The 144,179-nt window shown below is 34.3% G+C and overlaps 5 protein-coding genes and 2 non-coding genes across 12 annotated transcripts in view; 4 read left to right on the forward strand and 3 right to left on the reverse strand.

Annotated features, from left to right (window-relative positions):
• Positions 1 to 7,333: 7,333 nt before the first annotated feature.
• Positions 7,334 to 29,650, reverse strand: LOC133205505 (uncharacterized). Its single transcript, XM_061341333.1, has 13 exons — positions 29,607 to 29,650; positions 22,588 to 22,677; positions 19,908 to 20,041; positions 19,194 to 19,284; positions 18,614 to 18,754; positions 17,941 to 18,096; positions 16,915 to 17,025; positions 16,575 to 16,752; positions 16,221 to 16,321; positions 15,891 to 15,972; positions 13,502 to 13,701; positions 12,173 to 12,316; positions 7,334 to 10,685 (listed from the first exon to the last, which is right to left on the reverse strand). Exons 3-13 carry the CDS (start codon positions 19,956 to 19,958, stop codon positions 10,504 to 10,506), a joined length of 1,437 nt encoding a protein of 478 aa, XP_061197317.1. The 5' UTR covers positions 19,959 to 20,041; positions 22,588 to 22,677; positions 29,607 to 29,650; the 3' UTR covers positions 7,334 to 10,503.
• Positions 29,651 to 35,794: 6,144 nt separating this feature from the next.
• On the forward strand, positions 35,795 to 35,867 carry Trnay-gua (transfer RNA tyrosine (anticodon GUA)). Its single transcript has one exon. It is a non-coding gene; the product is annotated as a tRNA-Tyr (tRNA).
• A 10,744-nt stretch (positions 35,868 to 46,611) lies between these two features.
• On the forward strand, positions 46,612 to 79,004 carry LOC133171825 (unconventional myosin-Ic-like). The gene is made up of 29 exons (XM_061306622.1): positions 46,612 to 46,709; positions 48,156 to 48,347; positions 49,489 to 49,604; positions 51,025 to 51,223; positions 51,598 to 51,678; positions 51,785 to 51,964; positions 52,201 to 52,299; positions 53,991 to 54,104; positions 54,363 to 54,434; positions 54,787 to 54,906; positions 55,165 to 55,338; positions 55,630 to 55,710; positions 56,196 to 56,336; positions 56,490 to 56,585; positions 56,690 to 56,770; positions 56,890 to 56,995; positions 57,511 to 57,628; positions 58,269 to 58,382; positions 58,478 to 58,554; positions 58,970 to 59,123; positions 59,996 to 60,155; positions 61,479 to 61,562; positions 68,751 to 68,844; positions 69,343 to 69,413; positions 69,536 to 69,677; positions 70,440 to 70,510; positions 72,347 to 72,447; positions 74,408 to 74,507; positions 78,064 to 79,004. Exons 2-29 carry the CDS (start codon positions 48,222 to 48,224, stop codon positions 78,076 to 78,078), a joined length of 3,087 nt encoding a protein of 1,028 aa, XP_061162606.1. The 5' UTR covers positions 46,612 to 46,709; positions 48,156 to 48,221; the 3' UTR covers positions 78,079 to 79,004.
• A 23,743-nt stretch (positions 79,005 to 102,747) lies between these two features.
• Positions 102,748 to 119,512, forward strand: LOC133206396 (E3 ubiquitin-protein ligase MIB2-like). Its single transcript, XM_061342358.1, has 22 exons — positions 102,748 to 102,826; positions 104,599 to 104,832; positions 105,010 to 105,184; positions 105,590 to 105,696; positions 109,277 to 109,471; positions 109,760 to 109,941; positions 110,076 to 110,177; positions 110,266 to 110,370; positions 110,485 to 110,845; positions 111,155 to 111,246; positions 111,351 to 111,496; positions 111,756 to 111,909; positions 112,190 to 112,344; positions 112,490 to 112,616; positions 112,786 to 112,888; positions 113,052 to 113,143; positions 113,327 to 113,511; positions 113,984 to 114,134; positions 117,690 to 117,776; positions 118,066 to 118,161; positions 118,509 to 118,594; positions 118,843 to 119,512. The coding sequence occupies exons 2-22, from the start codon at positions 104,601 to 104,603 to the stop codon at positions 119,441 to 119,443; spliced, it is 3,534 nt and encodes a 1,177-aa protein (XP_061198342.1). The 5' UTR covers positions 102,748 to 102,826; positions 104,599 to 104,600; the 3' UTR covers positions 119,444 to 119,512.
• Positions 119,513 to 124,438: 4,926 nt separating this feature from the next.
• LOC133206169 (golgin subfamily A member 6-like protein 4) lies at positions 124,439 to 128,366 on the forward strand. Of its 6 annotated transcripts, none has more exons than XM_061342098.1 (6): positions 124,439 to 124,531; positions 125,573 to 126,197; positions 126,510 to 126,710; positions 127,194 to 127,250; positions 127,531 to 127,547; positions 127,590 to 128,366. In XM_061342098.1, exons 2-6 carry the CDS (start codon positions 125,573 to 125,575, stop codon positions 128,172 to 128,174), a joined length of 1,485 nt encoding a protein of 494 aa, XP_061198082.1. In that variant the 5' UTR covers positions 124,439 to 124,531; the 3' UTR covers positions 128,175 to 128,366. The 6 variants fall into 6 exon arrangements, with proteins under 6 accessions (XP_061198082.1, XP_061198084.1, XP_061198083.1 ...); XM_061342100.1 differs by having other exon boundaries at positions 127,611 to 128,366; XM_061342099.1 differs by having other exon boundaries at positions 127,194 to 127,244.
• A 5,108-nt stretch (positions 128,367 to 133,474) lies between these two features.
• Positions 133,475 to 144,179, reverse strand: part of LOC133206394 (complement C3-like) — a 27,310-nt gene continuing 16,605 nt past the window's right edge. The window contains exons 28-39 of the mRNA XM_061342356.1: positions 137,801 to 138,009; positions 137,426 to 137,587; positions 137,064 to 137,242; positions 136,669 to 136,851; positions 135,664 to 135,751; positions 135,465 to 135,533; positions 135,119 to 135,224; positions 134,902 to 134,991; positions 134,685 to 134,777; positions 134,497 to 134,580; positions 134,218 to 134,356; positions 133,475 to 133,727 (exon numbers count right to left, since the gene is read on the reverse strand). Coding sequence (XP_061198340.1) covers positions 133,589 to 133,727; positions 134,218 to 134,356; positions 134,497 to 134,580; positions 134,685 to 134,777; positions 134,902 to 134,991; positions 135,119 to 135,224; positions 135,465 to 135,533; positions 135,664 to 135,751; positions 136,669 to 136,851; positions 137,064 to 137,242; positions 137,426 to 137,587; positions 137,801 to 138,009 — 1,541 coding nt within the window. The 3' untranslated portion in view covers positions 133,475 to 133,588. The remainder of the gene's footprint in view (positions 133,728 to 134,217; positions 134,357 to 134,496; positions 134,581 to 134,684; positions 134,778 to 134,901; positions 134,992 to 135,118; positions 135,225 to 135,464; positions 135,534 to 135,663; positions 135,752 to 136,668; positions 136,852 to 137,063; positions 137,243 to 137,425; positions 137,588 to 137,800; positions 138,010 to 144,179) is intronic.
• Trnah-gug (transfer RNA histidin (anticodon GUG)) lies at positions 140,011 to 140,082 on the reverse strand. Its single transcript has one exon. It is a non-coding gene; the product is annotated as a tRNA-His (tRNA).

The raw sequence follows: 144,179 nt of genomic DNA on the forward strand, positions 1-144,179 counted from the left end.
ATTATTTATTTGTGGGGGGGGGGGGGTGTCAGTATTATTTTGATAATTTTAGGTAACATTGTGAAATAGTAAATTTGCAATATTTTTGTCTTAACTTGAAAACCCAAAAGGGGCTTGGAATACAGTGATAAGAGTACGTAATGGCAAGGTGTGAGCTTTGTGTACCAGAGGAAATGACATTTCATTGTGTAAAGAAATATCATCACAGGTTTTATGAAAGATCTCTTTAGTTTCTCTTAAGGAAAATTATTTACATGCCATTTTTTGTGTTTGAATTGAAGATTTTTTTTTTAGAAATATGTACATTCTAATCTAATGACTTTTAAATATAATTCCAAAGAGCATGCCTTTTTAAAGGGGAGGGGGTGGTATAGTATAAAAAAAGAGAACTCCAAGATATTAGTGTGAAAAGATTCATTTTTATAACTTTACACAAGATTGGATGATAATCCCAGATGTTTCTGTTTTGTGTAATCATCCTGGTATAGGTATATAAATTCCTGTGCGGAGGTCATTCTGCAGTATTTGATTATTTTTCTTTTCAAAAGGGGACGAGGAACAGATATTATATTCAGTAATCATTAAAGCTGCCAATGAGTTTGTCGAGGTTCATTTTAAAATGAAAATATAACATTGTTTTACTTCTCTAGATTATATGGGGGGGGGATTTAAGAGCTTATCATATCGATGTGTACAGAGGTACATGTAATAAGTTTGATAAGGATGTCTGAGTACATTTTCTCTTTTACTGTGTAAAGTAGCACATCCACTAAGTGCAGTGCCAGATATCTTCTAGGACAAAGAATAATAGTTTTGGTTAAATTTAATCAATAGAGGAAAGTTGCAACAATTTTTCTTGGGGTTTGAACCTGAAATGTTAAGAGTTTTTTACGAATTGCACCACAGGGCCCATCTTGTAACAATTTTGATGTCATCTGTGAATTATGTGTACATTAAGTGCTGCAGTAAATATGATGTAGTCATATTGAAAATCTTGTTTAAGAAGGCCTTAGAAAACTCATGCCACAGGTGTAAATGTAAGAAAAAAAATAGTCTTATACGAAGTGTAACTTTTCAATAAGGCTTTAGTTCTTTCTCTCTCTCTTTTTTATTATTAAAAAGATTTTATAAAATTTTAAGAATTCTGATCCCAATTTTTAAATGTAGCAACATGTAGATACTGGTTCCTACATAATTGTACAAGAATTTTTAATCTTCATTTTTAGTAACTGTACAGTTACTTGAATGTGTGTGATTTTATATTGATAGATTTAATAATTTAAATCATGAATTTGAAATGATCTAATGAATGGATCTAGGAATTGTACAGTGGTTTATTGTTAAATTTGATTATTTATTGCTGTAGATGTAGTTCCCGTGCATTTGCTCTTCAGTTAAGTGTGGTGTTAGTACTTAAATGTCCATCAATATATATATAAATTCTGAATTCAGTGGCACAGAACATTTTATCCCACAACTGAACACAATAATATTTTTGGGTCTTCCTAAAAATGGGTACAGATTAATGGATTTGGATTTTTTTTTTTTGAAAGGGGGGTAAGGGAGGTATGTTATTTTTAAAAAATGGATATTTATTAAATTGTGACACTAATAATTATGATAATGAATACATGTACAAATGTACATGTTGTAATTTAAAAACTGCAGTCTAAATGTTGTGGCTGTAATGTAACCTTTTCTTTTTAAATAAATTATTTTGTTTTAAAGCCATTTAATCTGTTGCTGTTTGAAATTCTTTTAAGTTTGAAATTCCTTGAGATTTTTGACTGATGGTTTCTCCAGACTCTCCACAAGTATACAAATATGTAGCAGTCTTAGTCTGTAATTTTATTTCTAATTAACTTAGATTTTTAATGAGCAATGACTTTGTAAAGCATGGGTTATGATATTGTTGATTGTGCCTAAATGCATTTTTTAACATTTACATTTCTCTAGGATACAACTTTTCAGATATATGAACGTTTGTTAAGCATTATATTTATTTGCACAGAACAGATGTGCAGGCCATATTGCATGTGTTTGTTTCATTTCATATGTTTGTTTTTCCTTGTAAAAGCAATGGTTGTAAGACAATTCTAGCCAAATCTTAACTGACATAATAAATATGATGTAAAACTTGAATAGTTGATCTTTGTTGAAGGTATGGAAGAATATGACAGTGTAAATTTACAGTAAAAATTGTCTTATCCAGACATCACTGGTCCCTTAGAAATGGGCCCGATTAGACAACATTTTAAACAATTAAATTAATTGTAAGGGGCTTGATGTTTACATTGTATTGGAATACACAACCTCCATAATAGACAAGTTTCACTGTATTACACTCTCTCAGTAGGGGAGGAGAGGGCTGTACCCTGTAATTATATTTGATACATCTAAGTTCACACGTCTGTGGTTTAAATCCTATAGATTCATGGTATCAGGGGGTACAGTAACATGGTCTCTATGGAAGTCCCTAACAATGTCCATATACGGGAGTCCCTAACAATGTTTACATATGAGAGTCCCTAACAATGTCCGCATATGGGAGTTCAAAACAATGTCCATATATGGTAGTCCAACACAATGTTTACATATGGTAGTCCCTAACAATGTCCACAGATGGGAGTTCCAAACAATGTCTGCATATGGGAGTCCCTAATAATGTCCAAATATGGGAGTCCCAAACTAAGTCCACATATGGGAGTCCCTAACATGTTCACATAGGGGAGTCCCTAACAATGTCCACTTACGGGAGTCCATTACAATGTATATAATGGGAGTCCCTAACAATGTCCATTAACAATGTCCACTCATGGAAGTCCCCAACAATATCCACAACAGTGTCCCTAACAAACTCTGCATACAGGAGTCCCAAACAATGTCTATAATGGAAGTCCCAAACAATGGCCACATACGAGAGTCCCTAACAATATCTATAATGAAAGTCCCAAACAATGTCCACTTATGGGAGTCCCTAACAATGTCCACACATAGGAGTCCCAAACAATGTCCACATATGGGAGTTTCTAACAATGTCTATAATGGGAGTTCCTTACAATGTCCACTCATGGGAGTCCTTAACAATGTACACATATGGGAGTCCCTAACAATGTACACATATGGGAGTCCCTAACAATGTCAACATTCTCTTTATTGGAGTCCCTAACAGTGTCCACATATGGGAGTTCCTAACAATGTCCACATATGTGAGTCCCCAACAATGTCCACATATGGAAGTCCAAAACATTGTCCACTTAAAGGAGTCCCTAACAATGTCCACATATGGGAGTCCCTAACAGTGTCCACATATGGGAGTCCCTAACAATGTCCACTTATGGGAGTCCCTAACAATGTCCACATATGGGAGTCCCTAACAATGCACACATATGGGAGTCCTTAACAATATCTGTAATGGGAGTCCTTAACAATATCTGTAATGGGAGTCCTTAACAATGTCCACATATGGGAGTCCCTAACAATGTCTATAATGGGAGTCCCTAACAATGTCCACTTACGGGAGTCCATAGCAGAGTGTACATGTGGAGGTCCCCAACAATGTCCACATATGGAAGTCCCTAACAATGTCTGCATATGGTAGTCCCTCACAATGTTCACATATGGGAGTCCCTAACAATGTTCATATATGGGAGTCCAAAACAATGTCCACATACGGGAGTCTCTAACAATGTATAAAACGGGAGTCCCTTACAATGTCCACATATAGGACTCCCAAACAATGACTATATATGCAAGTCCATAACAATGTATGCATATGGGAGACCCTTTCAATGTCCACATAGAGTTCCTAACAATGTACACATATGGGGGTCCATAACAATATCAACATCCACTGTATTGGAGTCCCTAACAATGTCCACATATGGGAATCCCATACAATGTCCACATATGGAGTCCCTAATAATGTCCACATATGGAAGTCCCTTTCAATGTCTATAAAGGGGGTTCCTAACAATGTTCACATATGAGAGTTCCTAACAATGTTCAAAAATGGAAGTCCCAAACAAGTCCCCTTATGGGAGTCCTTAACAATGTCTGCACATGGGAGTCCCTTCACTTATGGAAGTTCCTAACAATGTTCATATATGGGAGTCCCTAACAATGTTGGCATATGGGAGTCCCAAACAATGTCCACATATGGGAGTCCCTAACAATGTCCACATATGGGAGTCCCTAACAATATCCACATATGGAAGTCCCAAGCAATGTCCACATACAGGAGTCCCAAACAATGTCCACATACAGGAGTCCCTAACAATGTCCACTCATGGAAGTCCCTAACAATTTTTACATGTGGGAGTCCCTAACAATGTCCACTCATGGAAGTCTCTAACAATGTCTATAAAGGGGGTCCCTAACAATGTTCACATATGAGAGTCCCTAATGATGTTCAAAAATGGAAGTCCCAAACAAGTCCCTTTATGGGAGTCCTTAACAATGTCCACATATGGGAGTTCTGAACAATGTCCACATATTGGAGTCCCTAACAAAGCACACCTATGGAAGTCCTTAACAATATCTTTAACAGGAGTCCTTAACAATGTACACATATGGGAGTCCCTAACAATGTCTATAATGGAAGTCCCAAAGAATGTCCACTTACGGGAGTACCTAACAATGTCCACATATGGGAATCTCTAACAATGTCCACATATGGGAGTGCACAACAATGTCCACATCAGGGAGTCACTAACAATGTCTATAATAGGAGTCCCTTACAATGTCCACTCATGGAAGTCTGGATTAATGTACACATATGGGAGTCCCTATTAATGTACACATATGGGAGTCCCCAACAATGTCCACATATGGGAGTCCCAAACAATGTCAAATATGAGAGCTCTTAACAAAGTTCAAAAATGGAAGTCCCAAACAAGTCCCCTTTTGGGAGTCCTTAACAATGTCCGCATATGGGAGTCCCTAACAATGTCCACTTGTGGGAGTTCCAAACAATGTCCACATCAGGGAGTCACTAACAATGTCTTTAATGGGAGTCCCTATTAATGTCCACATCAGGGAGTTCCCAACAAAGTCCATTTATGGGAGTCCCTAACAATGTCTATAATGGGTTAGTTTTTTATAAAAATATTTTGCATAATTCTCTAGATCTTATTAGTCCCCTACTGGTGAAACCGGAGTGGACTATAGGTTTCCTCCGAGTCTGTCCGTCCGTCTGTCCATCTGTCTGTCAGTCTGTCCCACTTGGTTTTTTTCCGCACTTTTCTTCTAAATGCTTGCAGATATTGAGCTGATTTTTGGTATGTGACTTAACCTTGATGAGTTATAGATCAAGTTCGCATTTCTTTCCACTTCATTGATTTTTGATGGAATTATGGTATTTTCAATTTTTAGCAGGAACCAGATTACACTTGCAGGTAGGGGACTAGTATTGCTAATGCAATACTCTCAGAATGCTTGTTCTATTAACTTTTCAAATACATTATTTTCAATGATTAATTATCAAAAGTTAATTGCAAAGGGGAATAACTTCTCTCAGTAGAATACAAATTAATAGAGCCCTGGCGAGGACCAGAACACTTGACCAAATGGTCCAGATGTTTAAAAACTGGTAAAAATAATCTTTCTTATTAAAACTTTTACTTTGTTTGCCTTTGATATGCCATGGAACAGAGAAGATTTTCAAAGAAATAATGCATTTTCACTACATGTACCATGACTACAGATTCAACACAGCCCTACCCTAACACCAAAACCCATGACCCAGGATCATGAATTTCACAAATTTGGAAGAGGTATCCTCATCACAAATTTGAAAGAGGTACCCTCATCATCATAACTCTCCACTTGGCTGAATATTTTCAAAAAATTAACACATTTTCACTTATGTTATCAATAGCCCCCCCCCCCCCATGAGAAAGACAAAAACTCCTCACCCTGGGACCACAAAATTTTTAACATTTTGTAAGAAGCACCCTTATTCATTATAACTATGCACTTTGTTTATATGCTCAACACTAAGGATTATTTAACAGAATAAATGCATTTTCACTACATAAATAAAACAGCCCTGCCCTAACACCAGAACCCCTGACCCAGGGGCCATGAAATTCAAGCTTTTGGAAGAGGCACTCTTGCTCATCATAACTTAGTCTATATACTTAGTTAGTTTATTTAATACCCAGGTGCAGAGGAGAAGATTTTCAAAGAATTAATGCATTTTCACTATATAATCATAAGAGCCCCACCCTAACATCAGAACCTCTGACCCAGGGGCCATGAAATTCATAATTTTGGAAGAGGTACTCTTCCTCATCATAACTATGTACCTAGTTCATCGGCTTAATACCCAGGAGCAGAGGAGAAGATTTTCAAAGAATTAATGCATTTTCATACATTATCATAAGAACCTCGCCCTAACACCAGAACCCCTGACCCAGGGGCCATGAAATTCATAATTTTGGAAGAGGTACTCTTCCTCATCATAACTATGTACTTAGTTCATCGGCTTAATACCCAGGAGCAGAGGAAAAGATTTTCAAAGAATTAATGCATTTTCACAAAATAATCAATAGGCCCCACCCTAATACCAGAACCCCTGACCCAGGGGTCATGAATTTCACAATTTTGGAAGAGGCACTCTTGCTCATCATAACTATGTAATTACTTTAATACCCAGGAGCAGAGGAAAAGATTTTCAAAGAAATAGTGCACTTTCACTATATGATCTATATAGCCCCGCCCTAACACCAGAACCCCTGACCCTGGGGCCATGAATTTCACAATTTTGGTAGAAGGCTCACTGCTTATTACAATCATGCCAACAGTTTGACTGCTTGATGTCCAGGAGTAAAGAAGAAGATTTTTAAAGATTGCATTAATTTTGGTGGTTTTAGCCCCACCCCTTAGGCCCCAGTGGGGCAGGGACCCTGAAATTCAAAATTTTTGTTCCCCTTTACCCATAGATGCTATATGCCAAAATTGGTTGAAATTGGTTATGTGGTTTAAGTGAAGAAGCTGAGTGACTCAGGTGACCTAAAAACTTCAAACCTAACTGCCATGTTGTTTCTTATCCAAATAATACTTTAGAAGGCTGTAACTGGTTTATACATAAATGCCTAGTGACCTTGATTTCTGAGATGTACCCTTGAGTAAAGATCAGAACACACTTTTACATCATCAGCAACATGATTAACTTTGAATTCAGTAACAGGTTCCAAATTTATGGTTTGGAGACAATTTTATTGCAAGGTGACTATGACCTTATTATCCAAGATCATGACACCTTTTGGTCAAAGGCAACAGCATGAACTTTTTCAGTTATTGCACTGACATAATTTAAAACAAAAAAAAATCTCTTTCTGTCATTTTAATTATGTCACATGGTATAATATCTACTGAAGCAAATGAAAAATACAAGATTGCAGTGGTTTGCAGACATTACTTTCAAATGAAATGAATTAACTCAAGTTATTTTTCTATTCAAATGAATGACACCGGTATTTTTTCCTAGAGTTTCTTAATCCAAAATGACATCAAGCCTTTTCATGAAAACAAAAATATATTTTTTACTTAAAAATCTTTTCAAATTAATTTTGTATACAAATGAATTAATTGCAATACTTTATCAAGTGAACATAGATAATATACTCATGATAAATTCTGAAGATAAGCACGATTGCATATTATATAATATACTGCAACCTATAATATATATATATATATATATCTGTTTAAAGCACATAACAACTACTTAACTTCAATGTTAAAAACACATTCACTCTTTTCCTATATCATTTGTTAAAACTAAACAAATGTCATGGTTATATATCAACAAACATAAAAAAAAAAGAAATTCATCACCTACAAAGCATGGAGAATCACACTCAACTGATACATGTAGAATTATAAAGAACTGTTCACAATACAAACTACATCCCACAAGTATTCAGTGTAACAAGAATCGATTCCCATTCACTTCTCCCTCTTAGAGATTATAGTACAAAAAAGTCATTATAAAAATTATGCTTTTAAAATTTTAAAACATACAAGCTAAAAACTTAATGTTTTCAATTCATCGCAATATAATTTCAATTTTCAATATTAATGCCATTTTAGATATGTTATTGCCATCTGAAGAATTTTCTTAATATAAACATGATTTTAAACACAACTACAGTTGAGCCTTGCTTGTGTTCCCAAACAAATTGTTGGATTAATGAAGTGTCTTATATGTATCTATATCTGACCTTTAAAATGACGCTGTTCCAACAAATTTCGTCTGGAAGATGCAGTATCTGGATTACTAAGGCTCAACTTTATATAATTATTTAATTAATGTCCTTTGCATTTTTTGAAAATGCCTCTTGAATTGTTTCAAAGAAAAATTAGTAAAAAATACAAGTACATGGAAAGTAGTTCAAACATATTTTTCATACCTTATACACTTGTTTTCAACAACAACATTATTAAGACACTGACCATAACATTGCTATAAAAATATCTCTATTGCTTCATATTTTAAAGTTCCCTATACACATACAACTCATTGCTGCCAAAACTATACATGTGAAAAAAAAGTTTGGTGCAAACATAGAGTGCCTATTATCTATGGCAACTTTGTGTTTTGACAATTACAGCAATCCCCAGGCATATTTCAGTTCTCATTTTCCTCATAGGTACTCCTTAGCTTAATTGAGAAGTAAAAATAAATCTTCTATACTATAAATGTTATATTTATTATATAGTATAGTTAATATATTTTTATATACCAATTACCCTGGGGAATGCCTACGATTTTCCTAATACAGTTATACCAAAGTATTTTACAGTTAAAACATCTTAGATTAAAGATACAAACATTGCTGAAAGTTGGACAGGTGTTACAATAAATCATTATGCTAGACAAGGGATTTTTCGTTTTAAAAACTTGTGCTGATAGCACTGAACAATACACCTCTCCACAATCAAGCAAAACAGACTACCTGGTGTTGTAAATTTCGCACATGTTACTTTTGAAAAAATATAGAATGTTCTTTTGGACAGAAATTTGTCAGTGCAGTAACAAATGTAGAAACCTCTTTCAAATTTCTGTTTCACATTCAACTTGTACACACAATCTGGACAGAGTGACCTATATTAACATTTACAATTTTTAGAACTTACAAGAAATGCTAAACTCTGGTTTTTTTCCAAAGAGACAAGTCTTAAAGTCTTAACTCTTACGTGAAATTGTATGACAACATCAAACCACTCTGTAAATTTCAAGGAAATAAAATCTCATAGAATTTTATGAATACATGTACATATGGCACGTTTTTCTTGCAGGTTTCAGAAAAATGGATATATTAGAGTACTTCTACATAAAAAATGAGCAACTTTCTTTATTAAATGATACACAAATGAATGTGATGCTGTAATGAATGATTTGTCTTCCTAAATATGATGAAAAGGGACTTAAGTTGATTGTAGGGAGAGATTCTATATCAGACACTGATAGGTTTCACAATTATACATGCTCACCACTGGTAAGTCATACACGCTCACCACTGGTAAGTCCTTTCACCTCACGCAGAACATCGTACTACTAACATACTTACTTACGTACATGTATATTGTTGTATATTAATCCAAAAAATTCTACCATCTCAATATCTACAAAGTTTATTACAACCTTTGAAATATTGGCTTGAGCATTTTCAGTAAGGGAATAAATAAAATTCCATTAGCAGTGAAACAGATGTACAAGCACCTGTTGTTAACTTTGTATTTAAGATTCTTACTCTTTATTTCTAAGTTAGTAGATAAAATGGAAAGCTTCACTATGTAGTTGTTCAAAACAAAAACAAAACAAACATACACAACTTCACTAAATTCAGCAATTGCAATATAAGAAAAATAAAACTTCAAAGAAATGCCTTGGAAAAATAAATCTATTCTGGTGTGCAAAAAGATTATAAAAAAATCTTTGAAGTGAGATAGCAGTAGTTTTCAAAGATAATGCCAACATATTAAGCTCTGTTTCCATACACGTAACATCATACAACCATAGGAACAGCTTCTGTTACCTGTCTGTGACGTAATCACTTCATTTCCATAGTAACGAAGCTATAAATTATAATGTGTTAAGTACAAATCACTAGGCACAATTTCTGTTCAAGTCTATTAGATTAAATTTCCTTCAAATCTCTTTGAATTAGATATGAAACTTGTACATCTTCATATCACAGCATCAGTAATCTTCTGGAATTCCTCCTACAATAAATCTTTATAAGAATGACTGGAGGAATTGTGACAGTGTTGAACTGTAGTACTGGTACACAGAGGACAGGAAACTTAACACAATGAGATGCACAGGAGAATAAAGATGATCATACAGGAGAGAATTGGGTAGATAACTCTAACAGTCCTTAGCACTATCTGATTTGTTGTTTTTTTATCTGGAGACTGTCCAGATGTGAAGAGTGAGAATAAAGATGATAATTCAGGAGAGAATTGGGTAGATAACTCTAACGCTCCGTAGCACTATCTGATCTGTTGTTTTTGTATCTGTAGACTGTCCAGATGTGAAGAGTCTTTACTCTTTTCTTGTGTATCCTCTTCGTTTTCCACAGCAGTACATCCGAGTCTTACATCATTATCCTCGTGGCCGCTGGGAATCTCCTCCGTAACACATGGATCATTGGTCGGAATAGTTCCCTTCACATCTGGAATTCAAGTCAAAAGTTAAGTTCATTCAATAACATAAGATAATAAACAGGTAAATGTCATTTATTCAGAAATTCTAAGACTGCATTTATACATATTCTGTTGTAAACATATCAATTTACTATACTGGTAATTGTTAGCATTCTGTTTACATGGTCTCCTCCTGAGATTTAAAAGCATAAATACAAGGCATCATATGCAAATAAAGGGTGAACAAGGCGGGCGAAGTACCTATAGTGCGAGCAAACATGAAGTGAAAAATAAAATCTCAATTATATCAAAATTTTCTTTGATATTTACTTCTAACATTAAAGTATTCTTTATGTAAAATCTCTACAATTTACAAAAATCTCACAAAGACTGAAAATATTTGCCTATGAAATAGCATACACACACTAAAGAGGACAAAAAGGATCATTTTCTCATACTTAAACAAAATTTTTCTATATGAGTGGGTCTTTGCTCCATTTTTTTGAAAGTTAATCCTAAAAATTTGCATAAAAATATATATTTTTTGGGTTTACAAGAACATGGAGCAAAGACCTTAAAAGTACTTTTTTATGACAAAACATTCGCATCTTTCTGAGAGAAATACTTGAAGTCCATTAAGTCAAGGGTCATATCACAAACATGATTTAAATGCCACTACTTTTCAGGTGCTGTGTAACATAGTGGTTAGCATGTTATTCTCAAAATAATACGATACTCTGGATTTTTATTGTTAGGGGTTTGAATCCCACGAATACCAATTTATTTTTTTAATAAAAGATAATTTTTCTGAGATCTTTTTTCTCAGAAAAGTTTTGTTGATCATAATTTCATAAATTTCAATGAGAACTTTGTTTAAATACTTAATTCACGAATTGAATATGATTTTTTTAATATTTGAAGCTATAGGCATTCTGTACGCCTTGTTCACCCATCTTCTTTAAAACCAAACAATGGAACTTAAATCTCAAGAATTAAAGTCTTCCTTTTCTTTGCATTCCTCAATAGCATTAAAGAGTTTCATTCATGAATATACAATATATGATATACATGTATTTCATTTAAACTTATAAATCGGTGAATAAAATGTTACCACTTCTTGTGCCTGAAACATGAAAAGTTATATTAACTGGTGTAGACATTTTTTTAAAAAATCATTTCTATTTGTAGTTTGTAGTCAATTTTGACTACTGTGAACATACATTTTTCCACATAGTCATAATTCTGCGGATTCGCAATATCTGTCAATCTGCGGGTAGAAAATTTTGTGTATTTCTTGGATTGACATCACACGTCCTTAATGCATTTTAAGCATGCAGTCACAAATTTCCACAGACAAATTGTGACTGTGTACATAGTGTTGTGTTAATAAACGTGGAAAAAATAGAAGTACAGTATCTCTAAACCTCATCTCCAAAAATACCTACAACATGAATCTTGTTTAAAACAAAAATTTTATTTAATTCAACTTATTATTGGTATACATATTAAACAGTACCTAGATTGATTTCCTCCCTAATGGGTTCAGACACTGCCATGGATCCTACAGTGCTGGGTGCGTCTAGTGTGCTGGTCCCCAGGGACGGGGGGTCAAGTGATCCCGAAACAGGTGAACTATTTGTCCCGATATAATTTGAGGCATCTATAATGTATACAAATTAACAAGACATTATGAAGGCAGATATATGAACATAAAGTACAGTATACAGTGTAGTTCCAAATTGAACAAAATAAACGTCAAGCTTTTCACAAAAAGGCAATTTTTAAGAAGTCAAAAAAATTTATAGTTATTAGATGGCTGTAAACTGTGTAAAAATCTTCACATTAGAAAAAAAAAAATTCTACCCCTCAAAGATTCACATAACTAACAACATTTTACCCCTCAAAGATTCACATAACTAACAACACATTCTACTCCTCAAAGATTCACATAACTAACAACACATTCTACTCCTCAAAGATTCACATAACTAACAACACATTCTGCCCCTCAAAGATTCACATAACTAACAACACATTCACCCCTCAAAGATTCACATAACTAATAACACATTCTACCCCTCAAAGATTCACATAACTAACAACACATTCTACTCCTCAAAGATTCACATAACTAATAACACATTCTGCCCCTCAAAGATTCACAGAACTACAGGGCTCGACATTAACGCTTGTCCGCTTGTCCGGTACCAGTGAAAAAAAATTACGGACAAGTGAATATTGCCGGGCACTTGTCCGATTGGACAAGTGCATTTTAATGTAAAAGAGTGTCTAAATAATAAAAATAACGACTGTTGAAAGTTATTCGGTAGTTTCAAGACGGAAGCTGTACATAAAAACCGGACTTCGATCCCGATAGAGATCGTTAATTGAGTTCACATTCGATCGGGATCGAAGTTCACTAATTGCATACTACTGAAAAGGCATGGAACTTACGAACTTAACGAATGTGGACATTTATGTTGTTGTCAGGACAGAAAGCCTAGATAAAATTTTATTTTATGTGTTTTTTGTATTTATCAATAACATCACGAATCAATCAAGCACATGCCATGTGTAATGGACTTTATTTTAGTTTTCAAGTTGACAGTATTAGATCTCTATTGAAAAATTTTCGGACAAGTGAAGTTGAAGTTCGGACAAGTAAATGTCTTGGTCACTTGTCCGAATGGACAAGTAGGAAAAAAAGTTAATGTCGAGCCCTGAACTAACAACACTTTTAAACTTCGGATATCTTGAAGTTTTTTCTCGGTGCAATTGAGTTCGAGACAACGAGGTTTGACTGTAACTAACAACACACTTCAACTTCTGTTTTGAGCACACCTACCAGGATCATGGCTGACTGTCCTCAAAAGTGGATGGAGGTCCTCTCCTCCATCTGTAACCTGGACTGGGGTAGAAACAGAAATGTGGGAATTGTGGGAAATCTGTGACTCCAAACTAGGGTGATGTTCGTAGCCACTGTCACTACGATCCGATGACACTAATCGCATTAGTTCTGGACGAAGGGTTCCAGACAGATCAGTCCTGAAAAAGTCAATAATTCATTGTACAGAAAATAGTAAAACAAAAGAACAATGTACAGTTTCAATACAAATCTAGCCCTGTATTTTTCTAAAATATGAAAGTGATGAAAGAAATTAAAATTCATGCTTTCTGAAATGTTGAAACTCCATGCACTATGATCAAACAAATCGTTTTTCTCATTTGACTTCCTAGTGCTAATTGTGACGTCATAAACTTGTGCATTTTCCCGTATTTTCTTAAAAAGTTGCAGAAGACATCAATTTTCAGTGAAATTTTCTTTCAGATAATATAGACCACATGCATCGCCCGCAAAGATTTTGAGAAATATGATTTGTCAAAGAATTTTACTCAACATATCAGAATATTAAAGTGGGCGACGGCTGTGGACACTATTTTCTCAAGGAAAATACCCACTGAAATGAGTCATTTTGAGCCCTTTTCTGCTTAAAACCTAGAAAAATACGAAATTAATGACACCATCTTTGCAGAATGGTCCTCCTTCATGCCATATTCCTTCATGAATTATAACGCTCATATACTCAACTCATACTTATGTCAATTTCAAAACTTTTTGAAAACATTAAATTTTTAGGGCACAATAAAGCCAAAACCGTACCCTCTTCTTTGTACCTAGAAAAGTTTGAATGCTTACACTGCTAAATATTTAGGTTTAGCAAATTTTAAAATTCTATTACTCCTTGACAGTTTTAAAAGGGTACATGTAAATAAGGTTGAGAAAAAAAAATGTTTGATTCCACTTTCAGGCTGAAAAAATTTGGGTAGGTAAATAGGAATTTTTTCATAAAAAGTTTTCAATTTTTCCCTGGACTTCCATAAACAAAACATCTAGGTCACACTGATTATAAAAGAAAGCATTTCTGTGACTTAAATTTATAGCTAAAAATTTTATACATCAGACAAAAACTAAAAACTTAGATCTTCACTAAGAAAGCATTGAAAAGGTTAGGGTTGGCACTATATATTAGGGTTGGTCTGGAAAGCGGAGACATACAGTGGAGCCTCATTTATCCGGACGCTTTGGTTCCCAGTTAATTCGTCCGGATATGTGAAGCGTCCGGATACCTGAATTGCGCTGATTTTAGTTATATGGCCTTTCGTACCATTGACAATAGTGAAGAATGCTGCTTTATATCAATATGTTTTATTGTTTAAATACTTTAGTATAAGTTTAGTACTACTCAATACTTGTTTAAATAAATAAAAAAGTACATGTGTCATTGGGAAAAAAACGTGTTTATATGGTCACATTAATTATTTTTATTTCCCAGTGTGTAATGAATCGACTTCTCCTAGTAGCCATGTCGGTACTGTCGGTAGAGTCTTATTTAATATGAATGCCCATCGATGCTAAATATAACATAATCTGCACATGTATACGAACGCTAATCGTAATCATCCAAAGCGAGATCGTATTTAACGATTGTGTAATTTTGAAAGTTATTTTATAAATGTCATCAAATCATAGAATGCGTTTTGCGCGCACAATACTGTGCATAAAAAACTCCGATGTCATGTCTATAAAGACATAAAACATTGTTACGACTGTCTTCTAACAGTAAAAGAAATATATTTGCCGACTACGAAAAAATTATCCTAGACTTATAAAATTATTTCCCTTAATTAATACGTATCAAAACCATGTTAGAGAAGCGAGTCTCGTGCGTACCTCTCGACCTACAATTAACCTTGCCGCAAGCCATTGATAACAGGTCGCAGGTGATCATCTTTTAAAACAAACAACCAGACCAGTGTTTTTACAATTAACACCCAGATCAAGAAATTTGAGCAGACTTGACAGACAAGCTAAAAAATTATCGTCCGGATAAATGAACTAAAATATAACGTAAAAATTCATTCTGTGGTGAAAAAAGACCGTCCGGATACGGAACGCGGAATTCTGGTTAAACGAGACAAAATAATGTTAAAAAATTTCGTTCCCATGAAAAATCGTCCGGAAACTGAAGCGTCCGGATATCTGGCGTCCGGATATCTGAAGGTCCACTGTATTTTCTTTGGGTTCAACTTTTTCCAGAAAACTCTATGACAGATCTTAAAGAGCCAGATCTTGGTGGCTAATTCTAACTATCAATTTGTATGTACATCTCCTGTAAATTATAACCAATTAAAAGCAAATTTGAAAAGTTTCTCAGCAAAAATAAGGCACTTACTCAACAGGGACTGTAACATGTTCTAATTCACGGCCGACATCACCGTTTGCGTGGTTCCCTCTTTGATCAGGTGCTTCTCTCTCTGTCAAATAAAGAAGAAATTAAAAATTGTGAACAAAACACCAACACAACTGTGTTTAAGTCCCTTTAAACAATCTGTAATGTTGTGAATTTCTTCAAATTTTTTTAAAAACAAAAAACAAAAATGAGAGAGAGAGCTTTTCGAAAAGACTTCAGGGAGGTATACAAATCTTAAGCACAAAAATTACATCACTGGAAACTTTCACAGACTTAATTCAAAAATGCTTACAAAGTTTCTGTATCACATACCTCTGCAGATCTTAGCTATAAAGGGACGTCTTCCATATTTACGCATTAATAACAGAACTACAATCAAGGCAACCAGGATTAATCCAATCACAACAAAAACTCTGAAATAGATAACATTAAATGAATAGGAAAAGTAAACATAAGCAGGCAATACAGTTAAATATCAATGTGAAAGATTTCAATAACCATTAAAACACAATAATGCAATGTGCCCAAAAATATATTTCTCTCTGATGAAAAGACTACTTTTGACCTATTATCTCTAGTTTGGATATGTCAAACATGAGGATGATACTATTATCTCCCCCCCCCCCCCACTTCTGGGGATTTATGTAATCATTGGCTATAACCTACACAATGAGAATGGTGCCATTATCATCTCTGCCCTCCTCTGTGTGGCGTCCCTGTGGTGAACTTCCTGGTGGTGGTGACACCGTTACATATGGTTTCTGTGAGGTCCGTGTTGTATATTTTATGTTAACCCTAGTGCTCTGGGCAGTTGATTCTGTTTTGACTGTGTCAGGTTTTGAAGCTAATAACAAACAAAGGAAGTATATAATACACATATTAAATTTTAACACTGCAGATAATGATATTTGTAAAAAAAAAAAAAGGCATCTTTTTTTTCAATTTGGTCATCAATTTTCTGATACTTAAGAAGTTAAGATGCCGATACTGAGCTGTATCCCTCTACCTGTTGTGGTATTAGTCTGAGGCGGTGGTGAGGGTAGCTCGGGGACGATTCTCTCACACTGATCACAACCTTTATAGAGTTTCTGATACCCTTCCCTGCACTTCACACAATCTGTAAACACATAACATACAATTAACCTTCAAACAAAAATCCATTATCTCATCTTTTTTAAAAAGCGTTACATTTCATCTGATTTGCCTCTACTTAAGAAATACTACATCTGACCTATTATCTCTAGTTTGGATATGTCACACATGACTGATTTACCTCTAGTTAAGACATATTACATCTGACCTATTATCTCTAGTTTAGATATGTCACACATGACTGATTTACGTCTAGTTAAGAAATATTACATCTGACCTATTAACTCTAGTTTAGATATGTCACACATGACTGATTTACCTCTAGTTAAGACATATTACATCTGACCTATTATCCCTAGTTTGGATATGTCACACATGACTGATTAACCCTTAGTTAAGAAGTATTACATCTGACCTATTATCTCTAGTTTAGATATGTCACACATTACTGATTCACCTCTAGTTAAGAAATATTACATCTGACCTATTAACTCTAGTTTAGATATGTCACACATGACTGATTTACCTCTAATTAAGAAATATTACATCTGACCTATTAACTCTAGTTTAGATATGTCACACATGACTGATTCACCTCTAGTTAAGAAATATTACATCTGACCTATTAACTCTAGTTTAGATATGTCACACATGACTGATTCACCTCTACTTAAGAAATATTACATCTGACCTATTATCTCTAGTTTAGATATGTCACACATGACTGGTTTACCTCTAGTTAAGAAATATTACATCTGACCTATTATCTCTAGTTTAGATATGTCACACATGACTGATTTACCTCTAGTTAAGAAATATTACATCTGACCTATTATCTCTAGTTTAGATATGTCACACATGACTGATTTACCTCTAATTAAGAAATATTACATCTGACCTATTTACTCTAGTTTAGATATGTCACACATGACTGATTTACCTCCATTTGCATTCATTTCTTCATTTATGCCACATGGTGAGAAATTTCTTTCACATATACATGGACTGCCATAAAAACATTTACTGATATTACAAGCACAGTTTTTCTGCATTGCACAGCTTGGGGAAAATGTCCCATTTTGTATTGGAATTGTATCTGAAATAGAGTTTTTTTTTAAATATGTAAAAAAAAAATTTGAAAAATATATTTGCTGTAAAAAACAAAATGATTCTAAATACATGTACAGAATGAATTGCCAGGGAAGAACAATTTTGATTCACTATAAAAGCAACTTGTTAAATTCTTTATGTTAAAGAAATTTAAAAACTACATGGTATGAAAATCTCTTCGAAAAAAACATGAATTTGTTAAATATGTGTCTGCGGTAACCATGTTTAACTGTGTACCTGTGATTTTCATGTGTATCAATGAATTGTTTCATGTTTACAAGGATTGTATAAGGATAAAAAAAAAATAATCTATAGTTTCTCAGGCACCACCACATAAGTCAAACTCTGCCACTATGATCAAGTTTATTGACACTGAAAAGGATAATAACTCATTTTTTTTTCCAAGTTGAAAAAGAAACTGAGTTATGCCCCTTTTTGCATCAAAATAGAAAAACGTTTTCATCAGATACACAATTTGTGAAATTTTTTTTCAAATAAATCACCTCTGGGATTACACTGGGTTTCTGGTATGAAGCAGACCCTACGCTGGTCCGAGTGACTTAGGAATGGCTGAGCTTTCCCCTTCGCACATGGAACACATCTCTCTTCTGCACAGGTTTTATTACACGGAATAATCTCATGCCCTAGAATGTAAGACAAAAAAAAAACATATCAATGTCTACTTGAATAGGAAGGTGGTAAATATTGAACAACAAAATTAGAAATTGTTACCATGACTATTGGGATCAGTGGTTAATTTCCTGCACTCAAAAAATAGAATTTCCCATACTTCCTAAGTTACATTTGTGAATTCACTCATAGAAAACACCTCCCAACCTACCTAACAATAAGTTGAAACTTCTCAACCTACTTAACAAGAAGTTGAAACTTCTCAACCTACCTAACATTAAGTTGAAACTTCTCAACCTACTTAACAAAAAGTTGAAACTTCTCAACCTACTTAACAATAAGTTGAAACTTCTCAACCTACCTCATAATAAGTTGAAACTTCTCAACCTATTTAACAGTAATTCAACAGGTAAAAACTAGAAAATAGTAAAAACAATTAACTGAAGGTCTTACCTGGAGGACAGTTGTAAATTTTCTTGCAGTAGATGTTGGCATTTCTGTGAATATAAAAATCTCCTGGTCCAGGACAAGACTGGGCAAAAGTCTGATAATAAAAACAAATTACTACAGACATCATATATTTACATGGTACCTGCTTACTGAATTTATATTTTTTTTTTTTTTAATTTACTGATCAAAGGCAGAATACAGTGAGGTTTTTTGAAAATAGAGCATCCTGATTCAATCTAAAAATGGCTGTTTAAAAATTAAAGATATACATGTATAAATCAGGGTCAAGGTCAACACTAATGATGGTAATGTTGAAAGATGAAAATTAGAATAGGAAATCCACAAGAGATAAACATGTTTTTATTTACCAATAACAAGGTCAAAGTTCAACTAATGAACTTGGATGGAACATCATGATTTATATATATGTATTGTACATGTGAAATTTGAAAGTTCTACTATGATGGAGCTGAACAAAATTACTGACACCCACTGATATTCAGGGACATCTTATCCATTCTCACCATATTGCTTCCCAACTCTTAGAAAATTTACAGTACAACAATTCACACAGTGGTGAAATATGTAAAGAATCTATTACATTGTATAATGAGCGACATAGTCTTTCAAAACTTTGACTTCTGCACAAAATGAATATTCATAAGAGTAGTTTTTTTCCTCATATTTCAAATTGTGAGAAAATAAGAAATAAGTTACCTGAATTCCAAGGACCAATAATGCACCAATACAAAACTGTGTAATCACCATGGTGACTAATGAGTTGCCGAGGTTTCACATGGCTTTGGAATTGTATACATATAGTGCCTTGTCTGTGTCTACTTCTAGATCATCTGAAGAAAAATGAGAGGTGATTTTTTTAACAGAATATTAAAAGTACTTCAAAAACAAATAAAAAGAAGACTTAATGAACAAAAATCAGCAACAAAGAGGAAAAAGGAAAAGGAAGAAGGTCTAGGAAAATGAAGCTGTGCTGGTTGGAACTTGCAATAGTCCAGGAGAAATACTGCTGTTGACCTTTAACTTTTCTTTTTTTTAGTTCTTTTTTCTATAAAAGTGACACCACTTCCTCCTATAACTCAGACAGAAAGGAGGAACAAACTAGAGCAAAGCTTGTTGCAAAGCAACAAGTAGGTCTTCTGCCAAGTTTTCAGTATCACTACTTGTAAGATAGGTTTATGATGGAAAGCAATTCATTCTGAAGAAGGCCTTTTGAAGAAAAATGATGTCTGTCTAGTAAAAATTAATAATGAAATCCAAGTTGAAATACATGAAAAAAGAAATTCATATCTACATCCGGTTTGACTGGAATTGATGCAAATCGACGAAAAAAAATCAGGTCTGAAGTCTTCCATGATGGTAATTATTTAACTTTATGTCAATATCTGCAGGAATTGGTCATTTATGCCTACTTCCGGTTCGATTTGTAGTCTACAGCGACTATACTTGATTAAAAAATAAGGCCGGACCTCCCTTGTGACATTTCATATTTAATTCCATGCCAATATCTATGAAAATAAGCTATTTTTGTCTACTTCCTGTTTGGCCTGAAGTGACGTCATTTGACGACTTTTGGTAATCTCACTAGCTGGTACTTGTCATTTTGAACAACTTTGCTTCATTAATGTATCACAAATTCTTAATAGTTTTTGAGATATTGCGAAAACACTTTCAGCCCCTCTATATCCCAAATTTTAGAGGCCAACCTCACTAAAATCACCCCTCCTCAAAAAATTTTATTGACCAAAAATAAGAAGATGTTTTTTTTTATTTAATCCGTTATCAATTCTTGGCCTATTATCACATGCACCACCAAATCACTTATTGTATTGTCAGATCTATGCAAAATCATGGTTCTTGGTTGATGGGAGATACTTTTTTTCAAAAGGTCAGAAAATAATGTGCTCACTGTTTATTGAGAAATTTGTCAAAAATTTTAAATATAACTTCAATTTTGAAAAAAAATAATTCCTCCCTCCTTCCTGGGTCTAAAACCTTCTAGGCAGCAATTCCAAACAATTAAATCTTTAAGGTTGGCCTTGTCTTGTTCATGTCTACACTTGTATCAGGTTCTACATAAATCAGCTAAAATCTATAGAGGAGTGGTATTTCGTAGGAGGAGCAGTATTTTGTAGGAGTAGTACATGTATTTGGTAGGGGGATTGGTATTTTTTGTGACATTTTTAAATGAAATTATGCCAGAATTACATACATGTGATATGTACCGGCTGTACGCAAAATGTACAGTTTTTCGAGCCCATTCATCGTGTACCGGCAGGACACCAAAATTCACGGAATATGAAAATTTGTACAGTATTTTGAATTTCTCGCTAAATGCCGCCATTTTCCTCTCATTCTCGCTCGCGACACACTGGAAAACGTCACCTGTGTTGACACTTGACCTTCTGATAATTGTGTAGTGTACACAAACCATTGCGTGCGAAGGTGTGAACTGCCAATTGGGATAATTATCTTGCTATAAATTCGTATCAAATACCCCTTTAGGTAGCTTTATTTTTTAAGGGGTACTTAATTACTGTTAATGTTTCGTATACGTAACTTGATTGAAAAAAATTAAGCCAACTTCTAAAGTTGATATACATGACTTAATATACGTGAATCTGACCCGGATCTTCGTAGGTATAAAATATACGATGTTTATTACAATGATTACGATGGAATTTCATCAGAATTTAAGCGATATTTTATACCATTTTTTGTACCGTTTTTTGACCCAAATTCCAGTTTTTTTTATGGCTCCTGTACAGTTTTGTGGTCTTTGACTTATCACATGTATGGAATTACAGGACAAAAAGCCATCTAAAAGAATTTGATATATCACAACATGTTAGTAATCATGGCACCACTGTTCTGAAAAATAAAAACTGATGTAAAGAATCACATTTCTTGATGTAGTTTACTTGGGGGCCCACTCTAGAATGAGACGAAAACTATACAAGAAGCACCTAGTGTTTTCAAAAATAAATAAATAAATAAATAAATAAATAAATAAATAAATAACAAACAAACAAAATAAAACAAAAAACATTATTCTGTTTTCAGTAACATGTATATGTAACATGAACATGTATATCACTGTTCATAAAAATTAAAATTCAAGTAGAAAAAGTATCTTTCTTAAGTTTTACACATAACCAAAGGAGGGATTACATTACAGACACACACAGATAATAACCATCTTACAAATGCATAGTCTCTTCTGTTTCCTAGTCAGTAAAGAAATAACCTCCCCCCCCCCCCCCCAAAAAACCCCCCAAAAACAAAACACAACAATATCCCTAAAGAATAAGGGATTGAAATTCGGTAAGAATGAAAACAGAGGTTGTTAAAGTAAATTGAGGACTTTCTTAATACTTACAATGGTGGTTTTAAGTTAACACACAGATCAAATAACCATGTGATCTTCTCCCTGTCTTAGTTGTGGAACTCAGGAAATCTCAATTCTCTTCTGTAAGAAATATTCAACACATAGATAATACTTCTTCCAATAGTAATTGGTTTATAAAAATACATGTAAAATTACACACAAACACACATGTAAGTATTCCTATAACTGTACTTTTTGTACACTTTATATTTCTTTATACAAATCCATAACAGTGCAATATTTTCTATTTTCAAAGAAATAAAGCATAACAGTGATGTTACAACAGATTCATTGTTTGTACAATCTTCCTCTTTATCAACCCTTAATCACTGATCAATCATTGATTCATTGTTTGTACAATCTTCCTCTTTATCAACCCTTAATCACTGATCAATCATTGATTAAATAATCATTGGAAAAATTAACACAAGAGATAAACTTTTATCCAAATGAATTATTTACAAATATCCTTTATTTTGACCTTTTGATTTATTATACTTTAACTCTTATATGATCCTGTTATATAGAAATCAATATTTTTTTTTTTACTGCAAAGATGCTGAACAGTGCATTCATGATGTTCCCGAGGCTCCAGACAATCTACTAACTACCATTAAATCTATGCTACTCTAGTCCAACAAGAGGACCTTGAAGGTCATCTGAGTTTCAAGAATGGACCTCTTTAATCCCACCTAAAACTGAATAAATTCCCCCATTTTGTTAGGACTCTAAAATCATTATCATATTCATGTATATAAATTCTCCCGTTTGTTAGGACTCTAATATCATTATCATATCCATGTATATAAATTCCCCCGTTTTGTTAGGGCTCTAATATCATTATCATATTCATGTATATAAATTCTCCAGTTTTGTTAGGGCTCTAATATCATTATCATATTCATGCACTTGTCTCCAAGAAGTTAGGAGTAAAGAAAATGAGGAATAATGAACACTTTTTTGTTCCCTTTTACCCATAGATGCTACATACAACAGATCACGAAAAACACATGTGGCACAAAGAAACCAAAAAACAGATAGCAATAGGTCAACAGAGTTACTTGTGAGACCTTAAAATATTGGGAGAATTGTTTACCCACCCAAACCCATGTTCTTTTTTCAAGAAATATGTTTCCTCCAGAATTGTTGACTTATTTTGTAAAACACACAACTCCATTTCAAGCATTCATTCCATAATTGCAACCACATACATGTACACAGTGATTCAACTAAATCAAAAATGCCAACCTAAATTAAGAGAGAGCATGCAGAGGAACCCAGTTTTCAGAGTTATCCCTCTTTGTTAACATATAATCACAGATCTGCTCAGATTTTAGAAAATATTTAAAAAACAAATCTTCACCAAAAACAACATTCAACATTATTGTTTGTTGTATTTAATTTGCATAATCTCTTTGAATGATTATCCCTATTTCTTGCTCCCGCAGGAATATTATTTCTCTCCCAAATAGAAATGGGAATAAAATATTCTCAAATGGGATAATTAAGTTTTAGGGAATTATAAATAAATTTACAAAAAGTATAAAAGTATTTCCCAAAATACTGGGAGTCCCTTCACAATACAATAGATAGTTATGGGAGAGTTATTTCACCTCCCACTAATTTTCTCCCACGCTAATTACCAACATCGTCCCAATGATGAACTTGGTAAATATACAATTAATAATGAAATAAAACATACAATTAATAAAACATATTTTCTGCCATTTTATAGTCCAATATGTTACAGGGAGTATTGCTAACTTGTACTGTGTATTTCCACAGAAAGTGTTTCCCAATAAGTGGGAATAAATAGGGAACCATAAAACGGCCCCCTCCCATGTGAAGAACATTCGTCCTCGAATGGTTTTATACTTCAGGGAATTCAAAGGTGGGTACAAGTTTCCATGTTTCCCTTAGTTGTTGGCACGAAAACGACTTACATTAAAAGTGCATACTATAATTGACAGTTAATAAGTATATGTACATCCTTCATAACAATCACAACAATTGACAAGATATTTGATCAAACAAAGTAAGTTATCAATATACAAAATCATTAACAACATTCACGATAATTATATCCACAGATTAAAACAAGTATGTACATTGTACATAAGTATAATACAGAAATAATGTCCTCATTATATGTTTGTGGTTTAATTGGGACTGTTGGTTTCACTTGACTGGGAGAATGTAGGCTATTGTCATTTCTGTTCACCCTTGAATTTGGGGACATTGGGTTTCTGAAAGATTCAAATCTCTCCCCAGCCCCTAGAAATGGTGATTGACTGGGATTTTCAGAACAGTTCCCATATTTATGTAGACCAATAGCTTTCCAATGATTCTCAAGTGATGATAACCTCCCATGTAATTGATGGGACTCTTGTCTCATTTGTGATAATTGTTCTTCAAAATTTTGCTTCATGCATAGAACTTCCCTATTCATATTTTCAACTGCTTTAAACAATAATTCATTTATATTTTCAAAACCCTTGGGAGCTGATGTTTGTTTTGGTGAAGATTCATTTTGAAAGAGCTCTTCATGGAATAAATTTTCTACTTCTGTTTGGGATCTTGGATCAAAAATAATCTCTCCAGATCTTCTAAATGACTATTCTCCCTTGACATTTTTCAGAATTTCTTTTGGGAGTATTATTTTACTTTATGATATAAAGAATTTATTTGTATAATTATTAACTTTTGTCCAATCAGATAAATGGGAATAAAAATTGAAAAATCCCACTTCTGACACCAATGTTGCCGTTCAGGGGTTTTCTCCCATATGCAACTTGTGGGTCTCCCAAGTCTGTATATTGGACAAAAGAACTCTAAGTCAGGATTAAAATGTATAAAAATTTATTATTGCTTGTTGTATTTAATTTGCATAATCTCTTTGAATGATTATCCCTATTTCTTGCTCCCGTAGGAATATTATTTCTCTCCCAAATAGAAATGGGAATAAAATATTCTCAAATGGGAGAATTAAGTTTTAGGGAATTATAAATAAATTTACAAAAAGTATAAAAGTATTTCCCGAAATACTGGGAGTCCCTTCACAATACAATAGATAGTTATGGGAGAGTTATTTCACCTCCCACTAATTTTCTCCCACAGAACAATTCAATATAATTATTAGAAGTAAAAATAAAATATTATCCCAAAATTCATCAGCTCCCACTAATTAATTAATGTTCAATAGTAATTACCTAGCGGCTCTCGCTCCCAGACATGCTGGCGAAATGAGTTGTAAAGCCGAAGTGACAAATTTACAAAACTGACTAGTCGATTGATCTGCGCTGGCTTATATAGGCATCAGGCTCGATTGTTGTGACGTCACGACAAAGTGAAAATACCCGCCATCTTTGTTATTGCAAAGAAGCTTTGATATGCTGCCATGCCGATCGGATCGACGAAAGGAATCACGCACCCTAGGGCACAGATAATTACTGTTTGGTACTTTTGGGACTTGTGCTGATGAACTTCGTAAACATAAACAAAAGCAATCATAAACAGTTAAAGCGTAATTTGGGAATGTAAGATGTCGAGGAATTTCGGGGTAAGGCTAAATTACCGACATCGTCCCAATGATGAACTTGGTAAATATACAATTAATAATGAAATAAAACATACAATTAATAAAACATTTTTTCTGCCGTTTTATAGTCCAATATGTTACAGGGAGTATTGCTAACTTGTACTGTATATTTCCACAGAAAGTGTTTCCCATAGTAGTGGGAATAAATAGGGAACCGTAACATATATAAGCACAGTACCCGCCAATTCTTGACCCCCTCGCTTTTTGCCTTTACGATAGAAGACTGTACATGTATTTGAAACATATTAGAAGTATTGTGTAAAGTATTACTTGGAGTTAATTTAACTGGATTCCTGGTAAGCTTTCTGTTTACATTTATTATAATTATTATATAAATGTATTTCATAATTTACTTTTATTAATTAATCCCGACAGCAAACAATCATGTAATTTATGTGTTGTTAATGTCTGATGTTAAATGTAAAGTATTTGTCTTGTGTGTGTATTGTGTTGTGAGAGTGTGTTTAACTTATACTTTGTAGGTTTTTTGTTCTAAGCACAGTAAATAAATATATAGTTTGTGCCGAATCCAGTGTTGGATTTTTATTCTACAAAAGACCCGGTGACATACATGATACATGGTGTCATTATGTAACTGTTTAGAGTAGATGCTTTATGCAGAGGAAAGAAGTCCATGGACTATAAAGAATCATGTAAAATTGTCTTGCATGCTGTAGCCATTATGTTATAATATTTTTCTCTTTTCTTTTTTCTGTTGTCTGTCATGTGATTTGTTAATTTGACAGTATACCAACATGGTGATGTCAATAAATTGAATTGAATTAAGTATAACAGGTAATTTTAATTTTGCTGGAAATAAGAATTGAATACATTGGGGTATTTGTTGGTTTATTTCTATCTTCACTTTACTTTGAAATAATTCCTGCAATTCATAATGATCACAACTTTGACTTAATGACGTGTACACCATATTTTACTAATAACTATGGAGATATCCAAGTGAGACACCCTACTTAACAAAAGCAAAAAAAAAAGATGAAAACTTGTTTCAAGCCAGAAGTATTTAAAATTTTGAATAATGGTAAATATTTAATTTTGGTGATATTTTCAAGTATTTGATGAACACTTGGTTATGACGTTGACCACTTTTTAGTTTTGGTGATATTTTCAAGTACTTGATCAACAGTTGGTTATGATATTGAGTACTTGCATGTAGAATTTAGATGCTGTCAAAAATTTTATTACTGAAACTTAATCCCCCCCCCCCCCCCCAAATTCATCCAGAAATGCATCATTAAAAAAGATATATTATCCAATTTCATATAATTAACATTAATATTAAGAAAATGGTTTATTCAAATGATTATTTCTCTCTAAATAATATCCCACAAAACAACAAATTCTTAAAGTAAATATCTCTACTTTTACAAAAAATCTACAACATGTACAAAGTAACAACTTTTCCAAAGAATCTACAAAGTAACCAAAAAATTTCTTTTGAAAATCTATTACAAGCCTTTCCTAGTCCAAATATCTTAATTCCACAAATTCCAGATTTTGGAGTCTGATAAAACTGAATACACATCATTAAACCAATATAATTTAATTTTATTTGTAACAAGTCATTTGATTGGATAAAAGATTTTGTTTATATCGTATAACATAAGTTGCCTATGTCACAATGAGTTATGTCAAAAACGTATTACTCCGCTTGACATTACTTTTAAAATATGCTCAATTTGAGGCCATTTTTGGAGGAAAAATTGTCTTATTGTCTACACTGAAATTAAATTATAAGGAATGAAGCTAATTTTAACCTATGTTATATGATATAACATAACTTTGGGCAGTTTACGCTTTTTTATAAACCGCTTCGTGGTTTATAAAGCATTAACTGCCCCAAGTTATTTTATATTGTATAACATAGGTTAAAATTAGCTTCATTCCTTAAATAACATTTTATCTACTAGTTGCCACTCCAGTCAATACTCAGAATAGCAGTTTACATATAGAGATATATGGGAAGTTTGTTTTGCAAGGAATTATTTCCTATTAGGCTAAGCACAATATGTACCCCACACACCTATTAAAAACTCAGGGCTAGAAAAAGGCAGTACTTTTATTATGATGGGGGGTACTTTGAGGAAGCAATTTTAAGGAATTGCAGATAAGAGATGGGTATCCCCAAGTGCAACAGACAGATGGGAGGACAAAGGGATGTACAGATGAACACCCCACATTATATACATGTACAAACTATTGGAACTCTTCATTATGTCATGGACATGGTGGAAGCCATCATTTGAATGGAAAACAAGTGTTTGTTGGATTTACATTAGGGCTGAAACAATTCACCGAAATATCCATATTGTTCAAAATTACTGCTCGGTTCAATGTTCAATTCACTACCTTGATTTTCGGTTCAGTACCTTTTTTATATCCGGTTTGGTTACACTTTGAAATATATCGGGTTCGACCTCATTTTAATAGTTTGACACACACGAGGGAGAAAATTGCGATGGAGAAAGTTTCAGAGCAGGCTGCCACTGCTAGTATTGACAAGAACAAAGTGCTCTAAGACTATTAATCTACAGAAGCACAAGTAGTGCTCTTTATTGTATCACCACCTTTTACTTGCCTTTTGAAATCTGAATACATGTTTTCTTTAACCTTATGATTTGTTTCTTTTTTAAAATGTATCGTATTGAAAAAATTGAACTGTGACACAAGTATCGCGATACGTACCGTATTGTGGAGGGGGTGTATCATTTCAGCCCTAATTTACATACTAACATAAGAAGCAAATGCATTTGAATAGTAATAGTTAGTAACTTAAAAACATTAAAATAACATAATTGAAGCGATCGGCTATATTTTTTAGGTGAATATCAATATCTCAATCTGGATATCCGATGAGGCGTGAATTTCCAGACATGAATTATAAAGTACTGTCTCGAGACTCAATGAAAGCGTCAGTCCAAATATCCAGCTAAGCCGAATCTCAGTCGAGATTAGGAAGTTTCCTACACCTGGCAAGTGTAATTGAACAGTTGAAAGAATTAAGGAGTGTGGGGGCGAAATTGTACTTGAACAAAAATACACAAATTTAAAGTCTAACAATAAACAAAACATAGACATTAGCCTGTAGTCTATACAAACAAATCTATCTTTGTGGTTACCACTGATGTTTTATGTCTTTGCATTGGATTTCTCAGCGAGATTTGTAAAGACTAAAAATTTTGTACCGACGTCTCCTAGACCTCAGTAAAAAATTTTTAGTCTCGACGAATCTCGCCGAGATTAGATTTGTTTGTCACACGAAAAACAAACTATGTGATTTTTTTTCTTTTTCATTCCTATTAGTTGCCATTCATTAATTATCAATTAATGCATTAAGTTAAATAAAACAATGATAAAAAGCAAATGCGTGAGAACACTTCAAAAAACTTACGATTTTACTATGTTTTATGAGAGTACTGACACCATTTTCAGATATGCACCATTTTTTTTAAACCGGAAGTGGAATACTAAAATTCAGAATCCAAGTAGATCTGATGAAAATTCGTCCATGTATGATATTGACAAATTTCCTAGTAGTAACTTTTAAAGAATTTTCGATTTAAATTTTGAATCAATTATTTATAATGCATTCCTTAATACTTAATAATTTATATTAATCCATTTAAAATAAATATTAGCTAAAGCTTATGTCGGTACGAAATAGAGGTATAACAAATTGTATAGCTACCTAGCATTTCCAACCAAAACTAAGTTTACGTCTACCAGGAAAACTTGAAAAGATAAAAGAGGTCATTAAGGACAATTCTCTTACTCAGTTTACACCACGAAAATGAAAAAGACGTATCACCGAAGCTCTAGATGTAGGACAATATTCCATCTAAAGTACAATTATAGTATCCCCCCCCCTTTCGTCATGTTGCGTTGTAGGGGTTATGAGTATGATTTTGAAAAAAAAAAACATGACCAAAAATTAGTCTTGAGTTTGGATATATCAAATGTTAACTTATGAGAGAAGCGTTTTCCCAGGACCATTTGCTTCAATTAAGTTAAATGTTCTATAATTATAGTGATGCACACCATCAGCTATACATGCTACATGCATCGATCTGACTTGAATGTTCTGGTGTGCATGATCCTATTGGAGTGGGTGGGGGCTCCCATCTCTTCAACATGAAAATTGTTAACATACTTAAACCATGCATCCATGCTAACAAAACATGAATGGATTGAAACAGAAGGGAATTAAGTGCAAGACCAGACTTGCTTCGGATGCTGGATCTGATCTACATTTTCCCAATGGATGATCAGCAGGTCCATTCCAAAGTAGCTTGATGAGCTGGCCCTTATACACCTGAACCAAATTACATGGATGATGCATTTAGGGATCGATGTACACAGCTACCAGACTTGTTTTGGATACTCAGTGTATTCATCTGACTTGCTTTTTCTATACAAGTTAGCAGGCAGGTCCATATTCTGAAGCAGTATAAACCTACCCGGTGGACCAAAACTTGGATGGATAATGCATCTTAGGATTTACACTACCAGCCATGCTTTAGATACTGATCTGGCTTTAATATGTCATTATTAGATGATATTGACCAAATCAAGTTTATGGTTTATTAGGTCCAATCCCTAAGTTACTATAAGCCCTCCTTAGACAAAATTGCATGGCTTTTACATCTAGGAATGCACACTACCAGAATTTTTTGGATGCTGGATCCGACCTGCAGTTCCCAGGTGAGTGACCAGGTAGAAGTTTTTGGAACAGGTCCATTCCCAAGTAACTATAATTAAGTCCTACCTGGACAAACTTGCATCATTAGCCTGGAATGTACACCACCAGAACATTAATTTTGTGTAAGATTTGTGCCCTCATAGCTATGACATAGGTAAGCTTCACTAAGGTGAGATTCATACTGTGAAATCACTAATTTATTTGGGAGTTTAAATTTTGTTGTTTTTGTGGTATGAAGAAACCCACAAATTTGAGTCCACCATGAAATTAAAAATAGCAAAGTGCAGTTTCAATACATTTCTATAACCCTGAAATCAAATTCCTATAATTCTATTTAAAACTATTATATATCTATTAGTGAATAATTAAGTTACATGTTTAACGAGGTTCGCTCCTGAGCTTTTGAGCAGATTTATATCTTACCCTATATTTCAAAAATTCTGCATAAAGTTTTAATTCTTACAATAATTTTGGATTCTACAATGCCAATTAAACTATATTCAGTTAAAATTCCATGATTTAATTCCATACCAAAAGCATTAAGTGAGGAACTATATTTTGTGGCGGATGGGTTTTTAGAAGAAAATGATCATTTTTTCTCTTTCGAAGTATTTAAAGTATGTTAAGTTTGAATTCCTATTTCTCCATGCAGTCTGCACACAGACTTATTTTGTGAAGTGAACTGTTTTATACTGGTCCTAAATTATATATTAAATAAACTTTCATGAATTTTATCATCATATTTAATAAATATAGCAAATATATTGTGAAAGTCAAGAAAAAAATATCCCTATTTTAAGCTTAAAATTAGCACTATTTTAGTAGTATCTAAAAATTAACATCACAGACCCCCACTTTTTATTTTCTTTTCTGAATATATAAGATACTTTTAACCATTCTTCTTAAATTCAGTCAAATGTCATTACTTTCAAATGATTTTTTTGCTTGTTAAATTTTTAATGCCAGAAAGATGAAATTTTTTGAGTGCAAAAAGGTCAAATAATTGAACATTCGGAGTAATTTGAAAATTTTTTCGTTGTCACAAATTTTTAGGTGTCTATTCAAGATGACATAAGACTGTGTTTGTTCCCATAATTTACTTGAATAAAAAATATTGGAGGAAAAACTTCAAAAATTGATTTATATGTAAGACGTATTTACAGTGCAAAAAGGTCAATCTATATGCTCTGTAGCCCCAAAAGAAGCGCATTGACCCCCATTTTTGTTTTGATTTTTAATTAAGCTATGTGTATAAATTCAAAAAATATACTTGATAAAAAATCTCATTACTTTTGATGGCAGGACCCAACCTCCTTAAATCATATCTTTGAGAAATTGAGATGAGCTTAGGGTAAACCCTAAGTACTGTCTTTGATACTTGCATTCCAGGTTAAAATTTCTGGAGCAAGCCCATTCCCAAATATTTATTGGCATTACCTGGACCAAACTTGCAAGGATGATGTATCTAATGATCGTTTCTAGCAATCATGCATGGGATACTGATTCTGACTTATATTTTCTGTATGGACTCTGTGTATAGGGTCTACTGACGCTGACCTATATTTTCTGTATGAACTCTGTGTAATGGGTCTACTGACTCTGACCTATATTTTCTGTATGAACTCTGTGTATCAGGTCTACTGATTCTGACCTATATTTTCTTATGAACTCTGTATACCAGGTCTACTTTTAAGTATCTGTGATGTAAAAGGTGAAGATAACAAAACAGTGATCATTCTCATAATTCCAGTTAACAAAACGAACCGTGAACAGGGCAAACACGAGTGATGGGATCAGGTGCCTAGGAGGAGTAAGCATCCTTTGTTGATCGGTCACACCCACCGTGAGCCCTATGTATTGATCAGGTAGACAGAGTACTCTGTATTCAAAAGTATAAAAGTAATGAACTTAACAAATGGTAGGAAACATGTCGGACAAAATACGACCCAACGATAAATTGCATTTACAAACAAGGTCTTCATAATGACCATAGAATTTGCAGATAGCTGACTTTAAATAAGGTTGTTGAAATCCTTGTGACATCAATTTTCTTGTCAGTATAGCTTGCCCCGGTTTGAAAATTGATCATACTCAGAGCATGCTCTTGCATATCAAATCTAGTTAGGAGACATAAATGCCATATGCAGGTGATAGTGGAATATTGCTACATAAAGAGGGAAAGGTGACGAGGAAAAGCTGAATGCATCACATTTGCCAAAACAGTTTAGTTATTAGTCAGCTAGCCCTTAAAACATCCAAATATGAAACAGATGTAGCAGACTCTATAATGTCCTTTATTTCGAGTTCACTGGGATATATCAAGTCCACATACAAATGAAAGTAAGCCCTATATGTGGATCAAACTGGAATCTAATGCTTACAGCCAATTACGCTTACAATGCAGTGGCTCTTTTCTATATTTTCTGATGAACAAGTGACCAGATTAATGTTTTAATTAGTGAATCTATTCCCTTTTGTTTAATCTCTACTGATAACTAATTTATAGGTGATATATCTAGGGATACATACTATTGTAGACTTCCTTTTGTTTAATCTCTACTGATACCTAACTTATAGGTGATATATTAAGGGATACATACTATAGTAGAATTCCTTTTGTTAAATCTCTACTGGTAACTAACTTATAGGTGATATATCTATAGGAATGCACACTATTGCAGACTTCCTTTTGTTTAATCTCTACTGATAACTAATTTATAGGTGATATATCTAGGGATACATACTATTGCAGACTTCCTTTTGTTTAATTTCTACTGATAACTAACTTATAGGTGATATATCTATAGAGATACATACTATTGCAGACTTCCTTTTGTTTAATCTCTACTGATAACTTATAGGTGATATATCTAGGGATACATACTATTGCAGACTTCCTTTTGTTTAATGTCTAGTGATAACTAATTTATAGGTGATATATCTAGGGATACATACTATTGCAGACTTCCTTTTGTTTAATCTCTACTGATAACTAACTTATAGGTGATATATCTATAGAGATACATACTATTGCAGACTTCCTTTTGTTTAATCTCTACTGATAACTTATAGATGATATATCTAGGGATACATACTATTGCAGACTTCCTTTTGTTTAATCTCTACTGATAACTAATTTATAGGTGATATATCTAGGGATACATACTATTGTAGACTTCCTTTTGTTTAATCCCTAGTTGTAACTAACTTTTATGTGATATATCTAGAGATACATACTATTGCAGACTTCCTTTTATTTAGTCTCTACTGATAACTAACTTACAGGTGATATATCTAGGGATACATACTATTGCAGACTTCCTTCAGATGCTCTATTTCTTGGGTGTTTCTATAAAATAGTAAAAACACTGAACTTATGTAAACAATTCTTTCATCTTACTGAACTAAAACTTGGCCTACATTTATGTTGCATTCATTTAAGAAGGCTGGGGGTTTTTGGCCATTTTCAGACTATATTGATCTCCTTTAGAAGAAGAGCTCCATATAAAGATATACAAATATGATCAAATTTTAAAACTAAAATTTATGAAATTTTTCTTTGCCAAATGAAAGTTGACAGCATAAGATATCATACCTAAAAAAATAAGTTATATCTGATGGTTAATTTGTTGACCCCCCAGCCTCCTTAAGTGATCCTTGAAATCTTTGATTACCTCTTGTTTTTTTTTATTCCAGTGGCTTGGATTTTCCAAGCTTGTCATTTTCCCCCGTGGATGTTGTTGTATAGAAACACACAGATGCAAATCATTGAAAAAATATTGAGAGTAACCATGGCAACTATAGCTGTACCAGGTAAGCTTTAACATTGTGCTATTGGTAAACAGGATAAATGAAAATTGACAAACAACTATAACACTGATTTATTGATTCTTGATGAAGCGAGTGATAGGTAGATTCATTTTGTTTCACAAAGCATCATATAATACACATACGGATTATTATGTATCTGATAGACTGACAATTTCTAATTACGGATGGGTGTGGCCAAAAATAAATGTGTACTGCGATATACGAGGACCGTCCCAAAAATATCACAACAATATCATGATATTTTTACATGCAATTTTTACATTGATTTCAAATGAATTTCCACAATATTTCTAATAAATATATATATTGTAAAACCATAACTTCACTTTTTTTCATTTTTATCCAGGATATATTAATAAAGCAAGTTTGGATGCTAGGATGCCGTTGCTTTACTGTTTTACAATAGTTTTGTTACATTATTCTGGTACAATTGTAATTCAAAAGTTTCAACAAAATAATTATTTCTGGCATTTATAATTGCATATTAATTAAACACCGGTATTTAAGTCTCCATATCACGATACATATCTCACAATAAAAACAATCAAGAAATACCAGTAAACAGTACCAATAAAATCAGGAAATACCAGTAAACAGTACCAATAAAATCAGGAAATACCAGTAAACAGTACCAATAAGATCAGGAAATACCAGTAAACAGTACCAATAAAATCAGGAAATACCAGTAAACAGTACCAATAAAATCAGGAAATACCAGTAAACAGTACCAATAAGATCAGGAAATACCAGTAAACAGTACCAATAAAATCAGGAAATACCAGTAAACAGTACCAATAAAATCAGGAAATACCAGTAAACAGTACCAATAAAATCAGGAAATACCAGTAAACAGTACCAATAAAATCAGGAAATACCAGTAAACAGTACCAATAAGATCAGGAAATACCAGTAAACAGTACCAATAAAATCAGGAAATACCAGTAAACAGTACCAATAAAATCAGGAAATACCAGTAAACAGTACCAATAAAAGTTTGCATCCCTAGTTCTAATTGATTATGTGGTGGTCAGACAGATTCGATCACTGGTGGCCAGATAGCTCAGTTGGTAGAGCACCTGACTGTAGATTCAGGGGGCCTGGGTTCAAATTCCAGTCTGGTCCGTGGCATTTTCTACTCTCCTGTTACAATTAAATATGTATTTTATAGGAAATTAATATAAATTAAAACATAGGTAATCAGAGATTACAGAGCTCACCTCAACGAATGTTGTGTTTAAGTAAGGCAAAGTCTTAAACTAAACTAATAATCTATTAGTGTGTACCCCTAGATTTAACATTTATGCAATTTGGTCTGATAGGGCTTGTAGTTACTTGGGAATAGACTTATCTAAAAACTTTCAACTAGTAACTCATCAAGAAAATGTAGGTCGAATCCAACATCCGAAGCAAGTTTGAAAGTGTTCATCCCTTGATGCATCATCCATGCACATTTGGTTCAGATAGGCCTTATAGTTTCTTGGCAATGGACCTGCTCCAAAAACTTTAACCTGGTCACTCTTCCAAAAAATATAGGTCAGATCCAGCATCCGAAGCAAGTCCAGTAGTGTGCATTCTTAGATGTATCATCCATGCAAGTTTAGTCAACATAGGGCTTATAATATTTACTCGGAAATGAGATCTGCTCCAAAAACTTTAACCTGGTCACTCATCCGGAAAATGTAGGTCAGATCCAGCATCCGAAGCAAGGGTGGTAGTGTGCATCCTTAGATGTATCATCCATGCAAATAGGGCTTATAGTTACTCGGAAATGAGATCTGCTCCAAAAACTTTAACCTGGTTACTTATCTGGAAAATGTAGGTCAGATCCAGCATCCAAAGCAAGTCCAGTAGTGTGCATCCTTAGATGTATCATAAATGCAAGTTTGGTCAACATAGGACTTATAATTACTTGGAAATGAGATCTGCTCCAAAAACTTTAACCTAGTCACTCATCCAGAAAATGTAGGTCAGATCCAGCATCCAATGCAAGTCCAGTAGTGTGCATCCTTAGATGTATCATCCGTGCAAATTTGGTCAATATAGGACTATAAGAAATCTGCTCCAAAAACTTTAACCTGGGACACCGACGCTGACGCCAAGGGTATTACATAAGCTCCCCCAACTTCGTTGAGGTGAGCTAAAAATTGAGACAATGGAGAAAGTCTTTTACTTAAATCATAAAAAGTTATCCATATCTGAGTAGAGTTACTAAATAGGATCCACACCTGAGTTGAGTAAATTAGATCTATATATTGCCAGAGGTGAATTTCACTGATATCTGCTCACTGTCAAATGATACTAATTTAGAAAGCTTGAACTTGGTTGCCAAGCTTAAAACAAAATTTCCTCTCAGATATTGCTTCCAGGTAAACAATGTTTAAAATTGCTATGTTAGTTAGCTTAGAGAGGAAATCTGTAGTGTCTTAGACAATGAAGGTTGTGTGGTTGAAAAACAGGTATGAGTGATTTATTCTGATTTTTCATATACAGACATGGAAGTATTTTAATTTCTTTTCATTTTTGATGTCTACTGACATTAGATGGGTGGGGTTAACTGATATAATTAAACCATTCGTAAAGAAAATGTTTAAAACCTGCAGATTCAGAAAGCTCTGAATAATATTTGTAGCTGTATATCCATATGTCTGTCTGTCTGTCAGAAACATGAATGAATAATAACCTCAATCTTTATTCACAATATATAAATTATACACATTGTACACACATTGAAAATGTGACAAATTAATTTGAGAAGTGCTAAAGGATCTTTTCTTTCCAGATTTTACATGTACTTCGGAACGTAAACCATATATTTGTCTTTGCAATAATCTTTTTTTTTAATTTCTAACTCTTTTGGAGGCCAATTTCGGATATTTTTCCAAAGGAGTAATTCCATAAGAAACTTTGTTTGATAGAAAATAATTTTTGCTAGAATGGGCACCTGAACAAGAACTTTGGCAATCAATGCAAACTGGAAATATTCTCCTGTTGGTGTTTCTGGTTAGGGTGTTTGTGATTTTACTGAATTTGGAGAGGGATGAGGGACACATTAATAAATGTTGATTATCAATCAAAATCAGTCATTATAAAGTGACTTAAAAAATTCCTTATCCGTGCTCCCCCCCCCCCCCAAAAAAAAAGAAAGAAAGAAAACAAACAATTTAAACAGATTAAACCAAAAAACAATCCACTAATTAATTTTCTGAAGAAATCAGCAAAGTCAAGTTTTTTGTATAATTGAAAGTGTTTTTGATAAGAGTCATAATTCAAAGTTTTTATCAGAAAATCAAGTAAATAATTACATAATGAACAGGGAAAATATACGAGAAATGTTAAGACATATGTATGGAGCATTTAAAACAGCATGGTTTTCTATAGTGATGTCAACAAAATTTAGCCAATCCCTGTGGTAGTATCATAGGTATGGTGAGAGTTTATTGGAAAATAAAATTTACAATCATAATGTCAATAGTTTTAAGGTGGGGCACTTTTAACAACATAATTTTAACATCCAAAATTTGTGATATTTTAATCAAGTCACATAGAAGTTCACAAGTTTTTCACTGGAATATTTTTAAAGCAATATAGTAAGTACCCGCTAATTAGGTAATGATGCAATGTTTCATTTTAGTTAAATTGCCAAAGGGTGATAACTCATGCAGATATTTATGTGCATGCATTTAAATTCCTGCTTTGAATCGCTGATTTTGAATAATTTTTTTTTTATCCTTGAGTTAAAGTAAATATCTTTGGTAATTTGTCTACGAGAGCCAACTTCCTGGTTGTGATAATACTGGTGCAGTTTAATTTACTGCAATGTAATGTTTCCCTCCATGTTTTAACAGAAAAGTCAATTCTTTTGAGTGGATTTTTCTGGCTGATGGCTGATCAGTGTTATGATATGGTAATGTGTGGACTGGTTTTGTTTTAAACATGAGGAAATCTTATATATGTCATTTACAATATACTCTCAGATTTTATCTTTAGAAATGAAATTCACACTTACCTGAGACAGGTAATAAAAAATATTCATTTGTCACAAGGTCTTATAATTACATGCTGTATGGACTTTGAATGTCAAAGTTTAATATTTTGTGTAACATGCTTGTTTACATATAAAAGACGCAGTATTTTTATGTAAAATAGATATAAAGAAGATTGATAAGGAAATCAAATCGAGGTCATTTTCTCACAGCTACTGGAATTCTGTTGAACAATTTTTGGTGCATGTTCTTATTTTAAAAGATTTGTTTGCTGTGTCATTATGGGGATGCATGTTATAAAATAGAAATAATGAGATTAATGTTGACAGACACTGTGGTGATCATTTTGATAGCTATTGTTTTAGGTACATGAAGTCGTGAGAATTGCCACTTTAAAGCCAGACTTGTTTGAGAGAACAATCTTAGACAATTCCTCAGACTGTTAATAAATTCTTGAGATATTTGATTGCACTGAATCTTTAAATCTTCAACATTTTATAAGCTCTTGGTATATTCTTTACAGAAACAGCTAGATGATCTATCTCACAAACATTTATATAGAACATATATTTATCTATCCATCTCTAATAAAAAAGAATAAAATATCAACTGAACTTTTAGGTCTTCATCATTAACTCTGTCTTACTTGAATGCTATTGTGAAAAATCCTAATGGGTTATTGGCTTCCATCAAGTTCATTTGCATTTATTAAGATAAATAAAAAACACAAAAATGACCCATCACACTGAGATGGACTAGATATACAAAAAATAATTTAAAAAAAAGTCGTTGAGAATCATTATTAGAGGCTGTTACTTCTGTGTCCTAGACTTTTGTCTTGAAAAAATTTTTCTGGGATCAGGAGGGTTTTGACTCTGGTACAGCCAGGTGTATACATGTTTACCTGGGATTAGGGGGGTTTTGACTGGTACAGCCTGATGTATGCATAGTTACCTGGGATCTAAGGGGGGGGGGAGGGGCTGACTTTGGTACAGACAGGTATATGCATGTTTACCTGGGATCAGGAGGGTTTTGACTCTGGTACAGCCAGGTGTATGCATGGTAATACCTGGGATCAGGAGGATCTTGACTCTGGTACAGCCAGGTGTCTGGTTATAAATGATATGATGTAGACTTGAAATCCCATCAGTACCTCTATATCTCATGTCAATTTTCTATTTTTACTGGTAGATGTGTGTGAGGTTACTGTTAATATTGCTTTACCAGAAGGTAAAGGAAACTGTTCTCAACCTGCGTTATACTTAATTTACTCATTTCAAGAAATTGGTACCTTAATACATAACATTACCCCTATTTATGTTAACATATTGCCCAGCATTACAAAGAGAAGGTCACTCTTGACATTATTTTTGCCAAAAAGTGAAAATCATTAAACATGTTAAAAATCCTTTCTTGAAAGTTGAAGAGGTAATATGTAATTGATATAAATTAGCAAAAATGACTGAGTTGTTTTTATATTGAATCTCCCTATCAATTTCCTAGGTAACTGAGTGGTCCTTTATACATTTTTCAAGAACTTAAGAATAAAGATAGAAGATCTAAGCTAGAAGTAATTATTTTCTTCCACAGAAATTTTTGTATGTTACGTTTAAGATGAGTTTGAACGTCATATTATTCTTAAATAAATATGTGAAGGTTTGATGTTTGAAGCATGCTGCATGGATGAGTGTCTCTATATAAAGACACATAAAATTTATTTTACATGGTGTATCTGAATGTCAATTTGTTTATTTATATCCACAACACACCTTAAGTGTCTGTTTGATGCTCCTGTGTGAAAAGAGTATGTCATAGTTTGTGGCAAAGAAATGTCCTAGGTATTTGATTAAGTGAACTAGGAATTTTAGTAATTTATGGGGAATAAAGTGTGAGCTAAATGAACTTAATACTGGTGAAAATTCTTCATTATAGCTCTGTATGTAAAGATTGAGTTTTCAGTATTCTATTTGGATATTATTCAAACTTGGCAGGGTGCTTTGATAATTCACAGTTATGGATTATTCCATGCATCGGGTGAACTCGGTGTATTTTCCTTGCTGCACTTGCTAGTTGCATCATTTTGCAGAAATACCTGGAGAAGGAACAAGGTAATTTACCTGTACACTTCTTAATCAAAGGACTTTGTGATGCAGGATTAGTTGTAGACTGTCAGGAACCGGCCCCAGGAAGTGAGGATGTTGTTTGTGACATGCTGAGGCATCTTATCTGTGGAGTTGATATCTGGACACAACCTTCTAATGGACAGGAACATTCCTAACATCTCATCCACATAGATACAGTGGAATTCTTATCTTACCAGCTAACCTAACCCTGATCCACTTTATTACTGTTTTATTATTCTAGGTGTAAGACTTGATTTTTTTCTGCTTCCATTCATTCTCTGGGATCAATAGCTGTTGGCTTTCTCTGGCCTGTGACTCACTGCATTCAAAGTTGACTGCATTCTGTATAATGAAAACTCACATTCATTCATGAAATAGGAACATTTGGTTTCTTTCATTGACAGCTGGTCCAGGTATGTACAGTGTATCTAATGTTTTGTGGGTAAACTGAGGTGATAAACACTGGACCTGAAGGTTCAGACAGATAGCTTACTATTGTACGCCTTGTAAATCTTTAAATCTTTGACACTGAATCGACACAGCGGAAGATTTGATAAAATGTAAATATTTATACATTCTAAATAAGATTCTGCTTAATAAAATACAGGCGAGATTTTTGATAAATCATGTTTTTCTTCCATGCAGTTAATTTGTGAGAAAAACGAACATTTATATCTTGTTCTAGTTCAGAACTTATATTTATCAGGTCCAGCACAATCTGTTGATTTAGCTATATAGCTTGAAAAAGCTATGTAGCTTTATTAAGCTATTCAAAATAGCTTGATAAAGCTATTTATGTGCAGTTTTTCCTAAAAATGTTTTTTGTAAGAAAAAGACAAAAAGTCGCAAGTATTAGACTATTCATAATGTACTATGGGCTATCAAAACAACAACCAAAATCAAAGATAATTCTAACATTGCAGCATTTGAATACTTTTAAGCAAAAGATGAATTTCCATTGTTTGAGTAACTGTACACAACCTTGTGTGCACTGAGGCGTGGATAAGTATGATTGCTTCTCATTGTACTGAATTATACCAATCAATTATCTTGTTGACCATAATTGGCCTCTTTTATAATTTCAATGAAGTAACTGTATCAATTGCTTTATATAGCCCCAAAACATTTAGAACTTTGAGTACAAAGTCTTTTAAGGAGACCCAACTTGATGATTGATTTTTACATGCATTATTTCCAGAAGAGTTCAAGGTTGAATATTATCACTGCACCAAGGTGCGACTTTTTGTGCATGCTGAGAAAATAACACATTTAAGAAAAAAGTGTGATAAAATAGCTAAATTAAGCTATTCTGAACAGCTTAATAAAGCTATATAGCTAAATCAAGCTATATAGCTAAATCAAGAGATTGTGCCGGACCTGTTTATTTCCTGTGAACAGTTTATATATTTAGTCCTACTTTCATTTCCAGCTTCATTCTCAAGTTTTTATACAGCAGTTTAAACTCTTTGAAAAGAAAAAAATTAAGAAAAGATTTTTTTTACCACCTTGTTGAAATTGAATTTAATTCCTGTGTTATATGTTCTGTCTCAGTAACATTGTTTGAGTTTTAAATTTCGAGTTCTATATATCCATTTCCTGGTATCAGGTCTGCAGATAAGAATGCAAATCAAAATTCTTCTTGGGATAATAAGTAAATAAGAATGATGTGTGTAAAAAGTTAACATCAGCATTAAATTTGACTTTAACATAAGTAAAAAAGTGATCCTGAGACATTTATTTCTTATTTCTGTTAAGGATAGTCTAACCCTTCTTCTGGTATTTCACATCTAAGAGAAATTTACTTGATGATTGTTACTGCAGAGTTGTCTGCCTTTTCTGACATAAATTCAATGTTGATGAATATCAGTATAAAGTTGTCCCCTCTTACAACAGTTACTCTTCACCATCTTTACAGAGTTGTCTCCCTCTTATAACAGTTACTCTTCACCATCTTTACAGAGTTGTCTCCCTCTTATAACAGTTACTCTTTAATATCAATATAGAGTTGTCTCCCTCTTATAACAGTTACTCTTTAATATCAGTATAAAGTTGTCTCCCTCTTATAATAGTTACTCTTCACCATCTTTACAGAGTTGTCTCCCTCTTATAACAATTACTCTTCAATATCGGTATAGAGTTGTCTCCCTCTTATAACAGTTACTCTTTAATATCAGTATAAAGTTGTCTCCCTCTTATAACAGTTACTCTTTAATATCAGTATAAAGTTGTCTCCCTCTTATAACAGTTACTCTTCAATATCAGTATAGAGTTGTCTCCCTCTTATAACAGTTACTCTTCAATATCAGTATAGAGTTGTCTCCCTCTTATAACAGTTACTCTTTAATATCAGTATAGAGTTGTCTCCCTCTTATAACAGTTACTCTTCAATATCAGTATAGAGTTGTCTCCCTCTTATAACAGTTACCCTTTAATATTAGTACAGAGTTGTCTCCCTCTTATAACAGTTACTCTTCAATATCAGTATAGAGTTGTCTCCCTCTTATAACAGTTACTCTTTAATATCAGTATAGAGTTGTCTCCCTCTTATAACAGTTACTCTTCAATATCAGTATAGAGTTGTCTCCCTCTTATAACAGTTACCCTTTAATATTAGTACAGAGTTGTCTCCCTCTTATAACAGTTACTTTTCAATATCAGTATAGAGTTGTCTCCCTCTTATAACAGTTACTCTTCACCATCTTTACAGAGTTGTCTCCCTCTTATAACAGTTACTCTTCACCATCTTTACAGAGTTGTCTCCCTCTTACAACAATTACTCTCTAATGTTTGTGTAGAGTTGTCTCCCTTATAACAGTCAGTCTTCACCATCTTTACAGAGTTGTCTCCCTCTTACAACAATTACTCTCTAATGTTTGTGTAGAGTTGTCTCCCTTATAACAGTTACCCTTCACCATCTTTACAGAGTTGTCTCCCTCTTATAACAGTTACTCTTCACCATCTTTACAGAGTTGTCTCCCTCTTACAACAATTACTCTCTAATGTTTGTGTAGAGTTGTCTCCCTTATAACAGTCAGTCTTCACCATCTTTACAGAGTTGTCTCCCTCTTACAACAGTTACTCTTTAATGTTTGTGTAGAGTTGTCTCCCTTATAACAGTTACTCTTCACCATCTTTACAGAGTTGTCTCCCTCTTATAACAGTTACTCTTCACCATCTTTACAGAGTTGTCTCCCTCTTATAACAGTTACTCTTTGATATGAGTGTAGAGTTGTCTCCCTTTTATAACAGTTACTCTTCACCATCTTTACAGAGTTGTCTCCCTCTTATAACAGTTACTCTTTGATATGAGTGTAGAGTTGTCTCCCTCTTATAACAGTTACTCTTCACCATCTTTACAGAGTTGTCTCCCTCTTATAACAGTTACTCTTTGATATGAGTATAGAGTTGTCTCCCTTTTATAACAGTTACTGATCACCATCTTTACAGAGTTGTCTCCCTCTTATAACAGTTACTCTTCACCATCTTTACAGAGTTGTCTCCCTCTTATAACAGTTACTCTTCACCATCTTTACAGAGTTGTCTCCCTCTTATAACAGTTACTCTTTGATATGAGTATAGAGTTGTCTCCCTTTTATAACAGTTACTCTTCAATATCGGTATAGAGTTGTCTCCCTTTTATATCAAGTATAGAGTTGTCTCCCTCTTATAACAGTTACTCTTCAATATCAGTATAGAGTTGTCTCCCTCTTATAACAGTTACTCTTTAATATCAGTATAGAGTTGTCTCCCTCTTATAACAGTTACTCTTTAATATCAGTATAGAGTTGTCTCCCTCTTATAACAGTTACTCTACAACATCAGTATAGAGTTGTCTCCCTCTTATTACAGTTACTCTTTAATATAGAGTTGTCTCCCTCTTATAAATGTTACTCTTTAATATCAATATAGAGTTATCTCCCTCTTATAACAGTTACTCTTTAATATCAGTATAGAGTTGTCTCCCTCTTATAATAGTTACTCTTCAATATCAGTATAGAGTTGTATCCCTTTTATATCAGTTACTCTTTAATATCAATACAGAGTTGTCTCCCTCTTATAACAGTTACTCTTTAATATCAGTATAGGGTTGTCTCCCTTTTATAACAGTTACTCTTTAATATCAGTATAGAGTTGTCTCCCTCTTATAACAGTTACTCTTCAATATCAGTACAGAGTTGTCTCCCGCTTATATATTAATTCTTGTGTTAAAATTATGAATGATTTCTTATTTTTACCTAATAAATTACAGCATTAAAGATCCCATACAATTTACCATAACTCTTATTTTATTGGATGACATATCAAGTTGTTCTTTGTTTTGTACAGCTGCATGAGTACTGTTTTTTGTATGCAGACATTGCTATATGCATTTATCAGGCTATTTCCAGTGTCTGTTGATATATAAGCTGTATAAGAATGGAGCTGATAGGAAGAGATTTTACATCCTTGTTTCCTTTATGGTATTTACCCACTTAAGATTTATCATTGTCAACATTTTTCTCTGTTCAGTCACCTCGGAGGGGGATGAAAGACATAAGACATTTGGGTGGTAAGTTTAAAGTAATATGTACTCTATGATTCGTGGACATTATATATCATTGATGATTGGATGTAAAGTTTACAATATGGGACAACTACATGTTTATATACTTTAATTTTTAATCTACTTACAATTCGTTTACTATCTTGTATGATAAAAACCCTCAACTGAAGTGACTCACCGACTTAAAGACTGGAATCACGTTATAATTAGCAGATGTAGTTAATTTCATTAAGATTTTTTTGATGATTCACGTAGAGAACGTAGAATATTTTATACAAAGAGGCTGTTATAAGTTAAGATGCATTTAAAATTTTTATTTTTGCTGAAAACCTGTTCATGAGATTCTTATGTTGTGCATTTAATGGTACAATGGTCTGATATTTAGTCATATTAGCAATGCATGTGATATATACAATGTATATTAAATGTTCTTCTATATCATTTATGAGAAGGTCAATATTTTTAATATATGGAAGTAACAATATCATAAGAGACCTATCAGCACTTTTGTGTAGCACCACTACATCATTGTATTATCTGATCAATAGCCCAAATGAGATAGATAGTTTGTAATTACAGACAGAAGTCTTAAGTACAGTCAAACCTTGTTATCTCAAACTCAATGGGACCAAGAAAAAACTGAGAGGTATCCATGGATTCGAGATATCAGGGGTAAAATGTTTAAAGAATAAGTAGCTGGGACTTTCAAATCACTTTGACATATACAACATGGTATTCAGATATCAGTGTTCTAGATACTGAAGTTCAACTGTATTTTTTTAGGTGTAGATAACATTTGATACATGTATCAATACTGTGGATGCAGTATTTCAGTAGAAAGTTTCAGCAAAAGAAGATTACATGATAAATGCTCCATCACATTTCATTTACAATTTATATGGCATCACCATCATTTAACATGTTCCAACATTTATAGCAAACTGGGAGATTTTCACCCACCCATGTATCAGAGTGTTAGAAATTAAATGATAGAGATACACTTGTCTAAAACATCAGGTATTATATTTATTTGTTGATTTTATTATGCTGCACTGTATTGAACATTAAGATATGTATAGATGCCCACCTCTCTCTATATAGACTAGGTTCCGTGATTTGGTAAGGGCTGTTGCACTCTAAGTGCCACTTCTGTAGATGGGAGTTTACGTTATTTTGTATTTCTAGGAGGCAGAAATGTGATTCATTTCCGACTTGTAAGCTATTTCATGGTTGTCAAGGAATGTTGTGGTTTTAAAGTTAACAAGAAATTTGACCAGGTGTAATGTTAAGGGATTTATCTTAGACTGACTGTCAGGTAATTTATATATTAATTTTTTACTTGAATACATTTCATTATGAAAAGATTATATACTGTATTCAGTGTTTTCTGTAATATTTGTGTTTTTGTATTAATATTTCAAACTAAATTTTAATAAGGAAAAAAAGAAGATGTATATGTCAAATTGATATTCTTACATTAAATATTACATTTAAGTGGCAGATAAAATTCAGAAAGAAAGTTTTCTAGGAAAGGCACTTGATAAAGTATCTTGAATTTCCTTGTCTGTTTTTGGATTGTCTGATCTCCAAATAGAATGTTATTTTATTTTTTTTATTTAATTGAACTAGTGACTGAGATGCATATTTCAGAGTTTTACATATACATGACCACATTGTATAATATTAAGGGACAGGTATAGTCTGAGAATCTGTTTAAATGAACATGCAGTTCCTGAACTTAATTAAAGACATCTGAGCAAAAATTGTGTAGCTGGGTATATGTGTCAATTTAAGACTTTAAAAATAAATTATGTTAGATTTTATGGGGCAAAACTTTCCATTTGCTAGAACAAGATCATTGTTCAGATGTTTATATTTATCATTGCACCGTGATGAACCAAATGATACGTACCTGCAGAGAATTTTAAGATATTGCAGCAAGTTAAGTGTTCCTAATTCAAATTTAGCCTTAATCTAAATCCACTCGCCTATTTCTACTCATCTCTATGGAATTTGAAGTACGTGACTGAGAGAATTGTGTATAATCAGGAAAATATAAATAAAACAGAAGACAATTATACAGCTGTCAGACTATAAAGTCCTACTGAAACTCTGTAGCCAGGTTTAACATTGTTTTATATGGACTCCGTTGTAGAGAATATTTTTTCAGTTTTATACAGTTAGTGACTTTCCGTGTCGATGTGTTTTATGTGAATTTTGGTTTGTTAATGTGTTTTATGTGAATTTTGGTTAACCTCTGTATCCAGGTTTACAATCTGTGACTTTACTATCTATAAAGATTTTTTCAGTACATAAGCATATGTTAAGAGTGTTTTATATATAAGCTTTTGGTTGATATTGCTTGATTGGGTTAGGGTTGTTTTATACGAGTTTTTGGTTAACCTCTGTAGTTATATTTTGGGGCAGGTTGTTTTATCGCCGGATGATCCAATGATCTGGTTTGTATTTTGCGGTGTTAGTTTGTGTTTTACTCGGCTTAGTGACCTTTTTAATGACAATGACCCTTACCACTAACGATGAATTAGTCCACAACTGAGTAATAAAAATGTATGTCTGATGATTTATAATAATTTGAGAATTCTGAATCATAGGGCTATGTTGTAGGACAGTAATACCTAATTAATTACCGTCAGATTATTTTTTAGGCGTTTATCCTTAATTTTTCATTTTTTTTATAGAAGTTCCATCTATGAACAGCAGTTTTTCTCTTGTACACTGTATTCCTGATCATTGTTTTTAGGTAATGAATCAATAGAGACCGGGAACTCAAGAAGGAGAATATCTGTAATATTAAAATTTGGTTACCATGGAGAATGAACTTCACAAGCGGGACCATACGGGGGTCCAGGATTTTGTTTTGCTGGAGGACTTTATGAATCCCGAGGCTTTTGTGGAAAATCTAAGGAAGAGATTCAATGCTAACCTCATATACGTAAGTGTTTTGTATAAATCTAGCCTAAAATTATAATGAACTAATGATAACTATCATGTATATGTGTACAGTATTAAGTTAACATTGTAACTGATTTTTTTCTCTTTCTCTGTGTAACATGTTGTATCCTGGAAAGAGTCGATCAACTGTGAAACAACGGCCCCGAGATCATGAAACGGACTTGCACTTAAGTCAAAAGTTCGATCATCTATTATTTCTTGTGTGAACTTGCATTTTCATTTTTGGACTGATTGATTTCTAAATTATGTGAGCAAAATATACATTTTAATACCCAGTAGTTTACTTCTGTTGTGTACTTTTAAATTTTCTATGATTTCAGTTTAATTTCAAAATTTGAAAATACTTATTATGGAATTGTAAATTTTTTTGTAATTCTTCAAGATTTTCTTTATTTTATTTAAAGGAGTATCTTTTTTAAATGTTGAGTAATGGAGAAAAAGTCCAATACATGAGAACATTTGACTTGATGTGATTAACAGAAAAAAAATCAATCTGATTGAATAAGATGGATTGGTGATTAATGGATAATGATAGAAGGTGATAGAATAGAATAAAGGTGTAAAAAATAATCAATTTCCACAGTCCTGACAGAGAGATGTAGAGTTTTACAGGCCCACCATGTCAGAGGTTTTATGACATATGTATATCAATAATATCTCCCCATTAATCTTACTGCATGTTTGAACAGTGATATTTATCACACATACCTGTTATAAAACAGGTGCTGTGCAGTTATTTTGTTGTGGATTTGCTGGAGAATGTAAACACTGATAAAGTCAGTAAAAAAAATAAATATCATTGTTGTCTGCCTGGATTTTATTTCAGACTTCTTTAAATGTTTGCACATTATTCACATTTTAGTTTTACTGGCCTGAGTGTCCTGTTGCAACAAAAGACATGCCCATTTCTGACAACAAAATAATGATACCTATAATAAATTCTTCTTTAAATGAACATACAGCTCTTCTTGAAAGTGATTATTTCAGCTAGCGATACCCCCCCCCTTTGTTATAGCTTTTCTATATCATAAAAAAATAAAAATTTGTAATAATAATAAAAAGTTACTGTCAGCTAAAAGTATTTCCCACTGTTATAGAACCATTTTTTAAAATTTTTGTAGACCTACATTGGACCAGTGTTAGTGTCAGTGAATCCGTATCAGAATTTTGACATTTATAATGAGGAGTATGTACAGATCTACAGAAACGTCAACTTTTACGAGCTCCCACCTCATATGTGAGTATATTTATGATCTCTCACCTCATATGTGAGTACATTTATGATCTCTCACCCGATGTGTGAGTACATTTATGATCTCTCACCCCATGTGTGAGTACATTTACAATCTCTCACCCCATGTGTGAGTACATTTATGATCTCGCACCTCATATGTGAGTACATTTACAATCTCTCACCTCATATGTGAGTACATTTACGATCTCTCACCTCATATGTGAGTATATTTACAATCTCTCATCTCACATGTGAGTACATTTACAATCTCCCACCTCATATGTGAGTACATTTATGATCTCTCACCTCATATATGAGTACATTTATGATCTCTCACCTCATTTGTGAGTACATTTACAAGCTTCTACCTCATATGTGAGTACATTTACAAGCTTCTACCTCATATGTGGGAGTGTATATGAGCTTCCATCTCAAGTGTGAATGAGTACTCATATTTGTTTACATTTACATTTAGAACTTGCTGCCTTATATATGAGCTCCCACCTCATATAGATGTAAATTTGTGAGTACCACTAGACCATATGATGTGTGGTTTTTATCTAAAAGCTCTCCAAGGCAATATAACTGATGTAGAATTATTAATGAAGATTTTCAATATATCCTATGAAAAATGGATATTTTGCAATGGATTTCTCTTAAAAATGATGTTAACTTTCTTAATTTGAAGAGAATATTGTACCTTGGGAAATCTAATTATCTGAATTTTCATTTTTATGAGATCAGTATGGTATGATGTCAGAAAAATCATGTTTTATTCCAAGGAGATGCCAATCATTTTGTAAAAAAAATTCTCTGAAGCTGAGGTGAAGAAAACCATTGTATTTATCTTTAGTGTTTGATATTTGTGCTCTGATGTCAGTATACTGTATATCCCCTAAGTTCAGTGCAACCGGTTTTTCGGTTTTTCGCGTGTGTGGCACTGTTAGCTGATGGGACATGATTTATGGCTGGCAAACAATCATGACTCTTCTTGATTTTATATAAATGCTTATTTTGAAGTTCAAAAAGGCCGTTTGGCTTCAATGTCATCTCAAGTTTTATTTACATTTTAAAAGTCATGTACGTGGATAAACCTTTTAAAAACCCAACTCATTTCTACAAAGTATCACTAATAAACAGGGAATGTTGAGAAAGTTCATAACTGTACACAAGTACTAGTGTAGGAACAGTGATTTGAAGTCTAATAGCATACAAGTAAACAAGTCACAAGTCAGTAAGATGGAAATTTTACAAGCAATATGGGTTTTACTTTATCACATTGTATCAGCAATGTAGAACAATCTCAGAGTCTTTTATTGCAGTAATTTGCTGCTAAAATTGTGCTGAACAAAGGATGACATTAATTTATTTAGAAAACTATAGTGATTTTGTACAGAAGTAAATTATAGGTTAATAATTCTAGATTTGCCATCGCTGATGCAGCATACCGGTCGATGCGCGGAGAGAACCGGAACCACTGTGTCCTGATTTCTGGTGAATCTGGTGCTGGAAAAACCGAGGCGTCCAAAAAAATCCTGCAATATATCGCAGCCAGCTCCAAACACATGAGAGATGTGGAGCAAGTCAAAGATCGGCTGCTACAGTCAAATCCAATATTGGAGGTTAATATATACTTTTTGTTTCTGTAACAAGTCATTTTTATGATTTTCTAGTTTATTTTGGTATTTCACAGTTCAATAAAATACAGATAGATTAACCACAAAGGTTCAAATTTCCAATTCTCATTGTAGCAACTTGACTAGAAATGAAAATGTAAAGGTCATAAAAATTTGCTCATGAACTTTTAAGAACAAGATTGCACACATTTCAAGTTGCAGATTAATTACCCTGTACACAATATTTTATTTCTTTAACAAATTCATAATAAAAATGACACAGTGTATGCACCATAAGCTTTATAAAAGAAGAAGATTCACTAATGGGTCTTTTTTGGCCCTCTGAATTTCTGAAAAATTCATTCAATGTTTAATTTCAGGCTTTTGGGAATGCAAAAACCAACAGGAATGACAACTCTAGCAGATTTGGAAAATATATGGACATTCAATTTGACTTCAAGGTACTTAGTACATTAATATTGATCAGCAAATATTAGAATTTCCTTTCAAGATGCAAAGACTTTATGAGGTCATGATTTTATTTCCCATGATCCTCTCTTTTGTCAGGGAGTTCCTGTGGGAGGCCACATTCTGAACTATTTACTGGAGAAATCCCGAGTCTGTCACCACTCTGAAGGAGAACGTAACTTTCACATATTTTATCAGCTGATCGCAGGGGGAACCCCCTTACTGCTGAGTAAACTCAGGTTGACCAAGGATGCTGAAAAGTACCATTACTTGACACAGGTGTGAGAATAAGAACATAGTCAAAGGGTTCCTTGTGCATTAGATTATAGATGTACATCTCTTTAGCTTCTTCATTTTGGTGTATGGACAAGGGGAAAAAAATTATGTGGAACATTTTATATAATTTTATTTTACTCTCCTATCATTTTTGGTGATATAGAAATAAAATATTTACTTAGGAGTTAATTATTATTTCATTTCTTTTTTTATTGTTTTACAAAAACTTTCAAAATTAGGGCAAGAGTGTTCGAGTAGATGCACTGAATGACCACAAAGATTTCAACCATGTAAAACATGCATTGGATGTGTGTGACTTCACAGCACAGGAACAAGAGGTAGTGAGACTTATCTGTGTATATTTACAACTGTCTACTTCATTATAAATCTACAGTAGGGGGACAAAAGTGTTGCCAAATATGGCTCTGCGCAACCGTCGTAAGAAAGATAACTCGGATAGAAAAACGGTAACTGCTGTAGTTGGATGAAATAAAATACGAAAAAACTTACCTTAATATTTAGTCAAGTGTCCCTTCAAGCGAATTACTTGCAAAATTCGGCGAGGGATAGATTGGTAGAGGTTCCGTACGTAATTGCGAGTAATATCTTGCCAGATGTTGAGTGCTTGTTGGTACAGCTCATGATCCGAATTTATATGATGTATACGTTGCTGCAGTTTTCTTTTAATATACAACCAAATATTTTCAAAAATGTTCAAGTCCGGTGATTGGGCCGGCCAACTCATATTTTTTATATGATTCCTTGCTATGAATTCTTGTACGATCCGCGCCTGATGAACCGGGGCATTGTCGTCCTGAAAAAGATAGTTTCCTGCTGGAAAGTGACGGGCAATGACAGGCCAGAGATTGTTGTCTAAAATCTCTATGTACTTCTGAGCATTAATATTGCCATTAACTCTAGATAAAGTTCCAACTCCATTAAAACATAGACATCCCCATACCATCACACTGAATTTGCGTCCATTTTGTTTTGGAACCAAGTCCGGTCTCCATCCTTCACCGGCTTTTCTCCACACATACACACGTTTATTTTCCCCAACAAATATCTGGCACTCATCACTAAAACTTACTTTACTCCGCTGAAAGTTAACAATCTTTTCTCCCGACACCATGACAGCCGCTTTTTCCTGTTCACACTTTTAATTGTTACTTTCTTCCTATAAACTCCTCTGGAAAACCCATGTTCCTTCAATCTACGTTTTACAGTCTTCTTAGAAACCGCAACATTCCTGTTTTTGTTGAATTTAGCAGTAATATCACCCAAAGGTGCACAACGATCAACATTAACTAACCTTTGCAACCTTCGATATTCACGTTCGTCAATCAGTCGTGGTCGGCCTGATCTACGGCGATTTTTCCAGACTTTCTGAATTTTGAAATTTTCTAATCACACGGTAAATAGAAGACAGGGACTTGTTCACCGCCTGTGCTATGTCTGCAATTTTTTCTCCATTTCTGTAAAGCTGCACGATGATCTCTTTCAAAGCTATCGACAGTTCTTCCCTTTTCTCCTCCATCACTTGTTTGACATCAAAATGTATACAATATATGCAGCAGACGAAAATATGACATATGAAATCACATGACCAAGTCTTGATCTATTTGTGTCTAAAGGGAATCCCTATGACGTAGTCGGTAAAAAATAAAAATAACGCTTTACGATAGGACAGACGCGACATAATTTCTACGGGCGCCATGTTTTTGTCAACACTTTTGTCCCCCTACTGTAACACAAGGGATGGAGAAAGTCAACTTATATTCATCGATTTACAAAAAATTAAGTTATTTTAGTACGTTATGAAATCCTAATTGGATATATTGAAACTATTGGTATACTATATACACATAACCTTTAGTGGGTCACTGTATAAAAAAATTATTGTATATCCCAGGAGGGTTACATTAGCAATATATGTTATATACTTTGGTATGGTCTTTTTAGTCATTTGATGAGTGTGTACCTAATATGTGGCTGGAACTGAAATTTTAAAATACAGACTTCATTATAGGCCTTGTTTTCTATCGTGGCATCCGTTCTACATCTGGGAAACATTCAGTTTGACGAGGATGATGATGGACTGGCTAATATTACAGATTTTTCTCCAGTGGAAAATATTTCACAGGTGTGTATACTGTAATCTGCTTCAGCATAAATATTCTCAAAAGATAAGTAAAATCTCATGGCATCTCAGACAGATTTAGAAAAGATTTCTTAAAAAAATCTTCAGGGCTACCAGTGTTAGTTGTTCTAATATATTCTGGACAATATTTTGATCAAAGTTCAAAGACTTCCTACTTAGTTTGTTAAAGTTTTTAAAAATGAATTTCTTTGAGCCACAGAGAGAGGAATGTGGTTTTATATGAAATGATCTGTGTTGTAGCTGCTGGGATGTCCGGAGGGTGTGTTACAATCAGCTCTACAGAACAGAACCATTGAAGCTAAAGGAGAAAAGGTTCGTAAGAAATAACCTACGTAAAAAATGAAAAGTTTATGACTTAAAAGTGGTCAGTGTGGCTATGGTTTTCAGTGAATGTCAAAGATGGTAGAAAACTCTGTTTAATCTGAAAATTTGACTTTATGATGAGTGTTCAAGAATTTAATAAAATGACAAGTTGTAGGGGTCAGGAGGATTTATAAAATGATGAATTGTAAGAAAGGAAGTTGTAAATATGTTTTGTTTAATGTAAATTTCTTGCCGTGAAAGCCATATGGCAAGTCACATAAAATTTAGCCACTGATATTGGATGTTCAATAGATAGGAACTTGGTTAGTTGAATGGTAGCCTATTGTTTGTATACTTGTAGATGAAATCACCACTAAACAAGGACCAGGCCTTGTATGCTAGAGATGCCCTCGCTAAGGGAGTTTATGACAGGCTGTTTACTTGGATTGTCAAAAAGGTCAACAACTCGTTAAACAGCAGGGTGAGTTTTATTTATCAGGTACTCCACAAAACACATTGAGAAGAACCTTTGGGATATAGAGGTTATGGTGTACATGTAATTACTGTTGACTCCTGACTTACACAATTTACAGACAAACAAACATGAAAGGACTCAAATATTAAGATAATTTAAGAACTTCTTATAAATTTGAAGCGAGTTATTTTTTTAGAGCAATATGTAATTTCAATGTAGAAAATAGAAAATTTTCCAAAACAATATTAAAATGTTCTTTTTCAGAAGCGAATGAGATGCAGTTTGATGGGTATTTTAGATATCTATGGGTTTGAGATTTTTGGGGTGAACAGCTTTGAACAGTTCTGTATAAACTACTGCAACGAGAAACTACAACAGCTCTTTATTGAACTGACTCTGAAATCCGAACAAGAGGAATATCAAAGGGAGGGAATTGCTGTAAGTATTTACATAAACTAGAACTGAATTCATATGCAGTATAAATATATTGTATCAATTTTTTTTAAGGTTGTATTAATTTTGAGTGATACATGCAAATATTCACCCTGTTTTATTTTCGACCCTTATTGCCCTTGTCACCAGGGGATGATTGAAAACAGAGCAGTTTCAACAATGAGGTATCTCTCCGTTAGTTCAGTTTAAAATGGAGTAAAATAGTTTGTAAGTCATAAAGGGCAAAAATAACGCAGTATCTAGTATACAGTAATAAAATGATATTTTTTCTTACAGTGGGAGAAAGTGGACTATTTCAACAACAAAATAATTTGTGACCTTGTTGAGGGGAAGCCTGTAGGAATCATTGCTATCATGGTAATCACAATTTATTTAAACAGTTTCCTGTGGAATCTGAAAATGCTGTAAATGTCCTTTTTATCCATGGGTCATCATTCTGCAGAATTTGAATTTTTCTCTTCAATCTGCGGGTAAGAAATTATGTGGTTTTATTGGATCATGACAAATTTCCGCAGAAGATCTATGACTGCATACATAGCCTAAATTAATCCCATGCGGAAAAAAATTTACAAAAAGAGATACTGTGTAGTGAGCATTTGAATTTTCTTTTATTTCGATAATGTTTAGGTACTTTAAATCAACTTTTATTTCCATGTGGGAAATTTCTGCAACCTTCTTTTACTCGGGAATATTTCTTTCCATATTTCTGATATTATGTGGAATGCTTTTACAGCCGTGCAAATTTATAGTTGCAAATGGATTTTAAACGGATGAATTGGAAATAAAAGTTATTGCTAATAATAGCTAGTTTACAGTATACCTGTAACACTTTGTAATTGTAGGATGAGGAATGCCTGCGGCCGGGGGAACCAACTGACGGGACATTCTTGGAGAAACTGAACCTTAATCTGGGTCAGCATCCTCACTTTGTCAGCCATTCCTCTGCGACAGATGTAGCTGAACGCAAGTCCATCGGCCGAGATGTAAGAGGCTCTTATGTACAAAATAACCTATGAATTCTATTTTACAGCTTGCATGAGTAAATATTTCTTCAGTCATGTTTTCCATTAAAAGAAATTATTGTTTCAGTGTTATGAATAAGATTTTTTTGTCTCATTTTAAGACTTGATTTTCAGGAGTTTCGTTTACTACATTTTGCGGGTCAGGTCACATACAGCATTCAGGGATTCCTAGACAAGAACAATGACACGTTATTCAGAGATCTGAAAGAGGTAAACATTCATACACTGATGTACCTGTGTTACTTCTGATATTGTCATGGTATCATGATTCACTGTTATTTAACCTTTAATCAGTCATGATTTAACATTTGTAGGCAATGAGTCAGACGTCTAACAAGATCACCAGTCAGTGTTTCCCTCAAGCAGAGTTACAGAATAAAAAAAGACCAAACACGGTATGTACACCCGAGGGTTGTCTCCCCTCACTAATATCTTATTTAGAAGAGATCCAGGTTCCTTTGTTTTGAATACACCAGATACATATAAACATGCACTAGTGATACCATCCTTACAGGCAGCCACACAGTTCAAGACCAGCCTGGCTCAACTGATGGAGATCCTAATGTCCAAAGAGCCGTCATATGTCAGGTGTATCAAGCCCAATGATTACAAGAGATCAGGTAAAGTATACAAAAAGGTACAGGTGTGTTATTGTGTTATGTAAATTTCCTACTCAAATCATAGATTCTCAGTGGCTGTGTTCTCTCAAGCAATCTGTCTAGCCAATGATTGATGTTTACATTTGGCTGCCTAGTAATTTTTCTAGCCTATGTTGATGTTTACATTTGGATGTCCAGATATCTAACTAGCCTATAATTGATGTTTACATTTGGATGTCAAGTATTCTAACTAGCCTATGAACCTATACTTGATGTTTACATTTGGATGTTCAATAATCTATTTAGCCTATAATTGATGTTTATATTTGAATGTCCAGTAATATATCTAGATATTATATATAAATATATATGGATGTCGAGTAATCTTTAGACTATAATCAGTGTTTACAGTTGGATGTCCAGTAATTTATCTAGCCTGTGATTGATGTTTACATTTGGATGTCCAGTAATCGATCTAGCCTATACCTGATATTTACATTTAGCCTATAATTGAGCCTGTATTTAATGTTTTACAGATCAGTTTGATGACCAGATTGTTCACCATCAAGTAAAGTATCTCGGTTTGATGGAGAACTTGAGGGTCAGGAGAGCTGGCTTTGCCTACAGAAGGCCATATGAAATATTTCTGAACAGGTATTTTAACACATTGATCTCTGCTAAATCACAAGATTGGATCACCTATGCAGTAATTTATTCTTTTAATGGTCTTAGAATCCCTAACTCTTAGGTTTTCTTGATGTTCTGATGTTTTAAGAGTACAGTGGAACTCATTTTGTACAAACACTGCAAAATTATGGATATAGAAAAGTGTTTAGGGATTTTTAAAAATTCCTTGTAAAATTTTACTGTTGTAACAAATCTGATATATTTGTTAGACATATAATGTATGTAGCGAATTTCTCTATGTGTAATTTAAGGAATTTGTTATATGGATACATGTATAATGAATTAGATATACCGTAGCAAAGTGAGGTCCCAGAGCTTTGCTATAACCGAGTTTCACCATACATATTTACCAGTAATTAAGCATATCTGTAGATATTAAACTTTACATTTTCTATTTTGGTGCAAAATATGTCATAAATTTCATTTAATTTTCAGTCAGTTGGTTTAACAAGTAAATTAAAATGATTTGGGTACTTTAAGTCTATTTTTAGGGGGTTGGGGTGAGGCAAAAGATCATAAAAGTGGGATACTGGAGAGAAGAGGATGAGGTACATTTCAATGTTTAACCATTTACTCTGCCTACCTGAGTTGTTTATTTATTATCCAGGTACAAGAGCCTCTGTCCAGACACCTGGCCACACTTTGATGGAACAGCTAAGGAGGGAGTGGAGGTGTTGGTCAATCATCTACAGTACAGTAATGATGATTACAGACTTGGAAAGTACGCACCCCTAGAAATCTCACAAGTTATTTCTGATGTAATGATTTAAAAATGAGCTCAGTACATGTATGAAGAGATTTTTCTTATTTTCGCAGAACAAAGTTGTTCATCAGATTTCCTCGTGTTCTGTTTGCCACAGAGGATGCCTTTCAGTTACGCAAGCATGATTTGGGTAAGTACAGCTTTATTTTTAGGCATGTTACGGTCCAACAGGTCATATACTGTAAATGTATTCATTTTAGTGGCATTTATATTTTAGCAATTTGAGCTGCTTCATGTCAACTAATTTATGTATGGTACACAGTAATACAAGATTTAAATCAGTACCGGGGTAATTGTCTTTTTGACAAGTGTACTAATTTATGATTGCACTTACCAGTTGAATAGGAAGGTTGCATTAAACTTAAAGTGTGCTAGATTTGTACATTTATAGTATACTGCTGAGCACAAAAAAATTAACTTCAGCCATTTATTTCTGAAGTACCTTCGGAAGCAATACAGTCACATGATATTCACACACCTTAAAGGGACAGAATAAATGTAAAGCTATCATTAAAGTTTCTGATTCTGGAATACTTTATCTTCAGCCACTCTAGTGCAGGCTCGCTACAGAGGGTTCGCTCAGAAGAAGAAGTTCCAGACCTGGAAGTTGTCTGCTATCCGTCTACAGAGTCACTGGAGACGAGTCGCTGCACAGAGACTTCTAAAGAGGAGGAAGCAGGCAGCAGAAAGACTCCGAGGGTAAACTAATAGCAGGAAATCACAGTTACACTGATCTACTGTGCCTCATGAATATGTAGAGGGTATTCAATGTTTTGTAGATGAATATGGAATTTATTTCACGAGTGGGACAGAATTTTTTGATATTTTCACGAGTGAAATAAAATCCATATTCATCTATAAAACATTGAATTTTCTGTTTATTACATTTTCTTAGATTTTCCTTATGCCTCTGTCTTTTCGTAACACAGTGACATAGGCTGTGACGTCATAATTGAGCGGTTGAGACGTCATGGCTAAATGATTTAGAGATTGAAAAACATTGAAAACATGGATTTTTAACGACATAATTGGAAAAGCTTTGGCAGTATAACTATTTGTTTCTGTCAGGATGGCTTATTTACTCTATCTTATAAAAGGCCAGGGATTTTTTTAAAAACACTCTTCATGAAGGGAAGGAAAATCGTAAGTTTTGCCGCACTTCTGACATTCTCACACTGTGAGAATACCATTTTGATATCTTTTCACACTGTGTCAGAATATCACTTTATTCAGCAAATAAATTACAGTATTTCACTGTTGAAAATGTAATAAAGATGTCTAGCTTGGTTATTTTTTTCTATTCCTATATATATATTAAATTTCACATGCTCAGTACATATATGTTCTTTATATTGAATGAATCCTCATATATGAGCAATAGGTTGAGAACTTTAGATCAAAGAATTCATAAATAGTACATTTGTTAATATACGTAGTCAAATGCAAGTTTTGCTGAATTTCTTATGCTATACAGTGTTAATGCTTCTTACTTTAACAAGATTCGTGTCATTTCCTTGTAAGTTTAGCATTATTTAGCAGATTTTTATGGCGAGTTATTATTTAATCTGTAGATTCATCAAGGGATTCATTCATCGCCTGGAGCCGGAATGTGATGAAAACAAGCACTTTATCCAGTACACCAAATACAACTACCTAACTAAACTGAAAGATCAACTCCCCAAAAATGTCCTGGACAAAAACTGGCCACCCGCACCACAGTTACTGCAGGAGGTGAGCAGTGATCTTTTGAGAGAAATGCTCATAACAGAAAATAATTATCAAACTTCTTTGAAGAAAGTTACACTTGTTTGGTGTAAGATAATACAGTAAAACATGCATATAGTGAGCACACTTATGAATTTATGCTTATAACGAAGTGATTTTCATACCCCTCAGTTCTGAATAGTATTATGAACTTAACGGATATAACAAATTACATTTATAACAAAGCAAAATTGTCCATCCCTGGCACTTTGCTATAAGCATGTTTTACTGTATATTAAAAGGTCAAATGGTACCTCTTTAAATTGTGACTGTGACTACATTCATTTGATGTTAAAAAACATCATTTCCAATGACTTTTATGACTTTAAAATCAGTAGGCTTCTGATGGGGCATATCCCCCCCCCCCAAAAAAAAGACAAAGTCATTTCTTGTATTTACCACAAATACATACAGAGAAAAAATATTCACATTGGCTATTGTATATACAAGCCAGCTACAAAGTACAGCTGCAGGGAGATAACTCCCTCGCTATATTGCTTAGGCCTTAATTGATCCTTAAACATTTATCACAAGTATTCTTTTGTTTTTATGTTTTATTTAGATTAGCAGTTGGAGTGTAAATGAAGTATGACTATAACAGTTACAAACATCTCTCTGGTCTAGTTATACATCAAATTCAAATCTATAACTTATAACATTTACAAACATCAAATTTAAATCTATAACTTATAACATTTCTAGATACTTGTATGACATCTATATTATAATATACAGCCAAGAATTTTATAAATCACCTGCAAGACAACATATATACGTATACATAGATATATCTACCATAAAGACAGCATGTATATACATGGGTATATCTACCATAATATATTTGATAAAACAAAAATAAGTGTTTCAATTTTCAAAACAAAAAGGATACCATATAGTTAGCAATTTTTTTTCTTCTGTTTTCTATGTTTTTATGTTTATTTTGTCGAAAAGTTCCTCATGATCAATTAGAATGTATTGAAGAGCATGTGTATGTAATGGTACATATTTACTTCAATACATGTACTTGTATAATATCACTTTGAACACTGATGATAAGGATAAACTATGCTGAAAGGATAACGGTGATTTGCCAATTATAAAAAACACTTATAATGATTAGATAATTATTTTGAGGAATTGAATTAATCTATATAATTGATACTTGAGAATATAGAGGAGTTTGTGATAACATTTATTTTTCAAGAGACTTTGGTTGTTAAAAGAGAAAATTCTCGTAACCAGATCTTACATTTTTAATTTATTTTTCAAATGGGCTGATCTTTATTTCAGACATCTCAATTGTTACGAGACCTGTGTATGAGAAACCTCACACTCCGCTATGTGAAATCCATTACACCTGCTCGAAAGGCACAGGTGAGGTGTATTCAAAAGTAGGATTATAATTGATTGTCAAAACAATTTACATGAAACGGCAAATACTGTATACAGGGTTCTTTTCGTCCTAGGTTATTTCTGCCCTTTTATAATTTCTGAAGATTTTTCCCCATTTAAATTCACTCAGGCATAGTTTAATCTAATGAGGGGAAAAGGAACAAAAATAAAATGGGGGTGAAAATTACCCTGTGTAGAGTAAATATTAATTATCATTTAAATGCTTTTTATTTTACTATTAAAGTCTTCATCTAAGCATTATTTTTGAGGTATGTATATTTGAATACTTTTACACAACTTTGATCCATAAAAGTTCCCACCCACAAGTTGTGACTTTCGTCTATATCCAAACCTTGTGGAGTAAAGGAGAGTCCAGTAGAAAGGAAACTAATTATATCCAGCAATTCTCCATCTTGACTGATCAGGTGAACACTGGGACTAGAAGCTTCATACAACAAAATGTGGCCTCTTCTATCAGTGCAGACACCACCAGGACATAGTTTGGTTCCCGTGGTGCCACAGTAGGAGAATCGGTGGCATCCTGATTTATTGACAACCACTAGGGCCTCCTGGTACCAGTCGGATGTACAGATGTCCCCGTTTTTGTTTTCTGTGATGTAAAATGGTTCACTGTAGATGGTTTTTCCTTCAGCAGTGGATGGAATTTTCTGCAGTTCCTGGCCTCTTTTGTCATAACGTGCTACAAGACCTTTTGATTTGTTCTTCATACCTAGCAATAGGTCACCATTACGTTTTGAGCAGTAAACACACAATGGAGTCCACTCACCTGTGGAGAAGAGAACCTGAGATGAGTAGTCAGTGTGTATCTCTGTTATCTGCTTCCTTCTGTGATCTGCTAAAAGTAAAGTTCCTTTTTTTGTTCCACAGTGGAAACCGTAGCCCCCGCTGCAGCAGATACTCCTAAGTTTTTTCCGTGAGCTGTCCGTCAGTGTCAGGTTTCCCATGTGGTCACTGATCCAAACTTTCCCCAATCTCACATGAGAAATATGATGACAACTCTCAAGGCCAGGTGTCAGCAGATATCCAAGCAAGGTGGCATTTTTGCTTTCCTCCCCCAAGGTGCCACCTGAATTTTCTTTTTGCAAAGACATAAGCTCGTATGTTTGCTCTGATTTCTGTACTTGAAGCACTCCAAATTGCTTGGACAACTCCTCAAAGGAGATAGGATTCTCAGAATATTTTGGCAAATTTACTTTGGAAACCTGTGGAATGTTTTCCAAGTCCGTTAGTTGATTTTTCTTGCAGAACAACAGGAATGATGCTGGTTTGTCCGTCTCCTGCATGTGTTTTTCATAAAGTACAAATGTGTTCTGTAGGTGACAGATGTGGTTTCTGATTTTACTTCCTCCAGCTGTTAATTGGTTGTAAGCATCTGACTCAGTTTTATCTACAGTTGTTAGTTTTTCTGATAGAACTTGATCAACCATTTCCTTTATTTCGTTAGCCCTGGACACCAATGACGACCGAATGTTGGCAAAGTGAGTCGTACACTCTTGTATTTGGGATTCTACTGAAGACTCGGTTTCTTTGCACTTTGTCAGGATTTCCTCTTTGAGAAATCTGAGTTGTTTTGTGCATTTTTCTATTTTAGTGCTGTAAAAACTAGGAATGTTTTGAAATATATGACCTTTGTGATTGTCTGCGATACAGCTTGTACAAACAGGAAGATCACACTGTTGACAACACATTACATAAGGCAGGGATGGATGATCCAGGCATGGTCGCTCCATAGCTAACACGGAGTACAGTCTTCCTCTAGATAAAAATTAATTTTGAAAATGTGAGCTCAATCAGGATTGCAGAATTGCTATTTTCAAATTGGAGGGCTAGTTTACTGGACTAATTTATGAGCTTTGTTTATAGATCCATTGTTTACATGGATTCTCTTTTGTTACATGTATATATATTATTAGCTCTTCTGAGCCAAAGGCTCAAAGAGCTAATGCTATGGCCATTTGTGCGGTGTGCGTAAACTTTTTAGAATATGGGCCATAACTCCAGAACCCCTTGGCCAATTATTGTCAAATTTGTCACAGGGTATCCTTGGCCCAAGGGCTCCCTTTTATACTAAAACTGGGGTTGTGACCCTTTAACAAGGGGAGATAATTAGGAAAATAGAAAAAAAAGTACTGGTTGCTAAAAAATCTTCTTCTCAAGAACCACTGGGCAGATTATCACCAAACTTACACAAAAGGATGAGGATATGTTGTAGATTAAAATTTGCACGGGGATTTACCCTGGGGCAAAGGGCGTGGTCTCAAGGTCACTTCAAAGTTGACCAAAAATTACATTTTATTAAAATGTTGATATTTTGCTTACTATAAGGACTAGGATCATCAAATCTTGTCAGTTGGTGCATCTAAGGACCTCATATCATGCTGACTCAAAAGTAGGTCATGGTGACCTACTTTTTAAATTTTGCGGCCATTCTTTTTCAAAATGATTTAGAGGCATATTTTGAACAATTTAAGGCCTATGATCATCAAACTTTGTCAGTTGATGCATCTTGGGTCCTCAAAGTACGTCAACTAAAAAGTAGGTCACCTTGACCTACTTTTTGAATTTTATGGCTAATCTTTTTTAAAACAATTAAGGTCATTAATTCAAATACGGGGAGGCTTAGAATCATTAAATCTTGTAAGATGATGCATCTTGGGGCCATAAAACATATTTATTAAAAAGTAGGTCACAGTGACCTACTTTTTGAACTTTGCAGGCATTCGATTTCAAAGCGTTTTAGAGGCATAATTTGGACATTTTAAGTCCTATGATCATAAAACTTTGTAAGTTGATGCATCTTGGGTCCTCAAAAAAGGTCAACTGAAAAGTAGGTCACAGTGACCTACTTTTCAATTTATATGACTATATTTAATATTTCAGGTACTAATTGGCTTAGAATCATCAAACTTTGTCAGTTGATGCATCTTGGGTCTTCGGAGTAGGTTGACTAATAAGTAGGTCACCGTGACCTAGTTTTGAAAATTTATGGCTTTAATTAAATATTTCGGGTACTAATTGGCTTAGAATCATCAAACTTTGTCAGTTGATGCGTCATGGATCTTCGGAGTAGGTCGACTAAAAAGTAGGTCACCGTAACCTACTTTCGGAAAATTTATGGCTTTAATAAAATATTTCGGGTACTAATTGGCTTAGAATCATAAAACTTTGTCAGTTTATGCGTCATGGGTCCTCGGAGTACAACAACTGAAAAGTAGTTCACAGTGACCTACTTTTGAAAATTTATGGCTTTAATCAAATATTTCGGGTACTAATTGGCTTAGAATCATTAAACTTTGTCAGTTGATGCATCTTGGGTCCTCGGAGTACAACAACTGAAAAGTAGGTCACGGTGACCTACTTTTGAAATTTTATGGCTGTATTTAATATTTTCAGGAATCATTTGGCTTAGAATCGTCAAAATTTGTCAGTTGATGCATCTTTGGTCCTCGGAGTAGGTTGACTGAAAAGTAGGTCACTGTGACCTACTTTTGAAAATTTATGGCTGTAATTAAATATTACAGGTACTAATTGGCTTAGAATCATCAAACCTTGTCAGTTGATGCATCTTGGGTCCTTGGAGTAAAACAATTGAAAAGTAGGTCACTTTGACCTACATATAAAATTTTATGATTATAATTTTAAAAAACATTTTAGGTATTAATTGGCTTAGAATCATCAAACTTAGTTGATGGGTCCTCAGAGAATGACAAGTGATAAGTAGGTCACCATGACCAACTCTCAGGTACTAATTGGCATAGAATCATCTTGGGTTCTCAGAGTGTGAATTGGAATTTCAAGGGTTTATGTAAATATACAGGATACTTCGAAGCTTCAAATAGAAGTGATAGGTTGTACAGTTTATCAGAAGAGCGATTCAAGGCCCATGGGCCTCTTGTATACATACGCTGTTACACTTTCATTTTTAGGTCACCTGAGTCACTCAGGTGACCTATTGCTATCTGTTTTCGTCCGTCGTCGTCTGTCGTCCGTCATGCGTTGTGTGTCGTGTGTTAACATTTGAACATTTTCAGCTTCTTCTCTGAAACCGCTGAACCAATTTCAGCCAATTTTAGCATATGACATCTATGTGTGAAGGGGAACAAAATTTGTGAATTTCATGGTCCCTGCCCCCTGGGGCCTGAGGGGTGGGGCTAAAACCACCAAAATTAATGCAATCTTTAAAAATCTTCTTCTTTACTCCAGGACATCAAGCAGTCAAACTGTTGACATGACTGTAATAAGTTTTGAGCCCTCTACCAAAATTGTGAAATTCATGACCCCAGGGCCAGGGGTTCTGGTGCTAGGGCGGGGCTATATAGATCATATAGTGAAAGTGCATTATTTCTTTGAAAATCATCTTCTCTATTCTTGGGTATTATTGAAACAAATTGAATACATAGTTATGATAAGCAAGGGTGATTCTACCAAAATGTGAAATTCATGGCCCCAGGGTCAGGGGTTCTGGTGCTAGGGTGAGGCTATAAAGATCATATAGTGAAAGTGCATTATTTCTTTGAAAATCTTCTTCTCTACTCCTGGATATTATTGAAACAAATTGAAAAATAGTTATGATAAGCAAGGGTGACTCAATCAAAATTGTGAATTTCATGGCCCCAGGGTCAGGGGTTCTGGTGCTAGGGTGGGGCTATATAGATCATATAGTGAAAGTGCATTATTTCTTTGAAAATCTTCTTCTGTACTCCTGGATATTATTGAAACAAATTGAATACATATTTTTGATAAGCAAGGGTGACTCTACCAAAATTGTGAAATTCATGGCCCCAGGGTCAGGGGTTCTGGTGCTAGGGCAGGGCTATATAGATCATATAGTGAAAGTGCATTATTTCTTTGAAAATCTTCTTCTCTACTCCTGGGTATTATTGAAACAAATTAAATACATAGTTATGATAAGCAAGAGTGACTCTATCAAAATTGTGAAATTCATAGCCCCAGGGTAAGGGGTTCTGGTGCTGGGGGGGGGGGGGGGGCTATATAGATCATATAGTGAAAGTGCATTATTTCTTTGAAAATCTTCTTCTCTACTCCTGGATAATATTGAAACAAATTAAATGCATAGTTATGATGAGCAAGAGTGACTCTACCAAAATTGTGAAATTCATGGCCCCACGGTTGGGGTTCTGGTGCTAGGGCAGAGCTATATAGATCATATAGTGAAAGTGCATTATTTCTTTGAAAATCTTCTTCTCTACTCCTGGGTATTATTGAAACAAATTAAATACATAGTTATGATAAGCAAAAGTGACTCTACCAAATTGTCAATTTCATGGCCCCTGGATCAGGGGTTCTGATTATAGGGCAGGGCTCTATTTGTGAAAATGCATTAATGTTTTAAAAATCTTCTTCTCTGCTCCTGAGTATTATTTAAACAAACTAAGTACATTGTTATGATAAGCAAGGATGCCTTTTCCAAAACTGTGAAATTCATGTCCCCAGGGACAGGGGTTCTGATGCTAGGGTGGGGCTATATAGCTCCTATAGTGAAGGTGAATTATTTCTTTGAAAATCTTCTTCTCTGCCCCTGGGTACTATTTAAACAAACTAAGTACATTGTTATGATATGCAAGGATGCCTCTTCCAAAATTGTGAATTTCATGGCCCCAGGGTAAAGGGTTCTGGTGAAAAGGTGGGGGGGGGGGGGGGGGGCTCTTGATAATATAGTGAAAATGCAGTAATTCTATTAAATAATCCTGTCTGCTCCTTAGAAAGCAGATAAACAACATGATTACTTATGATGAGCAAACTTCTGGTCCCCGGGTGAGAGGCTCTGGTGTTTCTCAGTGGGGAGGGGGGCTCTATTGATAATATAGTGAATCTGTAGTAAAAATGCATTATTTCTTTAAAAATTTTCCTGCAGTTGGGCATATCAGAGGCAAAAAGAGTAAAAGTTTTGATAAGGAAGGGTATTTTTACCAGATTTTTGAACATCTGGACCATTTGGTCAAGAGTTCTGGTCCTGGCCAGGGCTCTATTAATTTTTATTATATACCCAAGTGTGTATCACTCATTTTTACTGTAGATTTCGTACAATCACGTGACGGTGTGATCCAGCTTTCCGGATCACCACACTGTGGTTTTCTGAATCCATATCACCCCTCTCTGAAATTGATGACGTAGTACACAGAAACGTGACGTTATTTTTCATGCGCATCAAAAAGTTCCTTGACAAAATGCTTTGTTTAATGGGAAAATCTTATATAATTGATCTCAAAAGTTTTTTTAAAACTATATTTTGCTAGTTGTAAGGGGGGTATATAATAAATTTATCATTATAACAGTAACTTGATCCGAAGAGCCGTATCACGTCTCGTTGACAGGTGCGGATCATCAGATCAAACTCGACGCTTCGCATCTCGTTTGATCTGATGATCCGCGCCTGTCAACTCGACGTGATACGACTCTTCGGATCAAGTTGCTGTTATAATAATGTATATGTATTCTACTGAGAGGAGTTATTCCCCTTTGCTGTTTACTTTTGATAATTAATCACTGTAAATAATGTACTTGAAAGGTTAATAGAATAAGACAATTATGCAAGAATTTTTATTGTATAATACAAAAAGTATTTTCATAGTTTTAATGATCAGGTGGACTTGTAAGTAATAGATAAATAAAAATGAGACAAAAATAACTTGTCTTATTAAATGTTCATCAAAGACCAAGAGAGGCCTATGTAAGAGATTTCAGCAAGGAATTAAAATAGTACAGAAGCACTGGTAGTTTGCTTAGTATACTGTATGGTGATAGTGATAAATGGGGAACAGATTAGAACCTAATTTATGAACTGTTAATGAATACTGGACTAATTATTTTGTTGATCCTGATCACCCTATTTTTCTTGCTTTTGGGCAACAAAGCTTCACCTTTCAGTTCATTTTATACTCTATGGATTCTCTAAATTGTTGTATTATATTCAGGTGACCGTTAAGGCCCTTGGGCCTCTTGTTTTTTATTAGACTTCGACAGAAACTTCGGTATAAGAAATATTTATTTAAACAATAATATACAAATTAGCTGTATATTGTTGGAATAATTTGTGCCTTGTTTCACTGCATAATATTACAGGTTACAAACCTCTCTAAGTAAATAATAAATAACAATTGTAAGATAATATTTTATATATTAATCTAGATGGAAGAAAAGGTAGTAGCCGAGTCCTTGTTCAGGGGGAAGAAAGAGAGCTACTCAAAAAGTGTGGAGGAAATGTTTGCTGAGACCCGTCTAGGTAGGTCATCCAGATAATGTAACTGAGACTCATCTAGGTAGGTCAGTCCCTGATTGTGTAGCTGAGACTCATCCAGGTAGGTCAGTCCCTGATTGTGTAGCTGAGACCTGTCCAGGTAAGTCAGTCCCTGATTGTGCAGCTGAGACCTGTCTAGGTAGGTTGGTCACAGAAAGTGTAGCTGAGACCATCTATATAGGTCAGTCCATGATAATGTAGCTGAGACCCGTCTAGGTAGGTCAAGTTCCCTGATAGAGAACTTGAGTTGCTAGGAGGCCAATTATAATCTTAAACTGACAGTCAACTAGCAGTTTACTCATCAACTTAGCATTAGCTAAAAGAGTTACTTGTCTGTCAGTTACATGTATATAAAACTTATCTTGCATTCATCTTGACCATTGGCATTTATATACACAGTAATTGCTTGAAAATGGAAAGCTAAAATTGACTCTCTTTTAAAATTAATGGAAACAGATATATAGTGTGGAATTTTTTTTCCAGACAGCACACAAGAAGAGATGCTGTGTACCACATTTGACACTAAAATTAAACAACCTGATGAAAAAGTCCAGGTATGCTTCAAACAATGTTAATTAGAAAAGATTATCAATGATGAGGATCAGCCCTGGCTGCATGTATTAAATGACTAGACTAACAAAGCAACAATAAAAATATCTTACTTCTTGTCTCCTAGTATTCAGCTCCTGTTACTAAGTTTGATCGCCATGGCTACAAGTCCAGGAAGAGGATATTAGTATTAACGGACAAACACCTGTATTTACTGGACGAGAAGTCAGATTTATTAAAGGACAAGTTACCTTTCCAGCAGATCACAGGTATGACCATGACCTTTCTGTACTCTCAGGAGGGGCAGAGACTGACTTATTTACATGTATATAGCTAAACAAATTAAAGTCATTCATTCTCATATTCATTAAAGTAGACCCTTGTCGAGATGTGAGATGGAATTAATTGAGTGACCTCTCTGTACATATTAGTTCCTGGATTTGTTTTTTGTAATTTACAGATTTTATCTACATGTAATAGGGACTTCCCTGTATATGTACCTACATAATTTTACATGTCATTGATACTCAGTTCAGTTCTGACATTAGGAAATTTGCCTTAGTATAGAAATGATTTGAATTACTTTGCTGTATTTTATTACATTGTTTATTTATTACATGAGTATTTATTCCAGGCCTCCTAACCAGCAGTCTAAGTGATGGTCTGTATTTTTCTGACATATTGTTTATTTAGTACATGACTATTTATTCCAGGCCTCCTAACCAGCGTCTAAGTGATGGTCTGTATTTTTCTAACCTATTGTTTATTTAATACATGACTATTTATTTATTCCAGGCCTCCTAACCAGCAGTCTAAGTGATAGTCTGTATTTTTCTGACCTATTGTTTATTTAGTACATGACTATTTATTCCAGGCCTCCTAACCAGCAGTCTAAGTGATGGTTTGTATTTTTCTGACATATTGTTTATTTAGTACATGACTATTTATTCCAGGTCTCCTAACCAGCGTCTAAGTGATGGTCTGTATTTTTCTAACCTATTGTTTATTTAGTACATGACTATTTATTCCAGGTCTCCTAACCAGCAGTCTAAGTGATGGTCTGTTTGTGATCACAATAAATATGGACGACAATGGCAGCAAGGTGAGAACAGTTGTTTGTCTGTCTGTCTGTCAGGCAAAACAAAAAGATATGTTTGTTTCCTATAACATATGTTACATATGTTCAACAATTCAGGATCAATAAGAAATTTTATTTTAACTCTTTTTCTACCCCACCCCATCCCTCCATCAGATTTTATCCAAATTTGAAAAAAAAAAATGAGTAAAAGAAGCCCCCTTCCTCCCAAGGCATAACAATTTCTGTTAAAATGTTTCAGTAGTCAATAAAGTGAGTTGGTTGGGATACAGGAAACAAAAATTTTTTTTTATCTAGTCTTCAGGTATTTTTCTGCATACAATAATAAATTACACTTAGAATAGATGCTGAATTATTATGGTGAAAAATAAATGCTTTGTTTATGAAAAAAATTATATTGTATAATTATTAAATAAAAAATAATTTATGTAAAAAAAAATTAAATATCACACAATCAAAATAAGCCTGTACCGAGTCCGACAGTGAATAATAATAGTAGGTGTGGTTAAAAAAAAACTTGTAATGTTAGGTACTTTTGCTGAGTTCTATGTCAACTCGAGTTCTACGTCAATAGATTCTCTTACCTTTCTATGGAATTTAAGTCCAGGAAATTGTTGTGTTAATTGTGTGATGTTCAAACAGATGTGAAGCAAATACAATCAAGCAGGTGCTTTATGTGGAGAGAGGAAGGAAGACTCGTAATCTGGCATTATTTTGAAAATACTCGTGTTCATTATAAAATTCTAATTAACTCGTGTTCATTATAAAATTCTAATTAATTCTGATAAAAGGCACCAGATAGAATGTAATCAATAGGAAATAATAAATACCTGTAGTTTATTTTTAATTAACAGGATAATTTAGATGAAACTTTGGATTCCAAGGTACATCATGTTGGTGCTTCTAATATTTATACTTATGTATTATATGTCTTCTCTTTTTACAAGCTACTGTTTTTTAATCATTTCTCTTTATTTATGGTTTTACTTTTACTTTGCAAAGTTATCTTTGACATTGTTCAGCATTCATTAAATGCTTGTTAATGAAAACTTAAGGTTCTGCACATACACACAGATCTTAGGCAGGGTTTATCTTTTTTTCTTGAATCAACCACCTTTTTTGAAAGGGGTGAAGGGGGGGGGGGGGGGGGGGTTGAGGAGGCACTACCGGGTAATTTGATAACTGAAGGGTTAAGTCCATCTTTTAAAAAATCCCAATAAATTGACCCTCTCTTACCTTCAGTGATTTATATAAGTATGCATGAAATGTAAAATATTTGACCAGTACCTTTTATATAGTGCATGTTTCAGCAGTAATCTTGAACGTTTATTCTTATAGAAAGCTTTTTGAAATTGTTGGTTCGAAAATTTCTTTTGGCTATCGATAGTTTTTGTTACAGTATGTTCCTTTTCCATATTTAACACCAATATTTTAATTTTGATTTCTGTATATGTTAGTATTTTAACAACAATTTTTACAGTCAAAATATCAACTTTAGTGAAATATATCGTGATCTTTTTAGAAATACTTTGATTTTAACTATGCTTTAGATTGTTTCCATAAAAATGTCAGGAAAAGTGAACATAAAATATCACATAATTATCTAAAGGACACTTGTATCACAAAACAACCTGTCTATAAGTGTTCAATTGGAATTCTTGTTTTACTTCCTAAATATAGTGAGTTGTATTCACCTCTATGGAGGTACTACATTGTAACAAGGAGGTGGATTCCAATTTTAGGTGCACTTCACTATCTAACATTTAGACAATCGTTAGTCACATGTAATGAAGAGTTCTTCTGCTTTTGGATGGATTTAATGGTTTGGTTTTATTGTTTCAGGGAGACCTGATATTACATTCTGATAGAGTGATAGAACTTGTAACAAAAATTGTCATCCATGGGAAGAAGTCCGAGGCCTTCAGGGTCATTAGTGAAACAAGGTAAATAAAAAAAATACTGTACCTTGGGAACATTTGTGAAATGAGGTAAATAAAAAAACCAGACTCCTCAAACTGAAGGATCCTTGGCCCTCTTATAAGAGAGATAACTCTTACTGGATTAAATATCATATCTTTATAAAATTATCAGAAGACCATTTTTGTCAAATTTTGCTTTGTAAGGTATGCTGAAATTGTGTGCATTTTAATTATAGATTACATTTCTTGTTGAAAATCATTAGTGTTAATCAAAATTTTATATATATGCATGAACAGGGGGACTATGAACTTTGGAAGGAAATGACAGATATAAATACTAACAGAGATTAATTATAATGTTCCAATCAGTTTTTTAGCTCTACTGGTCAGAGACCAGAAGAGCTTATGCGATAGTAAGGTGTCCGTCGTCTGTCCGTCCGTCCGTCTGTCTGTCCGTCCGTCTGTAAACAATTTTTCAAAACACTACTCTTCCTACAGTTTTAGTCTGATTTCAATATAACTTGGCACACAAGTAGACTACACTAAGATACATAATTCCGTGTATCTGTTTTTGATTTCAAGGAACGGTGTTGCCATGGTTACTAAAATTAGAAATTTCTGTGAAAAACTTTCAAAACGCTACTCCTCCTACATTTTTGATCTCTTTTCAATATAACTTGGCACACAAGTAGACTACACTAAGATACATAATTCTGTGTATCTGTTTTTGATTTCAAGGAACGGTGTTGCCATGGTTACTAAAATTAGAAATTTCTGTGAAAAACTTTCAAAATGCTACTCCTCCTACATTTTTGATCTCTTTTCAATATAACTTGGCACACAAGTAGACTACACTAAGATACATAATTCTGTGTATCTGTTTTTGATTTCAATGAACGTTGTTGCCATGGTTACTAAAAATAGAAATTTCCTTGAAATACTTTCAAAATGCTACTCCTCCTACAGTTTTGGTCTGATATCAGTATAACTTGGCACACAAGTAGACTATACTAAGATACATAATTCTGTTTATCAGTTTCTGATTTCAAGGAACGGTGTTGCCATGGTTACTAAAATTAGAAATTTGCTGTGAAAAACTTTCAAAACGCTACTCCTCCTACATTTTTGATCTCTTTTCAATATAACCTGGCACACACGTAGACAACACTAAGATACATAATTCTGTATATCTGTTTTTGATGAGCGGTGTTGCCATGGTTACTAAAAATAGAAATTTCGATAAATACTTTCAAAATGCTACTCCTCCTACAGTTTTGATCTCATTTCAATATAACTTGACACACAAGTAGACTACACAAAGATACATAATTCTGTGTATCAGTTTTTGATTTGGATGAAGGGGTTGCCCTGGTTACTAGAAATAGAAATTTCCTTGAAATACTTTCAAAATGCTACTTCTCCTACAGTTTTGGTCTGATTTTAGTATAACTTGACACACAAGTAGACTACACTAAGATACATAATTCTCTGTACCAGTTTTGGATTTTGATGAACGATGTTGCCATGGTTACTAAAAATAGAAATTTTTTGAAATAATTTCAAAACGCTACTCCTCTTACATGTTTTGTCTGATTTCAGTATAACTTGGCATTCAGGTAGACTACACTGAGATACATAATTGTCATTATTGGTTTTATTTCATTGAATGATGTTGCCATGGTTACTTAAATTGAAATTTCTTTAAAATTATTTTAAAAGGCTACTCCTCCTACAGTTTTATTCTGATTGCAATAAATCTTGCCACAAAACAGACTAAACCAAGGACCATTATTCTATTTATTGCTGTTGCAAAGTTTCAAATCCAAGTGCTACTTTTATCTTCCTTTATAAGTACAAAAAGAGCTACAGCCTCATCAGAGACTTCTGGTTATTTTGGCAATGAAAATTTCATATATAAATATTATTAAATCAGCAAGCAATTTTACATTGCAAATTTCAGCATAGCATGATATTTTTATTTTAGCATAACACATGGTATATCTGGTGGGAAGAAGGGGTGTATTGAGTTCACTCGAGGTCAGACATCAGCAGTCAAGAAGGCCAAGAATGGAAATCTCTGTGTTGTAAGTGATCAGTGAATTCACACTTTGATTAAACAATAAATGCTGATGCATATACATCATAGGAACACCAATGAGCATCATTTTTGCTCCTTCTGCCTCACAAGTTTTGTTCAGAGACCAGGCTTCGGGGCCACCAACAAATAAAAATCTCAGCTCAAATCTCAGCCTCAAATCTTAGATTTCTGCCTCAGCTGAGATTTTCCTAAAACACCGTGCCACCAACATTTCTGAGATGCGTCTCACGTAAGCAGAGATTTGAGAAAAATCTTAGACTTATTCTTGTTGTTATATGCGACCTTTTTTCTTATAATGCATGAAGCTGTTGAATCAATGATTGAATTTACCTTTCAGTTAGTTGTTTATGCAATATTTTGGTGTATAATCGCGAAAATACACATTCTCCACTTCCTTTGTCTTTTATTTGCTGTTTTGAGTCACTCAACGGAAAGGATTCCATTACGATCTTTTCGACAATAAATATTCACCGAGTCCCCGTAAAATAATCCCTACAGAAGAATAACACAAAACATATCCAAACCTTTTAGTCTTGCTTCGTCTGTCTACATAAACACACAAAAATATACACCGAGGCGTCACTTCCGCCATTGTGACGTTGCGTGCCGAAAGATTAAAGAGTAGGCTAGAGAGGCGGATCAAGACTATATATTTACAGTCCGATTACACATTTTTTTCTTTTATTTTGTTTTGTACACTGTCAGATATATCTATTACATTTTACTCTCCATAGCAAAAATGTTGTAAATATAGGGAATTTTTGTCCCTATTTAGAATATTTTTTTAAAAAATCATTTTAAGCGATCAAAGAAAATAGATTTTACCGCCGAAATGATGATTTTAATACTGCAAACTCGGCATTAACAGTGATTAAAAACCGGGTATTTTTTTTCTAGCTGACGAAATGCTAATTTTGTCACATGATAATTTTCTTGAGTGTTCCGTAAAATTCGTGCATAAGTTGCGACAGAAAAAATGTCCAAGGCGAGTAATATAATTACAATTTAATTCAATATACATGTATGCTTAGTTTTACGTGAACCCAATTTATCAAGAAAATTTCGATACAAACTGTTTAATGTCAGGTTATTTCAGGTATACACACCCCTTCCCCCCGAAGAAACAACAAACCTGAAATTGAACTACGGACATGTATGTAGGGACGAGGCTAAATAACACACCACATTTTCCACGATCCCCTATGAGAAAATGTCACAGGAAAAATATTCTTCTTTTCAGATATAATATATATAATAATAATTAATTTCAGATATACGAGTGAGCAATATTCGTTGTTACACTGGACACCTAAATCAATCTAACAATCACTTATCAAGTGACGATTAACTGATTAATTTCTTTTAAAAGTTTCACGGCGTAATCATGTTGTACTATTTGAAACTCAGGACCATACTTGTTTTTTTAAATCTCAAAATGTAACTGGTCGTATTAAAAAAAAGTCAGGTTTATTCTTACAAATAATATAAACGGTCAGGGATTTTTGTGTGCGATGCATAGTGAGTATAAAGCAGATCCCCATACGCAGATCTAGAGGGCGGAGGTGGTCGTCCCCCAACCTGTAATTTGCAGAGTTATTATAAAATTATATACTGAATCAAATAAAAGTTGATTTTGGACACCCCCCCCCCCCCCCCTTGAATACGAAGACCCCACCACTACCACAAAAATAGTTTTTTCACGTTTGTGAAACGGATTTTTTTTTCTTTTCAAGAAATTTTCTGGGTTTGATATTTTTGGGTAAGCAGTTTTGCTTGTCAAGAAATTTCTGGGTTGGATTTTTTTTTGACTTGGATGGACACCCCCCCCCCCCCCCACACACACACACACACTGAAAAGAATTCCTGGATCCCTATTCTCAATTAGGAATTTTATAGATTTAGCGAAGATCCAAATTAGACAGATTGCTATCATCAGTGATTAATAAATGGTGATTTATAAATTATTTTGAAAGTATAGCAATATTTTTACACAGAATTTTAGACAATGTTCTTTTAATATTTGCGTATAATTTACACGAATAGTTACGTATACTGTACAAGTAAAAAATAACTACCGGAGAAAAAATAAAGAAGAGGCCGTTATGGAGATTTAATAGTATCTAATATTTTCTTTTCTGATATACATGTATATTTAATGTGAATTAATAAATTTGCCTAACCATAAATAGCACACTAAAATATGAATTTAATTAATAAATGAAAATAATTCTTGCATGAATTAAGATAAACATGTTATGTAAAACGTTTCACAAGAATATTGGTTTTATTCCTTATTTTTTTCTTTTGATATAGTTTCAAGTGCATTGTTTCAATGCGTGGGCAATATTATGACATTTTTTACATGTGCGTAAGAACCCTCCCCCCTTTTTCTTAAAAACGTATGATCTTGTTCTGGGAGAAATAAACATGCTCTCTGTGTTTGCACGTTAATTTCATGTATTCATGTATTAACGTGTGCACTGTCATAATATTTGCAACCATTTTACCATAAAATAATTCTGAGATTTTATTTGAGACTACTATGTACCAATCTCAAGATTTTCTGAGAAATCTCAGATTTTTTTCTCAGCTGAGTCAGAAAAAACGTTGGTGGCACGCACGTTTCAGAGAAATCTTAGACTTGAGAAAAATCTCAGATTTAAGAAAAAACTCAAAAGATAAGTCTGAGTTTGAGAAAATATTTCATTGGTGGCACAGTTCGGTGAGAAAAACTCAAATTTTCTGAGAAATCTCAGATTTGAGAAAATCTCAGCGTTGGTGGCCCCGAAGCCAGAATTTCTGTATTGAGTTCCTTTATGACATATCAAATTGAAGCATTTATTACTAGTTATTAAATTTTACATTTTTTCAATTTTTATTAGCTCAGCTGAGCAGGAGACTCAAATAAGCTTTTCTGATTGAAAAAGAGTTTGGCATCCGTCTGTCAGTCTGTTGTGTAATGTCTGTAAACTTTTCACATTTTCGTCTTCTTCTCCAGAACCACTGGGCCAGTTTCAACAAAACTTGCCACAAAACTTCCTTGGGTGAGGGAATTTTGATTTTGTTCACATGAAGGGCCACACCTTCTTTCAAGTGGGTGTAATTAAGAATGAGTGAAAAATTAATGGCATCTTTTAAAAATCTTTTTCTCAAGAATCACTGGGCCAAAAAAAGCTGAAACTTATGTGAAAGCTTCATTACATAGAGTAAATTCCAGTTTGTTCAAATCATGATCCCCTGGGGTAGGGCTTGGGCCACAACAGTGAATATACATAGGAAAAATCTTAAAAAATCTTCTTTTTAGGAACAACACAGCCATTATTAGTCATGTTAATACAGAAGCATCCACAGTTAGTGTATATTCCAGTTTGTTCAAATCATGTCCCCCCCCCCCCCCCCATTGTGACCACTTATATATTTAAACTTTTCAATACTGAACTAAATTCAGCTTTTCTCTAGCCAAAGTGCTCAGGTGAGCAAAGTGGCAACATTCATTTCAATGTTTATGTTAAATTCTCACAGTCTGGGTTTAAATGTTTTAGATGGTGGCTCAATGAATTCCAAGCACCTGCCAAAGACAGCTGAACTGATATTCAGACTTCTGATTTCCAAACATTTGAACTTCTGATATCCAGACATCCAAATTTCTGATATCCAGACATCTGAATTTCTGATATCCAGACATCCAAACTTCTGATATCCAGACATCTGAATTTCTGATATCCAGACATCCAAACATCTGATATCCAGACATCTGAATTTCTGATATCCAGACATCCAAACTTCTGATATCCAGACATCTGACATACCTCTACCATCTTCATTGGAATCCATTATACACATACCTGTGTGATCCTCTGTTAAATGTGTTTCTGACATGTCAAATTGGACTCTTTTCTAAATGTCCAATTCTTTTGTTATTATTTCCCTTTATATAATTTTGTCAACAAGAGTCCATGATGAAATCTGACCAGCTAACAAAGATCATGTCCAGAACATTTTTTATATTCCTCCTGTGTTCAATCATTAGACTTATAGTACTGCCATAGTAGAAGTGTTTAGTATATATATGTATACCCATGTTGACTGTTCTTGTGATGTTGTCTTATTTTTTTATAGCATCTGTTTAAAAAATCTATTCATGCTTGATTTCACTTTATGTTCATTCTTTAGTCTGTTCCACAAGTTTACCTAGATATGGGTTCTGCTAATTAATGCCATAAATCAAGTGTTTGAGGGGATATGAAACGGGGTCTCTCAGACACTTGCCATTATATTGCACTTGTTTAATTGTAGCATTGTTTACATCATTTCTATTTATATATACATCATATACTATATTGTGCCTATTGCTAAGTTGTGATATGTTGCAAGATTTGCCATCCTTTATTGCTAGTTTGCAAATTTCTATACAAACATTTATTGTTGTTATTTGTTAAATTATTGTACAATTCAACCTAATTAAATGTTTATTTTCTCCTTATTGGATTGTGATTTTAAAAGTAAAGCTCCTGGTTAAATGTAATATTGCAAATACATAATTACCATGTGTTGATATATATAAATAGTGATCGGGGTGTGGGGGTGTCCGAAAACAAAGGTTGGATCAGGTGCCATAGAGGAGTGAGCATTCCCTGTTGACTAGTCGCCATGTACTCTGTCATGATCTGGAAAGGGGAAAAATTCGCAGATTTCAATGTGAAAGTAACGGCGTTGTGACTTCAGCCAACATACCACTTAACGATAGATTGTATTTGCAAACACATTAATTATATCAACCATAGAAGACCGCATAACGGAGCATGTCACACTGATACCATAATAGTGTATATTGGTAAAGGAGGGGGGTCTATCCTCTTGTCCTTAATTTTAGGTACATGTACTAATATGAAAAAAAAATTAAAAACTCTAATATTATGCGATTTATGTCCCTGAGTTTAAGGTCAGATGATACGTTCCTCAATAATATATAATTTTTCCCCCAAGAATTTGTCAATATTTACATTCAATGTAATTTTCTCTATGAAATCCATTAGAAATCTACGACGTTCAAATCTCTATAACACACGCGAAACCTTGTCACCGCGCGGTAGTATACACAGTAGGAACTATATGCATTTTCAGTATCTAGGAATACAAACAACTACCCTGTTAAATTAACGTAAAATACAACTGTGCGTTTAAAATTAATTTGTCATTTTTTTTTCTCGCAATGTTCATTTGCGTTATTTAACTTTCCAACGTCACAAACGGCTTTTACGTCTATTAAGCACACCAGTTCTGAAAGGTGCTAAATTCATATTATAGATTAACAAAATAAACAATCATGAAGAGAAAAAATTAGAGAATGTAAATATAAGCATAGAATTCTTATTTTTGGATGTCGTTGGTCCTATAGGACACCTGGCCGTGCCGACAAATAATCACTTTGTATTCAATTTGTCGGCACGGCCAGGTTGTTATAGGACCGACGACATTCAAAAATAAGAATTCTATGCTTAAATACAAGTTAGTGCAAACTGTTATGTTTTAAAAGTGGCAGTTAAATGGAATATTGTGTAGCAACTCATCAGGTAAATAATGTAGATATAGGAAATGAATTTAATTTCTAAAAACTCATGAGGTACAGGAACTACAACGCTTCACGTCGGCATATTCAGGGGCGGGTCCAGAAATTTTTGAAAGGGGGTTCCAGGGTTCTCCCCCCCCCCCCCCCACATAGATTCACACAAACAGGGAGAGAAAAATCATCCAAAATCATGGTAAATAATATCTTTGTTTTACATCTGAAAAAGATGCCCTCCAGTCCAAATAAAAAAAAAACATATTCCAAAAACTATTGTAGCCTCAAAATTGAAATTGCAATATTTCCAAAAAATACAGAGAAATATTGTTGAGGATATGACAAAGAGCCATAGCGCATTTGATAGGCATTTTCGCTTACTTTATTAGCAGTGATTTCTTAAATGCATGGCTTAACCAAAATTTTGTCATACAATCTTAGTCTATATATGCGTAAAACCAAATCACACAATAATGATATTTCTATGTTAATTGGTCCCTCATATGATAAATATGAAAATTATCCAGTTTGTATGGAGTATATAGTAAATGTTGAGGTATCCACCTAACGATGACAAACTGTTGCCAAAGGCCACCCTTAACCAGAAAAACAACTTTTGAATACTTCTATTTGGATATGACTGCACTTCATTACATTTAGATAATTTTGGTTAAAGGTGGTCTTCATATTGAAAATTATGAAAATATATATTCAATTTTTCTTCTCATATTATCTTAAGATTTAGCAATCTGTCTTAAATTTATCCATTTGACATCAATGACTTCGTTGGCGCAGTGGTATGATTGCTGGACTGTGAATGTGGTGTTTGTGAGTTCGAGCCCCCATATTTTTCCAATTATGCCTTTTCATTTTTTTCTTTGTGTATCTTTTCTACGTTTTCTTTATTATGTTTTATAATATACATAATTTCAGAAAGTTATAATATACACATTACACTTTGAAAGTATCTCGGGAAAAGACGGTCCTAAAATATTTTATTAAATTTTGCAAAGAGCTAAAGCCACGAACCATCATATTTGGCCCTGTGTTTTTCACAAAAATAAAGTTTCGGTTCAAGAAGAGTACTATACGTTAAATATTAGAGGACAACATTCTTCTTTTCCATACATAACTTATATCGTTATATAATGCGCCATTAAACACGTGCGACGGTTGGAAAATGCGACGGTTTCATAAAAACGTTAAAAAATGCCGTTTTTTCGACAGATTTTCCCAAAGTTAGATGTGGCCACAGTCAAGAACAACTTTTATACTTCCCATAGATATAGATATTACCGATACAAATCTTTATGTTTAATATCGTTGTTGTTCGTGGCTGTGGCCAATATGAAATTTGATTTTATATTTAAATTTTGATGGATCAAATAATCCTTAATATGTAGATCAATCGTTTACATTCAATTCATGTAATAATAAAAAATATATAAATTTCACAAAATATGCTAGAAAATCAGTAAATTGTTCATTTAAAACGCTAAATGTGAAAAATAGTCAACTACATACATTTTCTGAAATAAAAGTCTGGAAAAACTTTGTGGTTTTTACTATGACTAGGTCATTATGTATGACGTTACTAGTAATACGTCAGTTGTGACGTCATAAAGGCTGTAAATTATTTGGGATGTTGCTGAAAAGCTTTTAACGCTCTAAGATAGTGCCCCTACATGTATTTACATGTATATGATTTAATTACATGTAAACCCAACTGGATGATACCATCAAATTATAAGTTATCAGAAATTCCCGCCACGGTGTCTTTCTTTACTACCCCTCCCCCTCCCCTCCCTGAAATAATTCAAAATACTGTTGTTAATAGTGTTATCAGGCATGACTTAAATTGTAAACAAATTAATAGAGAATGTAGCAAAGATATCACGCTATACCTTTTAAAACAAGCGAAATAATAATGATCTGGGTTGCTGTCCAAAGTGAAAATTTTAAAAAAATGAAAAAAAGGAATGAAAAAAATACGCATTAAGATAATCATCTAATTTCTGCACCTTTTTTATATACATGCAGAAGAATCATCTCAACGAATTTACAAAATTCAGTTATATCGATGGCTTATACATGCTGATACAAACTAATGTATAGTTATAGTATACAGTTGTGTGAGCACCGATATCGGGTTTCGTTAAAACACTTGCACATGACGATCCCGCGCCTGTGATCAAAAACAAAAGAATATATCGGTATATTTTTAATATGTCTGTATTTATTAAAATCGAAGTGAGGCTATTGATGCATATGTACATAAAACATATACCCTATCTTGTCATCCTTTGTGAAACATAATTCAAATATACCCCCAGTGAGTAAAATTGCATTAAATGCATGTCGTATATCTTAGACATCAGTATAAAATGTTTATGCATTTTTTGTACTGTGCTCCAAATATTTCATTGTAACTAACACAATTTAATTATTAGTATAGTTATGCTTCAGATCGTCGGTCAGTGAAAGGGTAGTGATTATAGATCTATTTAGACAAAACATAAATTAAATAAATAAGTACAATACATATAATTTACCCAAAGTTTTTATCCGTCATCATCTCTTCATTGCAACTTTATTAGTATACGGTTTTATCTAAGAATTCAGCGATGTGAAAACACATGGAGAGAGAGATCGAGATCTTAGAATGTGTTTTAAAAAACAAATCAATAAAAAGGGAATATGTTCTTTAAAGCGTATGGCCGTAAGTTGTTTATAGCTAGATTTTTTTAAACCCAACGAAGTAGATTTTTTTTTTTTTTGGATAATAATTTTTACTTTTTTTTTTAAATCTATTGTCTGGTTAGTACACTTGTACATGTACCTCCTCCCTCAGTATAAACTATTAGTATCATGATATGTAGAATGGTAGATCCAAGACTTCCAGTTGAGATTGAAAAAAAGAGGGGGGGGGGTGTTACAAACTAATGGCAACAAAATTTTCATCTAATGTAGTTATTTTTATTTTATTCTCTTAGGTTGTCTTGAATTTAACTTTCTTTATTGTTAATGAATAGAAATCAATCTAGAAATTGAAAATTGTTAAAGACTTTCCTACTCCTCTTATTTTTTCCTCAGTGAGAAGGGGGGTGGGGACTGGTTTGGCAGCTCCTCTTTTCACGAAAAAAAAAATCATAAAGAAAATTGAAAAAAATATGTACGGACAACTCTTATTGCTTCTCCGAGTAAAATATTTTAAGCAAGCTTTTGTTGATTAAAATCAATCTTGTGCTGATTGTGAGACAATAAAACAAGGATAAATGAACACCTGTACATGTATTTCAATTATGATAGTGACCCACATATCAGCAATATCAGTGTAGCTCTACTCTTTTTATAAACCATAAAAACCATAATGTGCAAATGAAATCGAAAGTGTGTATTTTACACAATGGTAACGTGTGATAATAACGAAAAATTCCTCATGCTTAATCTTTTGATACATTTACATGGAAAATAATCATAGAATTTTCGCAGACTCTACCTTTACAAAATCCCTGCAGATATCAAGGTATTTGGAGAAAAAAATTCGAACATTTTGCAAAAAAATGGGGAGTGGGGGGTTCCAGCAAATACTGTTAAATATATAATAATGGACAGTGACGAGTGATTTTTTAACAAATTTATTTTTCTAAAGAATATTTTTTTGAAGTGTACTCTACTGTTTTCCATATTACTCCAAAGAAACTTACATTTAGGGCTAGAATGTTTTGATGAGTTCTGTTTACTAATTAAACCATTCCGATAAATTGCGAAATCCCTTTCCAATTAATCTAAAATTTTCCCTGTTTCTGTATCGAAAACAACGTTCAAATTATTGTTACAAATGAATAAATGGATTAGAAACAAGTCCTTCCAACTTTTTCCTGCTTCCTCTTGTCCAAATAATTTCGATCTTTTATACGTTAAAATACTCGCAATATCAGGATCTAAGAATTTTGCATTGAAAGTCTCTTTCAATTTAAACAAAACTTTTTGCAATTAAACTTTTACCTACACTGTAGTTATAGAATTAGCTCTTCAGTTCAGAAACATTCGTTTCAAGATCATTTCAGGTATGTTGTCAATTATTTTTTTTCCCGACTGCCCACTTCCCAACTTTGAAAAACGATACTACGTGCCTGGACGCACATGCCAAAGATCAGCTTAATATCTGCTGGCCTGTAGGGAAAAATCCGGAAAACTTAGTTGGTCAGACTATCGGCATTTGAAGCATGTCGTATATTGTTTATGATGATCTATACACAATACTTGTTTATGATGATCTATAAACAATACTTCACTAGGAGCGAAGCATCGCTCAAAAATGTGTTGAATGGATATAAATAGAATGTTCCTTTTTTTTAATATTATCATAGGGACCAGGTAGAATGAAAATATTCCAAGACAGTCACACAGATTATTATACTCCCGCTTAAAAAGTTGGGGTATATAGTGATGGGGGTGTCCTTTCCGTCCGTTTGTGCGTCCGTCCATTACGCTTTGGGGTACACATCTCTTATCCGCAACTCCTCCTATACCACTCAATAAAATTTAATGATACTTTCGCAGAATCTTTGTAGATAGTGCCATTGTGCACCTCCTATTTCACTTTTTGATCAGACACATATTTCAGGTTTCCAATAGCAAAACATAGACACTGCCATTCTTTAAATAATATTTAGGGTACCCATCTCTTATCCGCAACTCCTCTTATACGCCTGAATAAATTAAAGATTTAATGATACTTTCACAGAATCTTTTTACATTGTGCACCTCCTATTTCACTTTTGATCAGACACATATTTCGGGTTTCCCATAGCAAAACATGGACTTTGCCATTATAAATATATGATAGGCGGGGTATCATTTTGTGAGCTCAGTGCTCACAGTACCTCTAGTTTTTACTTCATGTATCTATATAATTCAATCAGTTAAACACGAGGTTACCATAAAGACGGCAAGTTAAATCAAGTTCCAAATGCTTTTAATCGTCTTAAATTAATTATGATGTTTATTATATTATTAATACTAGTTTTAATTCAAAGTCACATATTCATACATGCAAAATCGATCAAGGAAATTTTTCCGCCCTACGACGTTACGTTACAGAAAATGACGTTCTACTAGCATTTTTCTTTTAAAACACCACCATACTTCAAACTCTCTTTTTCAAAAACTATAATCGATATCGAAAAAAGAAAAACGGCAAAGCAAAGCTAAAGGTCTTCACTATCAATTGACAAAAACCCGTTAATTTTTGACACAGGGCCATTTTTGATGGTTCGTGGCTCTTGCTCTTTATAGCTAAGCCTACTTGTTTTATTTTTATTGCATGATTTTCTAAATCTTTTGTCTCAGAATTAGAGTACTCAACAGTCATTTGACATACTTGCAACTAACACTTGTCCACAAATGATATTACATAATTTGATCTTGAATTGAAAAGATATATCTATAAATAGAAACAGGTGATTTCCTTAAAAATTCTTGAGTCGGCCGTGTCGTCGGTAAGGCAGCTATGGCTCTTTACTGGATTTTCCTGAAAACCTACACGCCTGGGGACGTAAAACAAAGAATTAAGTTACTGTGGCCTTATGCATACTCTCTGTAATGACTTATCAGGCCCGTAGGAAGCAAATTCAGTTTGGGGGGGGGGGGGGCACACCCATACATTTTCAGTTGACAGTTGAGGGGGCACTACCAAAAATTTCCTGACATGAATTTCCTGAATCCCCCCCCCCCGGGTTCCTACGGCCATGCTTATTTAATTGAGTTCCTTTAAAAAATGATCCGAAAATGGTACATAGCTAAAGCTTGTCGGAATCAAGTAGTTACAGGGGTTTTGTACAGTGACTGTGTACAATTAATTGGATAACAGAGTCTATCAGAGATTTTTCAGAGTATCAAGGAATTTTAAGTCAAGTAGTGTATGTAGCTGCAGAACTGTAGCTCTCTGCTTGAGAAAATTCGGACAGACAAAGCAGCATTGTGTCTGCATTGTCTGTCCGAATTTTCTCAAGCAGAGAGCTACAGTTCTGCAGCTAGTAGTGTATGCTACTTTAAAAGATGATCCAAAAATGGTGTATAGCCAGAGATCTCAAGAATCTGATATCAAATTGAACCCAGTATTTTACTTCATTATAAATTAATATACATAGAATATTTTCTATTATTTACTCATGAATAAAAGCGCTGAAGGGAAGGGATAATGAAGGTAAATGGTGGAAAAGAAGTATGTGAGACTCTATCTATAGCAAGTGGAGTATGAGCAGAAAATGCTGCCGATCGAGCCGTTTTTGAACAACGTTTGTATCCAAAACGTACTAGACGAAAAAGTATCTATTCCAGAAAGCATGTTTTATCCTCCCTCTCTCTTTCCACTTGGCAAAAAATAAAGAAAAAGTAAAGAGGATTCCAACCTCCAGAACCCCCCCCCCCCCCGGATTCGCCAATGACATATCATGAAGCCCGTGATGCCGAAGCGAAGGCCTGGAATTTTCAAAAATTAAATTCATTCCTTAAGTGACTACTGATATGTGTAATTATGGATATTAAATACATTTAATTATTTGATTAAATTTGCGATGTGATCGACCACAAATCCTGAAACCGTTTCACAGATTTCAATTTTTTCCCCAATATTTGGAGAAAAAATTGGGTTAATTTTTTACTTTTATTTCGCGAAAGAAACATTTTTAAATCTAATTCGAAAACAAAAATCCATCAGCGAAGATGATTATTAATTAACTTCCTTTTGGTCGCTTAAGTGTATTTCCGTATTTTTAATAAAAAAGGAAAAGAACAAGTGCATTTAATGGATCACTATAAGTTTTTGAATGAGTTATGTTTTAAGAATAGCATTTTATTTCATTAATGAGAAAAAGGTCGTGTGATTTTCGATGATAATAAAATGTTTTATGAGACCTTAGTTTACAATATTACACAAACAGCAATATCGGCATTATCTATCTCACGGACGCGCTGTTCTCTCCTCTTCTCGGCTTTCCGGTGATGGTTGTCTTTTCGGTGGTGATGGTGATGAGTTTTGAGTCTTTTAACTTTCGGAGGAGGTTGTTTGCTCGTTCCAGGACAATTTTCGGCGGGTTGTGGATCGTTAAACGAGTTCTGCACATTGACTTCCGTGTTATCTGGTAGAGAGCGGACCCAGTTGGCTGTTTGGTTTCCCTTTATTGAGTTCAGATGCCGTACACTCGACTCCAGTTCCTGGCGACTCTTCTCTATGTGGTCCCAAAACTTGAATTCCGTTTTTGAGAAATCATCACGAATCTCCTCAAATTTTCGTTCTCTAGCAGGACTCTTTGATTTTGATACACTTTTACTCAATTTAGAACCCCTTGAATTATTTTTTCTCTCTGTGTAAGCACCATTTCTATTGCCTGGTTCTGTACTGCTGGAAGCCGTTGTAGCGGACGGTGTCGTGTTATCGCTTCCTTGACTTGCCTCCGTAATCCGGTAATCGTGAATCCCCTCACATTTGATGTAGAGCTTGTTCCCAGAAGGGGATTTCTCCATGTGGACCGATTTTGCCAGAGTGCAGTGTTCTTGGCCGTCAACATCAATAACAGCGAGAGAAACCATTTCCTTTTTGTCTTCTAACTCTAACATCTCCCCTGTCTTTCTGCCTTGTCGACTGGTTGATCGCGATCGTTGTCTTTTGTCCCTTGATTGTGAGTGGTCTCTTACTTTGGGACTTGGTGAATCTTTCCGGGAGACCCTGGGGTAATCTTTTGTCGGGGAGCGCCGCGTGCTTTGGTCGTTATTAATGTGATATACTGAAGATAAGACCCCTGCTGCGGTGTTTGTCATGCCCTCAACCTTCCAAAGATCCGCTAGACAACGAAACGCACCATGTCGGCGTCGCGTCCTGACAATTTCTTGTGCCAATTCATCGGATATGCCACATGTTCTACATATCGCCCTGGAAGAGGCCAAGTTAATATCCGCCATTCGCCTCTTGTGATGTTACCATGGATAACGTCATAATCACCTTTGTGACGTACATACATTGCGATGGTCGTTTCTTGATTCTGTTGGGTATTTTGAAGAAATTACCTTTAAAAAAGTCAGACTTACACTCCATCCTTCAAAGAAAAGTCAAGAACACAATCCACTCTTTAATATTGACCGTCAAGGGTTCTTTTCAAGGTCTGATGTCAATAATGAAGTAGTACTTGCATCAACTTAAATACAATGATGACGTTTGCCCTTTGTCAAGGTCTTACATCCGAAATCAATCTCACTTTTTATTTTTTTTAACATCAAATATTGTCGATTTTTTTAATTTGCTAAACTATTTGTATATTGTATCATATTTCACATAATCGCGGCTCTCTATATACTAATGAAAAACATTTTTTTGGAAACTGAGAAAATTATTTCATATAAAGATGTAAATAATGAGTCTATGCATGTATATTATTTACAGCTTAAGACGTCTCCATTTACCCTCAGAATTTTTTTTAAAAGACATGTAGCATTGATGAACAGAAATCATTGTTGCTCATTTAAATGGGATACATACATGCAAATAAAGTATTCAATCAATTTATTTGGGCCTAATAAAATGTTAGAAATGATTGAATTTATCAAAAATATAGTAAAATGCTGTGGATTTCAATATCATTTAATTTCTATAAAATAATTGATTCTGATTGGATAAAAAATTCTTTTGATAACTGCATCAATAGAATCTGGAGTTCACTTGTACTTAGCAGCCGGAACTACTTTGGCTAAATTTACATGTATATTTCCTGCTTCTCTATTACTTTGTGAAAGTAAAATGAAATACTTTTACTATAGTTTCCTGAATTTCAAAATTTGTCCGTTACATTCCTGAATTATTTTCTACTTTCGTTTCTTTTCGAATTATCCCCCTTTGGTAAACAAATCGGATCGTCTGCATTGACAACAGTGCAGTTGCGGGGAAAAAGGAAAGAAATCATGATACGTATGTTAAATGTTTGTCTTTGAGATAACTGGTATGAACAACAGAACTATGAAGAAATATTTTATGCTACCAAAGCAGGGAAATGTCGTTAATCTGTCAATTCTTAGGAAACGAATGCATGAGAAAAACGACGCGACACTGACCGAGGACGGAATCCTTTCAAAGTTATACAGTCGGCAACTGACTCTTTCATATTTTGAAGCATGTTGTGTTATGCATGGACATGTTGTGATACGTATATATATGTTCGGTTTGAAATTCAGATGAAGAGATGTGCAAATGAAATTCAAAATTTCTGTGACCTAGAAAGAGTTGTTAAGGTTATATTTGAGTAGCTTCCCTTTACCTTTACGAACCTAAAGATATCAGCTTACCTGGGGAATATAACCATTGGGATATAGCGAAAATTAATAACACAACAGGTAAGTTTTTTTGTGTTAAAACTGTTATTGTTAAAAAAAAATCTGGTAATTACACGACAATATTGAAAATCTTGTTTGTTCGTTATACTTTAGGCAACTAAGCTAGGCCTAACCTAGATATGTTAAACAGTCATTCGTTCTCAAGTTAAATCTCATCAATGAAAGATAAGTATTAATTAAATGATATTGTAAAAAATCATAACTTTTTCTTTGATCGATGTATCATAGAAAGCTTGGACGTAAAACGTCATCAATCCGATGCGCTTAGATCTGCACATTCAGCCATTTTAAATTTCAGCAACGTTGTTGTGACGTATTCCTACGCACTGTCTTTGATGCTTAAATTAATTATTAAAATGAAAGAAAGTTTCATTTTATTATTTTTAAGTCATAATTAAATGATAAGAAATGAATGTAATATTTTTTTCTTTGACCGACGTATCAAACAAAAATTTGGACGGAAAACTTTTTCATCAATGCGCTACGCGCATTGATGACGTTTTCCGTCCAAATTTTTGTTTGATACGTCGGTCAAAGAAAAAAATATTACATTCATTTCTTAATTATTTAAGGAATGAATTTTAAAATAGTTACCCAATTTATATGGTATAAAGTGGCAGTTTACGCTTTATAAACCGCGAAGCGGTTTATTAAAAAGCGTAAACTGTTCCATCCCACTCTATACCGTATAAATTGGGTAGCTATTATTTTCATTCCTTATAATGTAATTTTCATTCATTAAGTGTAAGAAAAAAGATGATTGCCCTTAAAGAATTACTTTAAATCGTACAAAATTTAAATGTAACGTCGGGCGGATCGATACGTTTTTGACTCAAGTCATTGTGACGTAGGCAATCCAATTTATACAAAAAAGTGGGTTAATAATCTTTTTGAATTATATTTCTTATTAGAAAAAAGGATTTATTTAAATCTATAACCCCTTAAAAGGATCTTTTTAAAATTCAGATTTTATTTTTTAATTTTTACTCCGCAAAATAGTTCCCTAAAAACTTTAAAAATAAATCGTTTTAAGGGATAATAGTTTTAAAATAAATGATAAACTTTCATCTTCATTGATATTTACACTAATTTAATATGATTTGAATTTTAAATATTTACTGATTAAAACTTGTACAAGAATCTTGTACAACGAGCGTTGACAGAGGTGTTGGGAGCGCAGCGAAAGACAACTCTGGATAGAGAATGATATCAAGGAAGGCGAACGAACGAATAATATATCTATATGGACCTGCCACAAATATTCCCATTTTAAAAAACATCACGTACTGACCACAAAATATACTTAGTGGACATGAAATTCCCCGAAAGGACATTGACACCCCCCCCCCCCCTTAAAAAAATTCTTTCAATTAAACAGCATTTCTATTAAATATTCTACTTTTTTTAAAATTTAAAAAGTTAATTGTATTGATATAAGCTAAAAGTGAAATTACTGTATATTTACTATCCAACATTTTTCTTGAATGCCTCATCTTGTTAAAGGTTCATCCATACATACAATATTCTCTCTCTCTCTCTCTCTATTAATGAAGATAAAATACATTTTCGTGTTGAATTCTATTAAATGCATTCGATATTCTAAATAATTACCCATAAAATACCTGTATGTTCAATCTTTCGTTACAATTTATTTTTTTAAGGAGAAAAATGGTCACAAAATAACTATTCTACAAACCCTTATCGGAATGTTTCTACTTCGTAAAAAACAACTTGCAGTAAATTAAAAAAAGACAGGGATTTCTTATATTCAATCAGATTATCAGAAATTATTTTCTTTTTCTTTTTTTTTTCAAGAAAAAGGGGAAGATACACAATGAACGATCCCTCGTGGAGCGTCTTCGTACAGGTAAAACCTACTTTCGGTTTGTTTCCTCGTCCAATTCGTTGCCAATCAGCAAATTGAGGTAAAGTAGACAAGTTTACAAAAAAAATCTTCAATCATTAAAACATTTCTGAGTTTTTTTTCGGTGTGAAGTAATGACAAGTATGAATCGATTTAACCTTGTTGTACTCCGTTTTCAAATTGACCATAGGCTCTGTGGCCGCGACATTCGAAGTCCCTCTGGTCCCCCGACGCATTTTAAGGGCGATAACTCTACATATACTTGAGCATTACAGAAATTGTAGATACACTTGTATATATTTAAGTAATGGTCATTTGACAATTCTGTCAATGATTATATATGTAAGTTATTAATCATGATAAAACAAAGGAGCAAATATTAAATTTAAAGTTAAATCTACCCAGATTTTTAATTCCTGAAGCTGTATATATTTTGTTTATATGTTTTTAATTGAATGATTTTAATCAAATATTACACTGCCGATTAATTTTTATGTGAATAATTGCATGTATAGACTTCAGAGGTTATCTGTGTCATATGAAAGAAGCAGTCAAGGTCCTCTTTATTCTTATTTCAGTAATAACAAGACAAAAGAAACTACTAAGAAAGATTCTGAGGAATGGAAGTAGGAGTGAGGGTTATACGAGGATCTGACTGGGACCATAATAACGAGGATGGGGGTCAGGGGTTTGTAGGAACAGTGGTCGGGATCTCTAGGGAGGAGAAAACGTGTAAGGTCCAGTGGGATTACCATGGCAACGTGACTAAATGTCTGGCTGAAGGGGAGGAGGGAAAGAATGAGCTCAGGATAATAGACATTCAGCAGACAGGTAAATCAATCAAGTGTAACAGGTAATCAATCAAGTGTAACAGGTAAATCAATCAAGTGTAACAGGTAATCAATCAAGTGTAACAGGTAATCAATCAAGTGTAACAGGTAATCAATCAAGTGTAACAGGTAAATCAATCAAGTGTAACAGGTAATCAATCAAGTGTAACAGGTAATCAATCAAGTGTAACAGGTAATCAATCAAGTGTAACAGGTAAATCAAGTGTAACAGGTAAATCAATCAAGTGTAACAGGTAAATCAATCAAGCATAACATGTACAGGTAAACATGTGATACGTAGTAATGATATAGGATAAATCTGTGTATAAATATAAGGCTTTAACTTCACTTAGTTACCTGCATGTCAGTGGTAAGGGTAACATAGATTACTTTTACTAAAATTCACTTAGAATATTGTGGCAAGGATCTCTTGCTAGATGCCTTATACCTGTGGCAAGTAGTGATGTACCGATTAATTGATTAAATTGATTGTCTAATCCAAATGGCCTCCGATTATAGATAATTGATTATAATTTTGATAATTGATTATAAATCAAGATATTAGTTAAAAGCAAATTATTGCTATGAATTTTGATTCGTTCTTCTTTGAATTTCACTAATCCTAAATAATAATCTAATAAATAAATAAATATATCCAAAATGTATTTTAGAAATCATTCCAGAATTTTTTACCAGTTTTTTCTTCATTCAAAAATGAACAAATTTAATACTTGAAATCAATCGATCATTAATCGATTATAGTGCATCCAATTATTCCTATAATCGACTATGAAAAAAATTCCCATTTCCCATCACAAGTGGTAAGAATCACTTAGATACCTGAAACCTGTATATGAGTGGTAAGGATCACTTAGATACTTTACACTTATACCTGTATGTGAGAGAAAAAGATCATTTAGATGCCTTAATCCTGTATATGAGATGTAAGGATAGTATATAAATGGTAAGGATCACTGAGATACCTTATACCTATATTTAAGAGGTAAGGGTCACTTAGATACCTTTTACCTGTATTTAAGTGGTAAGGGTCACTTAAATACCCTTTACTTATATTTAAGTGGTAAGGATCACTTAGATACCTTTTTACCTGTATTTAAGTGGTAAGGGTCACTTAGATACCTTTTACCTGTACTTAAGTGGTAAGGGTCACTTAGATACCTTTTACCTGTATTTAAGTGATAAGGGTCACTTAGATACCTTTTACCTGTATTTAAGTGGTAAGGGTCACTTAGATACCTTTTACCTATATTTAAGTGATAAGGGTCACTTAGATACCTTTTACCTATATTTAAGTGATAAGGGTCACTTAGATACCTTTTACTTGTATTTAAGTGGTAAGGGTCACTTAGATACCTTTTACCTGTATTTAAGTGGTAAGGGTCACTTAGATACCTTTTATGTATATTTAAGTGGTAAGGATCACTTAGATACCTTACACCTTTATATGAGTGTTAAAAATCATTTAGAATAAAGTGGTAAAGATCACTTACTAGATGCCTTATACCTGTATATTTCAGTGGTAAGGATCACTTAAATAGATACCTTATACCTATTTATGCGTATTTGAAATCACTTAGATATCTCATTCCTATATGTCATCAGTAGGTGTAACTTAGATACCTTATACCAGTTTGTAAAGTGATGAGGAGGACTAAGATACCATACTAGTATACCATTAAGGTGTTTTTCAGGAACAGTTGTCTATTTTTTGGTGTGTTTGAGGTTATAACTCAGATATTGGACATGTGATAATTCGCTTGAGCGGTAAAGTTGCTGATGAAGAATTGTCACAGAAACCATAACTAAAGAAATCATTAACATCACCGCCTTCTTCTATATTTAGTAGAAATTTTAGGAAACTCATAAATGTTTTATATTTAAAAACACAAGTACATTAAAAACCTGTCTAAAATTTATCCAAATTCAAGCAACCTTGATTTTAAATGAAAAATAAACAAACTTGACAGTACTTGAAATCAAAGCAATCTACATAGGTAATGTAGATTGCTTTGATTTCAAGTAATTGGAAATGTTTTATTCATTATAAAACCTTATAATGTTTTTAAATTAGGCATTTTCTTCCGCACTATCACATGTGACGAGTGTGGACGACAAGGCTTGGCAGGGTTCCGCTGGAAATGTGTGGAATGTAATGACTTCGACTTGTGTACGATGTGCTACATGGATGACAAACACGATAAAAGCCATGTGTTTGTTAGATATGACAGTAGTATGACAGCATGGTAAAATAAAACTACCATTGTTTGTAATATTTGATCTATGGAATTTCTCTTAGTAAGAGTAAAGTTCAAAGCACAGAAATATAGTACTATTTAATTTTCTTTTTTTGCTTTAGTTTCCCGTGTCCAGCTCGAAACAGGAGCAGAAAAACAAAGATTTTCGGAATAGGACCCGGTGCTGTTGTAAGAAGGTTCCCATCTGAGCAGCATGGTGAACAGAAAGGTACTGGTATTATGATAATTAGAGGAGTGTCTGGAAGAAATAAGGGTAGATACCAAACTGCAGAACTACGGAAGTGAAGGAATTTAATGTGGTTTTAAACTTACTTGTGAAAAGGAGATGGATGAACAAAGCATGAAAAATGCCTGTAGCTTCAAGTGAATAAAGTCATAATCAATTTGTGAATTTAGTATTTAGAGTAAAGTTTTTATCATTGAAAGACATGAAATTATGACAAAGAAAACTAAATTTCTTGTGGAAAATTCTCTCAGCAAAAATCATTCTATGAATAAAAAAAGTGGTATTTTTGGGTTTAAACCCAAGCAATAAAAAACCTGAGTATCAATTTTTTTTTTTTTATCAGAGACATACTTAAGATGCTTTAACCACTATCCTACAGTCAGCTCAAGACAAATATCAGCATTTAAATCAATTGTTTGTGAATGACCCTTAAATAAATGGACATCAAATATTTCTCGGAAAGATACAGATGTCGTGTCATAAAAGTGTATTTTTAGGTATAGTGGGTCTTTGCTCCATGTTTTTTTTTAATTAAAATATGAATACTTTTAAACAGACTTTGAGTATTATCTTTTAAAAAAAAAATGGAGCAAAAACCCTTTCATATGCAAAAATTGTGAAATACGGTAGTATGAAAAAAAATATCATTTTTGCCCTCTTGGGTGTGTATATGCTATTCATAGATGAATAATTTCAATCTTTGTGAGATTGTAGAAAATTGTGGAGATTTTACATAAATTATATCTTAATGTAAAATGAAATACCGAAAAAAAATTGACATAATTGAGGTTTTGATTTTTCACATGTTTGTTTATCAAACTATAGACATTTTGCTTGCCTTGTTTGCCCATCTTCTTTTAGAGTTATGTATCAACCAGTTGGGTGATATATGGCTTGTAGTGTTTTTTACATAAATTTTATGTTTTTTTTTAATCATTAAGGTTCATCGATACTCTGATAAGAGAGATAATTCTTAATGACATAAATGTCTATTATTCCTTTATAATCTTGTCAAGTTGTCAAGTTGAAGTGTCTTTTTTGTCCAATTTTGCCCCACAAGCTATGCTATAATTGTTTGTATTTTGCTTAAAAAATACATTTCTTTTGGAAAATCATAAGAGTTAAAGAAACATTTTATATGAGTGAGCAGAGGGTTTATGAACCTTAAAACATTATTATGGTATGGAACATTTTTCATAAATGCTGAGTGAGTGAGCACCAATAGGCAGAAGGTTCTGTTGGCCATTACATAGATGCATTGTACAACAAAGTTGAAAATTTACTTAATTTTCAGAGGGTACAGTGATGGAATATACAAATTTTGGAAAGTCAAACAATGGTGGTGTACAGGTGGATTGGTCAGGGACCATATCAAAACACAAACTGGGAGCTGATGGGAAGGTAGAACTCATAATGGTGGATCCTTTCCCACTGGGGGCTGTGTATGCTGATCATTTACCTCTGGGAGGTATGAGAGAGAGAGAGAGAGATAGAGAGAAAGAGAGAGAGAGATATGCCAATACAGTTAATCTTTTAACAAATCTCTTTCTCAAGAACAGCAAAGCCATTATTAGTCTATTGTGTCTCTTTGTCATATACAGTGCATTTCATTTTTGTTGCTGGAAAAGTTAAGAAAATTGTTCAAAAGGAGAAATTTTGTTGACACTAAAACAAAACAAAGATTCTGATGTTTTTAGACTTGTCTTGTGTAAAACCTTCCTACATCAATGTTGGAGACCGAGTACAGGTGAACATCAACACTGACACATTTAAACAGCTCAACAAAGAGTTTGGGGGATGGAACGATGAAATGGAACAAGTCAGTATCACATACAAAATCTCTATAATACATTCATGTATTCATACACTTAGATGAAGACAGTGTTTTATACTATGTACCTGTTTAGATTGTAGGTGAGATTGGAGTTGTAAGAAAGCTACAAGACAACAGCAGGCTCTTAGTGTACTTTGAAGTCACTGGAAGACCCTGGTTGATCTACAGACAAGCTTGTACAAAGGTGTGTAATAATTACAAAGGAAAATACTGCCTTAACAGTTGCTTTAACAAAGGTACAGTTGAACTTCAGTATCTTGAACACTGATATCTCGATTACCATGGATATGTCCAAGTGATTTTGAAGTCCCTGAGACACTAATTCCACAAGTATTTTACCCTGGATATTTTGAATCCTCGGATATCTCAAAGTGTTTTCTCTGTATCTGTCAAGATATCAAGGTTTGACTGTATTTAGCCATTGAAAATTAAAAGAAAATATCACTATAAATTACATCACAAAGTCATTTGTATGGTATATTTATGTTACAGATAGGAGCTGATATTCTGTCCTTTATCTATAGGTGTCTTATATGTATGATATTTATGTTACAGATAGGAGCTGATATTCTGCCCTTTATCTATAGGTGTATTATAGTTATGATGTTAGGCCATTATTTACACACTGAATTGTTGACGGATTTTTCCATTATTTCCTTATCATGGCAAGGAGCACACAGTGGGTGTGACCAGTCAGCAGGGGATGCTCACTCCTCCATGGCACCTGATCCCACCTCTGATGTTTTAGAGGTCCTTGTTTGCTCTGCTCCAAAATTTGTACATGTATTGTTTAATGGACTTTTGAGCTTGTATAATGTTTGTTATTACCATATATTTCATTTATGTTACTGCTAGGAGCAGATATTCTGTCCTGTATCTATAGGTGTTTTATATGTATGATATTTATGTAACTGATAGGAGCTGATATTGTGACCAGTATCTATAAGTGTCTTATACGTACAATTTTAATGGGAGCTGATATTCTGTCCTTTATCTATAGGTGTCCATTGTGCTGAAGGGGGACGTAATTAAAGTGGTTGAGGATGTTAACCAGATACAGAGACTACAGAGTAACCATGGGGGCTGGCTGGAGGACATGAAGGCTGTAAGGGGACAGTATAGTTATATAGTTAACAAATCAGAGTAACCACAGGGGCTGGCTGGAGGACATGAAGGCTGTAAGGGGACGGTATAGTTATATAGTTAACAAATCAGATTAACCACGGGGGCTGGCTGGAGGACATGAAGGCTGTAAGGGGACGGTATAGTTATATAGTTAACAAATCAGAGTAACCATGGGGGCTAGCTGGAGGACATGAAGGCTGTAAGGGGACGGTATAATTATATAGTTAACAAATCAGAGTAACCACGGGGGCTGGCTGGAGGACATGAAGGCTGTAAGGGGACGGTATAATTATATAGTTAACAAATCAGAGTAACCACGGGGGCTGGCTAGAGGACATGAAGGCTGTAAGGAGACTGTATAGTTATATAGTTAACAAATCAGAGTAACCACGGGGGCTGGCTGGAGGACATGAAGGCTGTAAGGAGACTGTATAGTTATATAGTTAACAAATCAGATTAACCACGGGGGCTGGCTGGAGGACATGAAGGCTGTAAGGGGACGGTATAATTATATAGTTAACAAATCAGAGTAACCACGGGGGCTAGCTGGAGGACATGAAGGCTGTAAGGGGACGGTATAATTATATAGTTAACAAATCAGAGTAACCACGGGGGCTGGCTGGAGGACATGAAGGCTGTAAGGGGACGGTATAGTTATATAGTTAACAAATCAGAGTAACCACGGGGGCTAGCTGGAGGACATGAAGGCTGTAAGGGGACGGTATAATTATATAGTTAACAAATCAGAGTAACCACGGGGGCTGGCTGGAGGACATGAAGGCTGTAAGGGGACTGTATAGTTATATAGTTAACAAATCAGATTAACCACGAGGGCTGGCTAGAGGACATGAAGGCTGTAAGGGAACTGTATAGTTATATAGTTAACAAATCAGAGTAACCACGGGGGCTGGCTAGAGGACATGAAGACTGTAAGGGAACTGTATAGTTATATAGTTAACAAATCAGAGTAACCACGGGGGCTGGCTAGAGGACATGAAGGCTGTAAGGGGACTGTATAGTTATATAGTTAACAAATCAGAGTAACCACGAGGGCTGGCTAGAGGATATGAAGACTGTAAGGGGACTGTATAGTTATATAGTTAACAAATCAGAGTAACCACGGGGGCTGGCTAGAGGATATGAAGACTGTAAGGGGACTGTATAGTTATATAGTTAACAAATCAGATTAACCACGAGGGCTGGCTAGAGGACATGAAGGCTGTAAAGGGACGGTATAGTTATATAGTTAACAAATCAGATTAACCACGGGGGCTGGCTGGAGGACATGAAGACTGTAAGGGGACTGTATAGTTATATAGTTAACAAATCAGAGTAACCACGGGGGCTGGCTGGAGGACATGAAGACTGTAAGGGGACTGTATAGTTATATAGTTAACAAATCAGAGTAACCACGGGGGCTGGCTAGAGGACATGAAGGCTGTAAAGGGACGGTATAGTTATATAGTTAACAAATCAGAGTAACCACGGGGGCTGGCTGGAGGACATGAAGGCTGTAAAGGGACGGTATAGTTATATAGTTAACAAATCAGAGTAACCACGGGGGCTGGCTGGAGGACATGAAGGCTGTAAGGGGACGGTATAGTTATATAGTTAACAAATCAGATTAACCACGGGGGCTGGCTAGAGGACATGAAGGCTGTAAGGGGACGGTATAGTTATATAGTTAACAAATCAGAGTAACCACGGTGGCTGGCTGGAGGACATGAAGGCTGTAAGGGGACTGTATAGTTATATAGTTAACAAATCAGAGTAACCACGGTGGCTGGCTGGAGGACATGAAGGCTGTAAGGGGACGGTATAGTTATATAGTTAACAAATCAGATTAACCACGGGGGCTGGCTGGAGGACATGAAGACTGTAAGGGGACTGTATAGTTATATAGTTAACAAATCAGAGTAACCACGGGGGCTGGCTAGAGGACATGAAGGCTGTAAGGGGACGGTATAGTTATATAGTTAACAAATCAGAGTAACCACGGGGGCTGGCTAGAGGACACGAAGGCTGTAAGGGGACTGTATAGTCATATAGTTAACAAATCAGAGTAACCACGGGGGCTGGCTAGAGGACACGAAGGCTGTAAGGGGACGGTATAGTCATATAGTTAACAAATCAGAGTAACCACGGGGGCTGGCTAGAGGACATGAAGGCTGTAAGGGGACGGTATAGTTATATAGTTAACAAATCAGATTAACCACGGGGGCTGGCTAGAGGACACGAAGGCTGTAAGGGGACTGTATAGTCATATAGTTAACAAATCAGAGTAACCACGGGGGCTGGCTAGAGGACATGAAGGCTGTAAGGAGACTGTATAATTATATAGTTAACAAATCAGAGTAACCACGGGGGCTGGCTGGAGGACATGAAGGCTGTAAGGGAACTGTATAGTTATAAAGTTAACAAATCAGAGTAACCACGGGGGCTGGCTAGAGGACATGAAGACTGTAAGGGGACTGTATAGTTATATAGTTAACAAATCAGAGTAACCACGGAGGCTGGCTGGAGGACATGATGGCTGTAAGGGGACTGTATAGTTATATAGTTAACAAATCAGAGTAACCACGGGGGCTGGCTGGAGGACATGAAGGCTGTAAGGGAACTGTATAGTTATATAGTTAACAAATCAGAGTAACCACGGGGGCTGGCTAGAGGACATGAAGACTGTAAGGGAACTGTATAGTTATATAGTTAACAAATCAGAGTAACCACGGGGGCTGGCTAGAGGACATGAAGACTGTAAGGGAACTGTATAGTTATATAGTTAACAAATCAGAGTAACCACGGGGGCTGGCTAGAGGACATGAAGGCTGTAAGGGGACTGTATAGTCATATAGTTAACAAATCAGAGTAACCACGGGGGCTAGCTGGAGGACATGAAGGCTGTAAGGGGACTGTATAGTCATATAGTTAACAAATCAGAGTAACCACGGGGGCTGGCTAGAGGACATGAAGGCTGTAAGGGGACTGTATAGTCATATAGTTAACAAATCAGAGTAACCACGGGGGCTGGCTGGAGGACATGAAGGCTGTAAGGGGACTGTATAGTCATATAGTTAACAAATCAGAGTAACCACGGGGGCTGGCTGGAGGACATGAAGGCTGTAAGGGGACGGTATAGTTATATAGTTAACAAATCAGAGTAACCACGGGGGCTGGCTGGAGGACATGAAGACTGTAAGGGGACGGTATAGTTATATAGTTAACAAATCAGAGTAACCACTGGGGCTGGCTAGAGGACATGAAGGCTGTAAGGGGACTGTATAGTTATAAAGTTAACAAATCAGAGTAACCACGGGGGCTGGCTGGAGGACATGAAGGCTGTAAGGGGACTGTATAGTCATATAGTTAACAAATCAGAGTAACCACGGGGGCTGGCTTGAGGACATGAAGGCTGTAAGGGGACTGTATAGTTATATAGTTAACAAATCAGAGGAGCTCTTAAAAGAAGTTAAAAAAAACAAACCCTCAAACTGTTACAATGAAGGGGCAAATTTTAATTGATACAGGCAATTAATTCTGTATACTGTATCATAGAACAGGTACAGTAAAACAGACTTATAGCAAACACTCTTATAATGAGTTGATGTTTATAGTGAAGTGATTTTCATTCCCTTTGGCTTTAAAATATATTGTAAACTTAATGGATATGACAGCTTACATTTATAATGAAGCAAAATCTTCCATCCCTGGAACTTTGTTATAAGCATGTTTTAAAATTGTAATTTGTTTCAGACAAACTTTGGATTCAATATACTGCTTGATATTTGAATTTTTATGCAATTTCTTGTACAGCTTCCTGGGAAACTAGGAAAGGTGTTTGATGTGGACAGAGATGGAACGCTGTATGTGAGATTCCCCAAACTGGGGGAGTACCTGCTGAGCCCCTCCTGTTGTGTGAAGCAGTATAACCCTCCCGATCTTCAGTTTGAGGAGGAAGAAGGTAGATGATGATGATGATGGTGATAATAATGCTGATGATAGTGAAGAGACAGGGAAACTGAACTCCTCTCATTGAACTCTGTCTTTTTTTTTCTTCAGATACTGGAGCTAGTGGTTCTATATCTGAAGAATCAGGGGAAAATACTGCAGCAGCCTCACAAAGCAAATGTGGTAAAAATAAATAAAGATTTTTATTAAATAGTCTATAAATAGTCCCAAAAATCTATACAAATGCAAACGGTTTATAACACTACATATTCACTGGATTTGATGCCATATTCATCGAAGGGTCGGTGCACGTGCAGCGGCATTGTGACGTCAGTCAAAACCTCAAACGAGGTTTATACAACTCGGAGCAGGAAAATGTTCTAAAGTTTATTGCAGGATTATTTTTCAAACATTTCGATTTCTTACACACAGTGAAAGGAAAACATGGAAGTTATACGTTGTACATGTAATCTCTACATTTAAAAAAAAAAATTTTACATGACAGAAGTTCATTAATAAAAAAAGGTTTCGTCATGTAGCCTTCAATGTCTTATTTATTCAAATCCATACTATATATATGGACTATTTAGGTGATGAATATGGTTTGTTTTTCACCAGAAGAATATCAATACTGACCGAGGTGAAGCGTATTCACCACTGAAATAGTCCATTACTGTATAATAGTATTTATACTTAAAATTGCTCTCTGTAAAATTATAAATGATATTTTAGCTCATAAAATTCCATTACTCTTGAGAGAGATTATTACATGTACATTACTTGAGTTGGCATGTACATCCTCTTCATAATTAGATAATGTTAGAAGTAGAGTATAGTCGTAAAAAAATAGGCAGATTAAAAAAAAAAGGCAGATTCTCAGAAAGAGGAAAGGGGAAGTATTCTTCATTTGAGTTTAATAAATTATGTAATATGATTGAAGAGCCTTATTTTTCTGAAAATTTATCAACTAAAGTAATAATTACATTTCTGACAAAGTTTAATTAAAATAATACTAAAGGGAGAACTTAATTTAATTTAAGCCTCAGTGAGTACCTCACTAGATTTTTTGTATTAAGATATTTACTTCAGCTGCCTATCAAGAATGTAAATAATTACTACTCCCTAGAACAATCGGAAATGTATTCTATTTTTGGAATTTAAACCAACAGGACTTATTTTTAGAACAAAATATTTCCTGTTCCATTGTGTGAATTTCCACTTTCATTTTGATTAATCAAAGGTCTTATTCTTTTGGGTAGGTTCTCCTTTAAAATTTAATTTTAAAAAATTTAAAATTTAATTAATTACCGCTAATGTGTATAGTTTTATTTGTCTATGATATGATACATTGTATGTTTGTGAAATAAATAGTAAATATATGATAATAAATGTAATAGGTATATATATAAATAACATCAATGTAATTGTGCTCATAATAGCTTTTGGATTTTGTTAGAGAAAACTTAAAGATTTTTATATCATCTGAAAAAAAAGAAAAAGAAAATCTTGATTTTTCTTTGAAGTCAGACAGTCCTGACCATATGTTATAAAAAGTATAAGGATCTTGTCGAATGGATATTAAAATCATATTAATATTTAAAGTTACATGAAACATAGATATATATGTATTAATTATTTTTTATGGAGTCTTTTTTTTTTTAATTCAGTGGCAACCATTATTATTAGCTCACCTGAGCTGAAAGCTCAAGTGAGCTTTTCTGATCAAATTTTGTCCATCGTCCGTCTGTCTGTAAACCTTCACCAAGTCTTTAAACTTTTCACATTTTCGACTTCTTCTCCAGAACCTCTGGGCCAATTTCAACCAAATTTGCCAGAAAGCAACCTTGAGTGAAGGGGATTCAAGTTTGTTCAAATGAATGGCCACAGTCCCTCTTTCAATGGGAGAAAATTAAGAATTAGTGAAAATTTGGTGGTATCTTTTAAAAATCTTCTTCTCAAAAACCACTGGACTTATATAAATGAATAATTCTTTAAATCATGTAAGAATCATGACACCTTGGGATAGGGTGGGATCACAATAGTAATAAAAGTTTTACACAGAAATATATGATAGAAAAAATGCTGATGAAGAACAGCAGGGTCATATTGACTCAGGTGAGCATTGCAGCCCATGGGCCTCTTGTCTTTGTATGTTTTCACATAAAATTAAGAAAATGGATTTTTTTTCATAAAATCACCGATGTCAAGTATATTGTTTTTGATTTAATATTAAAATTGATAAAAATTTAATTTCCATTTATTAATCACTTGTTAATGAAATTAACTATTTTAAATATTAAATTGATCTGTAAATTAAATGTATACTGGTACATGATGTTTCAAATTACTCTAACACACACACACCCACACATACAAAGTAAAAGTTTTTATCCCATGAATAAATACACTATGATTAAAAAATATTATAGAATTTCAAAGATATTATCACTTTTAATTCTGTAGTGAAATAAGGATCCTAGACGAGCATCTACAGATCAGGCCTTGGAATCATGACACATTTTAAAATCTATATGTACATGTATTGCATTGAAGTGATGTAGAAATCAAACTGTCCAAATTGAAAGTGTAGTGAAGTTGTAGTTGTTACAGTTTCAGTTCACTATTGATCAACATTTACAGCTGATTGAAGTTGACTTATGATTAAGTATATTTCATATGATTCTGGGCATGATGACATATTATTACGCCAATAAAGTCAACTTTGAGAAGGGGTGGGGGGGGGGGTAGTAATGCAGGCTAGAAGATATGTACCTCATTTTAATTTTCATTCATCTCCTAAGCAGGGTATGAATTCAGTTTAATTTTGTTCAATGTGCATCTTTCTTTGATTGTCAAGGCAATTTCTTGGTATAATATTGAACTTAAAATGAAATATGTATAAATTAATTTACTATTATGAATCCTCATTACATATGTAACTCAGTAGAGTTCAAAATTATGAACCCTTCTGTAAAATATCACTTAAAAAGGATTACAGATACTTGTGTATATTAATTTTCACCATAGGTATGGTATTTGACATTGGAATCCGTGTAGTGAGGGGACAGAACTGGTCGTGGGGTGACCAGGATGGAGGTGAAGGTCACTTAGGGACGGTGGCAGAAATTGGACATGAGGAGAGTTCCGGCAAGGTGCCCCCAAAGTGTGCTCAGGTCCAGTGGGACAAAGGCTACAGGAATATGTACAGAGTGGGGTACGAAGGGCAATATGACCTAAGGATCTACGATACATCAGCCCTCGGTTTGTACAATTAGCCCTAAACACCAAGAATAGAATAGAATTCAAATACTAATGAATGCTTATAATAAATGTGATGAAAGAAAGTTAAACTACATAGCTGTGTAAGCATGAATCAGTGTTTTACAAATGCACTCTAAAATACCTGTACAGTACCAAAGTGTGATAATTCTGATTCAGGAATTAAGCATGACAGAGTGTGTACTAACCCAGGCTGTGAAGAACCGGAAATATTTGGGATGTTGTGGCAATGTGACCAATGTTCTGACGTGGTGCTGTGTAGTAAATGTTACCATAGCGACAAACATGACATCATCCACAAGTTCACGCGGTTTGACTATCCCGGTCACGAGGGGTGAGAGGATATCTGTCAATAGTCCTGATTTTCTTGATTGACACAAGAACTGTAAAAAAGAAAATAAATAAATAAATAGTTGTAATTAAGCAATTGAAGCCAAATTCTTTTGTCGCTGCTTTCTTTTATTTAAACTAAAATATTTAACCATAAAGCTGCATTTCTTTTCTTCTCTCTCAAATTATGTTTGCTTTAAAAATGTGGAAATACATATTGTTTTAAATATATTTATTCACAGAAACTATGTAACTCTTAACATAAAATTAAACTCCTGAAGTCGTTCAATGATAATAAAATTTGGTTTTCAGTACAAAATTGATTTTTCTAAAGGGAGGTAAATCTTCTTTTATCATAATAAATCCTAGAGGATGTTCTCAGAGGTGAGAATTCCCGTATTTGTTGTAGATGTTCTGTTCCTAAGAGGCAGTTAAGCAGCAGACAGAAGCTGTTTGGGATTTTTGAAGATGCTAAGGTGACTCGAGGAATTGACTGGAGATGGGAAAACCAAGATGGTGGGTAATGAGCAACTATTTTAATCAGAATCTCGCTACACTGTACTATTGTTTAAGATTGACAGAAGTGGGGAGTTTATTTTGGAAGAGGGAAGATTTATTCTTTCTTTTGTCTGTCCATCCTCTAGCAAAGCTCGACCAAAAATTTATGATCTGAAATGCTGATTTCATATTTGATCAAGGTGACAACATTTTTTTTTGGATCTTTTTTTTTTAGCTCACCTGAGCTGAAAGCTCAAGTGAGGTTTTCTGATCACCCATTGTCCATCGTCCGTCCGTCTGTCCATCTGTCCATCCGTCCGTAAACTTTTCACATTTTCAACTTCTTCTCAAGAACCACTGGACAAATTTTAACCAAACTTGGTACAAAGTATCCTTGGGTGAAGGGGAGTGTAAATTGTTAAAATAAAAGTCCCCTTACAAGGGGAGATAATCAAGAAAAGACAAAAATACGGTGGGGTCATTAAAAAAACTTCTCAAGAACCACTGGGCCAGAAAAGCTGAAACTTATGTGGAAGCATCCTGGGATAGTGCAGATTCTAAATTTTAAAAATCATGAACCCCGGGGGTAGGGCGGGGCCACAATAGGGAATCCAAGTTTTACATTGAACAAGAGGCCCAAGGGCCTTAACGGTCACCTGAGTATAATACAACAATTTAGAGGATCCATAGAGTATAAAATGAACTGAAAGGTGAAGCTTTGTTGCCCAAAAGCAAGAAAAATAGGGTGATCAGGATCAACAAAATAATTAGTCTAATGTTCATTAACAGTATATAAATTAGGTTCTAATCTGTTCCCCATTTATCACTCTCACCAGACAGTATATAAACAAACTTATAATCAGTGCGTCTGTACTCTTTTAGTTCCTTGTTGAAATCTCTTGCGTTGGCCTCTCTTGGTCTTTGATGAACATTTAATAAGACAAGTTATTTTTGTCTCATTTTTATTTATCTGTTACTTACAAGTCTACCTGATCATTAAAACTATGAAAGTACTTTTTGTATTTTACAATAAAAATTCTTGCATAATTCTCCTATTCTATTAACCTTTCAAGTACATTATTTACAGTGATTAATTAACACAAGTAAATGGCAAAGGGGAATAACTCCTCTCAATAGAATAAAAATTAATAGAGCCCTGGCCTGGACCAGAACACTTGATCAAATGGTTCTGATGTTCAAAAATCTGGTAAAAATACCCTTCCTTATTAAAACTTTTACTCTTTTTGCCTCTGATATGCCCAGGTGCAGAGAAGACTTTTTAAAGCATTAATGCATTTTCACTATATAATAAATAGAGCCCCGCCCTAATATCAGAACCTCTGATCTTTGGAAGAGGCATCCTTGCTTATCATAACCATGTATTTGTTTAAATAATACCCAGGAGAAGAGGAGAAGATTTTCAAAGAAATAATGCACTTTCACTATATGATCTATATAGCCCCGCCCTAGCACCAGAACCCCTGACCCTGGGGCTATGAATTTCACTATGTCGGTAGAGTCAACCTTGCTTATCATAGCTATGTATTTAATTTGTTTAAATAATACCCAGGAGTAGAGAAGAAGATTTTCAAGAAATAATACACTTTCACTATATGACCTATATAGTCCCACCCTAGCACCAGAATCCCTGACCCTGGGGTCATGAATTTCACAATTTTGGTAGAGTCACCCTTGCTTATCATAACTATGTATTCAATTTCTTTCAATAATACCCAGGAGTACAGAAGGAGATTTTTTCAGAAATAATGCACTTTCATTATATGATCTATATAGTCCCGCCCTAGCACCAGAACCCCTGACCCTGGGGCCATGAATTTCCCAATTTAAGTAGAGTCACCCTTGCTTATCATAACTATGTATTCAATTTGTTTCAATAATACCCAGGAGTAGAGAAGAAGATTTTCAAAGAAATAATGCACTTTCACTATATGATCTATATAGCCCCACCCTAGCACCAGAACCCCTGACCCTGGGGCTATGAATTTCACAATTTTGGTAGAGTCACTCTTGCTTATAATAACTATGTATTCATTTTGTTTCAATAATACCCAGGAGTAGAGAAGAAGATTTTCAAAGAAATAATGCACTTTCACTATATGATCTATATAGTCCCGCCCTAGCACCAGAACCCCTGACCCTGGGGCTATGAATTTCACAATTTCAGTAGAGTCACCCTTGCTTATCATAACTATGTATTCAATTTCTTTCAATAATACCCAGGAGTAGAGAAGAAGATTTTCAAAGAAATAATGCACTTTCACTATATGATCTATATAGCCACGCCCTAACACCAGAACCCCTGACCCTGGGGCCATGAATTTCACAATTTTGGTAGAGGGCTCAATGCTTATTACAATCAAGCCAACAGTTTGACTGCTTGATGTCCAGGAGTAAAGAAGAAGATTTTTAAAGATTGCATTAATTTTGATGGTTTTGGCCCCACCCCTCAGGCCCCAGGGGGGCAGGGGCCACGAATTTCACAATTTTTGTTCCCCTTCACCCATAGATGCTATATGCCAAAATTGGTTGAAATTGGTTTGCTGGTTCCAGAGAAGAAGCTGAAAATGTTCAAAAGTTTACGACCGACGAACGACGCACGATGACGGACGAAAAGAGATAGTAATAGGTCACCTGAGTGACTCAGGTGACCTAAAATATACAAAAAATCTTTGAAAATCTTCTTCTCAAGAACCACTGGGCCAGAAAAGCTGAAACTTACATGGAAGGATCTTGGGTAGTGTAGATTCTAAATTGTTCAAATCATGACCCCCGGGGGTAGGGCGGGGCCACAATAGGGAATCCAAGTTTTACATTGAAGTATATAGGAAAAATCTTAAAAAATCTTCTTCTCAAGAACCACTGTGCCAGAAATACTGAAACTTATATGGAAGCATCCTGGGGTAGTGTAGAATCTAAATTGTTCAAATCATGACCCCGGGGGGTAGGGCGGGGCCACAATAGGTATTACAAGGGGGGAAATCTGGTAAAGAACAGCATGGCCAAAGTTACTCAGGTGAGGGATGTGGCCCATGGGCCTCTTGTTATAATTAAAGTTTATAAGTAGTATAAACTGAGTTTATACCAGGGAAACAAACAAACACATTCACTTCCTTAATGAGGCCCCTTAGTGGAAGATTTCCCCTTTGGGGGCCCCATAGATGGCCAATATTACGGAGGGAAAATACCCAGCCTCTTTCTGAAACCAACGCCATGGCTGGCAGCATCGTGATTCTATAATTTTACACCACCATCCCTGCCACTCTCCTAGGACTGTTTGCCATGGGGTTAAAAATTTTGATTATGATTAAAGTGGACTATTCATAAGACTATTCATAAAAATTATAGTAACATTTTTATTTCTTATCCCCAAGATTTAAGGGGATTTTAGTTTGCATATGTATTAAGTAGTTGCTGATGTATTAAGTAGCAAATTTGTGTTTTTGCAGTATATCTATAATGGTTGTCAGTTGTTGATCCCAAGAGCCAACATTTAGATTGTTTAGTTATAAAATATCTACGAATTACAGAATTTGTTTTCTTTGGTATAAACTGTAATTCACTCAATTGAATTTTAAAGGTGGGGATGGCAATACAGGTACAGTACTTGCGATTGTGAACTTCACCCTGGACACGGATCATGACGGAGTGGAGGTCGCCTGGGATTCAGGTCACACTAATGTCTATCGCCTTGGTTACAAAGGCTGTGTCGATGTCAAGGCCGTAGAAGCTTCCAGTGGAGGGTTTTATTACAAAGATCACCTTCCTATCTTCAGTATGTCTTTGATATCTACCAATCATTATGATTTACCGAAAAAAAATTAGATTTGATCAATTTAAAATGATACGTGAAGTGGCCAAGTATTTTCTGTCAGTCGCATATTATTTCTTGAATTTTATTGAAACCAGTTTATTTAGTTAAACAAAGGTATTGTCAATACAAGAGCACAAGCAACACAAGAGATAGTTGGTGTAAAGTTTTATGGTATGTGACCTACAGTAGTACAGTTCATTCATTAGAAGTTTTTCATTGCAAAAAAGTATATATATATATTGGGAACAGAATTGCCAGATCAGCCTCGACCTGGACCAAACCAAGCTGCTAGAGAGGGGGGTGCCTCAGAGGCCCCTCCTGAGGAGGAGGGGAGGCTGAAGAAAGGGGACAAAGTCAAGATAGGAGTGGATCTAGATACGCTCCAGATGATCCTCAAGGAATCCAAGAACTGGAATGAAAGAATCGTGGAGGTACAGTAAACACAGTGATTCTCTCTTGAAAACTTAATAACAGAGAGTCAGACTTAAGATGATGGAATGTCTGAGATACTAATCAATCCTATGGTAATTTTTTTTTATATCATTACTGGTATTTTTTTCTTCAGTGTATTGGAGTCAATGGGTCAGTATTGCTCGTTAATGGACAACAAATTACTGTGGATTTTAATGGGAAGAAATGGACTCTCCATGAAATGGCCTTGGCCAAGGTAAAGTTTCTTGTGCTGCATGAAACTGCGAAATATGTCAGATATGCTAATGTACAGCAGACCTTATAGGCTTCTGTGTAAATTTCAGATAGAGCAATATGTGAAGGACCAAGTAGTGAAAGTAGAGAATGATGCAACAAATGTACACCATCTACAGAATGGCCATGGTCCATGGGAGGAGAGCATGAAAAAGGTATATCTAAGCATCAGGGCACTGTTTTTGTTAAAAATTTTTTTTAGATAATGTGCTGATTCAATTTAAATGTAGCAGGCCATTGCCAAAAATGATACAAAAATCTCATTTTAGTTCCTAGGGAAGAAGGGTCGAGTTGTGAGTGTGGACTCAGACGGAGATGTGACAGTTAGCTTTGGGATCCAGGTAATTAAGTTCAACCCTGAGTGTCTGACACCATCTGGAGGGAGTCCCGATGAATTTAAAGAGGAGGAAACACCACAGCGATCAGAGGACACTGAAAAGAAAGTGGAAGAAAGTTCAACCACCACTCAACAATGCACCCCAGAAAATACACTACAACACACTCCAGATCATACACCTCAGCGCACCCCACAACGTACCCCACAGCGCACCCCACCAAGATCACGCTCTCCCTCCCCTGATGAACGGAGATCACGGAGCTCCTCAGAAGAACAGGAGTATGAAGATCCAGGTAAACTACCTTCTCAATGATCAGCTTTCTTTGTTACCCCCTCACATTTAAGTTAGAGGGGATATAGTAATATGCTTGTGTGGATGAGTGGGTGCATAATGGAAGTTATGCAATAATACATATAGGTGCATATTTCTGAGGGCATGTTCCGCTTTGCAGTGCCCTTGTTTCCATTATTTTACTACATATTTCTCCCCTTTCTACTGAGAATGAATAGGTTTAAAATGTGAAAATTAGGTAGGCAGAGAAATATATCAATATGAAATGAAATTTATTGGTAAATTGCTGATCATTGAATCAAATCTGCAGATCCAAACTTGAGAGACAAGTTTAAGGAGGCTCTAAAGAAAGGGAAAAGCAAAGAGGTCTTAGAAATGATACAGAGGACTCCAGCACTAGTGGTGAGTAGATTCATTTAACAATGCTTTCTGAGATGATAACTACTTATACAGATGTAATGCTTGGAGAGTTGTACACCTTTAAACGTGAGAATTTTTTTCTGCAGCACTGCTCATTTGAGAATGGCTACTCTTCGCTGACCTTGGCTTGTGATCAGGAGAAGTGTGATCCTTCTGTTGTGGAGGCCATGTTGAAATTTGGGGCCAAAATGGACAATCAAGCGGCTCCACCTCTGTTGACAGCAGTCAGAAAGTAAGACTTAATTACCACCAATCTCTCCCACTCAACAGTCATATTCTACTCCAGGGCAAAAATCTACCCCACAGTGCATCTACTTCTTTGATAGAGATCCATACTAACATCACATGTAATATAAAATGTATAGCATTTTTAAGTTATCTCTACAGCAGTAAACTTTTTAACAATGAGGAACTAGATTATGTGTTGTTACTAACCTTTATTTTATTAACTAACATGCTGTTTCAATATTTTGGAAATCTTTTATTTGTAGAGGTAATAAAGAAGTAGTACAACTTTTGCTGGACAGGGGAGCTAACCCAGACATCACAAACAATAATGGCCAGACTGCAGTCCACATCGCTGTACAGAAGGAAAACAAGGACATCCTCAGGATCCTCCAGAAAAAATGTGACTTCAATATCACTGTAAGTGACAGGGAATTTAATTTACATTGCTGTTAGTTCAAGGAATTAAATTTAATTGGTTTAAGTTAAAGGAATTTCGATTTCAAATTTACTGTATGCATGTCCCACAAAATTTTGATTTCAGTGTAAGATTTCAGTGCCCTTTTAATTAACATTTGTTGCTGAACACTGCATGTGCATAAATTTTCTAGGCTTTATGAAATTGAATATAGCTATAATAGTATTTTTACAAGCCTTAAAATTAAATTGAATAATGAAATTCTTGGACATGCACTTGTAGGATAAACTTGGAGACAGCCCGGTGTCTGATGCCATCACTGTTGGGGATCCTGAAATCATAGATATTGTTTTCAGTTGGCCAAGAATCAACCTTGAGTTTAAAAATAAGCTGGGTTTCTCACCCATCCATCTAGCAGCCAGAAAAGGAGATACGCAGTAAGTTAATCTCTATGTAAAATGTATGTTGAACATTCACATATGTACTCCAAATAGTATTTCAATTCTTCCAATTTTATTTGCAATGTAATATTGAGGAAAAACGGAAAAACAAAAATCTAAAATCAGACTTGCTGTTTTTCAGTGCTATGCGTCAGATCCTACAGAAATGTCCTAAAGCCATAAACAAACAAAAGGATGATGGGTACACAGCTCTCCATCTCGCTGCCTGCATGGATCATGATGATATCGCCAAAATCCTACTGCAAAATGTAAGCATGATATCAGTGTATTTGATTCCCTTCTAACATGGGAGTATTTTCATTCATTGTGAGAGATACAGTAGAGCCTGTTTGTAGTGAACTTCATTATAGTGAACTGATTATTACAAAATTGTATTTTCTCTTCTTATATAACCTTGTGTTACTGTATTATAAACAGCATGCCAAGACAGCAAAACAGACAGAAGCTGAGGGCCAAACACCACTTCACATCGCTGCTATTTACGGCAGCTACAAAACGGCAAGATGTCTCATTGAAGAAGGTAGTTATAATGTTTGAAAGTTAAAAGTTTATGTATATAAAAGTTAATGTCAAATATGTTGATGTTTGTGTTTCAGCCATTTGTAGTCACTAACCTATCTCTTTGTGCAATCAATAACAACTATAATTTTATATCTAATAGAAACATGAATTGTTTTTGTCAGGGAAGGCCAATGTTAATGCCCCCGATGAAAACGGAAATAATGCTCTCCACCTGTGTCTGATGGGGAGACCGGCTGTCATGGAGTTTGCAAAGGTAATCATTGTGAGATTGAATATGCAGAGCTTAAACAGGGGCTGGGGTACCTGGTTATACTGGCCGTACTGTAGTAAAGACAGAGCAGAAGTAGAACAGTTCTATTATGCTGTAATATTTTACTTTATCTGAAAAATTACAATCTCACATGTAATGACACTTAATGTTTTGAAATATTTATAGATGCAGAAGGCAGACTCTGGACAAACAGACAGCTCCTTGGAGAAAGAGAAGCTAGAGATAGCGGCTCTACTGATCCAGCATAAGGTACAGACGGAGCTGAGGAACAACGAGGGGAAGACGCCGCTGGAGGTAGCCGTGTCTCAGACATTGAGGGAGAGCGTGGAGAACCTCATACAGGAAAAAATGTGAGTCAACAGCACCCCCCTTCTACACACACACACACACACCCTCACACACACAAATAGTATAACAATACAGAAATTTCTTGAGAACTTAAAAATATACTGTAAGTGTGGACATATTTGTAAGGGGGAAAATTCTTGAATTTTTTTTAAATTTTTGAAAATTCTGCAAGTTTTGTAAAATTTATCGCTATGCAAATGGTTTAATATAACTTCTTACAATACTAAACAACAAACCAACACATTTTGTAAAGTATTTAACTTCTGCAAAAATAACTCCCAATTGCAAACACTTTGTTACAAATCACAAAATTTTAACCCATAAAAATATCCACATTTAAAGTAATTAATGAGATCAGTTGTTTAGCATGGCAGATTTCAGTAAATTGAATGTTTGATTGAAAATCAAATCAATGGGAAGGAAGGCAAACTACTGAACACCGTATTCAAAGTATAATTTGTTTACTTTACACAGGGATCCATCAGTACGTCCTAAAAAACCGCCGCAATGTCAAGTGTGTGAGGAAGAGGACGCCAAGCTAAAGATACACCCCTGTGGCTGTCGGGTGTGTGAAGACTGCATCCCAAAGCGACTCAAAAAATGTCCCAACTGCGGCGAACTGGCTGCCGGCAAAGGCCAAATGTGACATGCTGGATCTAGTCACCTGAGTTAAAAACTTAATCTCTGATGTTTAAAAGTGACAAACAAGTACAGATGTTTTATTGATTCTAGATGTTGAGTTAAAGTGGGACCAGTGTATTTGCCTCATGTGACACTGAAGATAATTTTTTTTCTATACATCATAATTAATCTTATGAAAATTATAAAACCTTTCGTCCCAAAGGTTTTTTTTGGTATTTTTTTCATTTGGCCTGCATTCCGATACATTTTATAAAATATATTGTGTTGTACATGTGTGCTTATGGATGCACTTTTCAAAAACAAAACATTATTGGTTTTCAACTGTGTCAGAATAATAACTATACATAAAATCTGAATTTATGTAAATAAAATCATCTGTTGTTTGTCTTCATAGGATTTCTGATTCTGGATGATTTTTTTTAATTTGGAAGAAAGAATGAGTTCTTCAGTTTGTAATTTGTAAAGCTGTTGTTTGCATGCATATACATGTATTTTATTTATCTGAAAGAACATTCCTTTTACGTTTATAAACTTACAGTATCCTTTTGTTTGAGTTTTTTTTATATTATTAATTACTACAAGTGAGTAGAATGCAACCAGTGCAAAGAAAATTTACATAACACGTTAAGTGGGTTATGTATTTTTTTCTGCAATAGCTGCAACCTTTATTTTCCCTTTAACAAAGAAAGCACTTTATTGTTGAAATGATTTTTCAACTTATTATAGTAAAGACATTAACAGTTAAATTAATTCTAAATTTATCCATAGATTTCTGTTGAAGGGGACCGATTTCTCTTGTTTTGGTCTCTGAATCCTAATAGATAGGCTAAATCAAGATTTGAATATTCATACTCGTCTGAAAAATGCTTAATAAGGGGCCCGCAAGAATAAGCGGGAGTCGGGAATCAGATAGTCCATCTGTCTGGCATCCAGTCCGTCTGTCTGTCAACATTGTTGTAATGCGATAAATTAAACAGTTTTCAACGAAATATTTCATATTTTGTACATAAGCAAGATAAGTACATGTACTTTTCTATAAGAGCAGGACACCTATAGATTTTGTGATCTGTCTGTGTATCCGTCCGTCAAGACTGCTATAACGCCAGAACTAAATTTTCAATGAAATGAACATTAGAGCAAGATATCTATGATCAGGGTCATATCACTGTCTGTCCGTCCGTGTGTATCCATGACACTTGTTGTGATGCGACAACTCGAACTGTTTTCAACTTAACATTTGCAAAATTTACACAGAAGAGCTTTACTATAGGAGAAAAGCTGTTATAAGTTAAATTTAAGGTTCATATCACTTTGTCAGTATGTCAGGCTGAATGCATGTCTTTTAAGTATTTTAACAGCCTTGAGCGGCGCTCTCTCTGACTATGTTTTCTAATTCTCGTCTGTAAACTGAAAATTTATAACCAACAAAATTGATGGTCTGATAATACATTTTGTTTCTTTTGTTGAATTTTGGATTGTGATTTTAGTCCCATTTTGGAGAAATAATAATGTACATATTCTGACTTGAATTTGGACCAGATCTTGTATTAATCACAAGACGACACTATTACTATACATAAATACTATACTACCGGTACCTGTACTGGTACTTATGAAGGGTGACCCTGTATAATACAATTTTACCAATATTATTTAGACTTAACAATCAATACTAATAATTTGAACGAATATTTCTTATTACATATTAAATATCATTTTCTGATGTAACACAATTCTATGGTAGTTCGTTTAAAACCCCTTATGTTAAACGTGGTTTTTAAGAACATTAAAAAATGCCATAGCAAAGATCGTATAATTTCATGGCCGTAGAGACCCCCCTCCTCTAATTTTGCCAATGTAAAATATAGTATAGAAAACATAGCTACTTTACGCTTTACGTTTGATGACCTTTCTCTTAACTTGTCAAGACAATTTTGCTTTAGTGCCCCCTTCTCCTACTGATTTTTTTTTGTTGCTCCCTCACCCCATCCCTACCCCCTAACTTAAAATAGCTTCCTACATACATAGCTTTCTCATACTTTTTACTTATGGTATACGTACAGTAAATGTCGAGTTCATGTCAGGGTATACTCTGAAATTTACTTGACAGTGTGTACATATCAAATATTTAAATACTTTAGGTCAGGTTGTTTATGACTTTAAAAACCGAAATGAAGTTTCTAATAATAATTGCAGGAACATTAATCAAAGGCGCTCTTTTTGGGTATAAAGGGATTGTACGAGGTCTGTTCCTTCAACGTGATCACCTAAAACTTCTTAATTTACAAACCAGTATCTCTCACTTCTTTTTACGAAAACTTATTAACTCTTTTTCACCATTTCCTCAGAACATGTAATTATTAATATTTAAATTAAATATATTATTAAAGACTCGGATTACAAACTGGGTAATATATTACATCCGAAATTCCACATATTTTATTTTAATTTATGATATATATCACTAAGCTTGTTTCGTATTATTTACGATAGCTTAAAATTTTTCTATTTAAAAGACAACGCCCTAACAAAAAGAAAAAAAAAATGTAATTGTAATTTAATTTTCCGTGAGGGTCAGATGTCATGGTTATCAGATGACCCTGTGTAATGTTCCGCTCTATTAAACATTAACGGTTTGTCGGGTAAAATTACCGGTTCGTTGAGCATTCCACTCTTGTTAACCACGTGTCAATCTATAATGACACAGTAAATTTTGTTCAGTTTCAGTGTATTAACAAGTTGACATTTGTACCTCTGAGCCATTAAAACTGGTTATTCGTAAAGACAATTTATGTATTAAAAAAAAAAAAAGAAGAAGAAGAAAAAAATATTAATTAAATAGACTAAATTAAAATTTACAATGTTTATTTATTTTTTTATTTGTATTATCAATAAAAAAAAAAAATAAAAAATAAAAATAATATTAAAAATTTAGAACTAAATGATTTCGTATTATAGTAAAGGGACCTATATTTCTAAAATTTTATATAATTTAATTTAATCCTCAAATTTGCCGATTCTTATACTGCGAAATTAAACTAGAGAGAAAAATCATGGTTTCTTTATTAGTATATATAATCAATAAATCCCCCTTTGTATGTAAAATATAATTTTAATACCACAAAATCACTTGTTGATATAAAGTTTACTCATCGACTGGAAGCCAACAGCTATATCAGAGTAAACGTAAGATAAGACAGACAAACAGTGCTACCCCAGTGTTGTTTTAAAAATTTAATGTTGGCGTCCCTGAATTCGTCAAACACGCGTTCAAATCTACGTTAGTGGCGAAAACTGACTAATGACACGAGATTTGTTTTTACAGTGATTAACAGGATTAAAACCCTATCGCGCTGATGATGTCCGTGTGCCCCCAGTTAATTTGCGACACGGGTCACTTGACGAGTGACACGTGAACCAAGCGAGGGTTCTGATTGGACGATGATGGTGATTTGCATACATTACAATAGGTGACACAGAGATTGAACAGGTTCATTCACAAATTAACTTTTGCGGACATAACTACTCTAAGAATTAGAAGAAAGCAATGAGTGTACGTGCAAAGAAACCTAGTTTGACAGAAAAGATGAAGAAAGCTTCCGAAAATCAAACACCCATCAGAAAGGTAGATTTTAATTCAAAGCTGTATAAAATAAAAAAATATAATTGTTGAAATAATGATAAATCTAACTATATTAATTATAATAGCAAGGTATGGAATGACGAAATTATTCCAAACACGTATCTACTAGAAACGAAGTTAATTTCTTTAATAGTGATATCTTACAATTTTATATTTATACTTGGCAATTTCCCCCATAAATTCATATAGCAAAAAAATTAATTATGAAAAAAATATTTTTCAACAGCATGTTTATTTAGTTTCTTTATTTCATCATGATTTGTGATTTCAGGCCAATAAACCACAAACAGAGAGAAAAAGAAGAGAGAGAATCAACAAATGTCTGGGACAACTTAAAGCCCTCGTCATGAAAGCTACAGGCAAAGATGTAAGTTACACTGAATAAACAAATCTTATACTTTAAGTTTGACCTATGTCGGCAATACAACGAATTTAAAGAATGATACATTTCCAATTACTTTTCTCTTATTTTTTTAACACACAGTGAATGTACAAATTATTTAAATACTTTATGTTTGACAAATAATTCGGATACAGTGAATTTGAAGAAAAATATGCTCCGATAAAATTTTCTTTTTTTATTTGTTTAGAATTAATTCTTTATATATATAATATATTATATGTTTCAAATCAGGAAAATAGATAAATTTGTGCCATAATAAAGTTCATGGTTTTATCTGGACAAAAGATTATAATTAATTTATTCTTCTTCAGGAGAAAAAGTACCCTCGGTTGGAGAAAGCAGACATCCTGGAGATGGCAGTGAACCACCTGTACGCCATGAACACCAAACAAGGTAGGTAATGTGTCCACATTACAAGAGAGACTCTTAAAAAATTACGATCTTTGAATGGTGGTTAAAGAGAAGTCTCGTTTAAGTTGGATTTGATTAACCATTCTTTATTTCTTTATATAAAAAAGGGGGGAGAAAATGTATAGATGCTTTGATTTTTTTTCTTGAAAACGTTTGAAAACGAAGTTAATTCACATGATATAAGAGTATTTGATAGGCGTATGTTTATAATTTTCTTTATTGTATTACAGACAGTAGAGAACCAGACGACAGATACAGAGAGGGGTACAGTCGCTGTATCAGCGAGGTCCTCCATTGCCTCCGCTCCGAGCAGAAAATCGACACCGTCACTAAGACCAACCTCATCAACCACTTCACCGTCTCCCTCCGCCATCTCTCCACAACCAATCACAGCACAGGTTACGTGAACCAGGGGTTCGAACTGAGCAGCCATAGCGATAGTTCCTCCACTTCCAGTCAGCAGCTGTATCCTAGCAACATTCCATGTCATGAGGGTGTCCAGGAAGTACCACCATTTGTCCAGCCTAAGTACGCCGAGGTCTACCTTCAGGACCAGAACTTGTACATGGACTTCTACAACGCCCCCCTCGATGTCCGCCCAGCAGAAGTTTACTCCGCCATTACCGATCGTGTGCCTACTGAGTTCCAGCCGCCACGCTCTCCTTTCCACTCAGACATCGGTGTTCCTCTCCATACCTCTACCCCTGTAGCGAAGAAGAGACTTAGTGTGATCCCCAGCTTCCCCGCACTGGAGGACATCAACATCAGTGACTGTGTGACCACTTCCTCTTCCTCCGATAGCGGAAGTTCCGCCGGCCCCTGGCGTCCATGGTAGCCAGTTAGACAGTGACTAGTGCTTCAAAATGACATAGTGCCAATGAACAATTCAAACCCTTGGTTTGTGATGTTACGTGAATAGTACTATTTATTGAGTTTGTTTTGTTACTCGTTTATTAGCTTGACATGTCGAAATGATTGAAATATAAAGTTTTCAAAGATGCATTTCTTAATATTTCCTATATTGAACAGGGGGATTTCAGTTTGCCGGCTTTGTTACAAAATATCCCTATAGCTGTGCAACCAAATACACCAGTATAGTCTAGAGATTGTCAGTTTCTCAGCTATATATATTAATGCAATATACAGAAAATTTAAGACATGCCTTTGGACCTTTATGTAGGTAAATCAAAAACTGGACAGAAGTAAACAATGTAATTGTAGTAAAAGTTAATTCCAATAAATTATCGTCTTTCTATAAACTATTTATAAATTTCCACATTATTGTAAAAGGCTACTTCTATTCAGATATTTCAACCAAACCATTCATGTCTGACAGTATGTAGCAGTAAGTGAAATTATTTGATTTGAGAAGTTGCCCTTCTGTTTCTTTCGTCTACGTATATAACTCACTTCTTGACATAGAGCTACACTTCTTATTTTACTTCTTTAAATAATTGAGCTTCACCAAAAACGTGTTGTCATTCTGTGTATATTCATAAAAATTTAAAATATCGCCATCACCAACCATCATATATGTTTAATGTGTATATGGTTCATTATTAGTACTATTTGCTTCAAGTAATATATGGTATAAGGGGAAGCGTTATCAATTTAAAGTCCATGACTGATGTCATTGTTCATAAGTTAAATCAAACATTACATGTATAAACTGAAAAATTTATTTCTGATAATAAATATGCATGTAGTATCGCTTTTGAAAGGGGCGACTAAAAACAATTTACAATTAACCTGAAAAATAAAAAAATGACATGCAAAGAAAAGCTAAAACTGAAAATCCAATTTCGTAGGGTAGGGGGTGTTAGATTCCAAATTTTCACAATCACATTTTATTCAGACATTATCACATTATCCCGATTTGACTGAACTGCAACAAAAAGTAGGAGAGTCGACTGGTCAGCCTTTCATGATCATTTTAAACCGTAAAAAGTTATGTTTGGAAAAAGGGGGCTTCCTCTTGATACTAAGTGCCTGTTTTGTCTAATTTCATACTGCATTGCAATGATTGCATGTAGTTTATAGAAATAAAATGTTCTCTATGTAAATATAAATATGGATCTATCAACTTTAAGAGGAAGGACAATAAAAAATAAGTGGAATACTTTCTAATTAATTCTGATAAACTTCACTTTAAAATAATGAAATGAAGAAAAACACGATAATATTAATCAACCTGCATTTTCCCCAAAATTAGCAAAATTCCAAGACAGCAGTCGTAGCTACAATCAAAGGTTTAATTTTTAACTACATTGTACATGTAAATGTATACTTACCATTATCGTACAGTCTCGTAGCCATGGCCTTTGGTTGAACTGTAGTCTATTGTACCAACATTACAGGTAGCCAGTCTACCTTTTCTTCCAACAATACATTCATGGATACCGAGTAATTATATAAACTGTAATTTTTAAAGATGACATGTTATAAAATTAATGATATCTTAAAATATTGAAAAGAAATACGAATATTTTGAAATTCAGTTACTTCCTCGAGGAATATACATTTCTTTATGACGACATGCTTAAAAAAATTGAAATTTAGTCAACTTTAACTTTTAAAGCATTAAATTATAATTTGGTGTGAGATAGGAAATTTTTCAAATGATTGTTTTGTACATATATTATTTAAAACTAAAAAAAAGTTGGCAAAAAGTTTACTATTACCGCATCTTTAGTAATACAAAAGATGAGGTAATGGAACGGACTACAGGATACTATTTTCGCTTGTTTCTCAAGAGAGAATTATCTAAACTCAATTAATTTGTATTGATTATTTAAAATTACCTTTAAAAAAGTTTATGCAATCCATTCCAAATACCTGGCACTGGGTCATCTTTCTATGACCGGGAGGGAGGAGGTCGACCCCTCCCCTTCCCCCGCTGTTGCGCACCCAGTCAGATTAAAACCGTGGTTTTACGAGGATCTTCTTCTTCATATAGGGGACTTCAACACTTGTAGTGTATTTTCGAACCGTGTACAATGCGAGGAGGTCTTCAGTTTAGAATGTAGCTATATTTACCAGTTTACAGCGCATTTCAAATTTATGCAGGTGGCACCTGCATCGTCGCAAACCAGGCCAAAATGTACGATCCTCTCCCATTCTGGCGGTAGGAGAGAGCTATACATGCTATATGCGGACTCCGGACCGTGGCTTGAGACGATGAGGCACCTGAAGCGTAGGAAATATAATCTAAACCCCCCCCCCCTACACACACACACCTAACTGATAAAATAATAGGAGTCTTTATTTTCTCGAAATTTTGTGATTTCTCCGTCCATTTCATCTTTATATCATTCTGTGCGATCGATTTGCATTTTTGTTAAGGTTTAAAATTGACCATATATATAATAAAATATACCGTATATGGCCAAGTTTTAGATCTTAACAAACGTACATTAAAAACCAATTGCACAGAATGAAATAAAGATGGGATTGACGGAGAAATCACATATTTTCGAGAAAATAAAGACTCCTTATATTTTATTAGTTAGGTGGAGGGGGGGGGGATCCACGCTGCAGGTGCCTGTGCTCTATATGGGCAGATGCTGATGGACTGTATCTGGCATTTGAAGCTGTCTAAAGATGTTGCATTGACAGTTTTAGATGGTAAAGAGAGAGAGAGAGAAAAAAATTGATATTCCAGAGACATATGCATATGTGTCTGGACTCTGGATATATAGCCAACTATAGCTGTGATCCTGCCTTATTGACGCGGTTGTACCGTGTCCCTGTTACTGTCCCACAACTCACCTGGAATATTCAATATTCAATTCAATTCAATTCGTTTATTGACCAATTAAGGGCCCTCATGGGGCAAAAAGAAAGTACATTGTTAAAATGTATATAATGATTATGATCATACACACGAAATACAATATACATATACATAAGAGGGAAAGAATTGCTTGATTGATAGAAAAGACATACAAGTAGGGGAATACCCAAAATATTTTATATGAACATAAGACTTGTTTTATAGGTATATATACAGTACATCATATATATATGCATACATTACTAAACCATATACTTGAAAGTATCATACTTTTACATAATTAATAATAATAAAAAAAATTCCTAAAATTTATGGTAATGTTTTTTGTAAAAATCTTCCAAGAGAGTTTAGTACATCTAGTTCTTCGCAATTTAGAATCCAGAATAATTTTTGTTTATCAGGCAAATCTGTAAAATGTTTTACTTTAGATGAGATCAGGTTAAATAGGTCTTCTCTTTCCTTTGTAAATTTGCTACAGTGAATAAGGAAATGTTCTTCATCTTCAATTTGATTAAGCGTACAATTTTTACATATTCTTTCTGATCTGGGTGTGTTATTATATCTGCCTAATTCTATGAGAAGTCTGTGCGCTGATACACGTAATCTACATATTGGTTTTCTGTATTCAGGTTTTAATAAAATTAGATATTTTTCCAATCTAAAATTGTTCTTCAGAAATAAATAAGTGACAAGTTTGCCCTCTTTTAGTGTTTCATTTGAGTGTTGCCAATCAAGTGAGTATTTTTTATTCATGGATTGTTTTAATGAATTCATAAAATTACTCTTAGTATAGGACATTATGTTTGGAATATCAAGAATTTTTAGTAATTTTTCTATTGAGGAGTACCAAGTTGTTTTTGGGCGAAATGAAGTTCCTTACTACATATAAATGCATCTTTTAGTAAAGGGAAATCTGAATTTAAATTTTCTAATCTGTAGCAATATTTAAGTAACATGTTGATAATATCATAATGTAAAGGATATCTATACCTAATTCTGAAAGAGAGGCATGGTTCGTACTTTTCCTATTCAGACCTAGTATAGTTTTACAGAACTTGATGTGTAAATTTTCTCCTGTAAAGTTTTTATAGCATAGTTGCATCAATATTTGATTAGATTGCTTTATTTTTGAATTATTAAAATTAAATATTCCCCATATTTCTGAGCCGTAAAGTAATATAGGCTTAATTGTGTGATCAAAGACATTGAGGCTAGTGGATATCCCGGGATTTAAGCTAAGGAAGTCTTTTCGTAACTTGAAAAAAGCTTTAAGTCCCTTTTTGTATAACTCATTTTTTGCCATAGAGAAAGTCCCCGAGCCTGTGAAATAGATGCCTAGGTATCTATAACTAGATACACATTCAATATTGAAATTTTTTGTAGTGAAATTTATGTTTGATTGTTCTCCCAGCTTTGTTGAATATAATAATTTTCGTTTTATTAGAATTTACTTTCATACCCCAATCATCACAATACTTTTCTAAAGAATTTAGCTTTTGCTGTAGTCCTTCAGGTGTTGATGAAAAAATTACTATATCATCTGCATACATCAAACAGTCTATACTTTTTGAGTGTAACATGACAGAGTCTATACAGCCTTGTAAATATGATGGCAAATCATTAATAAACATTTTAGATAAAGTTGGACTCAAGTTATCTCCCTGACGTACACCTAATTTGATAGGAAATGAAGAAGTAAGAAGATTTCCATACTTGACACATGCTTCACTTTTCATGTACATATCATTTACAATGTTATAAAATTTATTTCCAACATTGTATTGCAGTAGTTTCAATTTCAAACCATTATGAACAACACTGTCAAATGCCTTATGAAAATCTACAAAACAGGAATAAGAACTACAAGATCTCCATACCCTATGTTTGGTAGATATTAAACACTAGTTGCGGTCCCATAATGAAGATTTCCGTTGTTGCGATTACTAGAAACACGTGTTATTTGTTTTGACAGTTTTCATATTTTCGCGGATTTTCCTCGGACGTTTTCTATGAAAAGAGTTCCGAAGGACGACGCCATTTTGTTTGTTTATATTTATCTCGAGGGAAATTTTTACTCTTTTTAGTTTTTAATTTTTAGTGTTTTACAATTGGATTCATAGATAAGCAAAGGTAAGACACAATAAATTAATATCTCAATTGTTTAATCAAGTCACAGTTTCGTGCACAATCGAATTTAAAGCATCTTAATTATCCTTTGCATTCAGTACCCCCCTGTATCGGTAAAAAATATATCTCAATCTCTTTACTGAATAATTCAACTTCTAAAGAGACCTTATTCACATCTTAATATAAAGTACAGAGCTTAATACCACCGTAGAATGGGAGATACTGGAAGGGAAGGGTAATTTTCACTATGCACGAACAGGAATCAATGTTTTCACAGAGGAAATTCGGGTAGAAACATTATTTTATTATATTTTCAATTTTATTTCAAATGAACATGTCAGTGTCAGATCAATGTTTTGAAGCTTAATGTTTAATCCTCTTAATGGCAGAATGCTCATTATTTTGTCTTCCAAAAGGCAATGTTATTCAACTATAAATACTACAATGAGTGCAAAAATTATACAGGGGGCAATATTCGAAAGTTTTTACAAGCCTTTATCTTATATACGAATTTCATTCTCTTGTTCATTACATGAGTAAAATGCGACAGATCAGACCAGGATTCGAACCAAGGCCCCCCTGAATCTCTGGTCAGGTGCTCTACCAAGCTATCTGGCCACCAGCAGTTTAAATCTGCATGGCCACCACATTCCTCCTTCCTTAAATTGTCTTCACCCTGGAAGACACAACCCAAGATCATTTTGGCCCCTGGCAGGTCTTACATCTTCAAATCCAATGGCACCAAAATATAATGGGAAAGGAGCAAAATGCAATGAACCAGACTAGGCTTCGAACACAGCCCCCCCCCCCCCCCCCCCTTGAATCTCTAGTCAGGTGTTCTACCACTGAGCTATCTGGCTTCCAGCGATCAAATTTACTTGACAGCCACACAATATTATGCTATAATCTACAGCTTTGAGAGATATTGTCATACATTATTTTAAGAAATATAATTTTTTACCTGATAATTATTGTGATGTTATATTTATCTGTGTTTGATTACTGAATACTCTTTCATGTTCATAACCCCTCAATCTATTTTAGATGAGCTCGGATCTGAGTCACTTTAGTTCAGTTTTCCCTGCTCTCTTGGAGTCCATTTTTATGTCCTCCTCCCTGGTAGTGATTCTTGTCGACTGGAATCACAGCTTTCTGGAGACGTCACTGCTGAGGCTGATCCAGAGTTATCTCCCTCAGTGGAGGAAGAGAAACATCAGACAAGATGTTTACATCTGTCTGGTCATAACAGCACTAGCTTTAATGTACAGCAACTCCATGAAAAGCTTTGCTATCAACACAGAAAACTGTAGAATTGCTGGGGCTGCCATTGTTGTTCTACTGTCATTTTGGCTGCAGAGCAAAACAAATGAAGGAAGTGTGTCAGATAAGTGTGTAGGTACCTCAAAGGTCCCAGTCTCCGACAAATCAGTGGGTGGATCCTCAGTTAATCACAAGGATCAGTCGACTACTGCCTCCACCTGCTGTAGGGCCAGGGTACCTCAGTTCATTCTGTCTCTGTCCCCCACCTCAGGACCTCAGTCTGAGGTGAACATTGAGGAGGAGCTGAGGAGGACCTATGTGGAGGACTTTAGGAAACAGGTGAATGAGGAGGAGATAACTCAGGATGAACTGATCACTGCCATAAACTACCTCAACACACTCAAGGGAGGTAAGTCTGGTGTTATGTATCATGTACTAGAGAGGTACCTTATGTGCTTTGTCTCTTTAGACACAAATATCATGAATATGTGTATTCGACTCTTAACATTTCTGAATCTTTGTATAAATACTCTACAAACTTGTTTATGCATTGATACTAGCCATAAGTTACCACTATGCATAATTTGTAAATTTTAGTATGCCATTTTATTATGGAAAAATAGGTCTGTAATGTACTTTGAATAGTTTTAATGCAATGATATTATTTGACATTTGCTTATTAAAAGAAATTTTTATCTAATTACTTATATGTGATACATAGGTATAGAAGCCAACAGAAGTTGTGACAAGCTGATTGATTCAGTGGACCATATTCAGAGAATGGGACAGATGTCACGCCTGGACGACTCCGGCCTCCCCCTGGATTTCTCCTATGAGGAACTCTGTCACATCATTGTAGAGGAGAAGGGCTATCTCTTGGAGGATTTTGAGAGAGTGGTGGAAAAGTGGCTTAAAAACAACAGTAAGTTTAATTAATAAGTCAGTATAACTTGATAATGGACAAATAGGTTTTATCAGAAGCCACTTTTGAAAAGAAACCACAGTTTCATTTCTGATGCAGAATTATGCCCCTTGAATTAGTTGTGGATCTTTTGAATGGTTGAGGTAACAACTGAAGGCTGATGTGGTTATTACCTGTAAACTTTATTAATGAGGATTTAAAATTAGTACTTCAGTCTACCTATATATTTTTGTTAGTACATGTATATAATAATGGGAAAAAAATAAATCAGTTAATTAAAGATATTACATTGCTTTATATTACTGTTTTAAGGAGGTGTACAGTTTGATCCCTCATTTCCTAGTATTATAAATATTCCCTCTCTAGTGAAAATTCATTTGTTTTGAATTTATAAGGTTCTTATTCTGAATTGGTAAATTTGAACAAAACAATGAAGTATACAGGTTCTTGTTTACCTGGATATTTATTTTTCTGTTGTTTTAGGTTTCCTCCCCTCTCCTGAGGAGTTTGCTGAAATCCACCGTGACATGAAAGGTATAGGTAAATAACATTTACAGAATTCTCATAACAATCTAATAAATGAAGAGATGATTTGAATGTATAGAGTGTCTAAAAATTTTCTGCTTTAAGTACTTGCATGTATTTCAATTTCATTCTTCTAATTTAATTTTAGAATAATCTACCATTTAATTTATGACATTATCTTATCAAGAGTATGTATGCAAGCATAAGAAAAAGACTGATATGTTGAAAATTATGATTGAAGTGCTGTCAGCAGACTATTTACTGATGTTGATATGAGAGAACTGTATCATTATAGTACAACTAGAGAGGGAGGTGGAGGAGAAGGATAGAGAGATGGAGGAGAAGGATAGAGAGATGGAGGAGAAGGATAGAGAGATGGAGGAGAAGGATAGAGAGATGGAGGAGACCCGACAGGAGATGGAGGAGACATTAGAGAGGACAATGAGGGTGGTGGAGGAGACCACACAGGAAGTGAGGGAATCCAAACAGAAGAATGAGTCACTCAGACAGAGGCTGCAGCAGAGAGAGCAGGCCTTACAGCAGAACCAGCAGGCCTTACAGCAGAGAGATCAGGCCTTACAGCAGAGAGATCAGGCCTTACAGCAGGAGAGACAGCAAAGTCAGCAGGCCCTTCAACAGAAGGACAGACTCCTTGATCAGGAGAGACAGAGGGTAAGAATGTTGGAGGAGAGAAGTCATCAGGTCCCTGAGGGGGAGTGGCAGAGGAGGCTACGTGAGCTGGAGGAGGAGATTCGCCGTCTCTCCGCCCAGTCTGACCGCTCCAAGTGTAAGATCTGTCGTGTAGAGGAGGTCCAGGTGTCCTTCTCCCCATGTAATCATCTCATCTCATGTAAGGGATGTGTGGACAGTCTACCACAGAAAAAATGTCCTCTCTGTAGGCAGCAAATTCAGGGAACAGTCAATGTTTTACTTGCTTAAAGAGAGAGGAAATCTAGGTTTTAGTGCTAACTGTATTCACAGCATGTTTTTTTTTTTTTTTTAAAATGTTTACTCATTTGTTATTATCTGATATTCTTTCTTTATTATTGCTTTCATTAAGTTGAAATGAGAAATTCAGCTTTTTTCATAAACAATTTTGAAATTATTCAATATCTTTGTTTCAACGCAGAATTTATTTGCAATTTTCTTTTATCTTTAAAACTGATTCTAATAAGATCTTCAGTGTTAAGTGTTAGGAATACAATTTAAATGTAGATTTTCTTGCAATTTATGTTTTTATGTATGAATGATATAATGACATGTTTCTTGACAAAGTATAATTGTAATACTTAAGGGCAGCTTGTGCAATAGAATGAAAGTTTTACATACATGTATACCATATATACCACAGTGGTTAAAAGAGCTTCATATTAGGATATATATGCATTTCTCATTTTAAGTAATTAATTTTAGCTGTACATTTTTAAATCAAATGACATATAATTCATTTATATTCCTTTTCACATAGTGGTGTGCATATTTTTCTATATTAATGTAATGATTGGAAAGGTAATTGTGTGACTGTGGTAATTGTTCGAGTGTGAGTCTGAAGACATGATCATTTATACTGGAACTAAACTAAAAAATGTGGCCATCTCCCATTTGGAAGGTAAAAATGAGAATTTTTTTAATTATCCCAAAGTAATATAAATTAAATGACAGCATATCAATGAGTTTACTCATGAAATCTGATTTTTTTAATGAATACTTTTACAAGGGGATAAATTTTTAGAGTGGTGCATGTAACAGAGAAAACTAATGTCCATAGAAGATTTAACTTCATTTTAATTGTATGCAAGTATGGAGTATTGTTTTGTAAGAAACCAAGCAATAGTGCTGTGATAACTGGGGTGAGTTTGTTTTCTGTATCCATGTGTTTATTCTGAGTGTATGTTTGAAAGCTGAATAACTGGTAAAAATTTAATTAAAATGATTTTAAATGGCAGCAGGTGTTCTATTAATAAAAGATACCACTTCACAAAATGAGATGTCCAGCAATTTTTTAAAACAATTTCTTGATTTTGGGAAGAACTTGTGAGGGAGATTTACAATATTTGAACATGTATTTTCTGATAGTACCAGTAGTATATACTTATAGTACCAGTAGTTTATACTGATAGTATCAGTAGTTAGTAACTTTGTATCATTTATAACATTATACATCTTGTTAAATGTGCATGCACATTTAGTGTTTTTGGTGCAGAAGTCATTGAGAAATGTTACATTAGATATTTATTAGCCATTGCTGTTGAAAAGACTATTGCAGTATTTTTTAACAAAAACGTGTCATTTTAACACACTGCCACAATCAGCATCATTGTATAAAACTGTTCATTTTAAGAGTAGGTTTAATAAAATGCTCAGGTTTTTTAGCATTGTAAAGGGTACCTAGGCAGTATGCTACTTAATAAGTACAAGATGTTTATGTATTTTATTTATTACTATAAATTATGGCAAAATAGAATATCATGTAAATTCAGTGCTTTAATAGATTTTAATTAATATCAGATGTATTTTTTTGACATATTTCTCTTTCCTGAAATTGTTTATATTTAATACATTACATCTATCATTGAACTTCACAGTACAGAATTGCAGATATTTTTTAAAAAGATATTCATTTTATATAGAAAAGTAAGACAAATATTGGTTGATTAGAATAAAAATTTTAATTCACATAGATTTAGTTAAAGTTTAGGAATTTCTAATTTTTTGTCAAAGTACCATATATTGGGCAGTTTTAGTGTCTGGAGTATTTGGCAAATTTGATAATAAAAAAGAGTTGAAATATTGGTGTGTTATATTTTGGCCAATTTTTTTTAAATACTCTGTATAATAACTCTGTATATAGGAAGTATTGGTACTTTATTTTTTGGCAAATAATTATAGTCTGCCAATAAAACCCACTTTTGCAGTGCTAAGATGGTGATTTTTTGTGTTATGTATAGAGTAGCTGGTATAAAATTTCTGGTCTCTGCAAGTGGACACAGATAGTATATGTATATTTACTATAGTGTACATATAATTACTGTAGTGCTATGTATACACCCGGTATGCTTCATCTTTATAATCCTAAATGTATATGTTAACTGTTTGATTGGATTTATGGGACTTCAGAAGAAATACACTCTCAAATCCATTTTTCCTGATGTTCCAGAATTTGTTTTTCTACTCACTGTGGATTGTGTGAATTAGTATCATTTCAGGAGTTTTGAGCTTTACTTATATAGAGATCTGTATTCTTTCTATCTCTTCACTCATTTTCCTACAATTTCCATGTATCTATGTATATACATACATGTACATGTATAATTAAAAAAAGGTAGATTCATTGTATACTAACCTATGCAATTTATGTACTTCATTCAAAGTACATTTACAAACTCCATAATAAAATATGCGTAAATTATGTATATGTTTGATTTGTCAGTTACATATAAATGAAATACCTTAGCAGATGAGCCATAGGAATGCCATTATGTATACAAATAAAACCTACAGTTGAGTTGTATTAATCTTCTCTCCTGTGTCTCGTAAGGACAACACAGTGCGGGAGAGAAAAAAATGCAGGGGATTGAGAAAATGCAGGAGAGGGAGAGAGATTATCGTCATCCCTCACGCATTGTCATGCCGCTTGTATTCCTTTGGGGAGACATAATGCAAGGGTAACAGTGCAAGGGAGAGAAAATATGCGCATAACAATGCGAGGATGCAAGGACAACACTTGAGGAGTGAGAAAATGTGGGAGAGATAGTGAGATTAAGGTCATCCCTACATTACTCCCTCACGCTGGGTCTTGTCAAGGAACCTTGCCATGCCACCCTCGTGGTTCTGCTCCCTCACTCTGGCCTATCACGATTTATCTCCCTTACTTTGTTGCTTTTGTATGCTGACCCTTCTGATGATAGACAGTTTTAGATGTAGAACATCAGAACAGTCATTTAGCTCTTTGTCCATCTTTCTGAAGTGAATTTCTCAAATTTGTTCCTCTTTAATTTGGCTTCTTTGATGTCCATGTCATAAGAATATTCGGTATTGGTCAATTTATTAGATTGTTCCACTGCAAGTTTGAAATATTTATAAAGGGGAAAAGAATTCAAATTAAATACTTCAAAAAATTTCTTTTGTATCCGATTTTTGTTCAAAGCTTCAATGAAATATGGACATAAGCTCAAAATCCATTGAAACAATAAAATTTGGAGCAGATCATGCACACACCTCTAAAAACATCAGCCTTTAGGATGGTAGAGTCCTAGCAAAAATGACTTGCTAAACACTGTAAATCTATTATTATTCGCGACTATTTATTTTTGCGATCAATGAGAAAACATTCTACGCAAATGCAAATGAAGTAAATGGTTCCAGGCGAGAAATGTTTGCAAGTAAAGTTGCCAAACTCACGGATACTTGTCGCACGCGAATAAGGACTGGTTTTCTTTATTCGACTTTAAGTTTTTGCTCCTAGGTTCGTAAAGCGCCAATCATTGATTCACCGAAGAATCTAAAATGTTAAAATTTAGTTTGCATTTTGAAGATATACGAAGCGCTGTGTAGCTAAACGGCTCTTATTTGTTAAAAAGCATTAGGAATAAAATGGACCCTTTTTATGTTCCACCTTTCAGATTAGTGTCGTACTCGTCATCACGAGTGAAACAAGTAGCCATGTCTCTTACCCTATCAGCTGAGTAAGACCAGCATTTACAAAGTATTATAAAAATATAGCTCTTTTATTCGGTCCATCCAAATGAATTACGACTTAACAGAAAAAAGCATGGAATTTGGAGATAACGAACAGTAATCAAGCTAAAAAATCCATTGAAAAAATACAAATCGGGAGCAGACACGGACCTCTAAAACATCAGAGGTGGGATCAGGTGCCATGGAGGAGTGAGCATTCCCTGCCGACCGGTCGCACCTGCCGTGTGCTCCTTGTCATGATCGTGCAAACGGAGAAATCCGTAGACAATTTCGTGTTTAAATAGTGGCCTGACAATTAATATGAAAAACGTCAGTCAGCATTCAACTTGATAGATTGTATTTGCTGACAAGGCCATTGTACTGACTATAGAACTTGTGAAATGATGACTTTAAACGAGACTGTTGATATCCTTGTTTCATCACCTTGTTTGTTAATAGCTTGCCTCTTTTAGAAATTGTTATACGTGGAGCATGCTCTTGCGTATCGAATCATCTGGGAGATATAACCCCATCTGCAGATGATAAAGGTATATTGATACATATGTAAGGGAAGTTGACGATAAAAGAGTTGAAGTCATCACGTTTATCATAAAGTTTTGTTGTTAGGTTACCAATAACGTCTTTTTCTAATAAAATATCCAAATTTGAAAGAGATGTTTCAGACTCTGTGGTATCTAGTCGACATATGAATGGAAGCAACTATTGTAAATTAATAATACGTCGTTTATATACTTAGATGTCGAGTAAAGTCACCACAAGTGTCTTCTTTTCATGTATGGGAATTCCAAAAGATTGTTGGAACTCCTGATCTCCAAAAACTACATAGATATTGTCAGGCAAAGTCGATAATTATGCTTTTCTGTGAGTCGATATATCTATGGATTGATAGATATCTGAAAAACTCGCAATTTATGGCATTGAATATTCTCAGATGAGCAACCCATTATTGGCACACTTCCTAAATCTCTTAGATAAACTTCAGATCTCCACATATATAGAATTATCTTCTGTTTTATAGTTACCAGTTAAAATTTATTTCCTTGATCTAGGAATGAGCGTCTGATGTTGTCCAAGCTACTACAGACTAACATACATGGTGAATCCTATAATTACTTCATTTCATTTTCACTGGAGGGGGTATATTTGACACTACATGTTACGCATAGGCGTCGGACCGGAGGGGTTGTAGGAGGGGGGCTAAGCCCTCCCCCACTTTTATTGGCAAAGATAGACATAACTCCAAACGTTTTTTGTTGGTTTAGCCCCCCCCCCCCCCCCTTTCAATTTGCTTCCGACGCCTATGTTACATTACAAGCCCACAATAAGACAGCATTGCCGACTTCATCGAAGAAATATTTGTAAGATTGCTTTAATCTTTTATATAACATATTAGCCTCTCTTCTGTACCTAAACCTGTCACTCAGGGAAAATCCATTTCATAATTTTCACTCATTATTACTTTGTTAAATACACGGTATAGAGAGGACATTGAAAGTATCATATATTTTAATTTCTTGATTGACAAATAATGACATTAAAATATAAATAAAGAACTTAAGTGCTATATAATCGAATATACAATAGAAAAATATTTACATTTCAGTTCCCATATCAAAATGGAGTAAAAATTGTCCACAAAATTACACAGCACAAGCTCAGCAGCCTCGGATTCGGATGTAGCGCTCCAAACGCCGGAGATATCGACCCCAGAAACGTAAATTGGAATTCACGGCGTACTCAGTTCTAATGTAGTCTTTGAAAATGGCCGTCTCTCCTTGAAGGTAATACCGATATCTAGAAAAAAGGTAAAAAAAAAGATAAAAAGGTTATTTCTCTACCAAATCAAGATATACGGATATCTACAAAAGGGTTATACCTAAATTGACAATAATGTTAAAATACCGATATCTACATAACAGAAATACCGATATCTAGATAAAAGGTAAAACCAATATCTACAAAACAAGAAAATGCCAATATCTACAAAAAGGTAATACTGTTATCTACAAAAAAGTAATACCAGTGTCTACAGAATGGTTATACCGATTATCTACAAAAAAAGTAATACCGATATCTACAGAATGGTTATACCGATTATCTACAAAAACGTTGTACCGATTATCTACAAAAAGGTTATATTGATAATAACAAAAAGGTAATACCTATGAATTAGAAAACTCAAATACGTTACCATTTTATAACATCCAATTCTTATTTGAAATAACATTTGTATGTAATAAAATAACTTATTTTTTCTATAGAGAGTTCGAGTGGTTCTGATAACCTTTTATGTCCTCTCTCGTCTGTGTACACGATGATCTTTTTGCCGTATACAAAATAATGATGGTCCACTTCTAAATCTGTTTCACATCGGAGGTTCACCCAGAACTCTATCTCGTCATTCCGCTGTATATTACCCTCCCCTGTTACAACGAGAGGTAAATTCATAATTACACAATTAATAATTTTATCAATTATCAACCAAATAGATAAAACATTCATATTTTTCCAGAATTCTATTTTCCAGCAAACAAACTTTTTACGAGTTTTCGTTCAGATATACCTGGCTTGATGACAGATTTGACGTTGGAGGAGAAAACCAGATGGTTTCCAGACACGATAACATTAGTTACCTCTATCCTAATAACTATAAAATAAAGAAAAAATATAGAGTAAGGCTTTCTCATGAATATTTCTATCTATCTCTGCGCCAAGAACTCAGATAAAAGCAGATATTCATGCACTACCGACCGTAATCGTACAGGTTACACGTTCTCTGGTATAGCTGGGATCTCGAGATCTGTTTGTACAGTAGTTTGGCGTCCCAAGATTCGGCACACGAATCTGAAGAGTGTTACAAAGAAATCTTTTTTTTTGATGATATGATACATTAAATACTGTACTCCCTGGGTAGCTAAATCATCACATTGACCTCAAAACAGAGCAATAATTGTTTATATTTAATTACCTTCAATGCACGTGCAGTTACCCCGGCTGCAGAAAATGTCTAGATCCGCCACCTCGTATTTTAGACTGTAAAATTTCACACATCTTTCCTCTGTTATGAAAAAAATCAAACAGATTGACCTCAATTTGAATCCCGTGTATTCAAATAAAAAATCAAACAGGTTGACTTATATTTGAATCCCGTGTATTCAAATAAAAAATCGAAATAAGAAGGTTACCCTCTTGGTAGTAGTCGTATATTTCTATTTTTGCAGACTGGAGGTTTTCTACGTCAAATTCTCGGACCACGCGGAACTGAAAGCACAGATCGTCTAAGCTGGGAATCTACAATAAGAAATCAATTAAGACAAACAAATGCGTATGTTTTACCACGAGTTTCAAGAAATCTTTCTTACAAAACATGTGGAAACCTTTCAATAAAAGTCGATTTTTTTAAAAAAAAGTCTCTAAATGCAGTAACAGTTAAGATTTATTTTAGCAATATTAACGACACAATTAGAAGAATCATTTAACAAGTGTTATGGAATTAAAAAAAATTATTATAACGTTTGAAAATGAACATACATTATCCAGGTACAGTGTAACTGATCTCTTCGATACTTCGTAGTTATCTGCAACTCCGCTAGATTTTATCTTAAATAAAAATAACGTAAAAACTGATTAAAAGAGAGAAACAAACATGCTCTGTAAAATTTCCTGTTACAATGACACTATAACAAAAAATATCTTCCATAGGTCGCTCTCTATGACACGGAATAAATACCTTCTGGAGGTCGCTCTCTATGACACGGAATCCCGTTGGTAGTCCAACATCCACCACTGGCATATCTAGTTTTCGGTATCCAAGGTAACTGTAAGGAGGCAAAACTTGAATTAGTTACAATTGTTATTTCCCCGAAATTTTTACTTAAGAAATATATTTTTGGCGTTTATGACTTGATAACCAACCTGGAAGTGCGAAAGAATTCGCTTAAGCGGCTGCCATTCCTTCTTTTATATTGGGGTACCCATCTCTTCTACACAACCCCTCTTATACCATCGAATAAAATTTATGAGACTTTCACTGAATCTTTATTACATAGTGTCATTGTGCCCCTTTTATTTTACTTTTTGATCGGGCACATATTTTGGGTTTCCCATGGCAAAACATGAAAACTGCCACTCTTTTTATGAAATCGGGGTTACCCAACTCTTATCTGCAACTGCTCCCATATCACTGAATAAAATTTAATGATACTTTCACAGAATCTTTATAATTACAAAGTGCCAGAGTGACCTCCTATTTTACTTTTTTGATTTGACACATATTTCAGGTCTCCCATAGCAAAACATAGACACTGTCATTCTTTCTATAATTTCAGGGACACCCATCTCTTATCCGCAACTCCCCCTATACCACTGAATAAAATTTGAAGACACTTTCACGGAATTTTTATTATATACTGCTATTGTGCACCTCCTACTTTATGTTTTGATCGGACAGATATTTGGGCTTTCCCATAGCAAAAAATGGACTCTTATGAGAGTGGGGGTATCATTATGTGAGCTCAGTGTTCACAGTACCTCTAGTTGTTGTAAAAGTTTATTGTTCCCATCCGATTCCGACATCCGTGTTCTTAACCTGATTTATTCAAATATTCGCACTATTCACACATATCGACTCATACTATAAAATTATCATTCTAAAGGCAAAACCTTAGTTAAAATTGATAACATAAATAATTTTAGATTTAACTAGTATAATTTATTGGTACTACTTGAAACACACCTGACACATATTTCTAGGCAGACGACCCGTTTGCTTGTCTGTTGCCCAGTGGCGGATCTTGTTAAGCGAGAGGACAGACCCCGAATTCTGGGAGCGAGATCAGGTACATTGTATTTGTCTGAAACTTCCGAAAACTCATCAGGATCTACGGGCGAACAATAGCCACAGACGTCACAGTGGAGGCTAAATATAGATCATTCAATAACACTCTTTAAATAAAAAAAACTCATTGTTAAAATAAATGCAGTTTAGATACAAATAAATTTTATAATTATAACTAGAAAATGTCCTTTATTTAACTAAAACATATTTGAAGCCATGAAATAAGGTTTTTTGGCATTAGATTAAAACCGTGAAAATGAGGATTGAGATCGAAGGCGAAGCCGGATACCTACTCGTCAGGAGTGAACCCTTTCTCCACCAATAGGTCCAGTTTGACGGGCTTGTCGAACACCTCTACACTGAACTTACAAAGATGGCTCTCACTGACGTTCACATTATACCGGACCTCCACGTCCATCCGGGCAACTCCATTCCCACGGGAAACAACGCCCAATTTTCCATTAACAGGAACCTTTCATACAAAAAGAAAAATAACTCAAAGATTGAAGAACGTCATTTCATTCATTTTTGTCATGTGATATGACATGATTTTGTCGTTGCCAAAGAAACATTAAATATATCTTTAGATAAGCTCTTAAATTGAATTTTCTTTAAATTTAATCACACTGCTAAACTTTTACAGCCATATACTCACATTGTCAACAGATTTTTGAACCAGTGCGTCGTGCTGCGATAAAACTAGATCTTTCTGGAAGCCGGAATTACTGGTACTGGACAAAGAAATGTTAAGGTTGATGTCTCTAGCATACGTCCTTATGTTGTACAACGATAGAGCATGGAGAGCTACCACCGTATCCTAGAAATCAAATTAAAAGTTGTTTAAGACTTAGAAACCGAAGAATGTTTTGGCACAAGACAAAGAGACTTAACAGATCTATGAAATATAGTCACTACTGGATTGACCATCATCGCATTCTTACAAGACTACGAATTGACTTACTATTTTTGAAGAAATCAATGAATGCAAATTTACTATAAACTTATTACATGCAATTGTCTTCCATTCTACCTGTGTTGAAACAAATTCTTTTGATGACTGTCTTTTATCTAGCAGCCACTCCACTATATTCTTGCTATATTCCAGATCGTTGAGCTCTAACTGTGCAAGTAGAGCATATGACGTCACTTCCACATTGATGGCAGGGGTGTTTCTACGATACCATGGTGACGTGTATACCTCACTAACATCCTCAGTTTCTTCCTCCCAGTACCTGAAACCTTGTGAGTGAATGTTTAGATAACGATCAGTGAGAGGCTCAAACAAACAAAAAACTATATGGGAGCTGAGCAAACACGGACCCTTGGAAACACCAGTCTGGCAGAGATGGGATCAGCTGCCATAGAGTAAGCATGCCCTGTTCACCGGTCACACACCCCTGGGCCCTTTGTTTAGATCGGATAAACGGAGTATTAAATCCGTTGGCAAATCAGTATGAAAGGTAAGGAAAACAAATCAGTATGAAAGGTAAGGAAAACAAATCAGTATGAAAGGTAAGGAAAACAAACAGTGATCAATCTCATAAATCCAGTGAAGAATACGAATCGTGGACAGGGCAAAAAAAAAACAAAAAAAAAACAACAAACAAAAAAAAACAAAAAAAAAAACTAAACAAAACAAAACAAAAAACAAAACGAATCCCTTGAATCAGGTGCTTGGAGGAGTAAGAGTATCCCCTGCCGACCAGTCACACCCGCTGTGAGCCCTCCCTATAGATGAAGTAAACGAATTAATCCTTAGTCAAAATGTATAAAAACAATGTCTTAAGAATTGGTGGGAAACATGTCAGTCATAATACGAACCAACGCTAAGAGCATTCTCTTGAATACCGAATCAGTTGAGAGACATAAACCCCCCCCCAAATGCAATTGATATTGGAATATATTGCTACGTATATAGATAAAGTTGATGGTTGAAAAGTTAAAGTCATCCTGTTTTTCATATTTATTATGTAAAATATCCAAATATGAAGCAGTTGTGTGGCAGACCCTGTGGTGTGTTTTTTTTCGAGTTCATAAATAAAAATGAATATTAATTGATAAAACGTCGTATATATATCTAATTGTCCACTTGAAGACCAAAACAAGATTTTTCTTCTTATGTGGTCAACAGGAGATGCTCTCTCCTCCTAGGCACCTGATCCCACCTCTGGTGTTTCCAGGGGTCTGTGTTTTTGCCCTGCTCACGATTCGTTTTATTTACTGGATTTCTGAGATTGAAAACTGTTTTCAATACCAATTACATGCAGAAGTTTTTGGATAAATTTTGCTTCATAAGAATACAAAAATAGGTCTGCTTATAGAGTATAATTTGTGCCCATACAAATTCTAACATATTGTCGGAAGACCCTGGTTCTGGGACCAGTAAACATAGCTAAATCACTTTCTGCAGGGGATGCTCACTCCATGGCACCTGATTCCACCTCTGATGTCATAGAGGTCCGTGTTTGCTCTGCTCCTAATTGTAATGTTTAATGGACTTCTGAGCTCGAATGCTGTTCGTTATCTCCACATATTTCATTTCTGATCTAAGTATCGATTTTACAAAAGGAGTACATAGTGGAAAAGTGACACTGAGATTAAAGGTGGGCTCATCCAAGTTTTACGGCCCCCGAGCCTGGTATCCAAAGACTTCATTGATAGTGTCAGTGAAGAACTCCACATCTTTTTATTATTGACTTCAGAGTGCTTGTGTAGAGAGTCAGACTGATTTTTAACAAAGCAGCTTTTGAAGATGACTAATCACAAAATATGAAAATAAAAGAAGCAGTTATCTATGATCTCAAAAAAGCATGAATTATAACGAGGAATGGTTGTATAAAATGTTTTTATGTAATAGGTTTTGGAAAAAATATGAGAATTCCATTTATAAAAAAATTATTGGAGATTTTTGATAATCCACAATTGACCTTCACAACATCCTGAAAATGTTGTTGCACATTACAATCGAGGTTTTTTAAGTATAAGTTTCATACCAGACATGAAAATGACGCACTTCTAAAGTCAGTTGAAATAATGAGCTTGAAAACAAAAACTATGTTTTTGCAAACTTTTTTTCAGCCAGAACTCTTGTTTTATTGTTCATGCAATCCTTATTATTTCATAACACCTTTAGTCTACTACGGACGGACTGTTGATGAAAAAAGGTGGAAGTTGGAGACAAAAGGTAGTGTAAAAACCTAAAAACATGCTGTCCTGCCGTAACAGCGACTGCACAGCCACTGCCGTGACCAGGATTCGAACCTGGGTTGTCGCGGCCACAACGCGAAGTACTAACCACTATACGATCACGGCTATATGAACAGCTGTGAACGTTTTAGAGACCAATGATATAGAATACTGATACGTCATTTACCACGATAAGTGAGTTATTTATTTGGAAGATATCCTTTGAAAAAATTATTTTTCTTTGAATGATGAAACAATTTCTTATAGTAGTCAATTTATAAATGAAGATGTATCAACCCTCACAGAGTTTTTGTTAATGAAGTCTTAACAGCCACAATTTATTTATGCTGATGTTGATGCTCATTTAAATTTTGCTTCAGATAATTTTTCATTATAAAAACTAAATTCATCTTGGCGTAAAATGACCGGTATATCCCGAGAAGATATCCTTACGTTTTTATTATATAATTCTAAGTAATTGAAAGAAAACTAAAACGCTATCTTTGATTACTTTCTAGTGTTTTTCTACTTGAAATGTGAGGAGAGTATCCTTGACATAGTTGCAATAAGAAATCCTTCAGAATGATACTACATTAGATAAGAGAATGGACTTTATGGCCGGCAACATTGATAAAGAAAGACAAATCTAGTAGAATAATCAACAGACGTCACTTACATATATTGCCTAAATTCTTAATTCTTATAGTAAGAAGATATAATAGGTCCAAAATGTCCTTTATTTGGAGAAAAAGTCGTAAACCAAATTGACAATTTTAATCATCAAGAAATAGCTCTTATTTTTTTACTGCTTTTGTGAAGTTAAATGACCTTTTACTTGTGGTTTCATATTACAAATTTCTAAATTCTCCATTGCCACATATTAAAATTGCTGACCAAGTGTTACAATTGTTTATCAAAGACCATACATTGTTATATTTAAAAGACTAACAGCTTTAATAAGATAAGGATGTGCAAATTAAAGAAACACAGAAGTACTTTAGAAAAAAAAATCTGGTCTTCTACAATTTCAAATGTTATTATTACATTTCGATAATCTGAACTGATAGCGTTCTTTCATGTTGCCATAGACCATAAAACTATGAAATAACATTGAAAATATCCGTTAGTTATCTTCATCTCAGTTTCCTTTGCATTTCTGGGTCATTTTTTTTTATTGCATAACAGGAGAGACTTGACCTTGAAAAACAGTTCAATCCCAATAAATGTGAGCTTGAAATTAAAAATGCCACAGAGTCTGACACATCTGTTTCATATTTGGATATTTTATTAGAAAAAGACGTTATTGGTAATCTAAGAATCAAGCTTTATGATAAACGTGATGATTTCAACTTTTCAATCGTCAACTTCCCTTACTTATGTAGCAATATATCCTTATCACCTGCATATGAGGTCTATGTCTCTCAGTTGATTCGATATGCAAGAGCATGCTTTACGTGCGAATAACTAAAAAGAGGCAAGCTATTGACAAAAACGTTGATGAAACAAGAATATCAACAGTCTCGTTTAAAGTCATCATTTTGCAAGTTCTATGGTTAATACAATGACCTTGTCGGCAAATACAACATATCATAAAGTCAAATGCTGACTGATGTTTTTCATTCTATTGTTAGGTCATTATTTACACACTGAATTGTCTACGGATTTTTCCGTTTTTCCCAATCGGTATTCACGGCGGGTGTGACCGGTCGGTAGAGAATGCTCACTCCTCCATAGCACCTGATCCCACCTCTGTTGTTTTAGAGGTCCGTGTTTGCTCTGCTCCTGATTTGTATTGATTCAATGGACTTTTGAGCTTGAATACTGTTATTTCCATAATTCATGTAAGAGAGCTTCCATCTCTAGATGTAAACGCTCTCACAAAGCGTATGAAGCATTTAAAATTTTCTTTAATTCTGTATGATCTACAAGGTAATCAGCTTAGCAAAATATCTCTGTAACGGTAAGGTAGCAATGGGATTATGGATCCGGTCGGCAGGGGATGCTCACTCCTCCATGGTACCTGATCCCACCTCTGATGTTTGGAGGTCCGTGTTTGCTCTGCTCCTATTTTGTATTGATTAATGGACTTTTGAGCTTGAATACTGTTCGTTTTCTCCATATATTTCATGTAGACAACGAACACTAATCAAGCTCAGAAGTTCATTGAAACAATACATATCGGGAGCAGAGCAAACACGGGCCTCTAAAAACAGGATGTAAATGTCAGGCATGAATTCAGAGAGCCGATTTAACTTCTTACTAGTATATAACACCTCAAATCAACGAGATTAAAACAATCTCAGTAACTGTAGGAATAGGTATTGTGAGCACTGAGCCTACAAAATGATACACCCTGCACCAGTATGAGTCTGTTTTGCTATGGAAAACCCCAAATGTCTTTCCAATCAGATCATAAAATAGTAGGTGCACAATGGCACTATGCAAGAGAGATTATGTAAAAGTCTCATAAAAATTTATGCATTGGTATAGGAGGATTTGCAGATAAGAGATGGGTACCCCCAGTATTATAGAAAGAATGGCAGTGTCCGGGTTGTGCTATGGCAAACCTCAAATATCTGTCTGATCAAAACAAAAAATAGGAGGTTTGCAATTGCATTATGAAAGAATGAATATGTAAAAGATTTACATTCTCATTGCTTGATTGTTTAGTTGTATTCCGTCTTCAAATGTCTGTTAACATAAAATCGCCTACAATTATCACTACCCTACTGGTAGTGTGCTAACATAAGTAAGGACTGTCCCTTCGCCAAGCGCTCGGCATAAGAAGTGAAGGTAGGATGAAATCTTAAAAATCGAGGACACCTGACACGGCAGACATTGACACGACAAAGATCTCTCACTGAGTGCCGGGTAAAAGTCTAAATTTGAAGCCCTTCACTGGTATATGGTGACGTCTCTATATGAGTGAAAAATTCTTAAATGAGACATAAAACAACACACAATCAGTGAAATATGGAGATAACGAAAGTATTCAAGCTCAAAGTCCATGTAGACAATACAAATCGGGAGCAGAGCAAATACGGTGGGATAATGACCATGGAGGAGTGAGCATTCCCTGTCAACCGGTTACACCCGCCGTGTGCTCCTTGACATGACCAGGAAAACTTAAAAATTCGATTACAATTCAGTGTGTAAATAATGACCAAGTACAATCAGTATGAAAAACGTCAGTCAGCATTTGACTCAATGATATGTTGTATTTGCTGACAAGGTCATTGTATCGATCATAAAACTTGCGAAATGATCATATCAAACGAGACTGTTGATATCCTTGTTTCATTAACTTTTTTGTCAATAGCTTGCCTCTTTTTAGAAATGGTTCATACGTAGAGCATGCTCTTGCGTATCGATTAACTGGGAGACATAAACCCCATATGCAGGTGATAAGGGTATATTGCTACATAAGTAAGGGAAGTTGACGATTGAAAAATTGAAGCATCACGTTTATCATAAAGCTTTGTTGTTAGGTTACCATTAAAGTCTTTTTCTTGTAAAATATCCAAAAATAAAACAGATGTATCAGAATCTGTGGTATCTTTTATTTCCAGCTCACTGGGATATATCGAGTCGACATACGAATGGAAGTAACTATTGTTAATTGATAATACATCGTCGATATATTCAAATGTCGAGTTGAAGGCCACAGCAAGTGTTTTCTTCTTTTCATGTAGAACTTTTTGAATAAATTCTGCTTCATATGAATACAAATTGGAATTGGTACCCATGGAAATTCCAACAGATTGTTGGAAGACCTGATCTCCAAAAGCTCCATAGATACTGTCAATAAGAAACTCAAGCATCTTTTTATATCAACTTCAGAGTACTAGTGTGTACAAACAGACTGCTTTTTAACAAAATAATAAACTCAATCAATCAATCATACAATTCCACCATTCTTTGTCGGAATCGTTTTTAAACATAAGAAATAGCTCGTTGAAAGTAATTACAAAAATATATGTGTATATAAATCCTGATTCATAATATCACGAGAGCATTGGCCAAGAACTAGAGACGCCCAAGTCAATAAGCAAAAGTACGTGCACACTAAAACATTTAGGTGAAATAGAGGCAACTCGGATGATTATTATCCCATTCGGTAACGTAGTAATGATGCAAGGTGATTACAACACTCATTGCATTTTGATTGGACTTTTACAGAATCTTTATTACATAGTGCCAGAGCGCCTACTATTTTACTTTTT

The sequence above is a fragment of the Saccostrea echinata genome, unplaced genomic scaffold (genome assembly GCF_033153115.1).
Source record: "Saccostrea echinata isolate AGI-Se365-2 ecotype Australia unplaced genomic scaffold, CSIRO_AGI_Sech_v1 ptg000054l, whole genome shotgun sequence".
Taxonomy (NCBI): Eukaryota; Metazoa; Mollusca; class Bivalvia; order Ostreida; family Ostreidae; genus Saccostrea; species Saccostrea echinata.

Bases quoted from the DNA above. Each gene is read 5' to 3' on its own strand.
- LOC133206169 (XM_061342096.1), top strand. From the start codon at position 125,573: ATGAGCTCGGATCTGAGTCACTTTAGTTCAGTTTTCCCTGCTCTCTTG. The intron at 126,198-126,509 runs GTAAGTCTGGTG...TGTGATACATAG, and splicing joins CCTCAACACACTCAAGGGAG to GTATAGAAGCCAACAGAAGT. The intron at 126,711-127,193 runs GTAAGTTTAATT...CTGTTGTTTTAG, and splicing joins AAAGTGGCTTAAAAACAACA to GTTTCCTCCCCTCTCCTGAG.
- LOC133171825 (XM_061306622.1), top strand. From the start codon at position 48,222: ATGGAGAATGAACTTCACAAGCGGGACCATACGGGGGTCCAGGATTTT. The intron at 51,965-52,200 runs GTGTGAGAATAA...TTTCAAAATTAG, and splicing joins AGTACCATTACTTGACACAG to GGCAAGAGTGTTCGAGTAGA. The intron at 58,383-58,477 runs GTACGCACCCCT...TTATTTTCGCAG, and splicing joins GATGATTACAGACTTGGAAA to AACAAAGTTGTTCATCAGAT.
- LOC133205505 (XM_061341333.1), bottom strand. From the start codon at position 19,958: ATGGTGATTACACAGTTTTGTATTGGTGCATTATTGGTCCTTGGAATT. The intron at 16,753-16,914 runs GTAGAGGGATAC...GTTTGTTATTAG, and splicing joins TCAGACTAATACCACAACAG to CTTCAAAACCTGACACAGTC. The intron at 16,322-16,574 runs GTAGGTTATAGC...TATCTATTTCAG, and splicing joins AATGGCACCATTCTCATTGT to AGTTTTTGTTGTGATTGGAT.
- LOC133206396 (XM_061342358.1), top strand. From the start codon at position 104,601: ATGGTATTTGACATTGGAATCCGTGTAGTGAGGGGACAGAACTGGTCG. The intron at 111,497-111,755 runs GTAAGACTTAAT...TTTTATTTGTAG, and splicing joins CTGTTGACAGCAGTCAGAAA to AGGTAATAAAGAAGTAGTAC. The intron at 112,345-112,489 runs GTAAGTTAATCT...GCTGTTTTTCAG, and splicing joins GCCAGAAAAGGAGATACGCA to TGCTATGCGTCAGATCCTAC.